The 116,671-nt window shown below is 40.0% G+C and overlaps 1 protein-coding gene across 9 annotated transcripts; it reads left to right on the top strand.

Annotated features, from left to right (window-relative positions):
* The first annotated feature begins 5,463 nt into the window (after positions 1 to 5,463).
* Positions 5,464 to 94,381, top strand: ZNF169 (zinc finger protein 169). 9 transcript variants are annotated; one of them, XM_043927641.1, is made up of 6 exons: positions 5,464 to 5,594; positions 54,360 to 54,445; positions 60,260 to 60,303; positions 74,831 to 74,957; positions 75,443 to 75,538; positions 90,467 to 94,381. In XM_043927641.1, the coding sequence occupies exons 3-6, from the start codon at positions 60,286 to 60,288 to the stop codon at positions 92,014 to 92,016; spliced, it is 1,791 nt and encodes a 596-aa protein (XP_043783576.1). In that variant the 5' UTR covers positions 5,464 to 5,594; positions 54,360 to 54,445; positions 60,260 to 60,285; the 3' UTR covers positions 92,017 to 94,381. The 9 variants fall into 9 exon arrangements, with proteins under 9 accessions (XP_043783576.1, XP_043783570.1, XP_043783571.1 ...); XM_043927633.1 differs by lacking the exons at positions 5,464 to 5,594; positions 60,260 to 60,303 and adding exons at positions 43,889 to 43,966; positions 44,107 to 44,301; XM_043927640.1 differs by lacking the exon at positions 5,464 to 5,594 and adding an exon at positions 43,893 to 43,966.
* The last annotated feature ends 22,290 nt before the right edge of the window (positions 94,382 to 116,671 follow it).

Genomic DNA, 116,671 nt, shown 5'->3' with positions numbered 1-116,671 from the left:
CTTACGTTAATGAGATAATTTCATTCTCAAAATAACTGAAAAAGATGGGTTTCCTGGGTAGCTCAACTGGTAAAGAATAGGTCTGCAATTCAGGAGACTCTGGTTTGATTCCTGGTTCGGGAAGATGCCCTAGAGAAGGGATAGGCTACCCTCTCCAGTATTCTTGGACTTCCCTGGTGGCTCAGTTGGTAAAGAATTTGCCTGCAATGTGGGAGACATGGATTCAATTCCTGGGTTGAGGCAGCAAGGACGCAAATTCAGATGACCACAGGAGCCAGGCTTGTAACAAAACAAAGCAGGCTGAAGGTAGGGGGAAGGGTGGGGCCCGTGACAAATAGCAGAGCCCACTTTGTGCATAAAGAAAACATTGTCCTGTTGAAATGCAGGCTGAGTGTAGCCAGAGATTCCAGTTTTTTTGAGAAGAGCAAGAAATCTAGACTTTTTAGCATTAAATATCTTATTTTGAAAGCTGTCAGCTAATTAAAAATAGATTTAAAACATTGCAGGGGCATCACAAAGCACTTCTGTGAACTAGATGTGACTTCCAGGCCATCACCAGTTTGCAACCTCTGGCTAAAGGGAACACTAAAACAACAATATAATAATGGCCCACTTCACCCTAGGGATGCTGGGGGTGTAGGCCAAACCTGGGGCCTCCCTCCTTCCACTGTGACCCTTAGGCAGCAATTCTGGCACTTACATAGGAAAATAGGAGGCCTTTGGAGCCATCGACAGTTAGAGTGGGTGAGATCTCCAGAGGCACTGACCAGACATCAATCTCCAAATCAACATGTCCCCCATTCAGTTCAGTGGCTCAGTCGTGTCTGACTCTTTGCGACCCCATGGACTGCAGCATGCCAGGCTTCCCTGTCCATCACCAACACCCAGCGCTTACTCAAACCCATGTCCATTGAGTTGGGGATGCCATCCAACCATCTCATTCTCTGTCATCCCCTTCTCCTCCTGCCTTCAATCTTTCCCAGTATCAGGTCTTTCCCAATGAGTCAGTTCTTCACATCAGGTGGCCAAAGTATTGGAGCTTCAGCTTCAGCATCAGTCCTTCCAATGAACATTCAGGACTGATTTCCTTTAGGATTGGTTGATTTGTTCTCCATGCGGTCCAAGGGACTCTCAAGAGTCTTCTCCAACACCACAGTTCAAAAGGTCATGTCCCCCAGGCTCCAAGCTAAAACCTGGGCCCACTGAGGCAGGGCCCCAAGATTAAGAGCAAAATTAAAGATAAGGAAATCTGCTGTAAAAACCAGGGAGACCAAAAGGCAAGTTGAGTATCTGGACCCAGCACGCCGAGTGAGGGGTCAAAGGAAGCAGCCGCACACACAGCGGCAGTCTCACCTGGGGAAGGGTGGTGATGGCGGGCAGGGTCAGAGAGTGTTGCCTGGAATGTGTTTGCTTTACTTCAGTAGTTTTAGTCGCAGGTAAACAAAGGTGGAGGCTTCGCTGGTGGCTCAGATGGTAAAGAATCTGCCTGCAATGTGGGAGATCCAGGTTCCATCTCTGGGTCAGGAAGATCCCCTGGAGAAGGGAATGGCTATCCACTGTAGTATTCTTGCCTGGAGAATTCCATGGACAGAGGAGCCTGGTGGGCTCCATGGGGTCGTAAAGAGTTGGATATGACTGAGCCACTAACATACACACACACACACACACACACACACACACACACACACACTCACACACACACACAAAGGTGGAGGGAGGACTCTGTCCTGAGGTTGCCTCCACAGCAACTCTTGTGGACAAGAAGTGGGATCTGAGATGGCAAGGCCTCTGGTCGTTTAGGGTTGGCTACTCCAGGAACTCCAGCCATGGAAGTCTGTGGGTCTTCTCAGGACTCCAAACCTCCTCCTTTTCCTGGCCCATCTGGCTGCTGCTCCCTCTTCTTTTCATATGCTCTACTGGTTAAGGCTCTCACTTCCTGGACTTCTGCTGGTAAAGTTTCTACCCTTTGAGCTCAGCCCCTACTGTGAACTGCCCTAGTCTTTGCTTGTAATTCTACACTTCAGGAGATAATAGAGCATCTACTGTGTGTACAGGGCCCTGTTCTAGAACATGGGGACACAGCTGTGAATATTCAGACAAGGTTCTTGCTCTCTTGTGGGGAGAACAAGAAAACAAGCAAGATGGGCTCAAAGTGGGCTAAAACGCCGAATGTGTTATAAAACAGAGTTATGAAAGAGTGATCGTAGGAGTTAGCCTGGGTGGTCAGGAAAGATCTCTTTGAGCAGGCCACGTTTGAGTGCCATCTGGATGACCACAACTGGCTAGGTGAGGATAAGGATGAGCATTCCAGGAGGCCTGAGCAGTGGTAGGTGCTTGACTCCCACAAGCATTGGGAGTTGAAAGGGAGGTTGAGGCCAGGCTGAGGGTAGGGTGAAGTATGGGGACAAGCTTTAATTTGAACCTAAGACTTATGACAGGCTGATCTGCATTGCCAACAAGGTCATCCCCTTGGTGTGAAAGTGAAAGTCACTCAGTAATGTCTGACTCTTTGTGACTCCATGGACTGTCCATGAAATTCTCCAAGCCAGAATACTGGAGTGGGTAACCTTTCCCTTCTCCAGGGGACCTTCCCAACCCAGGAATCGAACCCAGGTCTCCCGAATTGCAGGCAGATTCTTTACCAGCTGAGCTGTAGAGGAAGCCCAAGAATACTGGAGTGGTCCCAAGCAAGGATTCAAATGCAACTCGTGCCACCTTTTCTCACAGTAATTATGAAGACAACCAGCTTCTGTTCATCATTCAGCAGTTCCAAATCATACCCTACTATGATTTAATTGAACACACAGTCTCTGTCCAAGGGTGCCCCTGGGACACAGGAGCTGGGCCTTTCATCCAAGTTTGCTCTATTCCAAAAACTTCATGTTCTTCCCACAGTATGCCCTCTCCATCTCCTAAGAATCCATACACACAATGAGAGCACACTGCATGAGCTTGCCCAGCTGCTCAGGCTGGCTTCCTATGAAAGTTTCTCCAAACTTTAGGGGCTTAAATAAGTCACATCTCTTTCAAATTCAAGCTTAAGTGGAGAGCACCCTATAACATCAGCAGGGGGCTAGGATTTGCTTCATGAGGTTCTCCACTATACTCCACTCTACTCAGGCAGCTGAAAATCAGAAAAGGGGAGAGAAAGAGCAAGTCCCTCCTTTAGAGGGCAGAAGCCAGAAACTTCCTTCACATCTCAAGCCAGCACTTAGTCAGATGGTTACATCTTAGGGCACTCTAGTTCTGTTGTCACCTAAGAACCTGGTTTCTGTTTAATACAGACAAAGGAGACAAGCGTTATAGGGGAACAACTAAATGTCTCTGGATAACTTTTATACTTTTTTTCTTGATTATGAGAGCAATTCATACTTACTGCCAAGAAGGGTGTAAAGACAATAAAGGTTGCAAGTAATCCCAGAGGTAACTGTTGTTTAAAATTCATGGGGTCATGTCATACACCTTTTCTCTCATAACAATGTAACTCATAGTCTTCCTATATTGATAAATTTAGGTTTACATCACCATCATATATATTCACGGCATGTTTAAGAGATGACCTATGATGACCTGGGAGACAACTTGATTTGTATTTATTTGATAGCTAATAAGATTGACAGTTGAATTGAGTTTATATCCTTTGTTTATATTTTAATGGGTCATTCACTTTTAACTACTGATTTTTAAAAAATCCACTTTATATTTTAAAGATTAACATTAACAAACACTTATATAATGCTTTTATTATCTAGCATTGTTCTAAAAATGTGTAAAGTTTACTCATTTAATCCTTAGAATACTATAAGGTAACTGATGTTGTCATCCCCATTTTACAGATGAGAACCTGAGACAGAGAGAATAAGTGATTTGGTAAATCCATAGCTGTCTAGTTGGGAAGAGGTAGAATCAGGGTTCAAAGTTAGCAGCCTGGTTTCAGGTCCCTGCTCCTGACCACTAGACACTCTAGTTAATGTTTGTTTACTACGTATTATACAAAATTGTTTTTCCAATTTGTCACTTGTCTTTTAACTTTAAAGGTTTTTTTTTTTTAATTGGGTTTTTACTCATATGGACAAATCTATTAATTTTTTTCTTTATAGAGTTCAGTATTGTGTGGTGGGCCTTCAAGGGTAGAAAATGAAGCACGGATTGGGAAGAAGAGGGTAATATAATTCATATACACTTTTTCAAACTTACTAACCACTTGTAGGTGAACATGTGAAGAAAACGTCAGAAAAGTTCGTAGTGCTGTGGAGTCGCTGTTGTGTAGTTGAAGACCCCATCACCTCTCATCTCAAAACTGAACAACATCCTGACCTGTTTTCTTTCTGCATTTTCCTCCCATCTCAGCTTACATCATTGATACTGGTTCCATTCGACATAATTTTTTACACTCCCAGACTGCCACACTCCTACTGTGCTAGGTACTGGGGACAATCACGGATGAGGACTCCATCTCTCCACAGCGTTACTCCAGCCAGCTCAATGGGCCTATGCTCTTCTTTCTGAATACATTTTCTTTCTGTAAGTCCTAAATCATACTCATCTTTCAGATCAAAGTTCAAGTTTTCCCTCCTCATTTCTTGTTCATTTCAGCTCACAAAATTAACTAAGTAACCCCTTTGGCATTTTTTGCATGTACTAAGACGAATGCTAGCATAGTGCCATCTGAGATCATAAACACAGACGCACCAGGTACATTTTTAGTGCTGTTAAAAATAGTTCTGTTATCCAAGAGAATGCGTTTTCTCTTTTTTTAGTATCTTGTGCACAAACTAACAGTGAGTTAAGAGAAACAGTGAGGTCCAGGTGGTGGACTCCCAGACATAAAGAGATCTGAAAGGGTACTCAACCAGTGCTTTCCGGAGTTTGGAAAGTTATAATCGGCATGGAGGAACCATGTTTTAAGCTATTATTAAGTCAGGATAATTATGGATTACTTTGAAACAACAAGAATCTTCAACACCTGGGGCAACTGGCTGATAAGACTGCTTCACCTATTAGCGGGTAAACTAAGGCAAAGCGGGCCGGTCTAAGCCCTCGGGGGGAGGCGCGGAGGGGGTGACGGCTAGCGGGACCTCCTTTGTGAGGCTTGCGGTACACTGTCCTAAAGCCTGAGCGAGGCACACCGCAGGCCGGCGCGATTTCGAAGGCCACGTGACGGGGCCGGTCCTTCCCGAGCGGAGGGCAGGATTCTGCGCCACCACTCTCCCAGCTGTCCAATAAGAAACGGGGAGCGGCAAAGTGGGCGTGTCCCACCCGCCCCTCCTCCAAAGGCCGCCCAGTGCGGGGCGGGCCCAGATGCCGCCTCCAGTGGGGTCTGGCCAGCCCAACTCGGCTGAGGCAAAAGGGCGACACACACGTCAGTCAAACGGTCCCGCCAATGAGTTCGTGCGCTGCTCTCGAGCCCGCCCATGCCTCGGCCTCCCGGCGCCCGCGCTGCCTTCCCTCTGGCCGCTGCGGCCCGCCCGCCCGCGCCTCCTCCATCCGGGTCCTCGTGTGCAGCTCTCGGGTGGCGGCGGGCGGCGGGCGCGAGGGCTGGGTTGTTCCCGCGGAGGGCAGCGGCAGGCGGCGGCCTCCTCCGCAAGCCTGAGGTGGGTACAGAGGCGGGACGGCGAGCGCGGGGCCGCCATTTTCCTTCTCTCGGACCCCCCCAGCGGCGGTGGGAAAACGGGAGTGTTGCGAGCCAGTTGGTGGAGGCCTGAAGGGCTGGAGCGAGCTGGGCGGGCGGGTTGAGAGCAGAGGCCGCAATAGGTGGTGGTGCGAGTGGGGGATGGGCGCCGCGTGGCGTGGTCGGTCCCAACCCCCTCCGCTTCCCGCCCAGCGCCTCACGGACGGGGGGGAGGGGTCATTCTTCACATTCTTCACCCCGCCCTTCCCCCAACTTCAATCAAACTTGGGCGGGGGAAGTCCCGCCCCCGCGCCTTGCCCATTGGCCAGCGTTCCCTCCCGCTATGGCGTGACTGGCTGTGGACGCCGCCAGGTCCCCTGACGTCACTTCCGCTATCAGGTTTGTGGGCAGGGGAGACCTTGGCCTTGGGGGCTGGGATGCTAGAGGGAAGGTAGGAAGTGCGGGGGAGGGCCGGGACAAGCGGGCGGGCAGGCCCTGGGCTACCTCCCTGCTGCTAATCCGCTGGCCGAACTCAGCCTCCGGTCCTGGAGCAGCTGTGTAGCCGGTCCACCCCGGCGGCCGTCCTTGGCAGTGGAGAGGGCGGGCGGGAGGAAGTGGGATCCCGGGGGGACGGGCTCGTGCATGGCGACCTGGGCCCCGGCCAGCGGCCCCAGCCCTGACTTGGGGGCTGCACACCCTGGAAGCAGGTTAGCTGATACACGTTCCGGGAGGATTCCGGTGTGAGGAATGCGTAACCTTTTGTCCTTGGCTAGCAATGGCCTTCAATCTTTCCAACTTTTACAGTACGGCCTGGCCCCCTTGCCTCTGTGTCAGAGGTCAACTCTAAAGCTTTTTAAAATAGACGACTCGATTTTGAGAGGGCTGGCAAATGGGAAGAGGCATTCGGGATAGTGAGTGTTGAATTCTTTAAATCAAAAAACTGGATGAGTTTTTTTTTTTTTTTTGTAACTTTACTGATGATTATTTTCTTGGCATTCAGTTGCTAGAGTAAAAACCTCATTTAGCAGTCCTCATTCATTTCTGATGGCCGGAAAATCATGCACTAGTTTAAAATAACGTTAAATTTTAAATTGAAACGTTGTACAGAAAATGTAATAATTGTCCTTTGTCCAAGTTTTTCTGCTGTATGGCAGTCTGGTTCATTTATAGTATATTCAGAATATACATGTAGTTAAGTAATGTTTTGTAAGTTACTTCGGCGGTTTTTTGAGGGTGTTTGATTTACCCAGTTAACGTTGTATTGTGAAACTTGTGAACTTTAAAAGAGTGGAGCGATTAGCATTAACTAGAATTTCTTGGTTTAGAGTACAACACACTATAGATATTTGTGTGCTTTTTCTTTCAACAGCTAATATAATAATAGATTTGTTTGTAGTGGAAATTGATCAGGATGAAGAATGTTAAACCAGGTTCTTCAGACTGTAGGTCCTGACTTACTGGGTTATGAAATCACGTCAGTGGGTGGTGGTCAGAATTTTTTTTAAAAACAGAAAATAGTATCAATAGTTTGTTATATGAAACTGATGATTCTGTTGTGTAATGTTTATTCCTTCAAAAATACTTCTCTGAGGATGAGTATCAAAAAAGTTTGGAGAACATTTCTTCTAATGGGTGGGTTTTTTTTTCTTTTTTTTTTCATTTATATCACTGGTCTTCAAGGAGTACTAAAAGTGGCCCTGATCATTTATACTTAGTGGAACATGTTCCTTTCACTTTTGTTTTCAGGAGCTAGCAATCAGTGGCCAGCATGCATTTTAATCACTTAATGTTTTTAAGTCTGGAGAAGCTTTTGTTTAGATAGTAAAGGCTCTTCACCCCAGAATATTAACTGATGAATGATTTTTCCGTGTACATGCCCAGATGGCGCTAGTGATAAAGAATCTGCCTGCCAATGCAGGAGACAGTAAGAGACGAGGGTTCGATGCCTGGGTCTGAAAGATCCCCTGGAGGAGGGCATGGCAACCCACTCCAGTGTTCTTGCCTGGAGAACCCACGGACTGAGGAGGCTGGTGGGCTCATTGGGTCGCAGAGAAGCAGACAGGACTGAAGCGACTTGGCACAGCACAGGATGAGGGTAGAAGAATCTGGATCCCCAACGATTTGTCAGCATCGCCCTCATGTGACCTCAGGTGGCGTAAAGAAGGCTCGGTCACTGCATGATCTTTGACTGGGTGTTCTAAACATTGCACAGTCACTTAGGATAGAAAGAGAGCCACTGCTTTTTTTTTTTTTTGCTTTATATTAAGTCTTTGAAATCTAGAGTGTCTTTTATGGTAACAGCACATCTCATTTGGAGCTAGTCACATTTCTAGTGCTCAAGAGTGACATGTGGCTAATGACTGCCAAATGGATAGTGGATTGCTTAGCCGCTCTTCAAAAATTAGCTTTCTCTGGCTAAGTGTTTGTGTTTCACATTATCAGCTGAAAATGTCCCCTCTGTCTATGGCCTCATCTCAAATGTGAGGCAGTTGCATCAGTTGATTTCTTAGGCTCTTTCTAGGTATAAGATTTAAGGACTCAGGCAGCTGACAACTGTACTTTCATCAAGTATTACTTTTGCTTCTCTAGAAATGTTTTAAGAGATTTTGGATGATTTGTTTTAAAAATAACATATTAATGATGATCTTTTAATCTTCCTTTTCTGCTTTGTGTCAGTATTCATTATCATGAAGTTATACTACTTGTTCACTTGGCGGTCTCTTCCCTTCTCCCCAGTTTTTTAGTCAGTTATAGAATATTTTTATTGCACATTGTAGACTAAGGATACAGTTGATTTAGTAAACTGGGGAATCTGGATTTAATGACAAGCACCCACCTTTTCTTGACTTTGGGGATTGTGTAAATTACAATGACTTTTCAACCTGGGTACATATCAGTATAATGAAGGATAGGAAGGTCGCATATGATAGGATTGAGAAATAATGGTGTATATATAAGGACCACTAAGCAAAACAAGTCACCCAAGTGGAGTACTCTGCTTTACCCTAAATATTTGTGTGCATTATAGGGTATATAGCAGAATATATGGAGGTAGCTTAGAATGCACTTAACAGCAGGGATGTTGGCCCCAGAGTAACAATTTGCATTGCAGAATCTTCAAGGGAATATTGAAGTTGAATTGACATTTTTTTAAATTTCGGAGTCTAGATAACTTCATCTAATCTAGAATGCCTTATGTTGTGTGTCTAAGTGAATGAAAGGAAATGGTCTTTTTGGAAAAGATGACCTAGTACTTAGCTTTTAAAACTTAACATGAGTCTCAACATGAGTCTCAGGCTTAGTGCAGTATTTGGTAGGATGACGAAATTTAGTGGATGTAGCTAGATTTACGGTGGTGATCGTTTCACAGTGTATACAATAACGAATTACATTGTACACCTGGAACTAATACAATAGTATATGTCAATTATACCTCCATTAAAAAAAATTCAGCCCCTCCCTAAAAAGAAATTAAGATCTTAGATTAAAAGTAGGTTAATTTTGTTAGCAAAACTTAGTTATAGCCAAAAACTTAATCTTGTCAATTTCACATGTCAACTTAACCTTGATGGAGCAATTCATGGCTAAAAATAATGCCTATATTCTGTCAAGGGGGTCAAAATACAATTGGAGAATTTGTATATGTATTTAAGTATTTTTTTGTATTTGTATAATGTTTAAATATTCAGCCATCATCATCAGATAATTTTATTAATATTCAACTGTTTGAAGGAAATTGTGTTAAGTAGCCAGTGTTCTAATTTTGATTTGTGTTTATCAAGTGAAACTTGGTGATGAGAGTAAAGGAAATACTTCGTTGTATTTGTGTAAAAGTTTGAAGTTTATTCACCTGTAAGAAAGATGGCATGTAAATGGAGATGGAGATATGTAAAAAGTAGAACTTTATGAGTTACTTTGTTCATAGGAGTATGTAAATATAAAAGGTGGGATATTAGATTGCTGGAAAAAACAACATTTTAGCTCTGAATATCAAACTGTTAATAGATATTAAAAATGTAGAAAAGATAGGGTATGCCTGTGTTTGAACTAAGTAGGAAAATTGATAAATGCAAAGGTGGTATTGATATATTTTAATTAATATGTAGCCTTTGAGTGTATATTCAAATGTGTTTTTAATGCCATGGCAGTTAACATTCTTTTGGTTATAGACTTTCTTGCAGATGTGGCAAAAGCTGTGGAATCTTGCAGAGAAATTGTATATACAATTTCTGATGGTTACTGAAGCTGGTTATGGATACAGGTTAAGAACTCAGGCTAAAGTTGACTATACAAGTATATTAAACTATATGATGTCATACACTATCTTTTACTAAGATATAAGTGGATATTAAAAGTGTTAGAAACTTTGATATAAATATAAACAAGCTTATAGATAAACAAACTTATACATAAGTAGATTGCCTTTTCACAGCACATTTTAAATTGATGCAGCCTGATTTAATTGAAGATAAGTATTTTTGACTGTCACAAGTATACCTAGGAAGGTAAAATAACTGTCTTGCTGTGTGCTGTGTTCAGTTGTGTCCAACTCTTTGCGACCCTTTGGACTGTAGCCTACCAGGCTCCTCTGTCCATGGTATTTTTCAGGTAAGAATATTGGCATGGGTTGCCATTTTCTCCGCCAGGGGATCCTCCCAACCTGGGGATTGTACTTGCGTCTCCTGTGTTGCAGGTGGAGTCTTACTCTTTTTAGTTTCTCAGATAGGTTTAATTTATTAAGAAAAATGGTTACCATTTGTTGAGTATGTCAACCAAGATGTCATTAAGATGGATCACTGAGATGATTTGTATATGTTCCTAATCCTCAGAACAATTCTGTGAGGTGTGGATGTTAGATTCCACCTGGAGATGAGAACTTGAACCTCAAGGAAGTTATTTAACTTGAAGAAGAACATAGCTGCCAAGTAGTTGCTTGACCTGTAAACTCCTTTCCTATACTGCCATGTTGCACAGAAACATTTTGTGCAAGTTGAGCTGAGACTTTCGGTCACTAGGGTATTTAATGGGGAGGGGAGAAGTTCAAGCTGCAGATTGAGGTAGTAAGTGAACAGGCTAGAAAATGCATGTGACGTTGTGTTATTGTTAGAAAAGGAAATAATGTAAAAGGTCACGTTCAGGTAGTTTTAGCTGATAGTCTTATCTAAGAATGTTTTTAGAATTGTCTGATACTGATGGTTGTAGCTGAAAGTTACTGAGCATCCACTCTGCACTTGGTATACTGTGTGGTTTTTGTATTTTATTTCTAATCCCTCTTAACATCCCTGTAACATTTGCCTGATTTTTATGAGTTGAAATAATAAAAGCCGAGAGATTATTATTTGATGTGTCTGAAGACAAGATAAACGAGAAACCGGGATTCAAACTGGATCTCTGATTCTGAAATAAGCTTTAGAGGGAAAATCTCAAGGGACGAAAACACGCTAGTCAGTTACATAACTTCTTTCTCCAGCGAAAGATTGTATAGTTGTGATCAGTGTGTATGTTAAGAGTTTTACTTAACCTTATTTCTTAGTGAACATTTCCATGGGTTCTTACAATCCATAAATTCTAGTTTATGGATTGTATTTTGAAAACTTTTGCTTACCTAAACATTACCTCCTCTTTGCTATTAGATTTTAGTTTCCAAAATTTGCTGTAATCAGAGTTAATCTGAAAAACTGAAGATTGAAAACCATCAGTGGATCATAAAGTCAATATAATGTGTATAATAATGTATAAAAAGTAGTTAGGGTTCATTTGTGAACAGTATTGAATATTAGTATCTTACTATATGAGTTTAGTATTTGGCTTCCCTGGTGGCTCAGTGGTAAAGAATCCACCTGGCAGTGCAGCAGACATGGGTTCAACCCCTGGATTGGGAAGGAAGAAATGGCAACCCATTCCAGTATTCTTGCTTGAAAAATCCCATGGACAGAGGAGTCCAAAGTGTTGCAGAGAGTTGGACACGACTGAGCACAGCACAAAGAGTCAGACAGTACTTAGTGACTAAAGCAACTGTAATACTAGTATTTAGTGTTACATGTGTATAGACGTGTGTGTGTGTGTGTGAATACTATTTAAAAATACAAAATATTTTTCTTGTGAATTATGAATTGTGTTGCTACATAGTAGTTATCTGTTCCCTGTGCTGCTCACCCATAAACTCCCAACTTAAATAGTATGAAATAAGCAGGCCACGCTTGCCAAGGTTGAAAAATGAATACATTTTTAGATTCAGTGTTTATTTAATCTTAGATTCCTATGTTTGATGAAGATTCAGACATTTTAGATGAGAAAACTGGGCTGGGCTTGAGGGTTGTGGTAGAGGTATCAGCTGGTTTTACTCTTGGCTGTTATTTTAAAAGTAAGGACTAGCTGGTACAGTATCCTCACTTACTGATACTTATATTTAAGATATGGCATTGTATATTGCATTATTACCTTCATAGTAGACTTAAAATGAGAAGATGAATTTGCTTCAGAAAGTTGTCTTTATGTAAGTCCGTGTATGTGAGTGTACGTGTACTTGGACATAGATTTTAAGGTATAAACTGGCTCTTTCAGAATAGACCTGCCATCTGAAAATGGGAAATTGGCACCTGAGATCTGCTGAAGAGTAGAAGAACTTGATGCAGGGTTTTTTTTTTTTTAACCCCCTCTGAAGTTAATAATTTTTAATTTAAAAAATATGTATTCAAAATTCATGTATTGGATTTTGAAAACTTTATTAAAAGTTAAGAAAACAGTTCATTAAAAAAAAAAGAAAACAGTTCATATGTACTCACATTTTCAAACCCATTACTTGTTATATTCTGCCAAAAATGTAATGGAGTGGGAGATGTAAACTGTTCTGTCTGTTCTGTTAACAAAGTTAACCCATGGACCAGTATTTGGGTTCATTGCTTGGGTTGGGAAGATCCCTTGGAGGAGAAAATGGCAACCCACTGCAGTATTCTTGCCTGGAGAATCCCATGGACAGAGGACCCTGGAGGGTATAGTCCACGGGGTCGCAAAGAGTGAGACATGACTGAGCGACTGAATGCAACACATGCTGGTTCTGGAGAAAAATAGTGGCTTTTAAAGCCTTGACTTTTTAGGAACAGTTTTTTGCATGTTCATACCTGAATCATCATCTGGCCTTATAGAACTGAAATAGGCTCAGATATGGTAAGTTTGGAGATCTCAATAATTTGGAACAAGTTATTAAACTTCTTGGCACCAGTTTCCACCTGTGTAAAACAGATGATGACTGTTAAATAAGGTGGCACACATGAAGGGGCTTACTGTTGGGCCATATGTATGTCGAGGGTGTGGTAAATCTCTCCCTTACCATTGCCGATGATTTAGTCCAGTTAATTGATGTTACAGAGACCTTAGAAAAGCTTAAGTTACTTGCACATGGTTTCAGTGGCAGTGAGTAGGCCGGGCCAGGGTTTGAACCTTTACTTTTGTTGACTCCAAATGCTGTGAATTTTTCATATACAACTTTTGTGTCTAATTTTCTTAGGAATATAACTATGAGTGGAATTAACTTTTTGATGAACTGCTAAACTTTCCAAAGCACCTGGCCCATTTTACATTCCAACCGTAGTTGGGAATATAATTTCTCTATATCCTCAACAACACTTCCTTTCTTTTTGTTCTCTTTTTGATTATGGTCTAATGGATCTGAAAGTGCTGTCCCATTATGATTCAGGTTTCCTTAATGAGTAATAAATGATGTTGAGTGTCTCTCTATGTACTTTTTGGCCATTCTTTGCTTATTAATCATATCTTTGGAGAAATGGCTATTCTTTACCCTTCTTTAAAATATGTTATTCATTTTAAGTTACTTAAATAAAGTAGGTACCGAGATTTATTCTCTTGCGTGTGGGTATTCACTTGTCCCAGCAGTGTTTGCTGAAAATTATTCTTTCTCCGTTGAATTGTTGTGGCACTCTTGTTGAAAATTGGTTGAACCCAGTGTATAGGGGTTACTTCTGAACTTTCAATTCTATTAACATGGAGCTGTATGTCATAAAAATGGTTTTGATTATAGGTTTTGATTGTTACTAAGTCACCACTTAGTAATTTTCCTTGACATTAAATTTGGTGCTGCTGCTGCTGCTAAGTCATTTCAGTCGTGTCCGACTCTCTGTGACTAAATAAACGTCAGCCCATGAGGCTCCCCCATCCCTGGGATTCTCCAGGCAAGAACACTGGAGTGGGTTGCCATTTCCTTCTCCAAAGTGTGTATTCCTTAACAAATCAAGAAATCTTTGTGGTAGCTGTCTGTTAAGTATGAAGTCAGTAAATTGAAGACTGATGTTTAATATGATTTAGCTTTGTAAGATTTTGATTATAAAACTAAGCTGATCATATTGCTTAGTTCAGAGAGTATTGTACCAAAATGTTAAATAGCTTGATTCCTCACTTTGATCTTCACAGTGCCTTTCTTTGCTGACATAGAATACGTGGGTAGGTTAATTTAAAAATTAGAATCTCTGTATGTTTTTTGCTGTTCCTTTAATCATGGATTATGCATACTGTACAGAACTGTTGTGTTTTAGAGGGTCTTCTGTTCCTCCTTTGTAATGGAGTTTTTGGGTTTCTCAAGGAAGGATAAGTGTTCTGGTAACTTAAGAAATATCAAAAGTTGATAAGTAAGATGCAATAAAATCATGATTTCTGAATCTTAAAAATATATGGATTCAGATAGCTAAGAATTTAGAATAGTGCTAATTAAATATAAGGAATAAAAGCACTGTTTAGATCATGAATATTGCTACAGTTTAAATTGCTGATTTTTGGAAGGTTTGTTTCAGTTCAACTTAGTTTACATTCAGTGAATGAAAGTAGTCTAATACTTCTTTTTTTCTCCTTTAATCACACAGGAGAACCAGGATTACCTAGGAGAGAGAGAGCTTTCCTGTGGTGCTCAACTCTGGTCCAGTTTCAGCATTCTCCCTGGACGTTCTCTTCACTGTGGGATGAGGTAGTAGGTTGTATAGTTTTAGGGTCACACCCACCACTGGGAGATAACTATACAATCTACTGTCTTTCCTAAGGTGATAGAAAAGTCTGCATCCGGACAGCCTCACACAAAGTTGATAACTAATTGTACAGCATTTAAGATTAACTTGTGTAAGAATGCTGTAGTGTAGCATTTCTTAATAGTGCACAAGTTGCTGCTTATTTTAGAGACTAGACTGATTGGGTATTGGGATACTTTTTGATTCTCATTTCTGCATGTTGGAATAAGTGTATATTTTATTTTGATTGATGTTGATAATGCACCATAAAGAGATTGCAGTCTTCATTTCAGAAGAAAAGATTGCTCTATCAGAGTGAGGTAGTAGATTGTATAGTTGTGGGGTAGTGATTTTACCCTGTTCAGGAGATAACTATACAATCTATTGCCTTCCCTGAGGAGTAGACTTGCTGCATTTTGTTTTTGTCTAGATGATATTAAAACTCAGAAGAATTATTTTTGACATTGCTTTGTACTTAACAGTTTACTTAAGTTCTTGTTAATAACATTCTCTGTTCAAGTATGGTGTACCTACAGTAGACACAGTGATCTAGCATTTATATTTTTCAAATACGGTATATTTCAGAAATTTGAAATTGAGCAAAAATCTCAAAGAGTGGAGAAACTATAAGACTTTCAAGAAATCTTAATGGGGACAATGCATTTTTGTAATTGTGAATAGGTTAACTGCTTCTGGTGCAGATGTCCAAGGTGAGATCCTAGGTGGGAAAGGTAAATACAAACTGGAAAAGTACTGTCTGAGCTAAATTGAAATCAGGTTGATTATGATTTTTAATCCCCAATTTGGTGTTTATGTGACCGTAGGCATTGTTGTAACTACTGTTGCAGTGATATGTTGATTTGGACGTTTTCACTCTAGCCTGGAAAAGAAGAAATGGTTTCTTGGGTTCAGCTCTTGTTCCCTTGTTAAGTCCTTAAGATGTCAATTTTACTCTGGTCCCCAAAACCTAAAATGGGCCTTCATTCACAAAGGGAGGTCCTCTAAAGCTTGTCAGCTTAGGAAATCTATAGTTGTTCTAAAGAAAATGTGAGGGTAATGCTAGAAAGGGATGTTTGAATTTTAAAATCCTTGATTAACTTTTTTTCTAATCTTGGAACTTTAGGACTTTTCTTTAAAAGTCCATGTTTCAGCTTTTTTCCAATGGCCAAGTCATATGCTACCTTGAAAGTGAGTGAAGTTGCTCAGTTGTCTCCAACTCTTTATGATCCCATGGACTGTAGCCTACCAGGCTCCTCTGTCCATGGAATTTTCCAGGCAAGAGTACTGGAGTGGGTTGCCATTTCCTTCTCCAAGGAAATGCTACCTTGGGCCCTTATAATCAGCTAATGCTTCCTGTTTTAAGTGCTTGCCATTTGTTTTATTTTGGGAGAAGAGGAAAGGGGCAAAGTGTAGGTGAGAGAGGGGTCACCTCTTCCCAAATTTCCATCTATCATGAATCTTAGTATCTTAGGTGATCATTGTACAGTGCTCTAGGCTGCAGGAACTTTGCATGAGAGAAAAGATCAAATTCTCTCCTGGATGGGTCCAAACCAGGTGATATATCCTGGGTCAGATTTATGTATTTTTTAGTTCATCCCTGGCATACATATAGATGGAAACCTGCATGGTTCTGGAATTGATCTTCATTATAAATTAGACATAGACATGTTGGGTAGGGGGCCTTTTATAGTCATTGCCTTTCAGTGTGCCATAGAAAAGTGGGAATGTTCGAGAAATTTTTGGCAAGTTGTTTTTGTGGGTTTCCAGTACATATGCCTCCAGAAATGGATATCATCACAAGTTTGTGATTGGAAATTTAAGTAATACCTAAGGTCTGGTAAAAAATGAATTTATACCTTTTATTAATTACTCAGGGACACATTTCATACCCTTTTTAGTCAAGCCTAGCAATTGAATCAAATGGTTGAGTACTGTGTTTTTTAAAACATTGAAAAGTACCTTGTAGTACAGTGAGACAATCTCTGAAAGCTTGTTTTTGATGGTGACAAAAACCATGATCAGAATTTGCTTCTGTTTACTCAAGGGTCAAAACCCCAAATAACCTAGAAGTGACTAGTTGTAACTAGGAGACAGCATCTAAAGGGGACAGACTGTAAATTTGCTTCACTTGACAGTGGTGAGGAGGATTTATACATACTATCATCTAATTTTCTAGTTTATCAAAAGGGGTGGAGAGTTTATGAAATTATATTTAAATTTTAGTACTCTGTTAAAATGTTTTGAAAAGTCTGTGGTGCCAACTTTTTTTTTTTTTGGCTGTATAGCCTGAGGGATTTTAGTTTCCCCACCAGTGATTGAACCTGGGCTTTCGACAGTGAAAGCATGGAGTCCTAACTACTGGACTGCCAGGGAACTCTGGCCAGTAACTTTAAAAGCTATCAGTGAATGAAGTCTAACTGGTTTTAATTTGAAATAAACCCCCCAAAATATGGCCTAATTTAACAGGTTAATTTGAAGTCCATCTACTAAGTAGAAGACCAGCAAGAAAAAAATGGGTTCCTAGGAAGAGGTAGTAGGTTGCATAGTTTTAGGGCAGGGATTTTGCCCACAAGGAGGTAACTATACGACCTGCTGCCTTTCTTAGGGCCTTATTATACCACGATAACCGGTTTCCTTGGTGTACCTTGCTTTGGTGTAAACAGTTCTTTCTGGAGTTTCTCACGAATGAAAACATTGCTGGCATACCAAAGAAGCAGTGCTTGCTTTAGTGATTTATAAACAAGAGCATTATACCAACTTCAACTACTGAGGATTTAAGACTTCTGAAGTATAGTTGCTCATGTAATCTCACTTTGGGATTGCTGGAAAGTTTGAGAAAGCATAGTTTTGTTTTTGGTCATGTTCCCTTTTCTGCTCAAGACACTGCCAGCTGTAGCCCCCTCTGTAACTCTTTATCCAGAAGGCATTTAATGAAACTTTTGAAATACTCTGCTTTTTCCTACACTGTATTTATGCATTGCTAGTTTTTTTTTTTTGTTTTCTGGACTTCAAATTTGGAGCACTTCTTAGGGATGGTATTGCATAGTATGGGAATCCATCATTGCTTTGAGCACCCATTCTGGTATATAATCCTGTGATTGAATCTGTTTAATATGTGCAAGGATTGGAAGGTCAACAAAAATGAAAGGTTATAAGCTATATACATATTTTATTAAATATCTTTCTAATAAAAATAATACTTCTAAAACTTGTGCTTTTAAATCATTCTTAAGCATCATCATCCTTTCAGAATTAGATGCAATTTTTTATTTGTATTTAGATTTAAGGTCTGTTAAAGTACTTAATTTTTTTCTTTGCAGTAATTTGCTGATTCTGCTATTCACATATGTGTATTGGTGAAGTTAACTCCAGGTGTACCCTCAGTTCAGTTCAGTTCAGTTGCTCAGTCGTGTCCAACTCTTTGCAACCCCATGAATCGCAGCACACCAGGCCTCCCTGTCCATCACCAACTCCCGGAGTTCATTCAAACTCATGCCCATCGAGTCGGTGATGCCATCCAGCCATCTCATCCTCTGTCGTCTCCTCCTGCCCCCAATCCCTCCCAGCATCAGGGTCTTTTCCAATGAATCAACTCTTCACATGAGGTGGCCAAAGTACTGGAGTTTCAGCTTCAGCATCAGTCCTTCCAATGAACACCCAGGACTAATCTCCTTTAGGAAGGACTGGTTGGATCTCCTTGCAGTCCAAGGGACTCTCAAGAGTCTTCTCCAACACCACAGTTCAAAAGCATCAATTCTTCGGCGCTCAGCTTTCTTTAGAGTCCAACTCTCACATCCATACATGACCACTGGAAAAACCATAGCCTTGACCAGATGGACCTTTGTTGGCAAAGTGATGTCTCTGCTTTTTAATATGCTGTCCAGGTTGGTCATAACTTTCCTTCCAAGGAGTAAGCGTCTTTTAATTTCATGGCTGCAGTCACCATCTGCAGTGATTTTGCAGCCCCCAAAAATAAAAGCTTGACACTGTTTACACTGTTTCCTTGTCTATTTCCCTTGAGGTGATGGGACCAGATGCCATGATCTTAGTTTTCTGAATGTTAAGCTTTAAGCCAACTTTTTCACTCTCTTTCACTTTCATCAAGAGGCTTTTCAGTTCCTCTTCACTTTCTGCCATAAGGGTGGTGTCATCTGCTGTACCCTACTCTTTCATTTTTGGAAATGCTTTTGTCTTTGTAGTAATTACATCTGCTTAGGACATTCTGCTTTCTTGAAATAATTCTCATTCTAGTGAGTCTTCTAAAGTAGACACTACCTTGCTCATTATCCCTCCTCATGTTTCCAGCCTAGTTCAAACACTTACAATACTGGGGAGCAGCTTAAAATTTTTTCAAGAGATTTGAACACTTGGAAGTGTTTAAAAGACTGTAGGGTCAGTGAAGTTTCCCATCCTGTTTTCCAACTCTTAAGAGAATGATAGATTGGAAGCAAGGTCAGGAGGTGTAAGCATGTTCCACACCTCTGACCAATTGGGGCTTTAATTTCCTCTGTAAATTGATTTTAATATTTCACAATTTCCCTAGTTTTGCTTATAAAGGTATTCTAAATGATCTTTAACCATCTTATTATTAAAATGTTTGGGCCACACCAGCCAACCTTCATTTTTCCCCCATCCCATCAAACTTGATTTTCCAGATTGTTCTTTCTTGTGCTTCCTATTTTGCCTTCTGTGGTTGGGATCTTGGTGGGAGGTGAGCTGGGGGTGGGGGGTGGGCTCCTGGGGATTGGACGTAGTTCCTTCAGAAAAGTTTGATGGTTGAAAAGGCACATGGAGAGTGTTCAACATGGAGAAATTGAAAACCAAAATTGGGTATCCCCTCACATAAGTCAAAATGGCTATAAGCAAAAAGTCTACAAATAATAGATGGTAGAGAAGTTATGGAGAAAAGGGAAGCCTACATTGGTGGTGGTGATGTTAATTGCTTCATCCTCTATGGAGAACAGTATGGAGGTTCTTAAACTAAAAACTGCTGCTTTATGGATCCAGCAGTCCCACTCCTGGACATAACATCTGGGGGAGGAAGAACTAATTGAAAAAGGTACAAGCCCTGTAGTGTTCAAAGCAGCACTGTTTACAATAGCAAGGACATGATTTAAGGTGTGTGTGTATGCAGACAGAATGGAATATTACTCAGCATTAAAAATTGAGATTGCCATGTGCAGCAACATGAATAGAGAGCTATGGTGAAGTCAGATAGGATACCACTGATATATGTGAAAACTAAAAGGTAATACAAATGAATCAACATAACACTCAGAAATTTTAATTACAGATTATTCCAGAGAGGAAGTTGGGGGATGGTGGCAGAGAGATACGTTAGGGAGTATGGGATTAATATACAAACTATGCATAAAATATGTATGCAATAAGGGTTTACTGTATAATGCAGGGAACTATATTCACTATCTTACAACCTATGAAAAAATACATAAATCGCTGGTGTATACCCGAAGCTGACACAATATTGAAAATCAACTAAAAAAAGTTTGGCTATTGGCCCACCTGAGGGAAGCAGGTGTATTAACTTCTTGGGATTCATATAAAATTTTGCTGTATTTCTTGGGATTCATAACTTAAAATTTTATTTTGGTGTAAGGATATTTTTTCTGTAAGGAAATCCATGGGTGGAGTAATTGAACTGCTGTTACCATCAGTAGCTTAGATAAATTTGCATTTCAAGTAAGTGTGATGGTTACCCAGTGTTAGTATGGAAGCTTCATGTTTGCTGCCTAGATTCTTTCTAGCTTTTCTAGAAAGATGTGTTTGAACTTTAACCCACGGTTTCCATTCTTAAGGTCTCCTCTTTGTCACAATGACTTTCATTAACACCATCACCCCTCTTTCAAGCAGGAAGACGTAAGGGGAAGGGCAAGAACATTTCAACCACCAAACCCGTTTGAAGAGTGTTCCAGTGACACCAAGTAGTGACTCCTTTGTGAGTCATCAGTTGGTGCTGCAATACGCTACTCTGGTTGCAAGGAAGGCTGGAAAGGGACTTAATAGGCCAGTTTTCAGACTGAGCAGGTACAGCAGAGGGAATTAGGAAAAAAACTTGACAGACTAATGGGTTCTGTTCCACCTCTGACTTACAGGTTTGAAGAGAAGTTTCAGTAGAAATGGAAAGGTTCAGTCAGAAGGGACTTTCAGGTGAGAGCTGGTTAGGAACCAGCAAGGACCCTACAATATCTATACCCGTACCACTGGGCCTGGTACAAAACTAGAATAAAAAGTTTTTTGTTTTTTTCTCCCTTAAACTTATTTAAAGTAGCTTTACGTTCACAGCAAAATTGAGCAGGAAGTAGAGTTCACATAATGCCCTATGTCCCCTTCCTGCCACCACAGACTTGCCCACTATTGACATCCTGACTCCAGCAGTACATTTAATAACGCATGTTTTTGTGTTGGCTTTGAAGTTGTTCTACCATTATAATTAGGTTAAAAGGCTTAGGTTAGTGCACCATGGTAAGTACATAACTCGGCAATGTCCACGGGACAAATTTGGCTTTGAGTGCCAAAATTGCCTGTGGGAAATTTAATGCCGGAAGCAGGTACTTAAAATGACTTTGTAATTTTGCATAAACTTGTCCAAAGCTAAACCTGGAGGACTGATAATGAGTTGCATAATGGCAACAGCAGAAGAAAATGGGTAATGAACTTTCCACCCAAAGAGGTTTACCAGCAGGTAAGGAGGGAATGGTGATAGGATGAGATAGATGGATAGCATCACTGACTCAATGAATATGTGTTTGAACAGACTCCAGGATATGGTGAACCAAGGAAAGCCTGGTGTGCTGCAGTCCACGGGTTCGCAAAGAGTCGGACATGACTTAGCAACTAGACAATAAGGAGGGAATGGGGCTGCAGTCAGACTTCGGCGAGTGCTGGAGAAATGGTCTCTGTGATGGATATGGTGGATATGTAAGTGGATTGGGGTGGGGATCCAGGATCAGGAGGTTGCAAATTTCCCTTTCCCCACAGCGTGACTAGGAGACCTGTAAGGAAGACTGTACAGCCTGATAACCTCATCAGTAAGGGTTGGAGGGGTGCTGTGGAAGACTTACCCAAATGACTTGCAGGAGAACCTCAGAAGTTACTGGAGTATGGATTCTTTCTCAGGAAAGGTGCCCTACCTCTTGGTGTAGGGGTAGACTTTGACCAGAGCTGACCAATCAGATGTAAGGAGTGGTGGTGAAGGGGGAGAGGGTTTCATAAGAGGAATTTTTCTGGAGGAGAAACTGCCTTGTATTGGACCCTGCTGCTTAAGCTTGAATGTGATTGTGTGATGACCAGAGATCTAGACACCTTGAGATGACGGGGAAGGAGGGAGGTCATTGCCAACCCAAAATTCTGACATCCTTGAGCCTGTTGAGCCAGTGTCCTCATTTGCCCACCTCCATGCCTCAAGTTCTGTGAGAATGAACTATCCCACGGTGAGTGAGTGAGTATGTTCTTACAGAGAAGTCAAAGGAAAGCCCATAAGTATGTGTCAGTCTGAAAGAGGAGTGAAGGTGTTCACTCCTCTTTCAACCAGACTATCAACCGGGAAGGAGCTTTGTGGCTGGGTAAGGATGGCAGAGACTGGATCTCTGGTATCTGGAGACCATGGTAGGACCCTGAACAGGAGCATGACATGCTATGCTGCTGCTGCTGCTGCTGCTAAGTCACTTCAGCCGTGTCCAACTCTGTGCGACCCCATAGACAGCAGCCCACCAGGCTCCCCCGTCCCTGGGATTCTCCAGGCAAGAACACTGGAGTGGGTTGCCATTGCCTTCTCCAGTGCATGAAAGTGAAAGTGAAGTCGCTCAGTTGTGTCCGGCTCTTAGCGACCCCATGGACTGCAGCCTACCAGGCTCCTCCACATCCATGGGATTTTCCAGGCAAGAGTACTGGAGTGGGGTGCCATTGCCTTCTCCAGACATGCTATGGGCAAAGTCTATAATGTCAAAGACCACGTTTCAGAAACCTAGATTTTAGAAGTGGCAGTGTGCAAGGACCAAGTTAAGACAACATGTGGACTAGAAACCACTTGCTGGTGCTGAGATGTCAGCACCTTGGAAACAGATCACCCTCAGTGAAAATGGGTCAGGGAAGAATCCTGAGTTTGATAGACTTAAAACTGCTTTAAATAAAAATAATTACAGTTTTCTATTAGAAATGGGAGCATTTTGACATTCAGAAATTGAAAAAAAAATCTGTTAACATTTTATGGTTTTGAATGGTCACAGCAGTCCTCTTCCAACATAGTATTGGAAGCCTTAGCCACAGCAACTGGACAAGAAGAAAATTTCTTGTATGTGTTTTATATATATATATATATATCTCCAAAGCTATCCTGAATAACTCGTCAGTAGTTCAAGTAAAAGCACACAAACTCACACCTAAATTAAATGCACATACACCTTTGGGGGGCTTCCCAGGTGGCTCAGTGGTAAAGGATCTGACTGTCAATGCTGGAGATGCGAGTTTGACCCCTGGGTTGAGAAGATCCCTGGGAGGAGGTCATGGCAACCCAATCCTGTATTCTTGCCTGAAAAATCCCATGGACAGAGGAGACTGGCAGGCTGCAGTCCATGGGGTCACACAGCTGAGGGGGCACGCACACACACACACACACACAGCTTTAGGGCACATCACATACAGTCATCATGATCTTCCAGAAGAGACTCTTGGTTCAGAAAAAGTAGTCACTGAAGCTAAGTCTTAGCATGGTCTGTCATCTCTTTAACCTATTTGATAGGAATAATAATAGTCTACCTCATAGAGATCATTTGATGAATGAAATAATTACAGAGCATAGTTTCTAAGATACCATGGGTACATAATTAGTAGCTAAATTTTCAACCTAACATTCTCATCGGCATTTTGTTATCTCTTGATATTTTAATTTTTAACTTTGATAGTAACCATCCTAACAGGTGTGAGATATCTCATTTTGGTTTTAATCTAAATTTTCCTGATGATTAGGGATGTGGAGCATCTGTTGGTGTGCTTGTTGGCCATTTGTATGTCGTCTTTAGAAGGTCTGTTGGAGTCCTCTGTCCATTTTTAAGTAGAATTATTTGCTTTTTGCTGTTGAGTTGAAGGAGTTCTGTATATATTTTGAATATTAACCCCTTAATGGGTTATAAAAAACTGAAAAATTCTTAAACATATGGGAATACCAGAATGCCAGGGTTTTCTGTCTCCTGAGAAACAGTATGCAGGACAAGAAGCAACAATTAGAACTGTTGCTGGTTCAGTTTGACAGACTGGTTCAAAATTGGGAAGGGAGTATGTCAAGGCTGTGTGTTGTCACACTTCTTTAACTTATATGCAGAGTAAATCATGCTAAATGCCAGGCTGGACGAACCACAAGCTGGAATCAAAGAGTGCCAGCAGAAATATCAACAATCTCACATATGCAGATGATAACCACCCTAATGACAGAAACCAAAAAACTAAAGAGCCTCTTGATGAAAGTGAAAGAGGAGAGTGAAAAAGCTGGCTTAAAACTCAACATTGAAAAAACAAAGATCATGGTATCTACTCCCATCACTTCATGGCAAATAGATGGGGAAACAGTGACAGATTTTATTTTCTTGGGCTCCTAAATCACTGCGGATGGTGACTGCAGCCACAAAATTAAAACACTCTTGCTCCTTGGCAGGAAAGCTATGACAAACCTAGACAGCATATTAAAAAGCAGAGACATTACTTTGCCAACAAAGGTGTTTATAGTCAAAGCTATGGTTTTTTCAGGAGTCTTGTATGGATGTGAGTTGGACCATAAAAAAGGCTGAACATCAAAGAATTGATGCTTTTGAACTGTGACTCAAGACAACTCTTGAGAGTATCTTTGACTGCAAGGAGATCAAACCAGTCCTAAAGGAAATCAGTCCTGAATCTTCCATTGGAAAGACTGAAGCTGAAGCTTCAATACTTTGGCCACCTGGTGTTAAGAGCCAACTCTGGAAAAGACTCTGATGCTGGGAAAGATTGAGGGCAGGAGGAGAAGGGGGTGACAGAGAATAAGATGGTTGGATGGCATCATCGGGACAATGGACATGAGTTTGAGCAAACTTGGAGAAGGACAGGGAAGTCTGACATGCTGCAATTCATGGGTTCAAAAAGTGTCAGACATGACTTAGCAACTGAACAATAACCTGGTATGAGATAGATGGTTTGCAAATTTTTTTTTTCCCATCCTGAAGGTTACCTTTTCATTTTGTTATTGTCTCTTTTGCATAAGCTTTCTAGTTTGATGTATGTAGTCCCACTTGTTGATCTTTGCTTTCATTACTTGTGCTTTTGGTATCATATCAAAAAGAAAATCATTGCAAAGACTGATGTCAAAGATATTTTCCCCTGTGTTTAATTCTAGGAATTTGACAATTTCAAGTCTCCATTTCAACTTGAAGCACTTCTTTGAACATTTCTTACCGGGCAGATCTAGTTGTAATGAACTCCCCCAGCTTTTTATCTGGGAATGTCTTAATTTCTCCTTTATTCTTGAAGAAGAATTTTGCCAGATATTAAATTCTCAGTTGACAGGCTTTTCCCCCAGCTCTTTAAATGTATAATTTCATTGCCTTCTGGGATCCTTTACATATGAGGAGTAGCTTGTCTTTTGCTGCTTCAAGATTCTCTTTTTTGTGTTTGGTTTTTTAACTATACATCTTGATTTGGGTCTCTTTAGATTTATCCTGCTTGGAATTGGCTGAACTTGAATTCAGAGATTTTTGTCTTTATTCAAATTTGAGAAGTATTCAGGCATCATTTCTTCAAATAATCTTTCTTTCCTTTTTTCTCTCTCATCTTCTGGGACTCATACATATTTTTCCTTTTGATGGCATTTCTAGATGGTATATTCATATATTTATAGATGGCATAATCTATAAATCCCTTGGATTCTGTTCACTTTCCTTCATTTTTTTCTTCTTGATCCTCAGACTCAGTAATTTGAAATGACCTGTCTTCAAGTTTACTGATGCTGCTTCTTTGGTTGCTATTGAATCCCTTCAGTGAATTTTTCAATTCAGATATTTTATTGTCGCCTTCAGGATTTTTTTGGCTCCTTTCTACACCATCTCTCTTTGTTGATATTCTTGCTTTGCTCATACATTATTTTCCTGATTTCCTTTAGTTCTTTGTCCAAGTTTTCCTTTAGCTTTCTTGCACATTTAAATTGCTTTAAAGATGTGTAGCCAAAGTCAAAGGCTTTAGCATAGTCAATAAAGCAGAAGTACATGTTAAAAAAAAGATGTTGTATGGCAAGTCTGCTGCTTGTATTTATTCAAGGATGGTTTCTGGAAATTTATTTTGTTCCTTCAAATAGGCCCTTTTTCTTGTTTCTGCGTCTGCTTTATGATCTTTCGTTGAAAATTGGGAACATGAGAAAACAGCTACCTCCCCCGTCTATGCAAACAAGCGTGTAATGCCTTCAGTAATTGGCCAGGTATGTCCTCAGCCTTGGGATCTATTTGGGAGGAAGCTAACATCTTAGGTTTTTTCTGGATATCATCTTACTTGGGCCATATGTGAGCATTTCCCCTGCCCCAGTTTCCCCAGAATTTATGGCTGCTGTTAAATGTGTTAACTTCTCTGAACACCTGCTTCTCAGGGCCTTTCATGTTCTATTATATTCCTTCGCCTGTAATTCTTGCCTCAGGTCTCCATGGGTCAGTGGTTTCCCCTGCAGGTTTCATGTAACGTTGTGCCTTCCACTTCTTTCAGTGACTTCTGCCAATCTGAGATCTGAGCTGTGCTGTTGTTCCCCATTGGAACTGAGTCAGCTGAGACAGAAATTAGTTCCTTGGGTATCCCACAGACTAGTCCTTCTAGCCTGAGGGAGAGACTGGGAATTGGGTTACTTCCTTTCAGCCATGCCACACCTGGGCAAAGTGGGATGAGTGTGGGTAAGAAGGCTACAAATTCTCCTACTATTTGAATGTTGCTTTTTCTTGACTGGGCATTTGTTGGTTGCTTTCACTGTCTGAAGGCAGTGTATCTTGTGTGAACTGGCTCTCTACAGCTGAGGCAATCACCAAACAGGGCTGACAGCTGAGTGTTCCCTGCCAGCAGCACTCCCAGCAGCTGGGATAACGATTCTTCCTTCCTAATGAGGGATCTCGGTGATGTGCCACAGCATCCACCTCAGACCCGAAGTCATAAAAAGCAGGGGAAGGTTATGTGTGAGTACAGACCATATGCACATAATGGCCATTCATTGGCTCTTAAGCTGGCCAACAGGTTGTCAGACATGGAGTATCAGTTCTGACCTTGACCCCAGAAAATTCATGTGTACCCTGACCTTTCATTATGAGTTGGCTAGAAAAGTAGATGAATTGGAAATACCAGCACCATGAAATATGAGGGAGAAATGAGGACAGATTTTAAAGATACGAACACAGCATGGCCCAACCTAGAGTTCCTTTATTCCACCCATGCAGGCAGGTACAATTTTCTGGAATGTATCTTCTATGGAGAAATTGAAGCAGAGGGGATATGACTTATAGGTGCCAGCTGGGAATGATTGCTGGAATAAAAACAGTCAACTTAGGTGAAAGTCTGAATATTGATCAGGAGACCATTAGCCTCTTGGTGCAAAAGCAGTAAGTAAAACTATTTGTCCATTTAGCATGAATTAAGGCAGTGGCACCAATGTCCCGGTAGTGTTTCTTTACTGCCACACACTCAGAGGTTTTTTAAAAAGTCAATGTCACTTAAGATTCTCTTTGATGAAGTAAAATTTATTAATTTTATGTAAATCTTGACTTTTTAGTAATGACTTTAATATTCTGTGTGATGAGCTAGGAAGTATACAAATGCATTTGAGTTATTGTTTGAATTTGTGACCTGAAGTAGCTGATTTTTTTCATGGGAAACCACTTTTCCTTGAAAACACTACTAATAGATAAACTATAACTATTCATACCTGGGTATTGGTACACATTTTCTCAGAAACCAAATGACCCAGCTACTTATGACAGTGTTTGTGGCCAATGATAAAATTTAAAATTCTAAGTGAATTTATAATTGTAAATTCTAGTGAGAGTTTCCCAATATTTAAAATTTTTCTTATGGGATCAGTGGTGATATTAATGATACTTTTGATATTATGTAGTGGAAAGTGTTACTATTTGCAAGACCTGCATATCTCAGTGAACCAGTATTTTCCTAGTGACAAAATGCATGATGTAACATGCATAATCTATGGATAAAAGATTTATTCAGTATGTAAGGATTTTAATGTAATGGTATGAGAAATTTATAGGTATTTAGATTCCACATTGCAAATAACCTTTAGGAAGCGACCAGTTGTTGAATTTTGGTGTGGTGTCAAAGTAGATCCTGTGTATTGATACGAGGCTGGATTTTCTTCATACACCTCGACTGGAAAAGTGTATCACCATAAACTGAATGAGTACACAGATAGACGAGATCGGGCGCGTTCAGGGTGGTATGGCCGTAGACCAGATGGGAGAATCTATTTGTCTTCTAAAAAGTTAGACATTAAAGAGATTTGCAAAAAACATAAAAACAATACCACTCTTTCCCCCATTTCTCTTGTTTTGAAAAATAGTTATGTTTTTATAAAATGCCATTTATCATAACATAAGATTATTATTTTAAAATAATTTTTTTTTCTGTTTTAATTTCTAATATAAATTTTCATACATTCAACCCACTAAATAGAAATTTGTTGGTGTCTTCAATATTTTTTAAGTGTTTAAAGAAGTCCTGAAATCTAAACATTTAGGAATCACTGCTCTGGAGATAGGGGTTTCCCTGGTGACTCTGCGGTAAAGAATCTGCCTGTGATGGGTTTGATCCCTGGGTTGGGAAGATCCCCTGGAGGAGGCTACAGCAACCCACTCTTGCCTAGAGAATCCCATGCACAGAGGAGCCTGGCAGGCTGCATGCATTCCATAGGGTTGCATAGAGTCAGACAGGATTGAAGCGACTAAGCAGCAACAACAGCAGCTCTGGAGATACACATCTGTAACTTATCCTTGTCTACCTTTAAGATGGTTCCCGAGCAAAGTAAGAACTCTACAACAGTGTACTTCCAATTGCTATCTGTACTCTGTGCTCTGTTGAAGTGTATCTTACTTTTCCGTATGCTAAACCCCCCACATTGTATTATAATTTTTACTTTAAACATATGAGGCACCCATGGAAGTGTACTGCTCAGAGCTCCCTTTAAGAAAAAACTCACTAGTTGTGAGGCGCACAGTTTCCTGAGAGCCTCCAGTTACAGCGCCTTCAGAATCTCCCTCAGTGTTAGAACTGAGGCCAGTGACTCCTTAGGCAGTCCTCAGCAGATGATAAGAATGGCAGGTTTGCCAGAGTGTGGCCATTTCACCAAGAACAGTGCTCTTCTAAGAGGCTTTCTTTGCCATGGAGCTCTGTGTTGGATTGTCTGAAGTTGTAGTATATCTCCCTGCCAAATCCTGCTTCCTTCCGCATTTCTTTCTCAGATGTTCAATTTACACTGTACTCTGAAGGATTCCCCTGCAATATTCAGACCCCTTGTCTTATCTTCCATAGACAACACCCTCGATAAACCTCTCACATTCTTAACTCTATCTTGTCATTTGCTTCCTTGAAAGAGCCACCTGACATAGCACTCTTTCAAAAAGATTTTACTCTACTGTTTTTAGATTTTCTTCTTGCAGAATTGAATTTCTTCCTGTTATCATTTCTCTTCTTTATTTTTCCTTCATTTTTGAAGGCTATTTTCACTGGATACGGAATTTTAACTTGGCAATTTTTGTCTTTCATCACTTTAATGATATAGTTCTGTTATCTTCTGATTACATCAGTCATTTTTCTTTTCACTATTTCCAACATACATTGTCTTTTATTAGGACTGCTTTCAGGATTTTTTTAGTTGTTGTTGCTGCTGTTTTGCTCATTCTTCTTTATGTTTTAAATTAAGAAAGATCAATAACACATTTATAGGAGACTTGGAAAATACAGAACAAAGTTACATTTCGTTTCACTATATTGCAATTATTTTTTAGGTCGCTAAATTAAGATTTTTAATTAGGGTTCTAATATCAAACTCTCAAAAATTAATAGAATGAATAGATAGAAAAATTGAATATATCTAAAAAGCCCCATGAATGAATTCAACATAATTAAGATTTATACAACTTTTACATGACAGTAAGATACAGATTCTATTCAAGTTCCTCTGGACTTGGAGACACTGGAACATATCCAGGGATGTAAAACAAGGTGCAAAATTTTCATGGTCTAAAGGTATTGAAATCATACAAAACCTGTTCTCTTATCATACAAAGTCTGTTATCACTGTGGAATTATGTTAGAAATCAATATCAAAAGATACCTGAAAACCATATATTTTCAAGTGCAGTGTGACATTTACCAAGAGAGAGCTTTGTCTTAGCCACTGAAAAACCTCAGTAAAGTTAGAAGACTGAAAAAATGCAGAGGTTGATTGCAGAGAAGAAAGCGTTTAGATAAGAAATTAATATCAAAATGAGAAATTAATATCAGAGATATTAAAAAGAAACCTCATGTATTTTAAATTAAATGCCCACTTTTAAATGATGGGTCTAAGAAGCCATAACATGAAAAATTAGAAAATATTTGTAACAGAATAAAAATGAAAAAAGAATTCACCAGCATTTGTCACATGCAGCTGAAGCTTCTCAGTGCAACTAAATACATTGTGGAACCTTAAGGTATAAGAACAAATAATAGACACTAGCACAAAGTTTTGTGAAATTTGAACAAAATCTGTAGTTAATACTGTGTCACATGTTCATTTCCTGTTTGTTTTTTTTTCAACATAGTATTTCTTTATATTCTCAGAATTGGGATTAGAAGTTTCGAACCTCCTTCAGTATTTTAAAAATCACTATAAATTTTCTTGACTTTTAGCAGTAGTACTAGATGCTGAAATACGTGGAACTGTATGAAAGTTTTGAGTGAATATGAATTAGAAATCTAGCATTCTATTCATGCCAAGTCAAACAAGTGGAATCAAAATGTCATAATTTTTTTTAGCTAGGCAAAATTTCATGGGAAAAAAGTGAGAAAGGGAAAGTGTTAGTCACTCAGTCATGTCTCAGTCTTTGTGACCCCATGGGCTGTATAGCCTGCCAGGCTCCTCTGTCCATGGAATTCTCCAGGCAAGAATATTGGAATGGGTTGCCGTTTCCTTCTCCAGGGGATCTTCCTGACCCAGGGATTGAACCCAGTTCTGCATTGCAGGTAGATTGTCTTCATCATCTGAGCCACCAGGCAAAAATTCATAAGTTTTCTGAAATGCATGTATTATACATACTATTTACGTATATGTATACAAAAAGATTTTCTACTCTGCTTCTAAAGTATTGAGAAAGAACAACAACAAAAAAGAGAGAAATTAGAAAACATAAATGAAATGGGAGGACTGAATGTGAAATAGAAAAAGTGAAAAGAACTAGATAAAAGTAAAAGATCATCATATAATCCAGTTGTTTCTAAACATGGCTGCTTATTAGAAACACATCTGGAGCTTTGGAGGGAAAAAGCAATATTTGGGCATTTGTATTCTTCAAAAATTTCCAAGATAATTCTGATATGCATCTTGATTTTAAAGACTGATTACATGTTTTTCTATTAAATGGTAGCTTTAGTGAAATAGAATTGTGTTATTTTCTGTTGACCAATCATGATACAGTAGTATTAAGTGAATAATAGTTACATAATCACAGTAGTAAAAGATGTTTATCAGTTTTCACAATCAATAGCCAGAGAATAAAAGATAATTACAGTTGCAAGCCACTATGGCAACATGGTTAACCTAACAATATAAATTAATTATATACAGTTTGGGGGTTAAGTAGAGTGATATGGTAAGTGGAAGTGCATACATGCACATATTTTCTTCATCTACCCAGCCAGTCTATGTCTTTCGGTTGGTGTGTTTAATCCATTTACATTTGAAGTAATTATCAGTATGTATGATCTTGTTACCATTTTCTTAATTGTTTTGGGTTTATTTTGTGTAGGTCTTTTCCTTCTATTGTGTTTCCTTTGTAGAGCAGTTCCTTTAGTAGTTCTTGTAAAGCTGGTTTGGTGGTGCTGAATTCTCTTAACTTTTGCTTGTCTGGAAAGCTTTCGATTTCTCTGTCAAATGTGAATGAGAGTCTTGCTGCATAGAGTATTCTTGGTTGTAGGCACTTCCCTTTCATCACTTTAAATATATCATGCCACATTCCCTTTTGGTTTATAGAGTTTCTGTTGAGAAATCAGCTGATAACCTTCTGGGGGTTCCCTTTTATGTTGTCATTTTTCCCTTGTTGCTTTTAATATTTTATATTTGTCTTTAATTGTTGTCAGTTTGATTATTACGTGTCTTGGTGTGTTTCTCCTTGGGCTTATTCTGCCTGGGACACTCTGCTTCTTGGAGTTGGTCGACTATTTCTTTTCCCATGTTAGGAAAGTTTTCAGCTATTATCTCTTCAAATATTTTTTCTCTGGTCCTTTCTCTCCTCATTCTGGAACCCCCATAATGCAAGTGATGGTGCATTTAATGTCCCAAAGCTCTCTTGGGCTTCCCAAGTGGTGCTAAATGGTAAAGAATCTGCCTGCCAATGCAGGAGACATAAGACACTTGGGTTCGATCCCTGGGTCAGGAAAAACCCCTGGAGGAGGCCATGGCAACCCACTCCAGTATTCTTGCCTGGAGAATCCCTTGGACAGAGGAAACTGATGGGCTGCAGTTGATGGGGTCACAGAGAGTTGGGCATGACTGAAGCAACTTAGCAGGCACGTATACACTGGAGGGGATTATGTGGGATAAGTGAGAGAATCATAGCACAAGGCCTGGCATGAAGGCAGCCCCCAACAAAGTCTTATTTCCTGGCCTTCCCTTGGGACAGTCTTCCCTCCAGCACTAACCATTCACAGATAGTATGTCTGAGGACACAAGCCAGCTGTCTTCCACTTGCCCAGTGTGTGGGCATCACCTGAGGGGTAGGGCACTCAGTGTTTGCCTTCAAGAACACACAGGCAGTCCATGAACAGAACAGAGATGACTGGCAGTCCAGACTTCCAGTACAGTAGTGAGCATGTAGTTCCTTTTTCTTTGAGGCCTCAATGTGCTCATGAGGATAGCAGTGTGACGCAGAGGAAGACAGAGTCTGCATCTGATAGTAGTGGTGTAGTGTTAGTTGCTCAGTCGTTTCCAACTCTTTGTGACACCATGAACTGTAGCAGGCCAGGCTCCTCTGTTCATGAGATTTCCCAGGCAAGAATACTGGAGTGGGTTGACATTTTCTTCTTCAGAGGAGTCTGCATCTCGTTGCGTCTGATCACAACTCTGAAGAGTCATCGGCTGCAGGATTCAAGCAGGTCCCTCCACTTCCCTGATCCTGTTTCTTCATTGAAGTTGGTTTAACATGAGGGGTCAGTGAGAGAATACAGGTGAAGGGCTGCATGTTGTCTAGTACTGCTAATGCTGGATGAGGGTTGCCTTCTCCCACATGGATTCCTTATAAGATCCAGTGGAGGGGAGAGCAGTCAGGATGGTCATAGAAGCTCTTTGTTGCTCTCAAGGCCTTACTGTGGCCTGGACCTTTGGGACCGAGTCTTCTGTGATGGTAAAACAGTTCTGTGATATCCATGTGCCATGTGTCTCTCCATCTTAGGGCATAGGCAGAGGCACCAGGATCTTGACTCTGTGCCAGTTCTGTTGGGAGGTTTTACAGAGGGTCTAGCACAGCACTGTCCAGTAGAAATATATATCACGTGTAAGTTTAAATTTTCTAGTAGTCACATTAAAAAGAATGAAAAATAGGAAAATTTTAATGTATTTATTTAAATTAGTATACAGGAGACTTAAGAGACACAGATTCGATCCCTGGGTTGGGAAGATGCCCTGGAGGAGGAAATGGCAACCTGCTCTGCTATTCTTGCCTGAAGAATCCCATGGTCAGAGGAGCTTGGTGGGCTATGGTCCATGGAGTTGCAGAGTCAGTTGGACATGACTGAAGCAACTTAGCATGCACCTAAAATATTGTTTCAACATGTAACCCATATAAAAACATTTATTAATGAGATAAGCTGTTCTTTTTTCATACTAAGTCTTCAAACTCCCATGTATATTTTACATGTACAATAATCTTAATTAGGACTAACCACAGTTCAAGGACCCTAATATTAGATAGGACAGATCTAGTGGGATGTGACCTCCAGGAAATAGAGCCATGCTGCCATCTCGTGGTTATGCTATCAAATAGCATCCTGAGCACCCACAGGCCAGGCCTTGTGCTGGCACCAAAGGCACACAAGTTAAATGCTTATGGTCCTGGAGTGCCTTCATCATCCTAGTGAGAGAAAAGGCACCAACCTTCCAGGAGTCCAAAGTTCCAGAAGAGAAGGCTCTTAGAGTGCTCTGAGATTTGGAAACACCAGGGATGATCAGTTCAGTTCAGTCGCTCAGTCCTGTCCAACCCCTTGCGACCCCATGGACTGCAGCATGCCAGGCCTCCCTGTCCGTCACCAACTCCCAGAACTTGCTCAAACGCATGTCCATTGAGCTGGTGATGCCATCCAGCCATTTCATCCTCTGTTGTCCCCTTCTCCTCTGGCCTTCAGTCTTTCCCAGCATCCAGATCTTTTCCAGTGAGCCAGTTCTTCGCGTCAGGTGGCCAAAGTATTAGAACTTTAGCTTCAACATCAACCCTTCCAATAAATATTCAGGACTGATCTCCTTTAGGATTGACTGGTTTGATATCCTTGCTGTCCAGGGGACTCTCAAGAGTCTTCTCCAACATCACAGTTCAAAAGCATCATTTCTTCGGTGCTCAGTATTCTTTATAGTCCAACTCTCACATCCATGCATGACTACCGGAAAGACCATAGCTTTGACTAGATGGACATTTGTTGGCAAAGTAATGTCTCTGCTTTTTAATATGCTGTCTAGGTTGGTAGATCCGTGGTAGCCCACAGCACCAGGAATGATAGTCAGCCAGAGATGTGAGAAGACTTGAGGAACAAGGAGGCACTTCATTTGCTTTTTAAAAACAACTTTTCTCATTGCTCAGATTTTCTATTTTTTCATTTGTTTCAAAGACTTTGTACTTGCTTCTTAAAATATTTTTATAATGCCTGCTTTAAAATTCTTGTCATAAATTCCATTATTTGATTCATTCTGGGGTTTGATTGTCTTGGCATTTGTGGATAATTTATACTAGATAGGAGCCTCTGGATTCTATCTTCTTCTTCTTTTTTTTTTTAGGAGTTGGGGTTTAAAATAAGGACCAGCTGAATGCAGCTGTTCGGCTTCCCACTGGGCCCTGGAAACACTTGCTTGGCAAAATGGAGCACTTACAGTGTGCCGCTGCAGTGGATGGGTACCTTTCAGGCCTGTGTGGGTCACCAGTTCACATCTGCTCACTGCCTCTGAGTGAAGGTTTTGGTTGGCGCCACTGACACTTGGAGAAAGAGGAGCAAACAAAGTGCTCGTTAGACCCACCACCTATCATCTTACTTTACCTCATTAATCCCAGGGGAATGGAAACTCACTTTCCCAATTGACCCCCTGGAAGCAAGAGAGGACTGAAGCAGAGTGATGACTACCCTCCCTAGCACCATCTTATTCTGCCTTAGTAATGCCACCTGGGGTGAAGGCTCAGGTTCCCTAGGGGTCCTCTTGATGGGGTTTTAGGGTGAGTGAACTGCTTACTAACTGTGCTTCACTCTCTGCCTGTTTAATCTCATTGCTGGCAGGTGGGGGTGGAGGTTTAGCTCTGTCTTGGACTCTGCTGGCACATCGGGTGGAGTGGGGGAGAATGAATTACTCACTGAATCAGAACTGCATTGCTTTGTTCAGTGTGGATGCTGGATATGGGTGCAGACACTAGGCCTTGCTGATCGGGTGGCGGGATGGGGTAGGGAGGGAGTGGGTATTAGTGTAGTGTGACTAGCTTCATTATTGTATCTTGTCATTAAGTTTTTTTACTGTCAGGTGAGGAGGAAGTTCAAAATGCTGTAGGACTCCACTTAACACTGCTCTAGGGGTGAAGGAAGAAAGTTGGGGATTGGAGCACTGCCTGTTTCCCTTAGTGAAGGATGAAAGATCAATCTCCACCTAGCCTACTGACACCATTTGAAGCTGGAGGGCAGCTTGCAAGGTGGAGGAGGATAAGTAGAAGATCAGCCTCTGCTTGGCTCTATGAAACTATGAAGCAGGATGGAGTTTTTTCATCTGTTCTTGGTTAGAGGAGGGTCTGAGTATTGCCAAAAAGGTTTTCTGATGTTAAACATATGTTTTCCTAGTCTTTGGCTAGGGAGAACAAAGTTTTCTTATTTCTTGGACGTTTTTTGGTCCATGCCTTGTTGGGCTGTTCCTGCTTGGAGGCTTCTTCAGCACTCTGTCCAGTATATATAAGGGGCAATAGAAACAGTGAATCCACTACTGTATGGAACCTCACATCCCATGGCCCAATGACAGTCTTCTTTCTTTCTATTACATTCAGATTCTGCCTATACTTGTGTTATGCCCAGTATTTTTAGTGGTAGGAGGAAGAACCTGGGAGAAAGGTTTTGCTGAAATTCAAAATGCATTTTTCCTTTTATTTTACTAAATCATAAATGTACAATAGCATCCTAACTCTGTGGTGGTGGTGGTTGTTTAGTCGCTAAGTCGTGTCCGACTCTTTTGCGACCCCATGGACTGTGGACTGCCAGGCTCCTCTGTCCATGGGATTTTGCAGGCAAGAATATTGGAGTGGGTTGCCATTTCCTTCCCAACCCAGGGATTGAACCTGCGTCTCCTGCATTGGCAGGTGGATTCTTTTTTTTTTTTTTTTCATTTAAATTTATTTATTTTTAACTGGAGGATAATTGCCTTATAATATTGTGTTGGTTTCAGCTATATATCAACATGAACCAGTCAGAGGTGTGTGCTATGCTGTGCTTAGTTGCTCAGTCATGTCTGACTCTTTGCTACCCCTTAGAATGCAGCCCACTAGGCTCCTCTGTCCATGGGGATTCTTGAGGCAAGAATATTGAAGTGGGTTGCCATGCCCTCCTCCAGGGGATCTTCCCAACCCAGGGATCAAACCCAGGTCTCCCGAATTGCAGGTGGATTCTTTACTGTTTTAGCCACCAGGGAAGCCAATCATAGTGCTCTGTGGCAACCTAGAAGGATGGGATGAAACGGGAGGTAGGAGGGAGGTTTAAGAGGGAGAGGGACATACATATGTATACCTATGACTACCTATGACTTCCCTGGTGGCTCAGATGGTAAAGAATCTGCCTGCAATACAGGAGACCTGGGTTCGATCCCTGGGTTGGGAGTATCCCCTGGAGGAGGACATGGCAACCCACTCCAGTATTCTTGCCTGGAGAATCCCATGGACAGAGGAGCCTGGCAGGCTACAGCCCATGGGGTCACAAAGAGTCAGACACAACTGAGTGCCTAAGCACAGCACATCTATGACTACAAGTGTGTGTCCCCCTCCCTCTTAAACCTCCCTCCTACCTCCCACTCCCTCCTACCACTCCAGGTTGTCACAGGGCACTGGAGTTGAGCTCCCTGAATCATACAGCAAATTCCCACTGCCCATCTGTTTTACATACGGTGACGTATATGTGTTAATGCTACTCTCTCAATTCATCCCACTCTCTCATTCCACCCCCCACTGTGTCTACGTGTCTGTTCTCTATGTCTATGTCTCCATTGCTGCCCTGCAGATGGGTTCATCAGTACCATCTTTCTAGATTCCATATATATGTGTTAATATATGATATTGGTTTTTTTCTTTCTGACTGACTTCACTCTGTATAATAGATTCCAGGTTCATCCACTTTATTAGAACTGAGTCAGATGCATTCCTTTTAATGGCTGGGTAATATTCCATTGTATATATATACCACAGCTTCATTATCCATCCATCTGTCAGTGGATATCTAGGTTACTTCCATGTCCTAGCTATTGTAAATAGAGCTGCAATGCACTTTGGGGTACATGTGTCTTTTTCAATTTTTTGGTTTCCTCAGAGTATATGGTTGGTAGTGGGATTGCTGAGTAATGTGGTTTTATTCCTAGTTTTCTAAGGAACCTCTATACTGTTCTCCATAGTGGCTGTATCGTCTTAAATTCCCACCAACAGTGCAAGAGAGTTCCTTTTTCCCTACACCCTCTCCGGCATTTATTGTTTGTAGATTTTGATGATGGCCATTCTGACCAGTGTAAGGTGATATCTCATTGTAGTTTTGATTTCCATTTCTGTAATAATGAAGGATGCTGAGCATCTTTTCATGTGTTTATTATTCATTTGTATGTATTCTTTGGAGAAATGTCTGTTTCTTTTTCCCACTTTTTGATTGGGTGTTTTGTTTTTCTTGTATTGAGTTTTATGGTGGTTTAGTCGCTAAGTAGTGTCTGACTCTTGCGGCTGCATGGACTGTAGCCCACCAGGCTCCTCTATCCTTAGGATTTTCCAGGCAAGAATATTGGAGTGGGTTGCCATTTCCATCTCCAGTTGAGTTGTATGAGCTGCTTGTATATTTTTGAAATTAATCGTTTGTCAGTTTTGTTTGCTATTATTTTTTCCAATTCTGAGGCTTGTATTTTTACTTTGTTTACAGTTTCCTTTGCTGTGCAAAAACTTTTAAATTTGATTAGGTACCAGTTGTTTATTTTTGTTTCTATTTCCATTACTCTAGGAGGTGGGTCATAGAGGATCTTGCTGTGATTTATGTCATGTGTTTAGTGTTCTGCCTGTTTTCCTCTAAGAGTTTTATAGTTTTTGGTCTTACCTTTGGTCTTTAATCCATTTTGAGTTTATCTTTTTGTATGGTGTTAGGAAGTGTTCTAATTTCATTCTTTAACACATAGTTGTCCAGTTTTCCCAGCAGCACTTATTGAAGAAACTGTCTTTGCCCCATCGTATATTCTTGCCTCCTTTGTCAAAAATAAGGTATCCATAGGTATGTGGGTTTATCTCTGGACTGTCTATCTTGTGCCATTGGTCTATATTTCTGTTTTTGTGCCAGTACCATACTGTCTTGATGACTATAGCTTTGTAGTATAGTCTGAAGTCAGGAAGGTTGATGTCTCTAGCTCAGTTCTTATTTCTCAAGATTGCTTTGTTCTGCCCACTTTTTGATTGGGTTATTTATTTTTCTGGTATTGAGCTGAATGATATGTTGTGCAGTCAAAAAAGAAAATATGCCTCCTTTCTTTCCAAACTACCTAACAGTAATTATCTCAAATGACATCAGCTTTTCCATACTCCTTGCCATAATGTCTAAGCTGATGTTCCTTAGCATCTTCTTTAATTCCACCAACAAACAGCCTCTTCACAGTGCCAAATTTTCCAGATTCCTCTTTGGCTATGGCCCATTATGGCTAACTCACTTGTTCATCAGTTGAATGAGATTTTGCCGCCACAGCAGGATCAACCTCAGTTATGGATGAAAAAGTTACAAAACCAGATACTCTTGATCCTTTGCTGACAGGATCCCTCATACCACACGGTCTGTAAGTTTTCCCCGTGGCTTATAGTAGCTCTTAAATTTCCTTCTGTGGTTTCAAAGCTTGGTGGTGGTTTAGTCACTAAGTTGTGTCCGACTCTTGTGAACCAGTGGACTGTAGCCTGCCAGGCTCTGTCCATGGGATTCTCCAGGTGAGGATACTGGAGTGGGTGCCATTTCCTTCTCTAGAGGGTCTTCCCGACCCAGGAATCAAACCCTCACCTCCTTCATTGCAGGCAGATTTTTTACCAACTGATCTATGATGGAAGCCCCTTCAAAGCTTAAGCCATCAATAATGTTTACAGAAATGTCCTTTTCTCTCTAAACAGGAGACTCAGTCACTTCAGCTGGATTTCAGTCCAGACAGATGAGAGATATGCACCAAGGAGTATGAACATACTTGTCCTGGCACTGCTGCCTTGAGGCATTCGTTTTTTGATGGTCACTGCTTTAGTGTAATGCATGTAAAGACCTTCCATACCACAAAATGGTTTTCAAAATAATTTACATTTCACATTAGATCTCTGATATCTCTCTTATTTTTTTTGATTTACAAAGATTGTTTCTTTTCCAACATGCTGGTACGTGGCAGTGTGTTCTCAGTGGATTTATTAATCAAGGTAGTATCCAATTAAAAACTTTCTCCAAGAAGTCATCTTGGCAAAGGTAATTTAACTTCTGCATTTCTACTTAACCTAACCTTGCATTGTGACTTGTGAGAAGACCCTGCTAGTGAGAAAAAAAGATCATTAGTTGCTATTATTAATCACAGGAAAATAATTCAAATATGCCTTACTTTATCAGTCATCGGGTCAAAAACACATTTCTGTGGGTAGATAATAAAGTTCTATTTAACAAATTTGTAACATTAATTCTCAGGTGTTAAAGCTTTATATTTGTTTTGTGAGCTAGCTTCAGTTCAGTTCAGTTCAATTGCTCAGTCGTGTCCAACTCTTTGCGACCCCATGAATCGCAGCACGCCAAGCCTCCCTGTCCATCCATCACAAACTCCCGGAGTTCACTCAAACTCATGTCCGTTGAGTTGGTGATGCCATCCAGCCATCTCATCCTCTGTCGTCCCCTTCTCCTCCTGCCCCCAATCCCTCCCAGCATCAGGGTCTTTTCCAATGAGTCAGCTCTTCACATGAGGTGGCCAAAGTACTGGAGTTTCAGCTTCAGCATCAGTCCTTCCAATGAACACCCAGGACTGATCTCCTTTAGAATGGACTGGTTGGATCTCCTTGCAATACAAGGGACCCTCAAGAGTCTTCTCCAGCACCACAGTTCAAAAGCATCAGTTTTTCAGTGCTCAGCTTTCTTCACAGTCCAACTCTCACATCCATACATGACTACTGGAAAAACCATAGCCTTGACTAGACAGACCTTTGTTGACAAAGTAATGTCTCTGCTTTTTAGTATGCTATCTAGGTTGGTCATAACTTTCCTTCCAAGGAGTAAGCATCTTTTAATTTCATGGCTGGAATCACCATCTGCAGTGATTTTGGAGCCCAGAAAAGTAAAGTCTGACACTGTTTCCACTGTTTCCCCATCTATTTGCCATGAAGTGATGGGACCAGATGCCATGATCTTAGTTTTCTGAATGTTGAGCTTTAAGCCAACTTTTTCACTCTCCTCTTTCCCAAATAGCTATTTTTCTCAAGCTTACCAAACTGATTTGAAATCACCTGAAAAATTTTCCTCCCTCTCTCCCTTCTGGTTACTTTATTGACTTTCCCTTTAGTTCCATTTAGCTGACTTGCATTACTGTCACATTACAGTTTTATATTAAAATGCTAATAATAGAGGAAATTGGGTTTTATTATTTACCACCATTTTTGTTCTTTTTTAAAAATTCATTTTGTTATTGAAGGATAATTGCTTTACAGAATTTTGTTGTTTTCTGTCAAACCTCAACATGAATCAGCAGTAAGTATACATTTATCCCCTCCCTTTTGAACCTCTCTCCCATCTCCCGCCCCATCCCACCCCTTTAGATTGATACAGAGCCCCTGTTTGAGTTTCCTGAGCCATACAGTAAATTCCCGTTGGCCTTCTATTTTACATTTGGTAATGTAAGTCTCCGTGTTACTCTTTCCATATATCTCACCCTCTCCTCCCCTCTCCCTGTGTCTGTAAGTCTATTCTCTATGTCTGTTTCTCCATTGCTGCCCTGTAAATAAATTCTTCAGTATCATTTTTCTAGATTCTGTATATATGCATTAGAATACTCATATTCTAGATAATAATAAATATTTATAATATTATAAATAATATATATCATTCTATAATATTAATATTATAAAATAATGTAATATTATTATTATTATAAATACATATTTATCTTTTTCTTTCTGACTCACTTCACTCTGTATAATAGGTTCTTTGTTCATCCACCTCATCAGAACTGACTCAAATGTGTTCCTTTTTATGCTGAGTAATATTCCATTGTATATATGTACAACTTCTTTATCCATTCATCTTTTGATGGACATCTAGGTTGCTTCCATGTTCTAGCTATTGTAAATAGTGCTGCAGTGAACAGTGGGATGCATGTGTCTTTTTCAGTTTTGGTTTCCTCAGGGTATATGCCTAGGAGTGGGATTGCTGGGTCATACGGTGGTTTTATTCCTAGTTTTTTAAGGAATCTCCATAACATCTTCCATAGTGACTGTATCAGTTTACATTCCTACCAACAGTGCAAGAGCATTCCCTTTTCTCCACACCCTCTCCAGCATTTATTGTTTGTAGACTTTCTGATGATGGCCATTCTGACTGGTATTTACCACCATTTTTGAATAAATATCATCAATATAGTCATCCAAATAAATATCAAATTACTTTGTGGTGTTGAAATATATGTAAATGCTCTTTTAATTGAATTATTTTAAAGTTACTGCTCATTTTATGGAAAGCCTTGAATTTAGCCTTCTTTGAGATTTTATTTATCTAAGAATATGTATATTTCTGCTTATAGGATTCATATAAAAATGAAAGTGACTATTAAGATTTCTGAAACATATTTTACATACTTCTCCCCTAAATTTAACATAAAGATTTTCTCAATGAAGCATTTTGGCCTAATTTTGCCCCTGTATTGAGGCAAAAATCCTTGTGATTACTTTGATTCCTCGCCATGTGAATATGAAGATTTCCACTCTGTCTGGCAGGTACGGGCACTCACTATTCCTGGCCTTATGTGTGCTCAGGCATTTTCCACTTATCTTTTTCAGTTTCTTTCCTGGGAGTTGCACTCCTGCATGTTGGTAGGCACTCAACTGATACTTGAGGAAGAAGTTGCTCCACTCTGATTTCCCTTTTCTGTCCTGTGACCTGAAATTTCTTAAGGCTCATTTGGCTCCTTACCCGTTTCTCAGGGTCCATTGCTCTTCACTGTCTTTTGTCCAGTGTCTTCAGAAGTGTCATTTCACATATTTCCTTCTTTTTAAAGTTGTTTTAGGCAAGAGGTTAAATCTGGTTCCCATTACTTCATTTTGAGTATTGAGTAAATAGGAAGTAATTTGAAAACATTTTTGTCAAATTTCTAGAAAAAGAGTTATGTCTGTTTATAAACACTTCAAAATGTTTTTAAGCTTCCTGCTCTGTTACATCTAATCAAGAGATTTTTTTGTATTAGTAAAATAATTTTAATTTTAGTTATTATAGCTTTAAATGTCTGCAGGCTTAGTTTTTCTTCGTTTTCTTCTAATCATTATTTTATTAATAAACTTCAGAATTTTCCTGTTTAAAAAAGGAAAAATGCCAAGACTTTTGGCATATTTTAGAAGTACATTCATTACACGCTGTTATTAAAATATAAAAACATTCAGGCAAATCTGTAGTATGAAGGACAGGTACACATCCAGGTGACTAAAAACTAACAGGACCCTTAGTTTAAAAAAACAAAGTTAAAAAAGGAGGATTTTAGTGTTCATTTGAACAGCCCTTCTCATCTACCTGAAAGTCATTTTGACTTTAATTGTGCTAAACCACTTCAGTCAGACGAACTCTGTGCGACCCTATGGACTGCAGCCCGCCAGGCTCCTCTGTCCATGGAATTCTCCAGGCAAGAATACTGGAGTAGGTTGCCCCGTGCCCTTCTCCAGGGAATCTTCCCAACCTAGGGATGAAACGCACGCCTCTTACATCTAACCTGCACTGACAGAGGGTTCTTTACCACTAGCGCCACCTGGGAAACCCCATGAAGATGGAGGTGCCAGGGATTAAAACACGGATCTCATAAATGCGAAACACACACTCCACCACAAAGCCACCAGCCACCCCCCCCCCACACACACACATCTTGTCTACTCTGTAAATGTGTGTGCTGTGCTAAGCGTTCAGTCGTGTCCGACTCTGCGAGCCCATGGACTGTAGCGTGCCAGGCTCCTCTGTCCATGTAGATTCTCCAGACCAGAATACTGGAGTGGGATGCCATGCCATTTTCCAGGGCATCTTCCCAACCCTGGAATCGAACTCAGGTCTCCCGCATTGCAGGCGGATTCTTTACCGCCTGAGCCACCAGGGAAGCTCTTGTCTGGTTTTTCACAATTTCTCCCAGGGCCCAAGTGACTGTAATTCTGAAACTTGAGTGAGAGTACTACAGTTGAAAACCAGGTCCAGTTGGTAGGCATGCCCTCCCCCGGGGGCATTGTGGGTAGTGTAGTCCCACGCCTCTAGCTCACTGAGCGCGGTCTTGAGCTCTGGAGCGTTTAGGGTTGTGCGATCTCGCACCCCGGGGAACTTTGGGTATTGTAGTCCCCGCCCCGAGGTTTTGTGGGTAGCGTACTTCGAGCCGCGCTGTCGTATTTTTGGACGTGGTGACAGTCTGTCAGTGCTTGTGGTGAGCTATCCCGCCTCTGGCTGCTGAGTCCGAGGGATAGAGGCGCCGGAAAGCCGGAAAGCCGGGAGAGGGCGGGCAGGTTTGGTACGCCCTGTCCGCGGGTTCTTTGAGGTTTGATTTCTTTTCCCCCCCGGGATCAGGCGCAGTCCACCTCGGAGGAGCTGTTGGCAGAGGTCTCGGGTCGCTCAGTGTCCAGCGGTGCTCGGTACTCAGCGCCCTTCCTGAGGGGTCGAGACTGGTGCGGGTGGCTTGGGGGACACAAGAAACCTTTGTCCGGAGCAAACGTCCCCACTGCTGAATGTGTGCCTTGGACATTCTTCCTTGGTGTTAACTGGGTGAGCGCGGCTGGATGATTCCTACCTGGTGATGGAGGTGCCGTTTGGCCCTAAGGACCTAGGTTTTGAGGGGAGGGCTCGCATGGGGCAGACACTCAGACTTACCTTGATTGACGATGGTGGTGGGGGGAACTTGGGTCAGCGGCCTCGGGCCCCACGGGCTCCTGGGGGAGTTGGAAGGGCCGGGTGGGAGTCAGACACCCCGCGTTTGCGTGGGGCACCCTTGTGCTCACTTCTGAGACTCCTCCCGAAGTACTCCTCTGATGCTGGGGCTCTTCCAGCAGCTTGGAGTGGAGCCCACAGGGCAGGAAACTTTGTTCAAGCCATAGGGGACTGGTGGGCTGACTCCCTGAATTACTGGGGATGAGAGAGTGAGAAGAGGGTGGTAAGACGTCCAGACTTAAATTTTATTTTAAATTTTGCTTTATGAAAACATAAACATGCACAGAAGTAGCTGTGAGGTCTCCTGGATTCTTCACACAGATTCACCACTTCTCAACTAGAGCCCTGTTCTTTCTCCCCCAAATCTGCAACCTCAGGTATATATCTCTTTGGGCATTTCCTTTCCCTGAGGGCCTATGTCAGGCCTGTTGTGGGAGCCCTGGCCTCCATAGGGAGATTTCACATACAGGTCTGCCTATATGTGAGTGTCCTTGGGCAAACTGCTGAACCTCCTGGAGCTGTTGGGAGTGTGGAAAGAGGTAAAACAGGGGTCTGGTACGTGTTAATATAATGTTCATTTCTGTTTTTACTAACCTTTATAGGCACGTAGAAGATTAACGTCGTGCTGGATTATGAGCATAACATTAGAGAAGGCTTGTTCTAAAACCCACTTCCCAATTCTGTCCCTTGTACTGTGTTTCTCTTCCATGCCTGTATCTGATACCTTACCTTAGTTAAGTGCTCCTCAACTGCAGGCTTGCGGGTGTCCAGTCCACTGTCTGAACTGGGAGAGAATACTGAGGCTGGAACTACTTCTCTTGTACCAGGTTTTGCCTTGGTGCAGTCTGCTCCCTCACATTCAGAGGGGACTGCCTGTTAGGGAGGAGAGGGTTCCTAGGGGCCCGGCCGACCTGCCTCAGATGCTAGTACTTCCTTGTTTTATTCTTATGGTGTCTTTGGTACTAAAGGAGGGTGTGATATCTTATATCTTATAATATCTTATATATATCTTTGATATCTTATGCCAAAGTCATATCTCCTCTTGGGCACAGAGCTGCAGGTGATGTCCCGGGAAGAGAGGCTTGTTCTTGACGGAGTGCATTCCTGCACAGCTGTCCTGGGGCACATTCCTCTGCTCTCATTTAGGTCTTTCCATCTTCACAGTTGTTCCTGCATTGTTTCTCTCCACATCCATTCACACTGTTGTATTTTCAGGGCCTTGGAGTGCTGGCAAAACAGTGATGGTGAGGAGTACTGTTTTGAGAGCAATAGTCCTGTGTGGTCAGTGTGCTTTCTAAGTCAAGTGTTAGTTGCTCAGCTGTGTCCGACTCTTTGCGACCCCATGGACTGTAGCCCTCCAGGCTCCTCTGTCCATGGAATTCTCCAGGCAAGAATATTGGAGTGGGTAGCAGTTCCCTTCTCTAGAAGATCTTCCCAAACCAGGGACTGAACCCGGGTCTTCTGCATTGCAGGCAGATTCTTTACCATCTGAGCCACCAGGGAAGCCCAAGACTTTTTTTTTTGTTTGTTTATTTGTTTTAACTTAATGATTGTGATTAAGTTAAAATGATTTAACTTAGTGATTGTGCTTCTGTGTCTCTTTTCTACTCTGTCATTTTTTTTACTTCATGTATTTTTTCCAGACTGTGACTTGACTTTTTATTTTCTTGCTAGTATCTTTTATAGAACAGAATTTTTTGAATCTTAACAGACTCCAGCTTACCATTTTATTTTTTCTTTCATGAATTCTGTTTTTGCTGTCATATGTGAAAAGACATTTTCAAGTCCCTGGTCATCTAAATTTTTTCCCGTTATTTTCCAGGAGTTTTATAGTTTCATGCTTTACCTTTAAGTCTGTTATGCATTTTAAGTTGATTTTTGTGGAAGATGTAAGGTCTGTGTATGTGGAAGTTCAGTTGTTCCAGTCCTGCCGTTTAATAAAAAGATAGTCTGTTCTCCATTGAATTTTTTCTTGCTCTGTTAACTTTATTTATGTGTGTCTATTTCTGTGTGCTCTATTCTGTTCCATTGATGTGTTTGTCTATTTTTTTTAAATTTATTTTTTGGCACTACCACATATTTAATTCCTGTAGCTTTATAGTAAGTTTAGAATCTAGTCATGTCAGTCTTCTGACTTTGTTATTCTTCAGTATTGTGTTGTCTCTCTTGGTCACTTGCCTTTCCATATAAACTTTAGAACCAGTTTGTTGACATCTTCAAAGTAACTTGCTGGAATTTTGATGGATTAAATGTATAGATCAAGTTGGAAAGAACTGATGTTTTAACAATATCAAATCAAGTCCACCTATCTATAATATGGACTATCAATTGTTTTAGATCTTTTATTTTTTTCAGCAGAGTTTTGTAGTTTTCCTCATGTATATCTTATACAAATTTTTAAAAGATTTATATCTAAGTATTTTCATTTTTCTGGATGCTACTGTAATGTTTTTGATTTCAAATTCCATCTGTTCATGGCTGGCATATAGGAAAGCAGTTGATTTTTGTATATTAACCTTGTGTCCTGAAGCTTTGATATAATCACACGTTCTAGAAAGAAATCTTGGATTTTCTACATAGACAGTTGGACTTCCCTGGTGGCTCAGTCAGTAAAGAATCCACCTGCAATGCAGGAGCCTGGGCTTGATCCCTGGGGTCAGGAAGATCCTCTGGAGAAGGCAGTTGCAACCCATTCTAGTATTCTTGCCTGGAAAATTCCATGGACAGAAGAACCTGTGGGCTATAGTGCATGGGGTCACAAAGAGTCAGACACAACTTAGTGACTGAACACCACCACCACATAGACAATCAAGTTATCTTCAGAAAAGACAGTTTCATTTCTTTTTCTTAGTCAGTATACCTGTTATTTCTCTTTCTTGTCTTCTTACATTAGCCTGGAATTCCAGCATGATGTTGAATAGGAGTGGTGAAAGGTGACATTCCTGCCTAGTTTCTGATCTTAATGGAATAGCATCTAGTTTCTTACTGTTAAATGCTGTTAGTTATAGATTTTAACTTTTTTAAGCACAGCAACAATTATTTGCAGAGAGTATCAGCACAGCCTATCTTTAGCCTAAGCCTAACAAAATTAAAATCGATTCTTTAATGTCATCTAGTATCTCATCAGTGTTCATATTTCCTTGATTGCCTCCAAAATGTCTAAATAAGGTCCTCACATGGCATTTGAATCTCTCTTCAGTCTCCTTTTATTCCACAAGACCTTTCTCTTTTTATACTATTAACTTGTTGAAGTTTTAACATTAAAAAAAATTGCAAATTATGTCATTTTACTCTCCACACTTCAGCTTCATTTCTTAATAATGATTTGTTTTTCTTTGTATCCAGAATATCACGATCTTACGTAACAATATTCACAATAATTCTCTAACATCACCTAATACCTAATTCATTTGAATTGGCCCTCATAGTTCCCAAAATGTTTTTCAGTTCGTTTGTTCAGATCCCTAGTGGCTCAGATGGTAAAGAATCTGCCTGCAGTGAAGGAGACTGAGGTTCGATACCTGGGTTGGGAAGATTGCCTGGAGAAGGGAATGGCAACCCACTCCAGTATTCTTGCCTGGGAAATCCCATGTACAGAAGAGCCTGGCGGGCTACAGTCCATGGAGTCGCAAAGAGTTGACACAACTGAGCCACTAATACATTCACTTTCACTTGTGCAGATTAGTCAGTCGAGGCTAATAGATGACATCTGAAGAATGATGTTTATTTCTTAAGTGGATTTGTGTTAAGGAAAATCTCCCCTCTAAAAAATTTTGTCATGAAATTGACTTGCTGAAGACCTAGGGTATTTTATGACTGTCCATTCTTACTTTCAAATATCACATTTCAAATCTTGGGTATATAAGTGGAGGGGAAGGAAGAGCCAGATTATGGCTTCTATCTTGCTTCAAATTTCTCTCCAAATCTACATTCTGTCTGAACTGTAGTGCCCTTTCTGTTTTGAATTTCCTAGGCCTTGTCCTTAAGGCTGATGTGGATAGAGAACTTCTGTTTTTACTATGATAAGTCACCATTTCTCGCCATGAATGCTCACCTGTGGGCACTATGAGACCCTTTCCTCTTAATAGAGTCCATACAGTGACTTAATAGAGTCTTACTCAGTTGGTGGGGCTGTGGGCTTCATTTACCAACTGGAGATTGGGGCTGAATCTGCCACTGGTGCAGCTCTGGGGGCCTTATGTACAGGACACTGTTAAGAATGGGCAACTCTCTCTGGAGTAGGAGCACTGAGTCCAGGACACTAGACTGCCAGAGAACTCCTGATCCCAGGGAGTACTAATTACTGAGAACTCCCACGAAGGCTTCCACCTCTGTCTAAGACCTGATGTCATCTAACTGCTGGCAACACACAGTGCAGGATGCCTCACCCAAATAAGAAGCATTATGAAAACACAAACCCAGTCATCAGCAGACAGGCTTCCCACAGACACTCCCCAGAAAGGCACCTCACATAGCCCTTCCCATCAGAGGGAAAAAAACTCACTTCCTTCCACCAGAATTTAGGTATAAGTCCCTCCAAATAAGAAGCTTATCCAAACTGCTGGACCAATTTCAACCACCAAGGACAGAGACCAAAAAGAAGAACTATGACCCTAAAACCTGGGGAAAGGAGACTTCAAACCAGTAAGTTAGAAAAAAAGTGAAAAGACAGTGAAATATTGCACAAATGAAGGAGCAAGTTCAAAACTCAAACAAAGAGGAAATAAGCAAACTACCTGAAAAGAATTCAGAGTAATGGTAATAAAGATGATCCAAAACCTTGGAAATAGAATGGAGAAAATGCAACAATCAGTTAACACATTCAATAAGGACTTAGAAAAAATAAAGAATAAACAGACACAAACAAAACAATTACTGAAATTAAAAATACTCAGGAAGGGATCAATAGCAGAATAACTGAGGCAGAACAATAGGTAAGTGAATTGGAAGATAGAATGGTGAAAATAACTGCTGAAGAGCAGAGTAAAGGAAAAAGAATGAAATGAATAGAGGATAATCTCATAGACATCTGGTCAAATATTAAATGCATCAACATTCAAATTATAGGGGTCCCAGAAGAATAAAAGAAGAAGAAAGAGTCTGAGAAAATTTTTGAAATGATTATAGTTGAAAATTTTCCTAACGTGGGAAAGCAAATAGTCCATCAAGTGTTAAGAAGCCCAGAGAGTCCCATTGAGGCTAAACCCAAGGAGAAACATACCAAGACATATACTAATCAAACTAACAAAGATTAAACATAATATTAAAAGTAACAAGGGAAAAGCAGCGAGTAACATACAAAGGAAACTCCATATGATTAACAGCTGATCTTTCAGCAGAAGCTGCAGGCCAGAAAGGAATGGCAGGATACATTTAAAGTGCTGAAAGGGAAAAATATACAACCAACATTACTTTACCCAGCAAGGATCTCATTGAATATCGATGGAGAAATCAAAAGCTAAAGACAAGCAAAAGTTAAAGAGAATTTAGCACCACCAAACTAGCTTTACAACAAATGTTAAAGAGACTTCTATAGGCAGGAAACATAAGGGAAGGAAACCTACAAAAACAAACCCAAAACAATTAAGAAAATGCCAATGGGAACATACACACACACACACATACACACACACACACACACACACACACACATAAATAATTACTTTTAAGTGTAAATGGATGAAATGCTCCAACCAAAAGACACAGATTGGCTAAATGGACACAAAAACAAGACTCATATGTATGCTGTCTATAGGAGACTGACTTCAGACCTGGAAACACATACAGACTGAAAATGAGAGGATAGAAAAAGATATTCCATGCCAATGGAAATCAAAAGAAGAGTAGAGTAGTAATTCTCAAATCAGATAAACCATGAAATAAAGAATATTATTAATAGAAGAGATAAGGAAGGACACTATATGATGATCAAGGGATCAATCCAAGAATACATAACAATTGTAAGTATTTATGCACCCAACATAGGAGCATATCAATGTATAAGGTGAACACTAACAGACATAAAGGGGGAAGTTGACAGTAATACAATAATTGTAGGGGACTTTAACACCCCACTTATGCCAATGGACAGATCATCAAAACAGAAAATTAATAAGGAAATATAAGCCTTAAATGACACATTAGACCAGATGGACCTAATTGAAATTTTTAGGACATTGTATCTAAATGCAGAAGAATACACTTTCTTCTCAAGTGCACATGGAACATTTTCCAGGATAGATCACATCTTGGGTTACCAGTCAAGCCTTGGTAAATTTAAGAAAATTGATATAGTATCAAGCATCTTTTCTAATCACACTGCTATGAGACTAGATACTAATTACAGGAGAAAAACTGTAAAAAGCACAAATACATTCAGATTAAACAATATGTTTCTAAATAACCAACAGATCACTGAAGAAATAAAAGGGGAAATAAAACAATTCCTAGAAACAAATAACAACAAAGACATGACTCAAAACCTATGGTATGCAACAAAAGCAATTCTAAGAAGGAAGTTTATAGCAATACAATCTTACCTCAAGAAATAAGAAAAACATCAAATAGACAATCTAATTTACATGTAAAACAACTGGAAAAAGAATCAAAAAATCCCCAAGTTAGTAGAAGGAAAGAAGTCATAAAGATCAGAGCAGAAATTAATGAAAAGAAATGAAGGAAACGATAGTAAAGATTTAAAAAACTAAAAACTGATTCTTCGAGAAGATAAACAAAATTTACAAGCCATGAGCCAGACTCATCAAGAAAAAAAGGGAGAAGCCTCAAATCAGCAAAATTAGAAATGAAAAAGGAGAGGTCACAGCAGACAATGCAGAAATACAAAGACTCATAAGAGACTATTACAAACAATATATGCCAGTAAAATGGACAACCTGAAGAAATGGATGAATTCTTAGAAAAGTTTAACTTTACAAGACTGAACCAGGAAGAAATAGAAAATTATGGACAACCTATCACAAGCACTGAAATTGAAACTGTGAGAAGAAATCTCCCAAAACACAATAGCCTAAGGCCAGATGGCTTCACAAGTGAATTCTGTCAACTATTTAGAGAAGAGCTAATGCCTGTCCTTAAACTCTTCCAAAAAATTGCAGAGGAAGAAACATGTACAAACTCATTCTACAAGGCCACCAATACCTTGATACCAAAACCAGATAATGACATCACATAGAAAGAAAATTACAGGCCAATATCACTGATGAACATAGATGCAAAAATCCTCAACATAATAACATCCACATATGATAAACCCACAGCAAACATTATCCTCAATGGTGAAAATCTGAAAGCATTTCCTCTAAGACTAGGAACAAGACAAGGGGGCCTACTCTTGCCACTAATATTCAACATAGTTTTGGAAGTCCTAGCCATGGCAAACAGAGAAGAAAAAGAAATAAAAGGAATCTAGAATTGGAAAAGAGGTAGAACTCTTACTGTTTGAAGACGACATGATACTATACATGGAAAAGCCTCAAGATACTGTCAGAAAATTGCTAGACCTAATCAGTGAAATTAGTAAATTTGCAGGATATAAAATTAAGACACAGAAATCAGTTGTATTCCTATACACTAACAATGAAAAGTCAGAAAGAAATTAAGGAATCAATCCCATTTATCATTGCAACAAAAATAACAAAATACCTGGGAATAAACCTACCTAGGAAGACAAAAGAGCTGTATACAGAAAACTGTAGGACACTGATGAAAGAAAGATGACCTAAATAGATGGAGAGATATGCCTTGCTCCTGGATTGGAAGAATCAATATTGTGATAATGACTATACTACCCAAAGCAATCTACAGATTCAGTGCAATTCTGATCAAACTACCATGGCATTTTTCATAGAAGTAGAACAAAAGGTCTCACAATTCATATGCAAACACAGAAGACCTTGAATAGCCAAAGCAATCTTGAGAAAGAATAATGGAGCTGGAGGAATCAACCTTCCTGACTTCAGACTATACTACAAAGCTACAGTCATCAAGACAGTATCATGCTGGCACAAAAACAGAAACACAGACCAATGGCACAAGATAGAAAGCCCAGAAATAAATCCATGTGCCTATAGGCACCTTAATTTTGATAAAGGAGGCAAGAATATACAGTGGAGAAGAGACAGTTTCTTCAATAAGTGGAGCTGGGAAGACTGGACAGCTATGTGTAAAAGAATGACATTAGAACACTTCCTAACACCATACACAAAGATAAACTTGAAATGGATCAAAGATCTAAAGGTAAGACCCAAAACTGTAAAACTCTAAAAGGAAAACATAGGCAGAACACTCTGTGACATATATCATAGCAAGATCCTCCATGACCCACCTGCTAGAGTAATGGAAATTAAAAGAAAAAATAAACAAGTGGGGCCTAATTAAACTTAAAATCTTCTCACAGCAAAGGAAACAATAAATAAGATGAGAAGACAACCCTCAGAATGGGAGAAATAACTTCAGATGAAGTAATTGACACAGGATTAATCTCCAAAATGTATAAGCAGCTCAAACAACTCAATATCAGAAAAGCAAGCAGCCCAATGAAAAAGTGGGCAGAAGACCTAAACAGACATTTCTCCAAAGAAGACAAACAGGTGGCTAATAAACACATGGAAAGATGCTCAACATCCCTCATTATTAGAGAAATGTAAATCAAAACTATGATGAGGTATCATCTTACACTGGTCATCAAAAAAAAATCTGCAGTCAATAAATGCTGGAGAGGATGTGGAGAAAAAGGAGCTCTCTTGTACTGTTGGCAGGAATATAAATTGATATAGCCACTATGGAGAACAATATGGAAATTCCTTAAAAACTAGGAATAAAATTACCATATGACCCAACAATCCCACTATTGGACATGCAGTGTGAGAAAACCATGGTTGAAAAAGACACATGTACCCCAGTGTTCATTGCAGCACTATTTACAGTAGCTTGGACATGGAAGCAAAGTAGATGTCCATCAACAGATGAACGGATAATGAAGTTGTGGTACATATATACAATGGAATATTACTCAACCATAAAAAGGAACACATTTGAGTCAGTTCTAATGAGGTGGTTGAACCTTGAGCCTATTATGCAGAGTGAAGCAAGTCAGGAAGAGAAAAACAAATATCATATATTAATGTGTATATATGAAATCTAGAAAGATGGCACTGATGTACCTGTTTGCAGGGCAGCAGTGGAGACACAGACGTTGAGAACAGACTTACGGACAGAGAGGGGAAGGAGAGGGTGGGACAAATTGAGAGAGTAGCACTGAAACATGCACATTACCATATATAAAATAGATACCCAGTGGGAGTTGGCTGTGTGACTCATCAAGCTCAAACATAATCTGTGACAACCTAAAAGGATGGGATGGGGTGGGATGTGGGAGGAGGTTCAAGAGAGAGGGGACATATATATACCTATGGCTGATTCATGTTGATGTATGGACGAAGTCAACACAATATTGTAAAGCAATTATCCTCCAATTTAAATAAATTAAGGAAAAAACTCTGGAAAATGCAAATGTAAGAAATCTTTGATGACAAAATGCAGATCAATGCTATTGGGGAGGGGAGTGAAAGATTACAAACGAGCACATTGGTCATTTTTGGAAATGACTGATAAATTTACTCTCCTCAGTGTTGTGATGTTTTCACAAGTGTATAAGTATTTCAGACTTACTAAGCTGTATACTTTAAATATGTGTGTAATTGTGTGTCAAATATATGCCAATAAGACATAGTTTTTTAAATTAAAAAAAGAAGGGGTGCCTCTAATGCCATCTTCAGCCTGCTTTCCTTACCTCCTCCTTGCCTCTGCTAAACTGGGAGGCTGGATAGATGGGTATTCCTCCCACACATCCCTTTACTTCTCTTCTCTTTCTCCAGTTCTGCCTATGCAACAAGTCTTCTCTAAGAAGAGCACTCACCAGACTAAGAACATGGTCCCAGGGCTCCTGACTACTAGGGATGAGGTGAGTCCTAAAATTTCTTCCTAGCTTTTATAGGATGGACCCATTTCTTTTATCTTTTACTGGAGCTGCCTTGATGGTGTTAGGCTGTACCTAGCCTTGATCTTGGAGGTGTGACTTGTCTTACCTGGAGCCTTTTCTCAGACTCCTCTGGTCCATTCATGAGCTATACATTCATCAAGTAGTAAATTGTCATCAGCACAGTTAAAACACAATCATGGTTATGTGCCCAGTGATTCCAGGGCCTAAAAGAGTGAAGGAAGGCTTTCAAAGGAGGAGCTGCCTGAGCTGCCCCTGAAGATTTGGCAAGTTGAAGAGCTGAAGGAATGTATTTCTGTGAGAATGTGACTGGAAGCCTAGCCCGTCTCTGAGATCTGCAGGCTGTCGCTCATCATATGGAAAGCTTGGAGCAGTCCGTGGCCTTTTGTTACATCAGTTTTCTCTGTGTAGAGGAGAGGATACTGACCTGCTGTCTGCTGGTGATTCATGGGTAGCTATAATTTGGCTGGCCCCATGCTTTATATTTAAATGAGTTTTCCACACTTAAAAATTGGAAGAATACACCTAAGTCCTGAGTCCACATTCTTGGTGCATATGACAAGTAGCTGGAACCAAACAGCATTCCCATGGTGTAGTCACAGCCTCTTGTGCCCCTTGACCCCATTGCTGAAGTGCCTGCTTCATTCATTCATTACTTGCCTCGGCTCTGCAGGTTTTGCTTTTACCCACTCTGAGTCTGAATGGAAGTAGTTCAACCAGAATCCTGAAATCCAGGCTGAGGAGTTTGGGCTTGAACTTGGAACAAGTTAGGTTTGAAGGATTTTGAGAAGTTTGCCATAAGTAGTCACTGAATGAATGTATGTCGTAAAGGAAAGATTTTCTAATCCCTAAGACTAGGCAGTTTGTGACCTTGACATAATCAAATGGAGTTAACATTTACTGACTGCCTAAACAGACGCCAGGTAGGATACTTCTGTTGATTATTATCAGTTACAAAAAATAGTATCAGTTATTCTAATTAAATTTTGTGTTGCCTGTCATAAAAAATATGACAAGTGTAAAATTTTTTTGTTAGATCTGAACTTGCTCTTAATGCTGAGTTCATATGGTAGGTATTTGCCTGTTACTGTATCAGTTAAAAATAATTGATTTTGATGTTATCAGATACCATTGAGGGCTGTATGTCCCTCAATTATAAAATCTTTTATTTGAGAGAAAATGTTTATGCAGTACATGCAATTCAGCATGTTTCCTAAGGTGTTTGGGGGGGGGAATTTCTTTTATAGGTTTCTCTTTACCATTACTGATGTTAATAGAGAAACATTCTTGGCCAAAATGGAACATTACTTTCCTGCCCCTTCCTGTGGGATCCTTAGCACACCCTGAACCATATCCTGTCTATGACCATCATCGCTCAATATACATTTTTTTCCTTTTATTCATTCATTAAAAATTGATCCCAGGGCATGAGCATCTGAGTAGCTTTGTTTTTATTTTTTAATTTTTAATTTTTTTTAATTGTGGAAGTATGATAACATGTTCACAGGAGACTTGGAAAATACAGAACAATGTTACATATAGTTCCACTATATATTATAATTATTTTTTTAAGTAGAGAAGTTAAGATTTTTAGTTGGAGTTTCAAACTCTCATAAATTAATAGAATATAGAGAAATAGAAGGGTATAGTAGATCTGAAAAGCACTGTGAACCGATTCAGCATAATTAAAATTTATACAATTTTCACACAATAGTAGGAAATTATTGATATGTCTGATCCTTTTACCACTTTCTTAATTATTTTGGTCTCATTTTCTGTAGGCCTTTTCCTTCTCATGTTTTCTGCCTGGAGAAGTTCCTTTTGTATTTGTTGTAAAGTTGATTTGGTGGTGCTGAATTCTCTTAACTTTCGCTTGTCTGGAAAGATTTTGATTTCTCTATCAGATCTGAAGGAGAGTTTTGCTGGTAGAGTATTCTTGGTTGTAGGTTCTTCCCTTTCATCACTTTAAATATATCATGTCATTCCCTTCTGGCTTGTAGAGTTTTTGTTGAGATATCATCTGATGACCTTATGTGGGTTCCCTTGTATGTTATTTGTTGTTTTTTCCTTGTTGCTTTTAATATTTTGTATTTGTCTTTAATTGTTGTCAATTTGATTACTATGTTGTCTTAGTGTGCTCCTCCTTGAGTTTATCCTGCCGGGGATGCTCTGTGCTTCCTGGACTTGGTTTACTGTTCTCTTTCCCATGCTAGGCAAATCTTCAGCTGTTATCTCTTCAAGTAGTTTCTCAGGTCCTTTCCCTCTTCTCCTTCTGGGACCCCAATAATGTGAATGTTGGTGTATTTAATGTTGTCCCAGAGGTGAGTTAGACTGTCTTCATTTCTTTTTATTCTTTTTTCTATATTCTGTTTTGTGGTAGTGATTTCTACCATTCTGTCCTCTAGGTCACTTATCTGTTCTTCTGCCTCAGTTATTCTGCTCTCGAGTTCTTCTAGTGTATTGTTCATCTGTGTTTGTTCTTTAGTTCTTCTAGGTCTTTGATAAATATTTCTTGCATCTTCTCAATCTTTGCTTCCATTCTTTTTCTGAGATCCTAGATCATCTTCACTATCAATATTCTGATTTTTTTTTTCATTTGGTTGTTTTTCTGGAACTTTACTTGTCCCTTCATCTGGGACAAAACCCTCTGCTTTTTCATCCTGGTTAACTTTCTAGCTACTAGTGGTTTTCTAGCTATTGTGGGATTGTAGTTCTTGCTTCTTCTGTTTGCCCTCTGATGGAGGAGGCTGAGAAGCTTGTATAAGCTTCCTCATGGGAGAGGCTGGTGGTGAGAAAAATTGGGTCTTACTCTGGTGGGCAGAGGCATGCTTAGTAAAACTTTAATGCAATTATCTGCTGATGGGTGGGATTTGGCCTGAGGCAGCTCAGCCCTGGGGTCTGTGGACTCTATTGCAGGGTTAATGGTGACCTTCAAGAGGACTTCTGAATGTTGAGCTTTTAAGCCAACTTTTTCACTCTCCTCTTTCACTTTCATCAACAGGTTCTTTAGTTCCTCTTCACTTTCTGCCATAAGCGTGGTGGTGTTTGCATATCTGAGGTTATTGGTATTTCTCCTGGCAATCTTGATTCCAGCTTGTGCTTCTTCCAGACCAGCGTTTCTCATGATGTACTCTGCATATAAGTTAAATAAGCAAGGTGACAATATATAGCCTTAACGTACTCCTTTTCCTATTTGGAACCAGTCTGTTGTTCCATGTCCAGTTCTAATTGTTGCTTCCTGACCTGCGTACAGGTTTCTCAAGAGGCAGGTCAGGTGGTCTGGTATTCCCATCTCTTTCAGAATTTTCCACAGTTTCTTGTGATCCACACAGTCAAAGGCTTTGGCATAGTCAATAAAGCAGAAATAGATGTTTTTCTGGAACTATCTTGCTTTTTCGGTAATCTAGCGGATGTTGGCAATTTGATCTCTGGTTCCTCTGCCTTTTCTAAATCCAGCTTGAACATCTGGAAGTTTACGGTTCACGTATTGCTGAAGCTTTGCTTGGAGAATTTTGAGCATTACTTTACTAGTGTGTGAGATGAGTGCAATTGTGTGATAGTTTGAGCATTCTTTGGTATTGCCTTTCCTTGGGATTGGAATGAAAACTGAACTTTTCCAGTCCTGTGGCCACTACTGAGTTTTCCAAATTTATTGGCATACTGAGTACAGCACTTTCACAGCATCATCTTTTAGGATTTGAAATAGCTCAACTGGAATTCCATCACCTCCACTAGCTTTGTTCGTAGTGATGCTTCCTAAGGCCCACTTAACTTCACATTCCAGGATGTCTGGCTCTAGGTGAGTGATCACACCATCGTGATTATCTGGGTCATGAAGATCTTTTTTGTATAGTTCTTCTGTGTATTCTTGCCACCTCTTCTTAATATCTTCTGCTTCTGTTAGGTCCATACCATTTCTGTCCTTTATTGAGCCCATCTTTGCATGAAATGTTCCCTTAGTATCTCTAATTTTCTTGAAGAGACTTCTAGTCTTTCCCATTCTATTGTTTTCCTCTATTTCTTTGCATTGATCACTGAGGAAGGCTTTCTTGTATCTCCTTGCTCTTCTTTGGAACTCTGCATTCAAATGGGTATATCTTTCCTTTTCTCCTTTGCTTTTCACTTCTCTTCTTTTCACAGCTTTTGTAAGGCCTCCTCAGACAGCCATTTTGATTTTTTGCATTTCTTTTCCATGGGGATGGTCTTAATCCCTGTCACCTGTACAATGTCAGGAACCTCCATCCATAGTTCATCAGGCACTCTGTCTATCAGATCTAGTCGTTTTCCCTACTTTCTTCAATTTAAGTCTGAATTTGGCAATAAGGATTTCATGATCTGAGCCACAGTCAGCTCCCAGTCTTGTTTTTGCTGACTGTATAGAGCTTCTCCATTTTTGGCTGCAAAGAATATAATCATTCTGAGTTTGGTGTTGACCATCTGGTGATGTCCATGTGTAGAGTCTTCTCTTGTGTTGTTGGAAGAGGGTGTTTGCTATGACCAGTGCGTTCTTTTGGCAGAACTCTATTAGCCTTTGCCCTGCTTCATTCTGTACTCCAAGGCCAAATTTGCCTGTTACTCCAGGTGTTTCCTGACTTCCTACTTTTGCATTCCGGTCCCCTGTAATGAAAAGGACATCTTGGCATCTGGTCCCATCAGTTCATGGGAAATAGATGTGGAAACATGGTCAGACTTTATTTTTTGGGGCTCCAAAATCACTGCAGATGGTGATTGCAGCTATGAAATTAAAAGATGCTTACTCCTTGGGAGGAAAGTTATGACCAACCTAGATAGCATATTAAAAAACAGAGACATTACTTTGTCAACAAAGGTCCATCTAGTCAAGGCTATGGTTTTTCCAGTAGTCATGTATGGATGTGAGAGTTGGACTGTGAAGAAAGCTGAGTGCAGAAGAATTGATGCTTTTGAACTGTGGTGTTGGAGAAGACTCTTGAGAGTCCCTTGGACTGCAAGAAAGAAAGCTGAGTGCAGAAGAATTGATGCTTTTGAACTGTGGTGTTGGAGAAGACTCTTGAGAGTCCCTTGGACTGCAAGAAGATCCAACCAGTCCATTCTAAAGGAGATCAGTCCTGAGTGTTCATTGGAAGGACTGATGTTGAAGCTGAAACTCCAATACTTTGGCCACCTCATGTGAAGAGTTGACTCATTGGAAGACCCTGATGCTGGGAGGGATTGGGGGCAGGAGGAGAAGGGGACGACAGAGGATGAGATGGCTGGATGGTACCACTGACTCGATGGACATGAGTTTGGGTAAACTCCGGAAGTTGGTGATAGACAGGGAGGCCTGGCGTGATGTGATTCATGGGGTCGCAAAAAGTCGGACATGACTGAGCGACTGAACTGAACCAAGAGGACTTAGGCGAAAGGACCTTTTCCAGGACTGCTGCTGCCTTTGCCCCCATCCTTATGGTTAGCCACTGCTGACCCACACCTCCACAGCAGACCCTCAACACAAGCAAGTCACTGCTCCTTTTCCCTGGGTTTTGGCATGTCCAGATTTTGTTTGTGTCCTCCCAGAGTGGAGTCTTTGTATCCTTCAGTCCTGTGGAAGTCCTGTAATTGAATCCCACTGACCTTCAAAATCAGATTCGCTGGGGATTCTCAGTTCCTTTGCTGGATCTCCAGGCTGGGAAGCTGGATGTGGGGCTCAGAACTGTCAAAACAGTGGGAAAACTTTGGTAATATCATTCTCCAGATTGTTGGTCACCCACCTAATGGGTATGGGATTTGATTTTGTGTTTGTGCTCTTCCTACATCTAGTTGCGGCTTCTTCTTTGTCTCTGGACATGGGATATCTTTTTTTGGTGAGTTCCAACATCCTCCTGTTGATGATTGTTCAACACCTAATTGTGATTTTGGTGCTTTGGCAGGACTGAGTAGCTTTGCTTTTAAGAAGTCTCCATACTTGCAGATATACGGCACTCATAACATACTTGTTTCATGATGGGACCTGATCATAACTTATTCTGAAAGAAAAAAGAACAATGGGTTTGTTTTGCTGGTTTGTTTAGCTGTTTGTTATTTGAGACATAGAAATTTACATATATTCACCTCCACTAGCTTTGTTAGTAGAGATGCTTCCTAAGGCCCACTTGACTTCACGTTCCAGGATGTCTGGCTCTAGGTGAGTGATCACACCATCATGGTTATCTGGGTCATAAAGATCTTTTTTGTATATTTCTTCTGTATATTCTTTCCACCTCTGCTTAATATCTCCTGCTTCTGTTAGGTTCATACCATTTCTGTCCTTTACTGTGCCCATCTTTACATGAAATGTTCCTTTGGTATCTCTGATTTTCTTGAAGAAATCTCTAGTCTCTCCCATTCTGTTGCTTTCCTCTATTGTTTTGCACTGATCACTGAGGAAGGCTTTCTTATCTCTCCTTGCTATTTTTTGGAATTCTGCATTCAAATGGGTATATCTTTCTTTTTCTCCTGTCCTTTAGCTTCTCTTCTTTTCTCAGCTGTCTGTAATGCCTCCTCAGACAACCATTTTGCCTTTTGCATTTCTTTTTCTTGGGGATGGTCTAGATCACTGCCTTCTGTACAGTGTCACAAATCTCCGTCCATACTTCTTCAGGCACTCTATCAGATCTAATCCCTTGAATCTGCTTGTCACTTCCACTGTATTATCGTAAGAGATTTGATTACATATTTTAGGTTCTCTAAATTGCATTTTCAGTTACTTTGTTTTATGTCAGTTCTGAATTACATAGAATTTTCTGATCTGTATATAATGACATTTAGACATTTTTCCTATGGGTTTTTGCCTGAGAGGAGAAATTGGAATATGCATTAAAATTGTGACATAGAAGGGGGTTGTACCTATAGGCTACTAACTAGTAAGAAGTTAGCAATCTTTTATTTAGTCTTAAAAGAATTGTTTTGATTATCTCCTGTGTGCAGGAGCCTCTGATAGTCTAGACAGTGTGACCTACAGCACAGCTTCCATTCTTGTAAGACTCCCAGCTTATTTGGGGGTTTACCTATCACATGGGAATGAAACATTTTGAAAAGTTTTCATTGAGATATAAATGGCAATGAAATTTGCCTTTTTAAAGGGTGCAATTCAGTAGAGTTTAGTATATTCACAAAGTTGTGGAACATTCACCACTGTCTAGTTCCATAATGTTTTCAGACCCCTCCCACCCCAGAGGTGGAGAAGGAAATGGCAGCTCACTCCAGTATTCTTGCCGAGAGAATCCTGTGGATGGAACAGCCTGGTGGGTTGTTGTTCGTAGGGTCACACAGAGTCAGACATGACTGAAGCAACTTAGCATGCATGCATGCATTGGAGAAGGAAATGGCAACCACTCTAGTATTCTTGCCTGGAGAATCCCAAGGACAGAGGAGCCTGGTGGGCTGCTGTCTATGTGGTCGCACAGAGTTGGACACGACTGAAGCGACTTAGCAGCAGCACTCCAGAGAAATCCTGCACTCATTAGGAATCCTTCACTCAGAGGAATCCTGCACTCCCCATTCTCCCATCCCCCAGCTCTTGACAACCACTAATCTATTTGTATACATTTGGTTGTTCTGGATGCTGTATGTAAGTGGAATCATATAATATATGGTGTTTTGTGGCTGTTTTCTTTCACTTAGCATAATATTTTCAAGATTCATCCACATTGTAGCCCAAACCAGTAATACTTCATTCTTCTTTAAGGTTGAATAATATTCCATTGTGTGGATATAAGCCATTTATCAATTGATGGATATTTCAATTATTCCTGTCACTAGAATTTAATTAATATTTTTGGTCTGTGTGCATCTGACAAGTTTTAATGATAAAATTATAGTATTTTAAAACTAGTGACTACACCACTATCATACCTTTAAAGTGAAGAAATCACAAATGTTCACATTCAAATCAATAACTCTCTAGGTTAAAGCATTAATAGATTTTCACTATTCCATACCGCTGTTTCTCAGTCATTAGAAATTTAACCTGTTCTCAATGTTTGAGAATTGTTTCTATGGGAAATTTTATTCATGAAGTGAATTTTGGACTTACCACAAAATATGGCCAAGTGAAGAAAGATCCCAAAAATATGGCCAGGTGAAGAGTGATGAATGTTTTAAATCATGAGTTACAATTCTATAGTAGAGTATCTGGTTTTTTGTCTGCTTTTAAAACCATCAAGATGCTCTAACACCTCTGCTCTCTATTCTACTACCACTAGCTTTCCTTTCCCTCCTGAGAGATGTTTTTCCCTTCCCATATCATAGGCTTTCTCCCTTTCCATCTTAGGGTATCTGTGTTCCCTTCCTCTCTACATGCCTCATCTTGATTTTTAGCCCTCTGCTTTTTCCATGTCTATTCTGAATCTTACTCATGTTTTAAATGTAATTTTTCTTTTATTTAAAAAATTTTTATTTTGGCTATACTTGGACTTTATTGTGGCACACAGGCTGTTTGGTGCATTGGCTTTCTCTAGTTGCAGAGCATGGGCTTAGTTGCCCTGCGGCTTGTGGGAGCTTAGTTCCCTGACCAGGGATCAAACCTGTGTCCCCTGCATTGGAAGGCAGATTTACAACCAGGGAAATCTCTAGATTTCTACTAGACTACCAGGGAAGTCCCTAAAGTTTAATTTTTTTTTTAATATTACATACTATAATTCACCCTGGGGATTAAATTTCCAGACAAGAACTTTAAAGTCTCTATATTAACTATGCTCAGTGAGGAAAGGAAAATAGCATTATTAGCTATCAGATAAAATGAACTGCTAGACAAAGGGAAAGAAGAACATTTTGGAATGATAAAGAGGTCATGTCATCAGGAGGACATAACAATTTTGTGTGTATATAATTACTCAAAATAGCAAAACTTCAAAATAATTGCCAGAATTAAAGGGAGGAAAAGACTCTCCTCTGAGTAATTGATAGGACAATGAGGTAAAATTTAGTAAAGTCGTAGATAATCTGAAGAAAACTAGCAACTGTGTTATCCTGGTTGATAGTTATAGAGTACACCACCCTACAACTGCAGAATACACATTCTTTTCGAGTACATTTGGTATGCTCACCAAAATGGACTACATGGGGTTCTATAAAGGAAATCTTAACACATTTAAAAAGATCCAAAGAATACAAAGTATATACTCTGTGACTAAGAGAATTGTGTTAGGAGTCAACAATAAGATATCTAAGTAAATTTCAAATACTGGAAATTAACAACACATTCCTTGCTATCATTACATCAAAGAAGAAATTTTAAGAGAAATTAGAGAATATTTCAAACAGACTGATGATGGAAATATAACTTATCAAAACTTGTGGGAGGCTAACTGAGTAGTTCTGCCTTGCCAGCCTTCTAGCCTTGTCATCCATCACTCTTGGGGCTAGCCCCACCCCTAGTGTCCAACTTGAAGATCCATGAAGTGTCCCTAGAGGGACTGAGAGGAAGACAGTATTGCCGATTGGGCGCCCATATTTTCTCTGCTATTTCACTTTCTGTTCCTTATTGTGGAAGCTCAGGGTCTCTAATAAGCACTGAGGACATGCAAGTAGGCTTAGTAGTTGGGAATTTACTGGAACAAATACCCCAGAGCCATCACCTGCTTGCTTTCTTAGACTTGGATAGAGGCAGCTTTTTGTAGCCACAGTGCTACCTTGCCAATTGGCTGATAAACCACTTTGGACTTTATCTATATTTCTTGTTATCAGGCACATTGGGCCAAAACCCAAGGTCTCCTTTGCTTAATGAGGAAGAGAATTTCAGGACAGAAACATCATAGGCTCTGCCTTTAATGGACTAATGTTGAATAGAAAATTCATGTATACAACATAAAGCAAATTCTGCAATAAAGATGAAGACAAACCATCTTATTTTGTGAAAGAAGAAATCTCAGATAATGGGTTTCTTCTTGGTACTGGGAATGGTCTTGAGGCATTGTCCTTGGGAGCCCGGTTTGGGGAAAGCTTGTAACACTGGCTTAGGTTAGGCTTCTCCAAGACCTTCCCTGAGAAACTCTTTTATTTCTGGCAAGTGACCATGTCTCCCAAAATTCTTCAGTAACAAGAACCAAGGGATTTGATGAGTGTAAGATAAGTCTAAACTCAGACTTTCCTACAAGGAGAGTGATACTTCAGGAAGAAGAACCCACATTTGTGGAAATGTGTCGTTTATGGCAGAGGCTTCAGATTCAGTTATGAGCTCAGACAACATCAGAAAATTCATTCTGGTGAGAACCTTGTATGTGTGATAATGGAAATAAATGCTTCATTGAAAGCGCAAAACTTACTCAATATTAGAGGATTCATTCTCAGTTGTAAAAAGAGAAACTTTACAAGTGTACTGAATATTTTAAAAGCGTGAGTCAAAATTCTGATCTTCCACATTAGCAATTTCACACCAGAGAGAAACCTTATGGATGTCACAGTATAGGAAAAGAAAGGATTCAAATCCATCTCAGATCTCTTTCAGCACTGGGTTGGCAAGGCCCCTTGAGCTCAGAGGGGTGACCCTGCCTCTGTGGCTCTTTGAGAGGCTCTGATGTAAGCAAAGAGTGGCAGCCTTGTCCCTTGACCTGTGGTGGGATTGGCAGCCTTGACAACTTATGAATAGCCTTTCTTTCCTTGAAGGATAATGCATATTCACATTCTTCTATCCCATCCCATTTTAAACTGCCTGCCTACCGACTACCCATGAGGAAGCCCTGGCACAAAAACTTTAAATCAACTAGCTTAAATATGCATGAAGAACTAAAGGAAGCCGAGGACGTGGAATGAAAAGAACTAAGTCAACAATATTTGAACAAATAGAGAATCTCAATAGAGAGAATTTATAAAAAAGAACCATATAGAAGTCTTGGAGCTGCAAGTTCAATAACTGAACTGAAAAATTCATTATAGGGGTTCAACAACATATTTAAACAAGGAAAATTAAGTCTGTGCCACTTGGAAATAGTTCAATTGAAGTTACCCATTCTGAGGAACAGAAAGAAAAGATTAGTAAAATATGAACAGTTCTTGAAAGACCTGTGTAACACCATCAGGTTTACTTTACATACACATAATGGAAATTGCAGAAGGAAAGAAGAGAGAAAATTTCAAGAAATAATATCCAGAAACTTCCCATGTTTGATGAAAGACATAAATCTATACATCCAAGACACTCAACGAACTCCAAGTAAGATAAACTAAAAAAAAAAAAAAAAAAAAACCACACTAGGACATATTAGTCAAATTGTCAAAACCCAAAGACAGAATTTTGAAAACAGCAAGTAAGAAGTTGTTTGTTACCTGCAAAAGACCCTAAAATAGATTAATAGACAATTTTTCATCAGAGCCCGTGGAGGTCACCAGTCAGGGGGATCACATATTTTAAATCTTGGAAGAAACACTGTCAACTAAGAATTCTCTGTCTGGCAAGTTGTTCTTGAAGAATGAAGGATAAATCAAGATGTTAGTTTAAACAAAACCTGAGAGAGCTCATTAATGATAGACCTGCTCTTTAAAAACCCTGAACCAAAAAAACAAAAATTCAGGTTGAAGTGAAAATACACTAGGTAGTTATTGTAAACCATTAGGAAGAGAAGTGAATACTAGTGCGTAAGCTAGTGTAAGAGCCAGCATTATTGTGCTTTTTTTGTGTAGTTTATGACTTCTGCTTTTTCTATATGGTTTCAGGCAAACACAGAAAGTATACATCTATATTAGTGAGCATACATGGTATAAAGATGTAATCTTGGACAATTACAAAATAAGGGGAGAGGGATGGAAAAATATAGGAGCAAGCATGCTGGTATACTATTGAAACTAAGTTAGTAGACTTTTACAGGTTAAAAATGTTAACGTATTAACCACTAAGAAACTACTTAAAAATATACAGAAAATAAAAGAAGGGGATAAAGGTAAAAAAAACACAAGAAAAAAAATTTTTTTAAAGGCAGCAATGGAGGAATTGAACAAAAGACATACACAGAAAACAAGTGGCTAAATGGCAAAGGAAAATCCTTCCTTTTCAATAAACACATTCAATGCAAGTAGTATAAACTCCCCAGTCAAAAGGCCTAGGTTAGCAGTTTGGATTTAAAAAAGAAAAACAAGATCTATGTGTGGCTGTCTACAAGAGACTTACTTTAGATATATCGATATAACGAGGTTGAAAGTAAAAGAATGGAAAAGATGTTTCATACTAATAGTAACCAAAAAAGAGTTGAGATAGCTGTATTGAGACAAACTATATTTTAAATTAGGGAAAGATAACAAGATGAAGAAAGATATCATATATTGATAAAAGGCTTACTACAGAAAGAAGATATAATGATTATAATTTAATGACAGTTTAAACAGAAAGGACAAGAGGATGTAATGGGAGGTTAAGTTTCATAGTTCAAACTGGTAAAATGACAAAACAAGTAGACCTATAAGTTAGAACCTAGAGCAACTACTAAAAAATTTATACAAAGAGGTACACTAAAAAACAATATAGATAAAAGAGAATGTTAAAAAGAAAATTCAAGTAACTGACAATAAGTCAGTAATAAGAAAACATAAGCAGAGGGAACAAAATTAAAATGGTTTAAATACACCAACTAAGAGAGACTGACATTAAGAAAAGACTCTATATGCTATCTAAATGAAGCATCAAATGTAACAGCATAGGCAGGTTAGAAAAAGAAGGATTAAAAAGAAGATAAAAAGGATTTAAAAGATTTTAATAAAGATAATAAAGAGTTTAATTTTAATAAAGATAAAAAAGATTTTAAAAGATTAAAAAGAAGATACAGACATTAGTCAAAGGAGAGCAAGGGTGCCTATATTAATATCAAGTAAGATAGACTTCAAAGGAAATTATCAGACACAGAGAACAATAAGTGGGTCACTTCATCAGGAAGACATTGGGGTCCTTAATGTGTATGCATCGGCTTCCCCCATGGCTCAGTGGTAGAGAATCCACCTGCAATGCAGGGGAGATTCTGGTTTGATCCCTGGGTTGGGAAGATCCCCTGGAGGAGGAAATGGCATCCCACTCCAGTATTCTTGCCTGAAACACCCCATGGGCAGAGGAGCCTGGTGGGCTACAGTTCAAGGGGTTGGAAAGAGTTGGACACAACTGAATGACTAAGCACCAGTGTATATGCATCAAATAACTGAGCTTCAAAAGATGTGAAGAGAAAACTGAAAGGAGAAATAAACAAGTCAACAATAAGAGATTTCAACACTTTTCTATTCATGTTATAGAGAATAATTAGGCCCAAATCAGTAAGAGCTCAACACTGTCAACCAATAGAATTGAATTAACATTTATAGAACATTTCACCTAACAATAGCAAAATGCATATTCTTACAGTTAACCTGCTTTTCCAAGGGTTCCATATCTGCAGATTCAACCAGTTGCTGATCAAAAAGTAAAAAAAGAAAAAAAAAATTTGGAAAGTTCCAAAAAGCAAAATTGGAATTTTCTGTGACTAGCAACTGCTTACATAGCACTGACATTGTGTTAAGCATTATAAGTAATCTAGAGATGACTTAAAGTATATAGGAAGATGTGTGTAGGTTACATGCAAATACCATGTTTTATATAGGGGATTTGGACATCTGTAGATTTTGAGGGGGGTTCTGGAACCACTTCTCCGTGAGTGCTGAGGGGTGACTATACCAACATAGACATTTCCTGGGCTCAAAACAACATATAAGACACAATAATTTGTTTACCTTAAGAAATTTTAAAAAGTTTAAATTGAACGAAATATGTTGTTTGACCACAATGGAATCAAATTTGACATCAGTAAGAGAAAGTTAACAGAAAAATCTCTATAAACACTTAGAAAATAACAGACTTCTAAATAATCTGTTCACCAAAAATGATGTCTCAGGAGAAATCAAAACATGCATAAAAGTGAATGAAAAGGAAAATATGATATATCAAAGTATGTGGGATGCAGCCAAAGCAGTCATGAGAGAAAAACTTGTAGCATTAAATGTATATGTGAGAAAACAGGAAATCTCAAGTCAGTAATCTAGGCTTCAAAATGGCTGTCTGATTTCTCCAAAGAAGACATACAGATGGCTAACAAACACATGAAAAGATGCTCAACATCACTCATTATTAGAGAAATGCAAATCAAAACCACAATGAGGTACCATTACACGCCAGTCAGGATGGCTGCTATCCAAAAGTCTACAAGCAATAAATGCTGGAGAGGGTGTGGAGAAAAGGGAACCCTCTTACACTGTTGGTGGGAATGCAAACTAGTACAGCCACTATGGAAAACAGTGTGGAGATTTAAAAAACTGGAAATAGAACTGCCATATGACCCAGCAATCCCACTTCTGGGCATACACACTGAGGAAACCAGATCTGAGAGAGACATGTGCACCCCAGTGTTCATCGCAGCACTGTTTATAATAGCCAGGACATGGAAGCAACCTAGATGCCCATCAGCAGATGAATGGATAAGGAAGCTGTGGTACATATACACCATGGAATATTACTCAGCCGTTAAAAAGAATTCATTTGAATCAGTTCTAATGAGATGGATGAAACTGGAGCCCATTATACAGAGTGAAGTAAGCCAGAAAGATAAAGAACATTACAGCATACTAACACATATATATGGAATTTAGAAAGATGGTAATGATAACCCTATATGCAAAACAGAAAAAGAGACACAGAAGTACAGAACAGACTTTTGAACTCTGTGGGAGAAGGTGAGAGTGGGATATTTCGAAAGAACAGCATGTATACTATCTATGGTGAAGCAGATCACCAGCCCAGGTGGGATGCATGAGACAAGTGCTCGGGCCTGGTGCACTGGGAAGACCCAGATGAATCGGGTGGAGAGGGAGGTGGGAGGGGGGATCGGGATGGGGAATACGTGTAAATCTATGGCTGATTCATATCAATGTATGACAAAACCCACTGAAATGTTGTGAAGTAATTAGCCTCCAACTAATAAAAAATAAAAAAAATAAAAGAATTCAGAAATACAAAAAAAAAAGACAAAATGGCTGTCTGAGGAGGCCTTACAAATAGCTGTGAAAAGAAGAGAAGCAAAAAGCAAAGGAGAAAAGGAAAGATATACCCATTTGAATGCAGAGTTCCAAAGAAGAGCAAGGAGATATAAGAAAGCCTTCCTCAACGATCAGTGCAAAGAAATAGAGGAAAACAATAGAATGGGAAAGACTAGAGATCTCTTCAAGAAAATTAGAGATACCAAGGGGACATTTCATGCAAAGATGGGCTCAGTAAAGGACAGAAATGGTATGGACCTAACAGAAGCAGAAGATATTAAGAAGAGGTGGCCAGAATACACAGAAGAACTATACAAAAAAGATGTTCATGACCCAGATAATCATGATGGTGTGATCACTCACCTAGAGCCAGACATCATGGAATGTGAAGTCAAGTGAGCCTTAGGAAGTATCCCTAAGAACAAAGCTAGTAGAGGTGATGGAATTCCAGTTGAGCTATTTTAAATCCTAAAAGAGGATGTTGTGAAAGTGCTGCACTCAAAATGCCAGCAAATTTGGAAAACTCAGCAGTGGCTACAGGACTGGAAAAGGTCAGTTTTCATTCCAATCCCAAAGAAAGGCAATGCCAAAGAATGCTTAAACTACCACACAATTGCACTCATCTCACATGCTAGTAATGTAATGCTCAAAATTCTCCAAGCCAGGCTTCAACAATACGTGAACTGTGAACTTCCAGATGTTCAAGCTGATTTTAGAAAAGGCAGAGGAACCAGAGATCAAATTGCCAACATCCGTTGGATCATCGAAAAAGCAAGATAGTTCCAGAAAAACATCTATTTCTGCTTTATTGACTATGCCAAAGCCTCTGACTGTGTGGATCACAGTGGAAAATTCTGAAAGAGATGAGAATACCAGACCACCTGACCTGCCTCTTGAGAAATCTATGTGCAGGTCAGGAAGCAACAGTTAGAACTGGACATGGAACAACAGACTGGTTCCAAATAGGAAAAGGAGTACGTCAAGGCTGTAGATTGTCACCCTGCTTATTTAACTTATGTGCAGAGTACATCATGAGAAATGCTGGTCTGGAAGAATCACAATCTGGAATCAAGATTGCTGGGAGAAATATCAATAACCTCAGATATGCAGACGACACCACTCATATGGCAGAAAGTGAAGAGGAACTAAAGAGCCTGTTGATGAAAGTGAAAGAGGAGAGTGAAAAATTTGGCTTAAAGCTCAACATTCAGAAAACCAAGATCATGGCATCTGGTCCCATCACTTCATGGCAAATAGATGGGGAAACAGTGGCTGACTTTATTTTTTTCGGCTCCAAAATCACTGCAGGTGGTGATTGCAGCCATGAAATTAAAAGACGCTTACTCCTTGGGAGGAAAGTTGTGACCAACCTAGATAGCATATTAAAAAGCAGAGACATTACTTTGCCAACAAAGATCCGTCTAGTCAAGACTATGGCTTTTCCAGTGGTTATGTATGGATGTGAGAGTTGGACTATAAAGAAAGCTGAGCGTTGAAGAATTGATGCTTTTGAACTGTGGTGTTGGAGAAGACTCTTGAGAGTCCCTTGGACTGCAAAGAGATCCAACCAGTCCATCCAAAAGGAGATCAGTCCTGGGTGTTCATTGGAAGGACTGATGTTGAAGCTGAAACTCCAATACTTTGGCCACCTGATGAGAAGCGCTGACTCATTTGAAAAGACCCTGATGTTGGGAAAGATTGAGGGCAGGAGGAGAAGGGGACGACAGAGGATAAGATGGTTAGATGGCATCACCGACTCAATGGACATGAGTTTGGGTAAACTCCAGCAGTTGGTGATGGACAGGGAGGCCTGGCATGCTGCAGTCCATGGGGTCGCAAAGAGTTGAACATGACTGAGTGACTGAACTGAACTGAATCTAGGCTTCTGCCTCAAGAACCTAGAAAAATGAGAGCAAAATAAACTCAGAGGAGCAAATGGAAGGAAATAATAGTGATAAAGGCAGAAATCAATGAAATTGGAAATAGAATAAAGAAAAATAAAAAATAAAGAAAGAGCTGATTCTTTGAAAATAATAAAATTGACAAAACTTTTAAAGAAGATAAAGGAGTAGACACAAATTGCCAGTATCAGGAGTGAAACAGGAGTTATTACTACATACTCTGTAGCCGTCAACAGAATATCCACCCATACATTTGGCAACTTAGATAAAAAGGGACTGGTTTCCTTGAAAAACATAAACTATTGTACTTTAACTTGACCAATATGGAATAGATAATTTGAACAGGGCTATAATTATTAGCCAAACCACAGAAACAACCTAAGTTGTTGACAATCTAAATGTCCATCAATGGATGAATAGACATCCATTCATCCATTGATGAATACATGTATATGTGTACATACATACATACAATGAAATATTATTTTCAGCCATAAGAAATCTTGCCAAAAAAAAAAAAAAAATCTTGCCACTTGGAACAACAGGGATGGATCTTGCGGGCATCGTGCTAAAAGAAAATAAGTCAGAGAAAGACAAATACTGTATGCTGTTACTTATATATCTTTAGAAAAGAAGAAAAGGTTACATATAGAGAACAGACTGGTGGTGGTGGTAGCAGGAGGTGGGGGGTGGGTGAAATGAGTAAGGGGGGTCAAAAGATATAAACTTCCAGTTATAAAATGAATGTCATGGGAATGTACTGTACATCATGGTGACTGCAGTTAGTTATGTTGTATTGTGTATATGGAAGTTGCTAAGAGACTAGATCTTAAAAGGTCTCATCACAAGAAATAGAGTTTTGTAACTATGCATGGTGATCCATGTTAACTAGACTTATTGTGGTGATCATTCTGCAATATCTACAAATATCAAGTCATGTTGTACACCTGAAACTAATATAATATGATGTATCAGTTATACCTCAATTAAAAAATATTCTAGAAGTAAAAAAATACCCAAAGATAGTCCAATTTATAATTTTAAAAACTCTTACAAAAGAAATGTATAGGCTCAGGTGATTTTACTGCAGAATCTGCCAAATTTTTAAAGGAGTCAAACACCAATGCTACATGATTTTTTTCAGAAAATAGGAAGGACACTTCCTAATTCATTTTGTGGAGCAGATATTATGCTGGTAACAAAATCAGACAAGAACAATAGAAAAAATGAAAACTACAGGTCAACATCTCTCATGAATATAGACATGAAAATCCTTAAATTATTATGCAGATTAAATTCAACAATATGTAAAAATAATTGTACACCATTATCAAGCATGGTTTATTCCAGGGACACAAGACTGACTCTGTAACTTAATCAGTATAGTCCCCCATTAACAGGCTAAAGAAGAAAAAGCATGTGATTATATCAGTTGATGCATTATAGTCATTTGGCAGAATACAATAAACATTTGTGGGAAATGTAAAAACCACCATACGATAGAAACGGGAACTCCTTTACTTGATTAGGGACATCTACAAAAAAATCTGTAAGTAGAATTATTCTTATTTTTTAAAAATATAATCATATACTTAATATAAAATTTTCACCATTTTAAAATGTCCAGTTTAGTGGCATTATTTATTCACACCATTATGCAGTCATCACCATTCATTTCCAGAACTTTTTCATCTTCCCAGACTGAAACTATCCATTATATAATAACTATCCGTTCCTAACCCACTCCCCCTCCCAGCTCCTGGTAACCTCTGTTTTACTTTGTCTCCATGAATTTGCCTATTTCAGGTACCTGCTGTAAGTGGAATCAAACAATGTTTGTCATTTGTAACTGGCTTATTTCACTTAGCATAATGTTTTCAAGGCTAATCTCTTGAATTAGCATGTATCAGAGTTTCTTTCCTGTTTAAGGCTGAATTACGTACAGTTATGTGTATATACGTACTACATTTTCTTGTCTGTTGGTGGACGTTAGGGTTGTTTCCGCCTTTGGGCTATTGTGAATAATGCTGTTATGGACATTTGGTGTATGAGTATGTTGAATTCTTGCTTTTGATTCTTTGGGGGTATACACCCATGATTCAAATTGCTAGATCATATGATAAATTGAACTTTTTTTTTTTGGTATATTTAACTTTTTGAGGAACTGCTAAACTCTTTCCCACAGAAACCACATCTTTTTACTTTTCCCACAACAATAAATAGAGGTTCCAGTTTCTCCATGAGTGTGTGCTCAGTCATGTCCGACTCTTTGTGACCCCATGGACTGTAGCCTGCCAGGCTCCTCTGCCCATGTAATTTTCCAGGCAGAATTACTGGAGTGGGTTGCCATTTCCTACTCCAATTTCTACTCCAGTTTCTTCACATCCTCCCAAAATGTTTTTTCATGTTTCTTTGGTAATAGCTATCCTAATGAGTGTGATGTGGTATATTTGTGGAGCAGTATTTTTAATGCTTTGAGACATTATGTTTCCTTCTAATATCAAGTACAAGGCAAGGATGTCTGTTCTTACCACTCTTATTTTGTTATCACGCTAGAAGTTCTACAGTAAGGCAAGAACAGGAAATAAAATACATAGATTACAAGGAAAGAAATCTGCCCCTGTGTGCAAATCCTCTGATTGTCTACATAGGAAATCTTAAGGAATCCAGGAGGGAAAAAAACTAGAGCTAATGAGTTCCACCAGGTTGCCAGATTCAGGATAAGCATACAGTTTATTACTGTTTCATGGCAGTTGTTCTGTATCATGAACAATTGGTCACTGAACTAAAAATACAGTACCATTAAAATCACTGAAAAAAGAAAAACAAAGGAATTTTTAGGTATCAGTTTTTTAACAAAGCATATGTGGATTTGTATACTGAAAACCACAGTAACTGTTGAAAGAAATCAAAGAACATCTCGGTAAATGGAGAGACATCTCATGTTCATAGGTTTGAAGAGTCTACATGATAAAGATGTTGGTTCTTCCTAAATTGATATACAGGTTTAATGCAAATCTTGCCCAAATTCCAGAAACAGTTTTTAGTAGATACAGGTGAGATTGTTCTAAAATTTTTTATGGAAAGGCATATGCTAAATATGGCATATAAAGGCAATAGCTAAAATAATCTTTTAAAGTGAAGACTAAAGGAGGAAGAGTCCATCTATCTGATTTCAAGACCTGTGGTATAGCTGCATTAATCAAAACAGTGTTTTCCACAGCATCATAGATGTAGAGATTGACAGAACAGAACAGAGAACCCCTGAATAGACCCCCAGCAATGTGGGAAGAGGTGTGGTAGTCTTGAATACATGGCAAAGGGTTCTGGTTGAAAGCAGGGTCTACGGGTCTCACCTGATGTCCCAGGCCAGCCTTATTGCTGCCTCAGCCCTGGCTGGTAACTTAGGTTAAGTTGACTAGTGGGCCTGTGTGATCTCTGGGTGAGCAAGGATGTGCTTGTGTTTTAGGCATTAATGGCCTTCAGGGATGTGGCTGTGGCCTTCACCCAGAAGGAGTGGAAGCTACTGAGTCCTGCTCAGAGGACCCTGTATCGGGATGTGATGCTGGAGAACTACAGCCATATGGTGTCGCTGGGTAAGGATGACTTGCCCCATGTCTCAGACTCTGCCTGTAGGCCTCTTGATGTTTAATGGAGTAGCCACCATGCTTTTGGCTCAGAAAGAAACGTATTTTCTCCGTATCTCAGAGAATGTCTGGATTCTGTAGAGTTGGAAATGGTGAAGTTGTGCATGTGTGTGTATTTGTGTGATATGACACTGCATTTCGAGGCCCCTTCCAAGGCCAGGCCCTCCTCTAAAGTGATCTTACTTCAGATGGCAGAGTATTTGTATTCATTCAAGCATAGGGGAGAATCATATACTGCCTTCAGAGCCAGGATTCCTCCCTCCCCTTAGTCATCTTTTCTCAGCATTCAGAGAATCTTTGTCCCCATCCATCCCCCCTGCCTGGCTTTCCTACCCGCTTCTGAGTCATTGCATTCCCTGGCTGACTCTGAGTTCTGTGATAGCCTCTTAAGTCACTAACCAAAGGTCACCTTGATTTTTTTCCCCTGTGAGTAGGTATTGCCTTTCCTAAACCAAAACTCATCATACAACTGGAACAAGGAGACGAGCCCTGGAGAGAGGAGAGTGAATGTCTTCTGGACCTTTGTGCAGGTAAGTGGAAAACAGAAGGCAGACAAAGATCAGGGCAGTGAGGTGCTCAGCAGGTGAGGAAAGAGGAGCATCTGTAAGCTTCTGAGGAGGAAGCTCTTCCTCAGGCCTGCCTTCCATGCCATCCTACTCAGCCCAGAGAGGGCTTCCCTGGCCACCCTCTCTTTCCTCCCCAACAGAGCAACATCCACTCACTTGGTGTCCCTTGTCCAACACTTCTAGGATCTTCCCATTCTTGAACTTTTATTAGTTGACCTGATCTTGAACATAGCACTTGTCCTCTGAGACTAAGTCATCTATCCCTGCTAGATTCTGTCCACTTTTTATTTTTAAACGGGTAATGTTTTCATGCAGCAGTTCTACCACATAAGTTCCCATAACTTTGTTTCTTTTATGATGTGTTATTTAAGATTATACCAGAATGTGAAGAATTATACAATGAGTGCCAGTTTGCCTTCCCTGCAGCCTAAGTGGTGGCGGTGATTTAGTCACTAAGTCATGTCCAACTCTTGCGACCCCGTGGACTGTAGCCCATCAGGCTCCTCTGTCCATGGGATTTTCCAGTCAAGAATACTGTAGTGGTGTTTTGCTGAAAGTTTTCACTTTTGTCTCAGGTTTAAAGGATTTGTCAACAAAATAAGCCACTCATTATATACAAATAAGTAATAAAAATATTTATTAGAGAATTATCTGGCTTACTTTCAATATACTAACATTGAAAGAAAAGTGAAAGAGAGCAGAGGACATCACCAATTTGGGTTTTCACCAACATTCAGACTTAAACAGTACTGGAAAGTCCCATGTCACAGCACATCTGGAGTTCCAGTTGGGAAAAGGCCCCAGGCAGCATGTCTGCTCCGTGGGTGAGACTTCAAAGATTGCAGTTTGGGGTTCCCGCTTATAATCCCAGGATGCAAACAGGATGCTTACCTTCAATCCGTGAGCAAATTGCAATTCTGGATTCTGGTTTCGTGTTATGCTGTTTGTTTTGTCATGTAAAACTTGGAATGTTGTTAAGGTCAGGGCTTAGTTGGCCAGGCCCCCTTCAGGAGCTTAATAAACTCCAAGATCTGCTCCCTATGATATCTATTGTGTTTCTCTTCTGACACTCACAGCAGGTGTGGCTGACATTCACAGCAGGTGTAGCTGACATCCACAGCAGTAGTCAGGGCAGTGTCCAGGTAGGTCAGAAGCAAGGTCAGAAGCCCGCTCTGCTCTTTTGCCTCTGAAGCCTGGACAAGACTACTTCTATTTTATTTCTCTAACAAGTGGGTTGCCATTTCCTTCTCTAGAGAATCTTCCTGACCCAGGGATTGAACGTGGGTCTCCTGCACTGCAGACAGATTCTTTACTGACTGAGCTACCAGGGAAGCTTGCAGACTAAGAAACATACCATTATATAAGACCAGGTGATACCTGGTGATACCTTTCCTGGTTGTGTCCCGCTCCTTTGCCCTACCTCTGAGAATCCGACTTCAGCATTAGCATGCCTGTGACTGCCCTTAGCTTTTTATCCCTTCAGTGGATCTTTTAACCATATAGAGAGTTCTTTTGCATGTTTGTAAACATCTCTGCACATAGTACCATATTGTATACCTCCTTCACTAGCTATATGTGAGATTCATATTAAAATGTGCAAGTTTAGTTTATACTTTTAACATTTGTTATATATTGATTTCATTATATGAATATTTTAATGCAGTTGAATTACCATTTCTCTTCTTTTGGACATTTAAATTATTTTCAGTTTTTGTCTATGAAATAATGTTGCTGTATATTCTTATTTCTTCCTTGGAAACACATGCAAGTGTTTCTCTCAAGATGCATACCTAGGAGCACAGAGACTGGTTCATGGGTGTGGGTAGCCTCAACCTGATTAGGTTATACCACATGTGTTCTGAAGCTGTTCAATGCCATATTACACTCCCAGCAGCAGTGGTGAGTTCTTGTTCCACATCCTCACATTTTTCACCCATCTGTTTGGTTTGTGGTGAAATGTCATAGGGATTTGGCTTTCCAGAGAGCGTGAGCATCTTTTCCTGTGTTGACTTGGTCACTGGTGTTTCCTTTTCTTTGACTTGTCTGTTCAGGGTATGTTCCTACTTTTGATTTGGGGTATTTCTGTTATTGAACTGTAGAAATTCTGTATACATTCTGGAAACATTTAGATCTTTAATCCAGGTGGACTTAATTTTATGTGAATGTTGGGAGGTAAGGATAAATTTCTGCCTTTTTTTTCATTCTTTTATTTTCAACATTCTTGGTGTTTTATTTTTTGTTATTTATTTTTGCTTCTAAATACAATCATATATCTGTACTTGTACTTTATAGCAAACTCAATGCTTTTTTCTTTTAAAAAAGAACTATTATTAAACTATAATTATTGTATAATAGAAAAACATTATTATGGTATAAAGTATGATATCTTATGCTAGGAGGTATAAGGTATGATACCTTATGCTAGGAGGTATAAGATTTGACACCTTATGCTAGAAGGTATAAGGTAAAATTTGTTAAGTTTTGATATCTGCACAGTCATAAAACCATCATGATAATCCAAATTCTGAGCATACCTATCACTGCAGAGTTTCCTTGTGCTTCACTATAATTTCTATCTCCTGCCTCTCCCTGTCCTCCCCTCCCTCCCTTACCCAGACAACCACTGACTGCTTTCTGTCATAGATTTGTTTGCATTTTTAAAATTCATATAAATTAATCATGTTAATTCTTTCACCCAATATAATTATTTTGAATTTTATCCATAATGTTGGGTGTGTCAACAGTTCATTTCTTTTGATTGCTGAGTAGTAATATAGATATCACAATTATTTAGCCATTCATGGGCTAATAAAATTTCAGTAGTCTCTAATTTTGATGAATACAAATAAAGACTATGAATATTCATGAAAAGTATTTGTTGTAAGCATATACTTTCATTTCTTTTGGATAAGCACCTGGGAGTGGAATGGCTGGGATGGATGATACAGGGTATATTTAATTTTTAATGAAACTCACCAAGTAGCTGCACTATTTCACATTTACACCAGTAGTGTGTGAGAGTTCTGTATGCTTCACATATTTGTCAACACTTGGCATTATGATTTTAATTTTAGACATTTTTATAATGGTGTAGTAGCATCTTATGTGGTTTTACCTGGCATTTTCTTAATGACTTGTGATGTTGATAGTCTTTTCAAGTGCTTATTTGCTGTCTGTATATCTTCTTTGGTGAAATGTCATCTCAAATCTTTGGCCAATTTGAAAAGTTGGTTTCTTATGTTTTTACTGAATTTTGCAAATTCTTCATATAGTCTGTATAGAAGTCCATTGTTTGATTTATAAGTATTTTCTTTGTGGTTTGCTCTTTATCTTCTTAGTAGTGTTTTTCATTGAGAATTTCTTAATTTTGGTGAAGTCTGAGTTTCAATTTTTCTCTCATGAATTTCACTTTTGGTGATTTATTTAGGAAATCTTTCCAAAATGAAGGCCAAAAAGAGTTTCATGTATTTTTCCTTTTAAAAGTTTTCTAATTTTTACTTTTCATTTAGATCTAAGTCTTATTTTGAGTAAATTTTTTTACTTGATACCAGGTCTGGATTTAAGTACAATTTTTCTTTGCTTTTTTTTTTCTTTTGTATACAAATATCCAATTTTTCTAGCACTATTTATTGAAAAGACAACCCTTTCTTTGAATTTCCTATGCACCTTTGTGTAAATTAATTGTGTATGGGTCTATATCTAATATATACTCTATTTTTTTCCACTCTTCTATTTATCCATCTTGATGTCAGTACCACATAGTCTTGATTACTGCAGCTTTGTAAGAAGTCTGGAACTTAGTATAAATCCTTGAACGTTTTTTCTTTTTTGAAGTTGTTTTACTTGTGCTAGATTCTTTGCATTTCCACATGGATTTTAGAATCAGCTTGACAATTTCCAACAAAATGCCTGTTGGAATATTGATTAGGATTGAGTTGAATCTACATCAACTTGAGGAGAATTTACATGTAAATCGTATACTCTATCATCCAGTACATGAACACAATCTCTCTATTTTTATGGGACTTAATATTTGTCAACATTGTTTTATAGTTTTTCATACAAAGGTCTTATGCATCTTATCAGATTTATCCCTCTCTGTTTCATATTTTTCATGCTACTTAAAGTACTTTAAAATTTCAGTTTGTTGATAGCATATAGAAATAAAATTAATTTATCTATACTGATCTTGTATCTGGTAAACTTGCAAAACTTGTCGTCCTAGTAGTTTTGTAGATTCTATATGATTTTCTACATAAATGACTAATTATTTTTAAGTAAGTACACTTCACTTCTTTCCATTCTTTGTGTCTTTAATTTCTTTTTCTTGCCTCATTGCACAGGCGAGAACGTCAGTGCAATGATGAATTTAAATGGTGGTGAAAGTGGACATTCTTTCCTTGCTCCTAATCTTATGGGGAATGCTTTCCTCCTAAGTGCAAGTTTTATAGCTACTCTTCATCAGCTTGACAAGCTTCCTTTCTATTCCTTGTTGATAAGTTTTTACTGGGAATGGATATTGGATTTTGTCATTTTTTTGTGGCATCTTTACAGATGATCATTTGTGTTTTTCTTTTTCCGTCTTTTATTATAATTTAGTAACATATACATTTTTGTTGTTAAATCGGCCTTTTATTTATGTTAATACAATGCACTGACATTCAAATTTCATCAGTTTTACCTTCATTTTGTGTGTATGTGAATATTTATTTAGTTCTTTGAAATTTTATATATGTACATTCATGTAACTACCACTGTATTCCAAGATACAGGACAGTTCTATCACAAGAATCCCCCTTCTGCTACTCTTTTATAGTCACAGCCTACACCCTCACGCGTTCCCTCTCTTCATCTGGCAACCACTAATCTGGTCTCTGTCTCTATAGTTTTGTCATTTTAAGAATGTTATAAAAAGAAGTCACATCATGTGTTACCTTTGGAGGTTGCTTTTTTTTTCCTTTTGCTATCCATACAAATTGTTGTATGTACTAATATTTTATTCCTTTTATTGCTGAGTAGTAGTCCATGGTAAAGAATCAATACTACAGTTTGTTAAACCATTCAAGAACATTTGAGTTCTTTATATTTTTGGCTATTAAGAATAAAGTTGCTGTGGACATTTGTGTGTAGGTTTTTGTGTGAATGTGTGGTTTTTGTTTCTGGCATAAATGCCCAGAAGTACAAGTTGCTAGCCTATATGGTCAGTATAGGTTTAGTTTTATAATAAAATGCCATACTCAATTTCCAGAATGGCTGTACCATTATATTCCCATCAGCAGTGTTTTGAGTGATCCAGTTTTTCTGCATTTGTGTCAGGATTTGGTGTTAACACTATATATATATATATATTTTTATTTTAGCCATTCTATCAGATATCTAGCAGTATCTCCTTAGTTTGTGGGAGTAAGAAGTTTAGTACAAGCATCTCTTCTCTGAGGAGAGCTGAGTAGCTCAGCGTATCTGAGTAAGTTCACTGTAGCAAGGCTTTACTCTTCTTGCAAAGAGACTTGCATTCTCCCCATGGGTAGATTAAGAGCTTATGAGGACCTGTTCATAGGTGGCTGTTGCTGTCATTTTGTGAGGTCTTCCTGGCATGTCCTTCAGTTCAGTTCAGTAGCTCAGTCGTGTCCGACTCTTTGTGACCCCATGAATCGCAGCATGCCAGGCCTCCCTGTCTATCACCAACTCCCGGAGTTTACTCAAACTCATGTCCATCGAGTCAGTGATGCCATCCAGCCATCTCATCCTCTGTCGCCCTTCTCCTGCCCCCAATCCCTCCCAGCATCAGCGTCTTTTCCAGTGAGTCAACTCTTCGTATGAGGTGGCCAAAGTATTGGCATTTCAGCTTCGAAATCAGACCTACCAATGAACACCCAGGACTGATCTCCTTTAGGATGGACTGGTTGGATCTCCTTGCAGTCCAAGGGACTCTCAAGAGTCTTCTCCAACACCACAGTTCAAAAGCATCAATTCTTCGGTGCTCAGCTTTCTTCAACAGTCCAACTTTCACATCCATACATGACCATTGGAAAAACCATAGCCTTGACTAGACAGACCTTTGTTGGCAAAGTAATGTCTCTGCTTTTTAATATGCTATCTAGGTTGGTCATAACTTTCTTTCCAAAGAGTAATCATCTTTTAATTTCATGGCTGCAGTCACCATCTGCAGTGATTTTGGAGCCCCCCGAAATTAAGTCTGACACTGTTTCACTGTTTCTCCATCTATTTGACATGAAGTGATGGGACCAGATGCCATGATCTTAGTTTTCTGAATGTTGAGTTTTAAGCCAACTTTTTCACTATCCTCTTTCACCTTCATCCAGAGGCTGTTTAGTTCTTCACTTTCTGCCGTAAGGGTGGTGTCATCTGCATATCTGAGGTTATTGATATTTCTCCCAGCAATCTTGATTCCAGCTTGTGCTTCCTCCAGCCCAGCATTTCTCATGATGTACTCTGCATATAAGTTAAATAAGCAGGGTGACACTATACAGCCATGACATACTCCTTTTCCTATTTGGAACCAGTCTGTTGTTCCATGTCCAGTTCTAACTGTTGGTTGCTTCCTGACCTGCGTATAGGTTTCTCAAGAGGCAGGTCAGGTGGTCTGGTATTCCCATCTCTTTCAGAATTTTCCACAGTTTACTGTCATCCACACAGTCAAAGGCTTTGGCATAGTCAATAAAGCAGAAATAGATATTTTTAACATCTACTTATTCTCCTCAGACAATTATTTTCCCTGAGTGGTTGGCAGGTGTGAGTGTGTCTTAAGATCTAATCTAATCTGATCACCAAGTGGTTCTGGCAAAGACAATCTAACAAGTGGTGAGAGGAAAGACATAGTTTCTTCCTAGGTTAGCTCATACTGGTGGTGGGCAGGCAGGGACCTACAGACTCAGGTCCAGGATGTCCCCTTGAGCATCTTTGGACACTGCGGTTTTAAAAGGGCCAACTTCTGATAGTTCATTTCAGCTTGGTGGGCACCATGAAAGTTGATTGGCCCCAGGAATAATGGGTAGCATGAATATCATTAACTAGAGTTGTTTGTTTCTTTTAAGGTAGAATTTATTTACTGGAAATGCAACATTTTAAGTATACTAGTCTGTGAATTCAAACAATGCATGTATCTCTATAGCACAAGCTTTATCAAAATGCAGATTACTGTTATCCAGATAGTTCCCTTGTGGCCCATCCCAGTAAACCCCTGCTCCCACCCCTCAGAGGTACCACTGTTTTTCTGATTCTGTTTCACCATAGATTGGTTTTGCCTGCTGTACAATTTTGCATAAAGGGAATCATGTAATACTTTCTTTTTTGTGTAAGGCTTCTTTGACTCAGTATATTTTTTAAGCATCATCCATGCTGTGGCATATATCAGTAGTCTATTCTGTCTTTAACATCAACAATAATGTACCATCATGTGAATATATACATATGACTGTTTATTCATTCTTCTTGAGAGTCACCTTGATGGCTTCCAGTTTTAAGCTGTTTTGAAAAAGCTGCTGTTAATATTCTTATGGTAATTTTTTGCTTGTTTTCCATTTTCTTTGGATACATACCTAGGATGTATTAGTTTCCCAGGGTTGATTTAATAAATTACCACAAACTGAGAAGCTTAAAAAAAGAAATTTATTCTTTCACAGTTCAAAATCAACCTGTTGGTGGGGTTGGTTCTTTCTGGAGGTTCTGAAAGGGAGTCTGTTCTGTGCCTCTCTCTTCACTTCTGGTGGTTGCTGGCAAGCCTTACTGTTCCTTGTCTTATAGCTGCATCACTCTAATCTCTGCCTCTGTGGTTATACAGCCTTCTTCTTTCTAAGTGTCTGTGTATCCAGATCTCCCTCTCCTTGTAAGGATACCAGTCATTGGATCAAAACTCAGTCTAATTGGAGTATAACCTCATCTTAACTTGATAACATCTGCAAAGAGTCTTTCAAAATAAGGCCACATTCATATGTTCCAGGTTGACATTCATTTTGGTGGGATACTATTTAGTCCAGTACACTGAGTCATAGGGTAACTGTACATGTAGCTTTGTAAGAAATGACTAGACCTTTTCCAAAGTGGTTGTACAATATCTCATTTCCATGATCAATAAACATGTGAGAGTTCTTGTCACTTCACATCCTCCCCAACAGTTTTCCTTTTATCTTTGGTGATGGATGTGTAGAGTTATCTCATAGGGGGCTTCCATTTTGCTCATGGTTAATGACGTTGAGTCCTTCTGTGTGCTTTTTGATCTTTGATATATATCATATACTTTGTGAAGTATACATTCAAATATTTCTCCCAGTTTTTCTGCATTGATTTTTATAATTAAATTTATTTATCTTTAATTGAAGGATAATTGTTGTACAATATTGTGTTGGTTTCTGCCAAAATCAACATGAATCAGCCATTGATACACCCGTGTCCCCTCTCTTGAACCTCCCTCTCACCTCCCTCCCCATCTCACCCCTCTAGGTTGTTACAGTGCTCCATTTTGAGTTCCCTGAATCACACAACAGATTCCCATTGGCTATCTATTTTACATATGGTAATGTATTTGTTTCCATGTTACTCTCTCCATACATTCCACCTCTCCTTACCGCTCCCCACCACCCGCATTATTTTTCATTATTGAGTTTTATGAATTCTTTATTAATCCTCGATACCAGTCCATTGTCATTTGTACATTTTGCAAATATCCTCTCAGTCTGAAGCTTTTGTGTTCATTTTCTTAACAATAACCTTTCATATTTTAATACTGAGGAAGTCTTTTTCTTTTCTTAAATTTTTTTTGTCATCTATATTTTCTTTTAAATGCTGCTTAGTTTTAGCTGCTTTTATACTTAGATCTGCAGTTCATCTTGAATTAACTTTTGTATATGGTGTGAGGCAGGAATCAAGGTCTTGTTGTTTGTTTTTTTTTTCCCGTGTGGATACACAGTGGCTCTAGCCCCATTTGTTGAAAAGTCTTGTATTTCTCTCATTGGATTGCTTTGTTGAATATCTAATCACTGGCTAAGATTAGGTTTATTTTATACTCTGTCTGTTCTATTCCTTTGATTGGTATGTCTATCCTTAAACCAAACCATACTGTCTGTGCTACTGTAGGATCACTGAAAATCTTGAAGTCAGGTAGTGTAAGTCTTCTCCTTTTGTATTTTTTTTTCCCCAGGGTTGCTTTGGATAGTCCTCTGCATTTCCACTTAAATTTTAGGATCAGTTTCTCATTTGCAAAAAGAAAGAAAAAAAGAAAACCTGGGTAGTGTTTATTTTGAGATTTTACTGTATCTATAGATAACTTGAGGTAGAAATTACATCTTACCAATATCAACTCTTACAAGCCACTACCTAAATCTTTTCAAATTCATCTCAGCAAAATAAACATTTGTGAGATGCAGCTAAAGCAGAGTTTAGAAGGAAATTTATAGCCTTAGGTGCTTATTTTAGGAAAGGTCTATGATCAGTGATTTAAGAAGCTAGAAAAAGAACAAAGTAAATGCAAAGTGAATGCAAGGAATGGAATAAAGAAAATAAGAGCAAAAATCTGTGAAATATAACATTTTATTAGCAGAAAAATTTGCCAAGAAAATGTTGAATGTCTGAAAAGAAAATGATATATTGCAAAAAATGAAATTTAAAAATAAATGTTAAAATAAGTAAATAAAAAAAGAAAATGATATATTGCTACTAAATTATATATTGCTGCATAGACTAATCAAGAGAAAAAGAAGACATAAATAATTCAAGAGTGAAGGGGAAGTTACTACATATTCTTGATACTTTAAAAGGATACTAAGGGGATATTATGAACAAGTTTATACTAACAAGTTTAACACTTTATATGAAATGAATGAATTTACTACAGATACAGGATGGGACAAAATCTGAATATAGTACATTTTTAAAGTAATTAAGTTGGTGGTGGATCCCCAAACCCGAACAAGTGATAAAAACATTCCATATTTTAAAAGAATTACACACCATGCCCAAATGGAATTTATTCTACATATGCAAAGCTCAGCATTAGAAACTCTGTACTATAGATTAGTCAATTTATATATCCTCTGATAGAAGCTTTCTTTCCAGCTCTCTTCCTTTCTTTTTAAGTCCTCAGCAAAGTCACATTTGTCATCCATATTTCTACCAGCAGTGTCTTCTTGCTTTTTCTAGTATGTACCTCAACTCTTTTAGCCTCTAACTGTCACCTAGTTCCAAAGCCACTTCCACAAATTTTAGGTATTGGCTATAGCAGCATCCCACTTTTTGGTATCAAAATCAGTATTAGGGTTATTGAGTAACAGAACCATTTGGATGTATGTGTACACACACACACACACATACACACGCACACACACACACATGATGTATTATAAAGAATTGGCTCATGTGACTATGGAGGCTGAGAAGTTCCAGGATCTGCAGTTAGCAAAGTGAAGACATATGAGAGCCCATGGTTCTCTCAGGCTCTCAGTCTCCACACCTAGGAAGAACTACTCTTTCAGATTAAGTGTGATAGCAGGAAAAACAAAAACAACTCCATCTGTCTCCTCTCCACCACTCACATTCCCATGAACCAGCCAGAAGGCAGTTAGCCTGGAAGAATTCCCTCTTATTTGGGAGTTGTTGTTCAGTCACTAAGTCATGTCCTACTCTTTGAGACCCCATGGACTGCAGCACACCAAGCTTCCCTGTCCTTTACTATCTCCCAGAGTTTGTTCAAACTCATGTCCATTGAGTCAGTGATGCCATCCAACCATCTCATTCTCTGTCACCACCTTCTCCTGCCTTCCATCTTTCCTAGCATCAGAGTCTTTTCCAGTGAATCAGCTCTTCGCATCAGGTGGTCAAAGTATTGGAGCTTCAGCTTCAGCATCAGTCTTTCTAGTGAATATTCAGGATTGATTTCCTTTAGGATTGACTGGTTTGATCTCCTTGCTGTCCAAGGGACTCAAGAGTCTTCTCCAACACCACAGTTCAAAAGCATCAGTTCTTCAGTGCTCAGCCTTCTTTATGGTCCAGCTCTCACATCCGTGCATGACTACTAGAAAAACCATAGCTTTGATGTCAGCAAAGTGATGTCTCTGGTTTTTAATATGCTGTCTAGGTTTGTCATTGCTTTTTTCCAAGGAGCAAGTGTCATTAATTTTGTCACTGTCTGCAGTGATTTTGGAGCCCCCAAAATAAAATATGTTACTGTTTCCACATTTGCCTCATCTATTTGCCATGAAGTAATGAGACCAGATGCCATGATCTTAGTTTTTTTAATGCTAAGTTTTAAGCCAGCTTTTTCACTCCTCTTTCACCCTGATCAAGAGGCTCTTTAGTGCCTCTTCACTTTCTGCCATTAGAATAGTATCATCTGCATATCTGAGGTTGTTGATATTTCTTCTGGCAATCTTGATTACATCTTGTTGAGTCATCCAGTCCAGCATTTTGCGTGATGTCCTCTCCATGTAAGTTAAATAAGCAGGGCGACAATATACAGTCTTGACACACTGCTTTCTCAATTTTGAACCAGTCTGTTGTTCCATGTCTGGTTCTGACTGTTGCTTCTTGACCTACATACAGGTTTCTTAGGAGACAGGTAAGGTGGTCTGGTATTCCCATCTTTTTAAGAGTTTCCACAGTTCGTTGTGATCCACGCAGTCAGAGGCTTTAATGTAGTCAATGAAGCAGAGTAGATATTTTTTTGGAATTCCCTTGCTCTTTCTATGATCCAACAGATGTTGGCAATTTGATCTCTGATTCCTCTGCCTTATCTAAGTCCAGCTTGTACATCGGGAAGTTCTTGGTTCATGTACTGCTGAAGCCTAACTTGAAGGATTTTGAGCATTATCTTGGGAGAGGGTCAGTCTTTTGTTCTACTCAGGCCTTTCAACTGCTTTACTCAGTCTTCCTATTTAAGTGTTAAAGTCTTCCAGAAACACCCAGCTGCTGCTGCTGCTGCTGCTAAGTTGCTTCAATTGTGTCCGACTTTGTGCAACCCCATAGACACCCAGAATAGTGTTTAAATGTTTGAGCAACCTGTGGCCAGAGCAGTTAATGCATAAAATTAACTGTCACGTATTTTAATATTTCTTTTATATTGTCTTAAAATCATGGATATGGCATATTATGAAAGTTGTCTAGTTTCCAGGGATTAATTCAGATTCAGTTCCCTTTTTTCAAATGTGGACCAAGTCTTAAAATTCTTTTAATTGTTAAAAAGCAGTGAATGCACAGCATTCTTTCTTCTATTGTAATCCAGTACCTGTGGCATCCGTTTAACTCACTGGTGTAATTTTATTCCTTACAATTACAGCTGCAGAAGGAAAAATTTCTTTAAGAAGCCATTAGGCGTGGATTTTTTTTCTGTTTCCTTTGGGATGTTTGTTGAACATCCCAACATGGACAGTTGTTGTAATACTTATTGGTCTGAAAAATCAATTGGCATGAGAGTAGCTGTAGGTTATAAAAGAGTTTATAAACTGATCTTTTCTTTTATATCTTGGAAACTTTTATGATTATCTAAAAAGAATTACCTTGGCAAAATTTTATTTCTTTTTTTATTGAGGAACTTGGATTCTTAAAGCCACAGTGAACATTGTAACTCTTAATCATTTTTAGTTAAAATTTGTCACATTACTAGATAGGCACAAAAATTTTGATGAATGAACAGCTTTAGTAGAGACTAAGGCTCCTATAAGGACAGCGTTAACTGTATTTAAATAAGTCACTGTATTTAATACAGAAGACACTGGACAGCATACCTGTAATGGAGTAGTTCACCACTGGCCTTAGACTTTATGCCCAGCTGGGCGCAAAACAGCTCAAGGAGAAGGCAGTGGCTGCTTTTCTCTTCCCATCGCAGACAGATCGTAGACAAGGAGACAATAATGCAATACTGAAAGCTCAGCTGTCAGTGCTTTAGAATTACAACGAAAGTATTTCTTGGAAACTGCTAGCCAGAAATGTACATGCCTGCCACAAGTTTTGAAAATGTGGACAGCCTAGCTTAACAAAATAAACTCACTCACAGTTTAGTGGGCTGAGCTGAAGACCAACCATGGTGGGACCCCTGATGGCCAGAACTGTATAGAAAGACTGAAAGGATATTCACTCTCACTGGCAGTCCAGTAGGGTCAGCACTTATGAGTGATCACTGCTGCTGCTGCTGCTAAGTCTCTTCAGTCGTGTCCGACTCTGTGCAACCCCATAGACGGCAGCCCACCAGGCTCCGCCGTCCCTGGGATTCTCCAGGTCAGTCAGGGCTATTTCACAGGATCCTCTAGATTTAGCATCACACACATGCACAATGAAGTTTACTGAATAGTTTGCTGAGGAGGAAGTGTAGGGCCTTTTAAGTGTTAGGAACGGCTTTCATGGTAGCTATTATTGTTAGTATTAAAAGCTGGTATCTTAGACAAAACGGAATGAGTGACTTTCTGTAAAAGGGTCAGAAAGTAAATATTTTAGGCTTTGTAGTTTTAATGTTTTTTTGTTGCAACTACTCACCCTTGCTTTTGTATGTGAAAGCTGCTATAGACACAACATAAAGATTGAATGTGGCTGTGTCCAATAGATTTCTTTACAAAACACATGATTGGCTGTACTTTGCTGACCAATGTTGTTGATTGTTCGTAAAATACATCTCAGTTTTGATTGGTGAAGAAAGAAACATGTATGTCTGGAAAGGCCTGGTGTACTGAGTTTATTTAAGGTTCATGGTATTTTTCATCAGCTTCAGGTGGATAGAAGCAGGATGATAGAACAAGGCATCCAAATTTGATATCTGCAAAAATGATTTTAGGTGGAAAGTTTCCATTTACAACAATTTGTATTAAAAAAAAAAAAAAGCAAAGCACTGAGAAGAGCAGGTCTTAGATTGATTGGGGTCACTGGGAGCCAAAATCATTTAAGGGGTTGTAGGCCTAGACTATGTCTTCGTGTTTCACTGCCAAATCTACACACCATGTTAGAGGTCCCAGCACATAATCCTCTAGGAAATACTTATTTAGGACAGGAAACACCTTCTGGTTCACTTCCCACATGGATCTCTGACCTATCCTCTATACTGCCTCCACTAGGTAGTTCAGTTCAGTTGCTCAGTCGTGTCCAACTCTTTGCGACCCCATGGACTGCAGCATGCCAGGCCTCCCTGTCCATCACCAACTCCCGGAGTTTACTCAAACTCATGTCCATTGAGTCAGTGATGCATCCAACCATTTTATCCTCTGTCGTCCCCCTTTTCCTCCCACCTTCAATCTTTCCCAGCATCAGGGTCTTTCCAAATGAGTCAGTTCTTTGCATCAGGTGGCCGAAGTATTGGAGTTTCAGCTTCAACATCAGTCCTTCCAATGACTAATCAGGACTGATTTCCTTTAGGATGGACTGGTTGGATCTCCTTGCTGTCCAAGAGACTCTTAAGAGTCTTCTCCAACACCACAGTTCAAAAGCATCAATTCTTTGCTGCTCAGCTTTCTTTATAGTCCAACTGTAGAGTGATTCCCTTTTTTGATTCCATCTTTTCTTATAGGAAAAGTCCCTAAAGAAATTTGTAATAAGTTATATATTTTAACTCTCAGTAAAAGCATATGTTTGTAGATATTGTTTACAGTGGTATTAATGACTGTGGCTTGTAGGATAATTGTATTGGGGGCACATGTATAACTCTGATGGCAGTGATTTATAGGGCTAGAGCTGCCTGTGATGCTTTCTTAAAACTCCTTAAGCTGGGCTGATACTTAGAGCTGGCTCTTTATGTGGGTTTTATGTGTTGTAAAAGGTATGCATTAATATGTCACCATGGGTTGGAAGGAAGGTCTTTGAAGGAAGTCTTTGTGTGGGAGCATCTGAGGAATGAGAGCTAGACAAGTGTTACCATCCACAAGATACCTTTGGTGATTTTTACTGACACTTTCTCTCCAGCAGAACAAAGAACAGAATTCCAGCCCTGTCTGTCCTGCCCGGTGACTTTTTCCAGTCCACAGATCCTCCATCGATATGTGCTCTGTGGTCACTCCCTTCAGATCTTCCCGGGTTCATCTGCAGAAAGCCACTTCCTACTAGAGGCTCCAAGCTGCTTGAAAGACAAAGTAGAAGATGGAGAGAGAGAAGGCTCTGGCACTGTGTTTGGGAGGCTGCGGCTGAGTGGGACTTCAAGGGCATTTTTCAGCTCATCTCAAGGTCAGCCAGTAGACCAGGGAGGCAATAGCAGTGGAAGAACAGACCAGGGGATGATCTCTGATGAGGCAGATGCAGTATTGACAGAGACAAACATCTCAGAATCTGAAGCAGTCATATGTGAAAACTATAGACTAGGATTTAACACAAAATCAAGCCTCTTTAGCCTCCAGAAGCATCATGTGTGCCCTGAATGTGGCAGAAACTTCTGCCAGAAGTCAGACCTCGTCAAACACCAGAGGACTCACACGGGAGAGAAGCCGTATAGTTGCAGAGAGTGTGGGCGAGGCTTTGGCCGGAAGTCCTCCCTCACCATACACCAGAGGAAGCACTCAGGGGAAAAGCCCTACGTGTGCAGGGAGTGTGGGCAACACTTCAGGTATACATCCTCCTTAACTAACCATAAGAGGATACACTCTGGGGAGAGACCCTTTGTATGTCAGCAGTGTGGGAGAGGCTTCCGCCAGAAGATCGCCCTCATCCTGCACCAGAGGACACACTTGGAAGAGAAGCCCTTTGTGTGTCCAGAGTGTGGAAGAGGCTTTTGCCAGAAGGCATCACTCCTTCAACACCGTAGCTCGCATTCAGGTGAGAGGCCCTTCTTGTGCCTGGAGTGTGGGCGTGGCTTCAGGCAGCAGTCACTGCTCCTCAGTCACCAGGTCACACACTCAGGCGAGAAGCCTTATGTCTGTGCTGAGTGTGGGCACAGCTTTCGCCAGAAAGTCACCCTCATCAGACACCAGAGGACACACACAGGGGAGAAGCCTTACCTCTGCTCCGAGTGTGGGCGTGGCTTTAGCCAGAAAGTCTCCCTTATGGGCCACCAGAGGACGCACACAGGTGAGAAGCCTTATGTGTGCTCCGAGTGTGGGCGTGGCTTTGGTCAGAAGGTTACCCTCATCAGACACCAGAGGACGCACACAGGGGAGAAGCCTTTTCTGTGTCCGGTGTGTGGACGTACCTTTGGCTTCAAGTCACTTCTCACCAGACACCAGAGGATACATTCAGGGGAGGAAGCTGATGTGTATGGAATATGTGAGCAAAGACTTGGTCTGAAGATCCAACTCACCTCTGACCAGAGGACACACTCAGGAGAAAAGCCATGTGTGTGTGATGAGTGTGGACGTGGCTTTGGCTTCAAGTCAGCCCTCATCAGACACCAGCGGACACATTCAGGAGAGAAGCCGTATGTGTGTAGGGAGTGTGGTCATGGCTTTAGCCAGAAGTCTCACCTCCACAGGCATAGTAAAACCAAGTCTGGCCATCACCTCCTGCCACAGGAGCTGTTCTCTTGACATTTCCTTTCCTTCCCCGTGAGTGTCTAGGAGGCAGAAATCACTAGGAAATATTCCACTTCCCTTAAAATGCAGTTGAGAAAAAAAAATGCAGTTGCATTTTTTCAGTGATCATAAGATAGTTGATTTATGGTTTACTTCCTGCACTGGCAATGTGTTTTAATTTGCCAGGGCTGCCATAACAAAATACCACAGACTTGGTAGCTCAAAGAACAGAAGTTTATTTTCTCATAGTCCTGGAGACTAGAAGTCTGAGATCAATGTGTAGGCAGTTTGGTTGTTATTGAAGTTTTTCCCCTTGGCTTGCAGATGATTGCATTCTTGCTGAGTCCTGAAATGGTCATTTTTTCCCCTGTGTGTGCACTTTCCTGGTAACTCTCTCTCTTCTTTCTGAGGACACCAGCCATACTGGGTTAGGGCTTCACTGTATGACCTTGTAAAGGCCCTGTCATCAAATAAAGTCATGACTTTATGTGTTATGTTATGACTTCAATACGTTAATTTGGGGGAACAATTCAGTCTTAACAGCTCAGTCCTCAGGACCCCCTGTATTCACATTCTTCAAGTACAAAATACATTCACCCCAAAGTAACAGCAGCAAAAGTCTTAGCCCATTTCAAGTTCATCTCTACATTAAAAATCTCACCCAAGTTTCATCTAAGTTGAGTGTGGATGAGACTAGAAGTACATTTCATCCTTTCCAGCTGTGAACCTGTGAGCCAGACAAGTTATTTGCTTCCAAAATACAATGATGGGACAGGCAGAGAGTTCACATTCCCATTCTAAAAGTGGAAAGGATTGATTGGTCCCAAGCAAGTTTAAAATGTTACAAGGCAAATTTTATTAGTTTCTAAGGCATGAGAATGGTCTCTGGTTGTATCATAGTTCTGGAGACTAGAAGCCCTCTGGTCTGGCGGGTGTGGCAGAGGTGTATGTGGCCCCCTGAAACCATGGAAGAACCATGCTGGCTCCCCAGACTTTTGCTCTCTGGGCCTGTTTTGGAAGTGGCAGATCTGCTCGTCTCTGTTTCACCTTTGGGGTCATTCTTTCCTCTTCTTGATGGATGATGTAGTTGGATAGTTAGCTCTATTCTCCCGTCTTGTAGAATCCCAGAAGTCTAACAGCCTGCCTTCATTTTGTCCCATCTATGTCACCTTTAGTTCTACATCTGAGAAGGTTGATTGCTTCCAAACTTAACTCTTTATTAAACCATGTCTCACTACACCATAGTATTATTTCCAGAACATGCTTCTCATTTTCTGCAACATAGATATCCATAGGCTGAGAATTTTCCAAATCTCCAAATTCTAGTTCTCAGAATTTTGTTTAATAGTTGCTTCAATTTATCTTTCTACTCTCACATTTTACTGTAAGGAGGGAGAAACCAGGTTGCACGTGTAACACTTTGCTTAGAAGTCTCCTTAGCTAAAAATTTGTTGCTTATGCCACAATTTCTACTTTCCACAAAACACTGGAACACAGGCCAGGTTCTTTGCTGCTTTATAACAAGGATTGTCTTTCCTCCAATTTCCAGCAATATGTTCCTTATTTCTGAGACTGCACCAGAATCACTTTTAATGTCCATATTCCTACCAACAGTCTCTTTTAGACAAAAGACTTTTTATAACAAGTGCCTCAAACCTCTTCCAGCCTCCTCCCATCACCCAGTTCCAAAGCTATTCCATATTTTCAGATATTACCCTCAGTACCAAAATTGTATTTGTTTGCTAAGACTGGCATTACAATACCAAAGGCTGGAATGACTAAGTAATGGAAATTTATTTTCTCAGTTATGGGGGCTGCAAGTCCATTAAGGTGTTGACAGGGTTGTTTTCTATTTAAGTCTCTCTCCTTGGCTTGCAGATGGCTGCCTTCTTGCTGTGTCATCATGCAGGCTTTCTTCTGCACATGTGCTGGAGAGAGAAAGTGAGCTCTGGTATCTCTTACTCTTATAAGAACACCAGCCCAATTGGATAAATACCTCATCCTTTGCCATTGTTTAATCTTAATTACCTCCTGATAAGCCCTATGTCCAAATACTGGAGAGTTAGGGGTTCCCAGCCTGAGATGCTTGCACTGGCACTTCCCATCCTGAGACGCTTTATGCACACTGACCATGGCCAGTGAGGGCTGGGTATTGAGGCTTAGGCTTCAGCAGTCAGACTTCAGGGAGAAGGCTGGGGTTGACTACCTTGAAGACAGTCTGAGGGGGCTAGTACAGGACATTTGAGGAAGTCTAGGAAAAAGCTTGGCCTGCGAGAGAGGCAAGAGATCATTGTTGTTTAGTTCAGTCACTCCGTCGTGTCTGACTCATTGTGACCCCCATGGACTGCAGCACACCAGGCTTCCCTGTCTATCACCAACTCCCGGAGCTTGCTCAAACTCATATCCATTGTGTCGGTGATGCCATCCAACCATCTCATCTTCTGTCATTCCCTTCTCCTCCTGCTTTTAATCTTTCCCAGCATCAGGGTCTATTCTAATGAGTCAGCTGTTCACATCAGGTGGCCAAAGTATTGGAGAAACATGCAACAGATGAAGGAGCAAGGTAAAAGCCCACCAGACCAAATAGATGAAGAGGAAATAGGCAGTCTACCTGAGAAAGAATTCAGAGTAATGATAGTAAAGATGATCCAAAATCTTGGTATTAAAATGGAGACACAGTTATGGGTTGAAGAGATACAAGACATGTTTAGCAAGGACCTAGAAGAAATAACAATCAACAATGAACAACAAAATGACTGAAATAAAAAAATACATTAGAGGGAACCAGTAGCGGAATGTGGCAGAAGAATGGTTAAGTGACCTGGAAGATAGAATGATGGAAATAACTGAAACAGAATAGAATAAAGAAAAAAGAATGAAAAAAAATGAGGACAGTCTCAGAGACCTCTGGGACAACATTAAGTACACCAATATTCAAATTATAGGGGTCCCAGAAGGAGAGAAAAAGGGTATGAGAAAATATTTGAGGAGATTAGAGTTAAAAATTTATCTAACATAAGAAAGGAAACAGCCAGCTTAAGTCCAGGAAACCCAGAGAGTCCTATAAAGCGTTTACCCAAGGAGACACATGCCAAGACCCATATTAATCAAACTAACAAAAATTAAATGCAACATTGTTAAAAATCAGCAAGGGAAAGAACAAATAGCATATTAGGGAGTGCCCATAAGGTTAATAGCTGATATTTCAGCAGAAATATCAAGGCAAAAGGGGTATACTTAGAGTGATGAAACGAAAATACCTGCAACCAAGATTACCCAGCAAGGATTTCGTTTGGATTTGATGGAGAAATCAAAAGCTTTACAATCAAAAATTAAGAGAATTCAGCACCACAAAACCAGCTTTACAACAAATGCTAGAGGAACTTCTCTAGACAGGACACATAATAGAAAAGACCTACAAAAACAAACACAAAATAAAGTAAATCCTAATAGGATCATACATATCAAGAATTAAACATAAATGGATTAAGTGTTCCAACCAAAAGACACAGACTGGCTGAATGAATAGAAAAACAAGACTCCTATATATGCTGTCTACAAGAGACTCATTTCAGAGCTAGGGACCCATGCAAACTGAAAGTGAGGGACTGGAAAAAGATATTCCATGCAAATGGAAGTCAAAAAAAGAGGAGAGTAGCAATACTCAGATAAAATTGACTTTAAAATAAAGATCATTACAAAAGATAATGAAGGACACTACATAGTGATCAAGGGATCAGTACAAGAAGGAGATATAACAGTTATATATGCACAGGAGCACCTCAAATGCTAGCAGGGGAATGCTAAAAGGGGAAATTGACAGTAACACAATCATAGTGGGGGACTTTAACACCCTACTCACACTAATGGACAGATCATCCAGACAGAAAATTAATAAGGAAACACAAGCCTTAAATGACACATTGATCCAGGGAACCTAATTGGTGTTTTCAGTATATTCCATCCCAAAACTGTAGAATACATTTTTTTCTCAAGTACACATTGAACATTCTCCAAGATAGATTACATCTTGGGTCACAAATCAAGCCTTGGTAAATTTAAGAAAATTGAAATTGTATCAAGCATTTTTTTCTGACCACAACAATATAAGATTAGATAGCAATAATAGGGGGGGGAAAGACTTTAAAAAACACAAACATATGGAGGCTAGACAATACACTTCTAAAGAATCAAGTGGTCACTGAAGAATTCAAAGAGGAAATTTAACAAATACTGAGAAACAAAGGACAGTGAAAACATTACAACTCAAAACCTAAGGGATTCAATAAAAGCAGTGCTAAGAGGGATGTTTAAGTAATAAAAGCCTACCTCAGGAAATGAGAAAAATATCAAATAGACAACCTAACTTTATACCTAAAGCAACTAGAAAAACAACAACAACAACGAAACCCTAAAGCAACTAGAAAAAGAAGAGAAAAAAAACCCCAAAGTTAGTATCAGGAAAGAAACCTTAAATATCAGAGCAGAAATAAATGAAGAAATGAAGGAAACATTAACAAAGATCAATAAATCTAAAGACAGTTCTTTGAGATGATAAACAATATTAACAAACCATTAGCCAGACTCATCGAGGCTAAAAGGGAGAAGACAATAAAATTAGAAATGAAAAAGTTACAACAGAAAAGGCAGAAATACAAAGGATAATAAGAGACTACTATAAGCAACTATATGCCAATAAAATAACCAACCTGGAAAAAATGGACAAATTCCCAGAAAGTACAACCTTCCAAGACTGAACCAGGAAGAAGTGGAAAACATGAACAGACCAATCACAAGCACTGAGATTGAAACTCTGATCAAAAGTCTTCCAGCAAACAAAAGTCCAGGGCCACATGGCTTCACAGGCAAATTCTATCAAACATTTAGAGAAGAGATAACACTATCCTGCTCAAACAGTTCCAAACAATTGCAGAGGGACAAACACTCCAAAACTCAGTCTGCAAGGCCAATATCACCCTGATTCCAAAGCCAGATAAAGATATCACAAAAAAAGAAAATTACAGATCAATTTCATCCATGATGAACATAGATGCAAAAATCCTCAACAAAATACTAGCGAACAGAAGCCAACAACACATTAAAAGGATCATTTACTATGATCAAATGGGGTTTATCCCAGGATGTAAGCATACGTCAATATATGTGAATCAATCAATGTGATACACCATATTAACAAACTGGAAAAAAACCAAAAACATATGATCATCTCTATAGATGCAGAAAAAGCACAAGACTATTATTCAATCTAATTTTGGAAGTCCTAGCCACAGCAATCCGAAGTGAAAAAGAAAGAAAAGCCATCCAAAGTAGAAGAAGTAAACCTCTCACTGTTTGCAGATGTACTTATACTATATGTAGAAAACCCTAAAGATGCCACCAGAAAATTACTAGAGCTAATTAATGAATTTAGTAAAGTCGCAGGATACAAATTTAATACACAGATACCCCTTGCAATCCTATACACTAACAATGAAAAATCAGAAAAAGAAATTAAGGAAACAATTTCATTTACCATTGCATCAAAAAGAATAAAATACCTCAGAATAAACCTACCTAAAGAGGCAAAAGACCTGTGTTCAGAAAACTATAAGATACTGATGAAAGAAATCAAAGATGACAAATAGGTGGAGAGATATACCATGTTCTTGGGTTAGAAGAATCAGTATTGTAAAAATGACTACACTATCTAAAGCAATCTACAAATACAAGTGCAATCCCTATCAAATTACCAATGGCATTTTTTTTTTAGCAGAATTAGAACAAAAAATTTATAATATGTAGGGAAACACAAAAGAATCCAAATAGCCAAAGTAATCTTGAGAAAGAAAAATAGTGCTGGAAGAATCAGGCTTCCTGTCCTCAGATTATACTACCAAGCTGCAGTAATCAAAATTATTTTGTACTGGCACAAAAACAGAAATAAATCAATGGAACAAGATAGAAAGCTCAGAGGTAAACCCACACACCTATGGTCACCTAATCTATGACAAAGGAGACAAGCATATAAATGAGAAAAAACAAAAAGCTGTCTCTTTAATAAGTGGTGCTAGGGAAACTGGACAGCTCCATGTAAAAGAGTGAAATCAGAACATTCCATAATACCATACACAAAAGTAAACTCAAAATGGATGAAAGGTCTAAATTTAAGGCTGGATACTATGAAACTCTTGGAGGAAAGCAGAGGCAGAACACTCTTTGATGTAAATCATAGCAAGATCTTTTTTTGACCCACCTCCTAGAGTAATGAAAATAAAAACAAATGGGACTTAATTAAACTTAAAAGCCTTTATACAGCAAAGGAGACTGTAAACAAAATGAAAAGACAACTCTCAGAATGGGAGAAAATATTTGCAAATGAAGCAACTGACAAGGGACTAATCTCCAAAAGATAACAAATAACTTATGCTGCTCAATATAAAAAATACACCCAATCAAAAAATGGGCAAAAGATTTAAAGAGATATTTCTCCAAAGATATACAGATGGTCTAGAAATACATAAACAGATGCTCAACATCACAAATTATTAGAGAAATTCTAACTAAAACTACAAAATGACATACCACCTCACACCACCCAGAATAACCATTATTAAAATGTCTACAAATAGCAACTTCTGGAGGTGGTGTGGAGAAAAGGGAACCCTCCTATAGTGTAGGTGGGAATGTAAGTTAGTGCCGCCACTGTGGAAAACAGTATGCCTTAACAAAGTAGAAAATACTTAATCCAAGGCCAGCAGATGGGAAAAAATAATAAATAATACAGCATATGAAAACAAAACAGAAAAACAATAATAAAAGTCAATGAAACCAAGAGTTGGTTCTGAGAAAATATCAACAGGTACCTCAAGATTGTGACACAAGAGACTCCTGAATTTCCCTCCTTCCATGGATGCACTGAGTTTACAACTACACACAGATCAGTTCCCTCTGAGAGAAGTTTAGAAATTGCTTGAGTGACTCCTACACATTGGGCAACTGAGAAAATACCTACATGAAAATGTACAGTGAAGGGCGAGACACTTACTATAAACCCCACCCCAGAATAATGCCTTATAATCTTTCTGAAACCATCAACTCCCAGCCCCTTCCTGATCAGTAAAGTATTTGGGCACATTTCTAATGCCCCAGATTTTAAGCCTGTCACCTGAGGGATGGGCCCTCAAATCATCTAGCTCTGAGAACCAAAGGGCTTTCATTCACAAGTCCCACAGTGTTACAGCAAAGAAACAATTGTTATTAGGTGCTTGAGCACTCCCTGTGGCTATTTCCTCAAGCTTAGGGCAGAGGGAGCAGATTGCATTTGAGCTGAATCCTCCCCAGAGCCCCAAAGAGCCAGTGGGTACTTACCCTGCCCTCTCCCTCCATCTTGCTCCAACAGTGAAACCAAATCTCCTGCATGTCCCTAGAAGGAACTTTCTACATGTTTACAATCCTGACTTTTAAAACTGCCACCTGAGGGATAGACTCCAAAATAGCCTATCTCTGAAAGCCAATGGAGCTTACATTCATGAATCCTACAGTACTGTAGCAAAGAAACAGTTTTTGAAAGGATGCTTGAAGACTCCCTGTAGTTTATACATCCAGGCCCAGCATGGAGGGAGAAAACAAAAATGCCCATCTCCCAGTTAGTCCCTGGAAGGAATTTGTATATTTTTCTAACTGCTGCCTGTGGTTCTGGCTTCTAGTCAGTCTGCATGTAGGAGCTAACTGGGATCCTCCCGTAAGCCTGGTAAAGCTGATGGGCTATCTCCCCCAGCTCCAACAGTAAGACCAAGTGTTCATTTTCACTCCTGAAAGCTGGTCCACAAATCTCACACCCCAATTTTCAACTACCACCCAAGGGACTAAATGCCAAATCATGTAGCTCTGGGAGCTGACAGGGCTCATCATTCATGAGTCCCTGGGACAACTAAAAACAAAGGCTATTTTATTTGGACACAAAAGCACTTGCAGCAACCAGTTCCCCTGGTTCAGCAAAAGCTAAAGTGAAAGTGAAAGTGAAGTTGCTCAGCCGTGTCGGACTCTTTGCGACCCCATGGACTGTAGCCTACCAGGCTCCTCAGTCCATGGAATTTTCCAGGCAAGAGTTCTGGAGTGGGTTGCCATTTCCTTCCTAAAAACAAAGGCTATTTTATTTGGACACAAAGTGCTTGCAGCAACCATTTCCCCTGGTTCAGCAAAAAGTAAGTAAGCAAAAACGCCCAATTCCTGGATTCTTCTTGATAGAGGATAGATTGCATATATAATGTCCTGATTTTCCCAGTTCCTGCCTGATAATTGGGCTTCCAATTAAGCTGCATTGGGGAGTTAAAGGATCCAGGAGCCTAAACAGGTATAAGAATGTTTCCCACATCTTTGGGGACACTGATGAGTATTGGCATACCCTCAACTATGGGAAGCCACTAAGGAAAAAGACAGGATTGGATCACAAAAATTTGAGAGACAGTCAGGAGCTCAGGCCAGGCTGATTATGGAGGTTCATCTCCTATACAAGGCCAATGTGTCAATACTGGGAAAAGTGGCTATTTTATACAGAAAGCAACACAGAAAATCAAGAAAAGTAAAGAAATGAGGATGTTTCAAACAAAATAACAAACCTTTAGGAACTCACCTTAGTGAAGTAGATATAAGTGTTTTACCCAATAGAGAGTTCAAAATAATGGTAATAAAGATGCTTATTGAGGTCAGGGGTATAATGCATGAACAAGGTACAAATTTCAACAAAAAGACAGAAAATGTTTTTTAAAAGTACCAAACATAAATCATAGACATGAAAAACACAATAAATGAAGAATTCAACAGAGATGTTCATAAGTAGACTAGGTCAAGTGGAAGAAAGAATCAGACAAGGCAGTGGAAATCATCCAATCAAAAGAGCGAAAAGAAAGAATGGAAGACAGCAAAGATAACTTAAGGGTCACCACTTAGTGAACCAATGTAGGTATTCTAGGTCTTCAAGAAAGAAAAAGAGAGAAAGGGCAGAAAGCATATTCAAAGAAATAGTGCCTGAAAACTTCCTTAATATGGAAAAAGAAAGAGATATCCAGATTAAGAAGTCCAAAAAACTTCAAACAAGATTAATTCAAAGAGATCTACCCAGAGACACACTATAATGAAATTATCAAAAGTTAAAGATAGAGAGAATCTTAAAAGCAACAAGAGAAAAGTGACTTTATAAAAGGGAATCCTCATTAAGCCTATTAGCAGATTTTTCAGCAGGAATGTTGCAGGCCATTGGGAATGGGATGATTTAAAAAAAAAAAAAAAACTGTGAAGAATACTCTACCCAGTAAATTTGTGCTTCAGAATTGGAGAGACATAGAATTTTCATAAACAAACAAAAGCTGAAGGAGCTTATATGAAAGTTGTTAAAGGGAATTCTTTATTCCAAAATGAAAGCTTGTAAGTTAGGAATATGAAAACATATGAAAGTATAAAGTTCATGGGCAAATAAATAGTTAAATTCAGAATGACATTGTGATGGTGAAGGTTAAATTTCTTAAAACTTTAAAGGTTAAAATACAAGAACAACTATAACTGCAATACTTTGTTAATAAATACACAATATAAAAAGATGTAAATTGTGACATCAAAAGCATAAAATGAAGAGAGTGTAAAAATGTAGATCTTTTTTATGTATTAATTTTCAAAATTAAGCTTATCATCTTAGCCTGTCATAAATATAAGATGTTGTATGTAAGCCTCATGATAACAAAGAATCAAAAACCTTTAGTAGCTACCCAAAAGACAGGGACAAGAATCAAGGCATACCACAACAAAATCATCAATTCACAAAAGAAGACAGCAATACATGCAGAACATTTCGTCCAATACCCCTGGAATACACATTCTTCTCAAGCATACATGGAATGCTCACCATGATAGACAATGTGTTAGGTCACAAAACAAGTCTTAACAAATTTAATACAATTGAAATTACTCTAACTTTCTTTTCCATCCACAATGATATGACAATCCATAACAGTAGGAAAGCCAGACATATCACAAATGTTTTTGTTGTTTAGTTGCTAAGTCATGTCCAACTTTTGTGATCCCATGAACTGTAGCCTGGCAGAGTCCTCTGTTCATGAGATTTCTCAGGCAATAATAACTGGAGTGGGTTTTCATTTCCTTCTCCAGGGTATATTCCTGACCCAGGAATCAAATCCATGCCTCCTACATTACAGGTGGATTCTTTACTGCTGAACCACTAGAGAAGCCCATCACAAATAAATAGAGATTAAGAAAACATGTTCCTGAATGACAAAAGGGTTAAAAGAGAAATCAAAAGGAAATTGGAAAGATATTTTGAGACAAATAAAAATGAAGTACAACATACTAAAACTTATGAGAAGTTCTAGAAAGCAAGTTTATAATGATAATAGTATACATTAAGAAAAAAGAAAGCTCTCAAATAAGCAACCTAACAACAACGACTAAGAACACCAAGGAACTAAACAATGAATTAAGCTGAATGTTATCAGAAAGAAGGAAATAAAAATTAGGGCAGCTATAAATGAAAAAAAAAAAAAAAGGACTAAAAATACAAAGGGAAAGACTACTGAAACTAAGAGCTGTTTTTTTAAAAATTATGGTATGTGCATTGGTTTTTCAGACATAATTCTATTGCATATTAACAGACTACAATATTGTATAAACATATCTTTAATATGCACTGGGGAACCCAAAAGTTCATGTGGAGTATTTTGTTGCAATATTCACTTTATTTTTGTGGTCTGGAACTACACCTGCAATATCTCCAAGGTATGCCTATACACAATGGAATATTATTCAACCTTTAAAACAGCAGTGAAACCAGAAAGCCATCCAGTCATGGCAGCCACTCTGTCTGTGCCTGCATGCATGAGTGCTTAGTCGCTCAGTTGTGTCCAGCTCTTTGCAATCCCATGGGCCATAGTTGGCCAGGCTTCTCTGTCCATGGGATTCCCAGGCAAGAATACTGGAGTGGGTTGCCATTTTCTACTCCATCTGCCTGTGCAAATACAGACACAAAATGACCAATTCAGTTTTCCTAATACATAATCAATCAAAAACTTGAATAGTTCTGTAGCTGTGGTGTTCATTTGCAACTAAAGGGCACATAACACATCCTCCTGCACATCCTCCTGAGAAACAGCACAAAATCAAGTGTTCTTGCCTAGCTGTCAACATCGGTAGACTTGTTAACCTCGGTTGCATACCACAGTGACTCATTAACCCTCTCTAACAACTGTACCTCAATATCCTCGGCTATTTCATCAATTCATCTAGTCATGGTGCTAGATGAAGAGGAATATGTGCCACGTTTTGAACTGCATCCTCTCCTCAAAATTCATGACAAATGTCCTTATCAGCAGGCATGGTCAACTCTTCACCAATAGTAAAGGGCCTCATAGCTTTACCCACTAAGAATGCTGCTCTCAACGCAGACACATTTGATGAAGTGGTGGCCTTCAATAATTGCTTCTGTTCTTCATGCTCACATTTTTTTTTCTTTTGAAAAACTCCAAAGGCTTGTCTTTTAATGCAGAGTACTCGGTCTCCATGTGGCAAAGCAATTTTGAGGATTTCATAGCTTCTTTGGATAGCCGGCCACTACATATTATACAAAGCAGGCTTGAAGCATGTGGACTGCCTGTTGCAATGAACCTGTAATTTAAGTAGGACTCTTGGTATTTTCTTTTAAATGTAGCTTTCTTTTTGTTGGCAGTTCTATTCTCTTCTGCCATCTCATCATTGAATCTTCCCCCTTCAAAGAAACTCCTCAGAAAATTTGTCTTTTTCTCATTTTGATTAGGGTTAGCTTCAGGGCTTAAAAAAACTGGGACTGAGACAAGTGCTCAGTGTGGGAAAGAGGCACGGACAGAAGTGGTAAATAAAATAATAGGTGGGATCCACATGAACTAAAATAAGTGTCGGATTCTGACTTAAACCTGCCACCAGATGCAGCTGTATAACTGAAGTACATCAACTCATTTGCCACAGCTTAATTGTCGCTTGCTGCTCCCTGATAGGGTTTTGGCATGAGCCTGCAAGCAATTAATTTATTATGGCCTTCGTGCAGTCAAACCTTTCTGCTAATGATGGTCTGTGTTTGTAGTTGCTCCCCAGCACTAGCATCACCGCCTCTGATCATCAGGTATTGGCTTCTCACAAGGAGCATGCAACGTAGATCCCTCGCATGGCAGTTCACAGTAGGGTTCTTGCTCCTATGGGAATCTAATGCCGCCACTGGCCCTGCCAGGAGGCAGAGCTCAGGCAGTAATGTGAACAGTGAGGAGCAGCTATAAATACTGATAAAGTTTCTCTCACTCACCTGCTGCTCACCTCCCGCTATGCAACTTGGTCCCTAACAGGCCACAGACTGTCTGGTTTGTGGCCTGGGGGTGGGAACCCCTGCTTTAAAAAGAAGAAAATCCTGCTATTTGTGACAACATGGATGAAACTGACAGAGATTATATTAAGTGAAATAAGCCAGACACAGAAAGACAAATACAAATACTGCATGATATCACTTTAATATGGAATACAAAACAGTCATAGAAGTGGGGTGCAGGATGGTAGTTGACAAGAGATAGGGGATGGCAATATGGGCAGGTATTGATCAAGGAGTACAAAGTTTTAGGAAAAAAGAATAGGTTCTGAAAATCTATTGTACAATGATATAGTAAACAATACTGTATTGTATACTTATAACTTCCTAAGACAGTAGATCTTAAGTGTTTGCACCAAAAAATAAAGAAATGGTGATTGTATGAGATTAATTGGCTTGATTGTGGCAATTATTTTTAAAATGTATGTGTACATCAAAACATCAAGTTGTGGGGGGATCGGGATGGGGAACACATGTAAATAAAGAAAAAAAAATCTAGTTGTGTGTCTTAAATATATATTTTTATTTGTCTTATACCTCACTAAAGATAGGAAGAAAAAAGAAATGAGGTACTGATTTACACTGTAACATGCATGAACACTGAAAATTGTGCTGTGAAAGAAGTCAGACATAAATGGTCACATACTATGTAATTACATTTATCAATAAATGAAATATCCAAATAGATGTATCTGCACAGACAGAAAACAGATTGATGATTGCCCAGATGTTAGGTGAAAGAAGGAACAGAGTGTGACGGCTCCATGAGCAGGTTTCCTCTAAGGTAATAAAAATGGTTTTGAACTAGAAAAAAGGATTACACAACACTGTGAATGTACTTGAAGCCATTTAACAAGTTAAAATGGCTGATTTATCTCAGTCAAAAAATAAACCCTCTCCTCAAGTTACTTTTAGTTTACTGTGTCAGTGCAAGTTTTAATATGAATTATATCTTTAAAGAAAAAAACAGCCTTATTTCACCCCAAATAGAAGATGGCAGAGTAGGAGGATGTGGAGTTTGTGTCTCCTCACATCTACAACATGAATGCATCGGAGCAATTCTCACAGAGCACCTATTAGGCGCTAGAGTGGGGGACCTCAAACACCTAAGGGAATGCACAACCAGGTAGGACGTGGGGCCGGGAAGAGGGGGAAGAAAAGTGGAGGCAAGACGGGATCGGTGCCCTGAGTGGTGCCGGGGAGGAAGAGAGGCTCCCACACCCAGAGGGGCCTTCTCACAGCAAGGGGGTCAGCAGGGAGGGAGAAGGACTCTGGTGGAGTTGTGGGGATCAGAGCGGAACTTGGAAAGTGGCTCCCCCCGACTGCTCAGGCCCCAGTGAGACTGCTAGGGTCCTGGGCCTGAGCCTCACCCCTGTCAGGGCCTCTTCTGGCGCTGAGTGAGAAAACTCATTCAGAAACCAAGGACCTGGCCAGCACTCCTATCCCAGGGGCTTTATTACCACCATGCGTGGTCTTGGAGGGGTCATATTGAATGCCTACCACTTGCTCAATATCATATTTGATTTTACAGAGAAATAATAGTCACATTAACATCCCTATTGCAGAAGGTATTCTTGTGACTTTGATAGTGAGCTTGCATTTAAAGGGCATTTTTAAAGTAAATCTTCCCAAATGTGATTATGAATATGTGAATGTTTTTGGTCTTGTACATTCAATAATATGAAACTACGATGACTTAAGTAGTATGATTAAGGTAGGAAAAAATTTCTCCTTTCTCCCTAAAAATGTGTCAGAATAATTTGGGTTATAAAAGCCTGGAATCATAAAGGCTGATGGTAAAAAACATGTGATTGGGATAGCTCTAATTAGGTACTTTCTAAAATATTTGTCTTTCTTCTTTCTGAAGTATTTTAAGCTACAGAGAAGCTTGTTAACTATAATAGGGCTCATTGAAGGCAGATTATTCAGAAATGAGCAGGGCCCTGCCTGCCCTCAAACGCATATGGAGGAGAGATGCTCTCAGTTCAAGCCAGGCTCTCTGTGCCCTGAAATATGGCTAAAGCTGCACAGTGCTATGAAGACAACTTATGAGGAGAGGAGTATGTGCAAGAAAGCAACAGAGCATGGCTCTTAGGGACGATCACATTTCAGGGGCCAAATAGTCTGGATTTGGCCTGGTCCTCAGTCCTGAACAAGTTTGGAAACATCACAGAGTCTCTCAAAGAATATGTTGTTAAGAAGTCTTTAAATTCTTATTTTATGTTTTATTTTAATTGGAGGATAATTGCTTTACAATATTATGTTGGCTTCACTCTGTTATACAGAGTGAAGTAAGTCAAAAAGAGCAAAACAAATTTCATATATTAGCACATATATATGGAATATGTAACATAGAAAAATTGTACTGATGAACCTATTTGAGGGGCTGGAATAGAGACGAGACACAGAGGACAGACTCTGGACGCTGTGGGGTGAGGAGAGGGTGGGACATCCTGGGAGAGTAACACTGACATATTTACACTACCATGTGTAAATATGGAAGTTGCTCTGTAGGCACAGGGAGCTCAACCTGGTGCTCTGTGAAGTCTTTAAATTCTATACCAGCCCTGTAATTATTTACGCTGTTTAATCAGTTTGCCACAATTTATTGTGTGACCTTTTGCAATCCTCATTAGGTTTCAGCAGCTTTGAACCTTTCACTTACCTTGACATCAGAGCTCTACAAAGTTGTCTAATTACATGAAAAAGTCCATGTAAAATGATAGCAGGCATCTTAAGAGACTGCCTTTCTATCTTAGTGTTATTCATTGATTACTAAATTTATCTACCTGTGGTTAACCTTGTCAACGGTTAGCAAATATTATTTAGCAGAAAGGAATGTTTCTAATACAGTGCTTCAAAAATTACATTGAATTTCTGCCTTATACCTTAAGGTATAATTTATACTTTAAATTAAATTAAGGTATAGTCTCCTGGTATAATTATTTGAAAATATTTATTTATTTATTTGGCTTCATTGGGTCTTAGTTGTGGCACACAAGATCCCTGTTGCATCATGCAGGATCTTTCACTGTGGTACACGGACTCTCTAGCTGTGGTAGGAGGGCTCAGTACTTGTGGCGCACAGGTTTAATTGCTCCTCGCATTGGGATCGTAAATACCCAACCAGGGGTTGATCCCAAGTCCCTGCATTGCAAGGCAAGTTCTTAACCACTGGACCACCATGGAAGTCCCCTGATATAATTTTTTGTTTCTGTTATTATTGAACTGGAGCAGGGCCTCATGTCCTCCACCTGCATTTTTTTCTGTAAAAAAACAAAAACAAAAAAAAAAAAAACACCTTGAGCTTAAATAATAAGTTTAATCAGAGAAGTGAGAAAATGCAGAAACAAAGAAAAGTGATCCAAACAAAAAAAAGGACAAAATAACTATAGTTTAGTCAGTAAGCAGAGTCAAGGACCTTTAGTTTCTTCTCAAGGGCCATAGATAGTATTCTGAGCCATATCCTGTGAGCTGTCTTCTAAATAGTGAAACCACTACCAGGTAGAAGAAGTCAGCTACATGATGACCAGACCGTAGCCATTACATAAGCTGCCACATTTCCGAGAATTGTCCTGAAGGAAATGGGAACAAACTGATGCTGTAACTGAAGACTAACTGCACTTAAAACAATCAAGATGACTCTGGTCCGACAACCACCTGGCAAACTTGAAGATGACTGTCAGAGCTGACTGTGCTGTTTCTGCTTGTAGCCCCCTGCCTCTGTCTATGAAAGCTGTTGTCTACAGGTTGTCTATGGGAGGGGGTGCCAGCCTTTAGACAGGAGTCCACCTTTTCCTACCCCTCTCCCCCCACCCCCGCCCTGGTTGCTGGCATCCAAAATAGAGCAAACTTTCCTTTACACTCATGTTGCATCTTTATTGGCTTTTGAATGACAAGCAGCTGGACCCCACTTTCAGTTACATTATGTTACCAATGATAAAATGACTGCCTCAAAGTTGAAGTTGTCTTGAATGGTTGCACAATCTCAAAACAAAACAAAACAAAACACCACACTTCTATATAGATTTTTTTTTCTTATTCAAGCACATTATTTTTTAATGATTTGTTTTGGAATAATTGTATATAGACAGTAAGTTGCAAAATTAGAACAGAAAGGCCCCAAGTAATCTTCATTTAGTTTTCCTAATTGGTTACGTTTTATGTAACAATAAGACACTATCAAAGCTAGGAAACTGATATTGAGACAATATATGTGTGTGTTTTATAACATGTGTATTTAATAACATGTGTAGCCACCACTATGGCTTCCCTGGTGGCTCAGTGGTAAAGAATCCATCTACCAATGTAGTAGACGTGGGTTTGATCCTTGAGTCAAAAAGATTCCTTGTAGTAGGAAATGGCATCCCACTTCAGTATTCTTGCCTGGGAAATCTCATGGACAGAGGAACCTAGTGGGCTACAATCCATGGTGTTGCCATGACTGAGCACATGATAAAGTCAACAGAGAAACTCAATGAGGAACTACAAATTATAAAAAAAGGAAACAAATATAAATTCTGGAATTCAAAACTACAATAATTGAAATGGAAAATTGACTAGGGGTTCAACAGTGCATTTGAGATGGTTGCATAAAGAATCCATAAATTTGAAGATGGATTAATAGAAATCAATGTAAAAAACAAAGAGAAAAGATTGAGGAAAAATGAGCTATGGGACCCATTGAGCACCCTAGCAAACACGGAAACAATCTCAAAAAGCAGGGAGAGAAAGAGGAAGAAGAAAAAATACTTGTAGACATGACTGAAGTCTTACCAAATCTAATGGAAAACATTAATCTACAGACTCAATGTTTACCTCTAGTAAAATGAAAGCAAAAAGATACATCTAAGACACATTCTGGTCAAAGTGTGGAAAAACCAAGGTAAACTCTTGGAGCAAGGGAAAAACTGTTCTCCATATACAAGGGAACCACAGTAAAACACTGACAATCAGAAAGATTAGAGGCAAGGCTGTGTGAGGACATATTCAAAGAGCTGAAAGAAAAATATTGTCAACCTAGGATTGCATGTCTAGAAAATCTACCCTTCAAAAAAAGAAAGAAAAATAAAGATATTCCCAGATTAAAAAAAAGAGCTGGAGAATTTGAAGCTAGCAGTCCTACTTATAAATACTACTGAAGAAAGCTTTTTGAACTGAAAAAAAAGAAGGTTGATTCTAGATTTGAAAATGCTGGATTGGGCTTCCCTGATAGCTCTGGTAAAGAACCTGCCTAACAGTGCATGGGATACAGATTCAATCCCTGCTCCAGGAAGATCCCACATACCGTGGATCAACTAAGCCCATGTGCCACAACCTATTAACCCTGTTCTCTAGAGTCCAGGAACCACAACTAGTGAGCCCACACACAAACTGAAACCTGAGTGCCCTGGAGTCTGTGCTCTACCACAAGAGAAGCCACCACAATGAGAAGCCTGTGCAATGCAACTAGGGAGTAGCCCCTATATGCTGTAACTAGAGACAAGCCCATGCAGGAACAAAGACTCAGCACAGACAAAAATGAATAAATAAGTGAAGAAAATTATTAGAAACAAGAAAATGATAGCGTGATTTGTTAAAGGATATGTGTATATCAGTAGAGAATGTTCCAAAAGTTTTTGTGGACTTTACTGATTTTAGAAGTAAGGATGTTGGAAACGTATGAAAAAATTTCTTGAAAGCTTAACTATTTTAATTTGTTTTATACTTCATAGCTTTGTAAATTTCAAGTAATTTTTTCTGTTTAATTTTTAAGTTCCTGTGGCTGAATATAATGAAGATTAACTGAAATTTTTAAAAAAAATTTAATGTTTTCAAAATTCACATGGCTGAAGAAGTATGATTAGATGCATACCAGAAATGGATACCAGAAGTAGAAGATATTAAAAAGAGGTGGCAAGAATACACAGAAGAACTATACAAAAATGATCTTCATGACCCAGATAACCACAATGGTGTGATCACACACCTAGAGCCATACATCCTGGAATGTGAAGTCAAGTGGGCCTTAGGAAGCATTGCTATGAACAAAGTTAGTGGAGATGATGGAATTCCAGTTTAGCTATTTCAAATCCTAGAAGATGATGCTGTGAAAGTGCTGCACTCAATATGCCAGCAAATTTGGAAAACTCAGCAGTGGCCACAGGACTGGAAAAGGTCAGTTTTCATTCCAATCCCAAGGAAAAGCAATGCCAAAGAATGTTCAAACTACCGCACAATTGCACTCATCTCACATGCTAGCAAAGTAATGCTCAAAATTCTCCAAGCCAGGCTTCAACAATATGTGAACTGTGAACTTCCAGATGTTCAAGCTGGGTTTAGAAAAGGCAAAGGAACCAGAGATCAAATCACCAACATCTGTTGGATCTTAGAAAAAACAAGAGAATTCCAGAAGAACATTGACTTCATTGACTACTCTAAAGCCTTTGACTGTGTGTATCACAACAAACTGTGGAAAATTCTTCAAGAGATAGGAATACCAGACCACCTGACCTGCCTCCTGAGAAATCTGTATGCAGGTCAAGAAGCATTAGTTAGAACCAGACATGGAACAACAGACTGGTTCCAAATTGGGAAAGGAGTATGTCAAGGCTGTATATTGTCACCCTGCTTATTTAACTTATATGCAGAGTACATCATATGAAATGCTGAGCTGGATGAAGCACAAGCTGGAATCAAGATTGCAGGGAGAAATATCAATAACCTCAGATATGCAGATGATACCACCCTTATGTAACTGCAGCCATGAAATTAAAAAACTCTTGCTCCTTGGAAGAAAAACTATGACCAAACTAGACAGCATATTAAAAAGTACTGACAAAGGTCTGTCTAGTCAAAGCTATGATATTTCCAGTAGTCATGTATGGATGTGAGAGTTGGACTATAAATATAAAGAAAGCTGAGTGCTGAAAAATTGATGCTTTTGAACTGTGGTGTTGGAGAAGACTCTTGAGAGTCCCTTGGACTGCAGGGAAATCAAACCAGTCAATCCTAAAGGAAATCAGTCCTGAATATTCATTGGAAGGACTGATGCTGAAGCTGAAGCTCCAATACTTTGGCTACCTGATGCAAAGAACTGACTCATTTGAAAAGACCCTGATGCTGGGAAAGATTGAAGGCGGGAGGAGAAGGGGATGACAGAGGATGAGATGGTTGGATGGCATAACCAACTCGATGGACATGAGTTTGAGCAAGCTCTGGAAGTTGGTGATGGACAGGGAAGCCTGGCATGCTACAGTCCATGGGGCTGCAAAAAGTTGGACATGATTGAGGGACTGAACTGAACTAAACTGAAAGAAGTATGATAGAAATTTAAGTTCTATGCCTGGGTTGATGCAAAGCACTAATATTACCATGCGGAAAATTTAGAGTTACAAACAAGGGCATCCTGAGAGTAAAAATATCTGGGAACACTGTCTGAGTTCCAGATGGGATGCAGCACTGACACTCAACTAAAATCTCTGCCTAGCAGGATGAGAAGGTAGGATGGGAAGGCTCAGAGAAGGTAGATGAATAAAGCTGAAAGGCTCAATGTTTTGGGAGGGACCAGGGTCCAGCCTCCTCCTCTGTCACTCCCTCCTCACCTTCAGGAGCCCTTTGTGACCAGACCACAGCTCTGTGATGTGGGCCTAGGATTTAAGTCCTCAAGTGCACACCCTGCGCTCAGTTGCCTGAGGGCAGCAGTGTGGTACAGATGATGGAGAATTCTCCCTTTTCTCTGAAAAGCACCTTTGATATTTGGCTGAACTCCAGTTCCACTTACTGGCTGACTGATACCATCCTTGCCTTTCTGTTTGGACTGGGGCTCTTTTTCCTGTTCCTTCCCTATCTCGAGAATAATCCATCCTTTCCACCTCCCAGGAAACATGGAGACATAAAGGTAAGGAACCCTTGGCACAGCTTCACAAGCACATGGTTCTCTCTTGTATTATTATTTCCACTTTTCTGAATCAATTAGAGAGACCCCTGAGATGGGAAAGAATATGACATCTATTCTCAAGGAAGTATACAACATCATCCCTCTAGGGACAAACCAGGCTGGGAAGGGGATACAGTGAACACTAGGATTTCTAGCCAAAGGTCTCAGGGGTCTCTCTAATTGATTCAGAAAAGTGGAAATCCTCAGACTCCTGAGCACCAGTTCATCAGCTGTGAACAGGTATCTCGGACGAGGGCTGAGCTGAGGGCAGTGCCGAGGCCCTGAGAGCCTCAGCGAGGGGGCTGGAGTAGGGCCCTGGACTTGGGAAGCAGAGACCTACCTGATGGAGCTCAAATTCACCAATGGGTCTGAGAATGTGTGTTTCTTGAGTAGAGGAACAGTGACAAAGGAACCACAATGAATCTCACATTGAAAATCCTTCTTTATGTTCTTCAAAAAAATTATTTTTATTCTCTTTAAAAATGAGTAGAAGGGAAGAAAAAACAGAAAAAAAAAAAACACAAACTCTGCTAGTTAAATGTATAAAGTCATATTATGTATGGACACTGAGTGTCTGACGCTTGTCTAGAAAGGGGAGAATGAGAATGGGGTCCCAGGTCCTTGCTTTTTCTGTCTCTCAGCCTCAAATTGAGCCAAGGAGAAGAAGGAGGAGTCGGAAGAAAAACGAAGCTCTGAAAGGTAGGTTATGCCATTCAGCCCTGTGTGCCCCGGGTGTTAGCCCCCACCCTCTCTGGCCCTGAGGGCCCAGCTCAATGGGTTCTGAGGAGTCCAGTGGCTGGGCCTGCCCCTCAGGAAACAGAACGCCCACAGAGGCTCCTGAGGAGCAGAGCAGAACACAGATACTTCCCAGATTCCATGTGTAGAATGAAGCTGTGAGGGTCCTGAAAATGGGTGTGGCCCAGCAGGGGTGTGTGGGCTGCATTGGACCAATAGCACCTGGATTGGGAGGTGGGACCTCCAGGTCCAAGTGTGTACATGTTAACTTTGCTCAGATTCATCTGTGAGGTGACCCCTGCCATAAGTGACCCCCATGGAGGGGTTGTGAGGGCAGCAGGAGGCAATGGATATGGAAGCACTTTGTAAACGATAAACCCTTTCCTGAGGTTCACCGTCACTGTCAGGGACCCTTAGACAGCCTTGGACCCTGCTGCCTGGACTCCAGTCTCCCACTGGTATCCTTTTAAAGGACAGTGCACTCAGCCTCCTTTAATACCCCTACGCCGCTGCCTTCACCACCATGACCCACTCTTCTGATTTTCAGCTTGCAGAGATTGCCTGAAAGAATTGGAAGACATCCGGGACCTGACTTCACTTCTGCAACCGTAAAGACTCTTCCCCTTCTCTCCTGGGTTTTTATTCCTCTCAGATCCTATGGTGTGATCCCAGGGCCACAAGGAAGCCTGGGGCTGAGCTGGGAGGGCGAGTCCTAGGGTGGGGGTATGGCAAAAACCCTGGTGTGAGGGACAGCAGGAGCATTATGAAGTCAGCAGAGGGCCAGGGAAGGCTGTGGGCTTCAAGTGCCACCCTTGCCTGGCCTGCCCAGCCCTCCTGGCCCCAGGGGTTCCTGGCTGCAGCTTGTGCCTCCTGTCTCCTGCAGCCACGTGGGGAGGTTCCCTGAAAAGGGCAACTCTCATCAGCTCGCCTCTCAAGATCCCCTTGGGAAGGTGTGCAAAGCAGCACCTGCTGGAGCCCACCAGCCATACAGGGAAGAGACTGCTCCCACCGTGTCCCTGGCTCCCCTGACTGGGCAGCCTCTACCTCAGGCCTCCACCCGTTCTTCAGACTCAATTCCCGCCTCATTTTCTGTTCACTCGGATTCCTCCTTGAGTGCCTGTCAAATACCAGAGCCTTTCCTTCCCCTGGACAGACTTTCACTCCAGCCACTGGCTGTTTCTCCTACCCTGCCATGCTCCCCTGATGCAGTGGCCTGCCCTGCACCTCCGACAGCCTCCTCTGTCCCACAGCCACCAGTTGCCATGCTGAGTCTCAGTCAGGGTGAATCCATGGCACTCCCATTGGGCACCATCTCACACCAGTCATCTCCATCCTCCCCTTGGAGACCAACCATCTCAGACCTAGTCCATTCAAGCTGCCCCCTTTCAGCCCTGTCTTGGTGGCAGGGGGCTGAAAACACCTGGAGCTCCTCCACTGTGACACACTTTGAGTCCCAGCAAGAACACCTTTCCAGTCATCCAGCAGAGGCCTCGTTCTGGGGAGGCCTCACAGACAGACAGGTGGAGGCAGGTAGCCTCTCTTTTGTGAACCCGGATGCCCAGAAGCTGCTGGAGATACTAATAACCAAGAGAGTAGAATTAAAGATCTGGAAGAAGAAAGGAAAGGAGGTGGAGGCAGGCTTTTGGATCACAAAAGGCAAACCAGAGCAACTGCTTGGTCCCGAGAAGGCCCCATATCCTGGCGCTTTGGGGGACCGTCTAGAGAAGACATGCAGCCATCTCTTCTGGGGTCTCCCTTTTCTGCACAGTGAGTCTCTGGTGGCTACTGTCACAGTACCTGGGTCCCCTTTAGAGTTACACCCTATATTATTCAACGAATGCTCCAAACCACTCCAAATTCCGGCTAAAGTAACATCACAACTGTCATTGGCCCAGCCCTTGACTTCCACTGTGGCCCAGGCACGACCCAAACCCTTGATTCCAACCATGGCCCAGTTTCAACCACCACCTCAGGGTCACATGGAGACCCAGGCCCAACCCTTACCCTTGACTTCAGTCCTGCCCCAATATCAGCCACAACCTCGGGTTTACTTGGAGACTCAGACCCAACCCCTACCTTTGACTCCAACTATGCCCCATTGTCAAGCACGAACTCGGGCTCACATTCAGACCCGGGCCCAACCCCAACCCTTGTCTACAACCATACCCCAATGTCAACCATCACCTCGGGCTCACATGAAGACCCAGGTCCAACCCCTACCTTTGACTCCAACTATGCCCCATTGTCAAGCACAAACTCGGGCTCACATTCAGACCCGGGCCCAACCCCAACCCTTGTCTACAACCATACCCCAATGTCGACCATCACCTCGGGCTCACACGGAGACTCAGACCCGACGCCTACCTTTAGCTCCAACTATGCCCCATTGTCAAGCACAAACTCGGGCTCACATTCAGACCCGGGCCCAACCCCAACCCTTGTCTACAACCATACCCCAATGTCAGCCATCACCTCGGGCTCACATGGAGACTCAGACCCGACGCGTACCTTTGACTCCAATCATGACCCAATGTCAACCATCACCTAGGTTTCAGTTAGAGACCACTGCTAATATCTCACCATCTCTTCCAATCCAACCATCTTCTTCTAAACCACAGACTAGGTATGGTGAAGTCTCTTATGCAACAGTCCAAAGTAAGGGACAAACTTCTGTCCCAAAGGCAGTTCAAAACCTGGAACATCACTTTTTGATAAAGCAATTAGAAAGTGGGAAAATTATACCCTCTTTGGTTAAAAGATATCAGCATGTTTTTAGTCAAGTCACCCCCAACCGTTCCCAGGAGAGCAGGCCTTCCAAGGCCCACATCTCTGTCGCCACCCCTTTTGGGGATTTGATCAGCCCTGAGGTTCGGGAGAACCTGGAGCACCACCTTTCCAAAAGGTTCATGCAGCAACAGAGTGACCTGCCCTGCAGAATCCAAGCTTCTCAGAAAGTGATGCAGCCTCAGGGCGAATTCTCAAAGCTTTGTCAGGTACAGTCTAAGAAGGGGCCTTCAATACCCTCTGCAGTTCTAGGCAAAAGCAGCCAGGACACACAAAAGATGGGGTCCAGATCCTCGGCAAGGATCCCACCAGAGAAGGACCTTTGCCAGGATATAGAACAAAGTGTGGGGAAGATCCTAAAAGATCTGTATATGATCTCAGCCAACACCACAGTGAAGGTTCCAGGAGTGAAGGCTGAGTCACAAAGAGAGTTGAGTCCAGACAGGAAGCATCCAGATTTGGGAGTCTTTATGGGCGTGAACACTAAGCAGATTCAAGAGAGTCCAATCCCTGTGGGTGTCCATTGTTTGAGACTTACTGCCAACCGTGTTGTAGACCTTTCTGGAGAGTCAAATGCTTATCAAGAAACAGAAAATCTAGATTCCTCTCAGGGAGGGGAAGCCTCCATGAACACCTTCCATGAGTCTCTTGTCCTCAGTCCTTATGTCAGACAGGATTTGGAAACATATATACTAAAATTTCGGGTGAAGCATATGTGGGGCTTACTCCTCAAGGTCCTCAAGTTCATACTTCGCTTGAAGTTGAGAAAGGCCCACTGCATACCCCTTCCAAGATCCACCTTGAAAGCTACTTGTGAATCTGGGGACCACTCAAAAGCC

The sequence above is a fragment of the Cervus elaphus genome, chromosome 16 (genome assembly GCF_910594005.1).
Source record: "Cervus elaphus chromosome 16, mCerEla1.1, whole genome shotgun sequence".
In the NCBI taxonomy this organism is placed as follows: domain Eukaryota; kingdom Metazoa; phylum Chordata; class Mammalia; order Artiodactyla; family Cervidae; genus Cervus; species Cervus elaphus.
This window is presented reverse-complemented; position numbering and strand designations above follow the sequence as displayed.

Excerpts from the sequence above, each read along its gene's own strand:
- ZNF169 (XM_043927635.1), top strand. The coding sequence starts at position 54,368 with ATGCAACAAGTCTTCTCTAAGAAGAGCACTCACCAGACTAAGAACATG. Across the intron at positions 54,446-74,830 it reads TCCTGACTACTAGGGATGAG|GCATTAATGGCCTTCAGGGA; the intron begins GTGAGTCCTAAA and ends CTTGTGTTTTAG. Across the intron at positions 74,958-75,442 it reads CAGCCATATGGTGTCGCTGG|GTATTGCCTTTCCTAAACCA; the intron begins GTAAGGATGACT and ends CCCTGTGAGTAG.